The sequence below is a fragment of the Sarcophilus harrisii genome, chromosome 3 (assembly GCF_902635505.1).
Source record: "Sarcophilus harrisii chromosome 3, mSarHar1.11, whole genome shotgun sequence".
Classification (NCBI taxonomy): Eukaryota; Metazoa; Chordata; class Mammalia; order Dasyuromorphia; family Dasyuridae; genus Sarcophilus; species Sarcophilus harrisii.
This window is the reverse complement of record NC_045428.1, coordinates 527,423,037-527,567,215: the sequence shown is the minus strand read 5'-3', so window position 1 is coordinate 527,567,215 and position 144,179 is coordinate 527,423,037.

Genomic DNA, 144,179 nt, shown 5'->3' with positions numbered 1-144,179 from the left:
TTGATTGTGGCTCAGTTTTTCTGAGCTATGACATTTCATTCTTCTTAGAATGGAAAAGGAGTTACTCCAAATTGGGGCTTCTGACTATATTTCTCAATCTATTCATGAAACATATAGACTGATGAGGGCTGATTACTAGGTTCATAACAGAAGGATCTGTGACTGCTTCAGGGTTTTCCTCAAATATTTGACATAAGAAGTCACCAAAAGAAGGTCGAGAAGTGCAGCTAATGTTCTAGTGGAGCTGATATCCTGGGAATCTATGAAATGTGGGCTACTTATCCTCCTTTTTTTCCCCCCTGAGGCAATTGGGGTTAAGCGACTTGCCCAGAGTCACACAGCTAGAAAGTATTAAGTGTCTAAGACCAGATTTGAACTCAGGTCCTCCTGACTTCAGGGCCAGCACTCTATGTACTACATCATCTAGCTTCCCCGTTATCTTATTTTTTACCAACCATAATATGATCTGTGATGAGCAGCCACATGACTGGCTTCTAGATCTTAGCCAGTAGTATTTGGGGATCTACATCTCCTAGAATTAACTGGCAGACACACACTATCCATCAATATGGCTTAAACAACAACAACAAAAAATGCTCTTTTAAGAATTAACTTATATTGTCACTGGAAAAAGAGAGAAATAACTTCTGAGGACTGAGGGACCCTTTCCCATGATCTTCCCTCCTGAGGGATGATGATAGTACCTCTAATCTCATCCCTAAGACTTCTGTGGGTCTTAGAAAGAGAGGATTTCATATCAAATATCAAGCATATGGAAAGCCTAAAGCTACCTGTAGAGACCTTCATAAGGGTCACAAGATGCCTGAAATTTTAACTATAGATAGGGGATATTTGGAGAGCTACTATCCAAGGCTAAACAAGAAAAGCCACAGTTGGGATTGTGATTGGAGAAACAGGATAATTCAGATGACTCTGGGTAACAGATGTCCTGTAAAAACAGGTTTAGAGTGGGAAAAAGCTTCGAAGAGATTGCAAAATTCTTGTAATACGTAAAAAGTCGATTCTATTACTCTCCACACATCTTTACCATGAATAATTCATTGCTTACTCTGTAATAAATAAACATGTGTGATACACACATACATAGTGTAATACAATCCTTCTTGAGCCAGGTTCTCTAGAAACCTTCTAAGTCTCCTTTTGGAACTATCCAAAACACCTCTGCCTCCTTGCTTGCTTTAGTTCAAGCAGCTCTTTGACAAGAAACATTAGGAAAGAAATAATCAGTGGGCTCTTTTAACATATATTTCCCCATCCCTTTGAGGTGTTATAAAAAAGCCATTCTTGAGGAGTGGGGTTAGGGGGAGTGGAACTAAGACAGAAGAGTAAAGGCAAGGATTTAGCTATGCTCTTCCTCAAAGCCATCAAATTTCTTTAAATAATAACTTAAACAAGTTTTAGAGTGTCGGAACTCATAAAAAATGGAGTGGAACAATTTCCCAGTCAAAGACAACTTAGAAAGTCAGCAAGAAAGGTCTCTTGCACCAGGATGGGAGTCCAGAGCAGTGCTGGTGCAGGCCATATTAGCATGACCCCATTTCCAGCAAACCAGAAGTGGGCCTTGGACCTCTGAATCAGTGGTAGCACTGATGATTTCTAGATCTCTCAGCCCAGAGACACTAAAGATAGCTTGGAAGGAAGGCAGGAAAGATTTGTCTGTGAGAGAGAAGGCCTTGGGAAAGCAGGAAACCAGAAGTGGGCCTTGGGAGCCAGTGAACTGACAAAGGCAACCAGCAGTGGTGGCAGTAATGGCAGTTTCCAGAGGTCTCAGCCACATATAGTAAGGGAGTAAAATTGGTCAGAAAGAGGTCTCTTTATTTGCACTGAGGAAGGACTCTGTTGCTTTAACACATTAGAACTTTTAGCCATGGTGGAGTGGGGACTTTCCTCATAGTTCCAGGACAGAAAAGAGTGCTTGTGGTCACTCAAATACACTTTTCCTTAGATCATGACACCTTGGAAGAACTGAAAATTTGCAGATCCCTAAAAGATTCTCTGAAAACAGTTGCACAAAACTGCTGAAGTTTGGGACATTACACCCTCCACCTTGGAAACAGAGCCTGTAATGGGCTGAGTCTTGAGTTGATGCACTGAGGTCCCAAGTACGTGAGGCTAACTAGTAATTGGGCTATACTCTATTAATATACATGATTGGATAAAGAATGGTCCCTGCCCACTCTCCGTGCAAGTCCTGATATGTTGTATAGGAAATGACGATTTTGGTGGGTGGAGGCAGAGAGAGAGACAGGAAGAGAAGCTGGGAGAGATTGGGCCTGGGTTTGAGACTCTGAGGTGCTGGTTGTGTGGCTGCTGGTCGAGCTAGCTTCTTGACTCAGCTGCACACATTGCTACTGCCGATTCTCTTCCACCTCCGATCCTTCTTCACTGAGAATAAAGACTGACGATTTTCCCCTAACCTGAATTCCTGTCTCCTGTTGATTTAAAAATACACGATCTTTACAAGAGCCCTACTTTAACAAAGAGTTAAAAGTCAAATAAGAGGCTGGGGAAAAGAGAAAACAATAGAAAAAGATTCTGACCATAGAAAGGTAGTAAGGTGACAAGAAAGATCAAAACACACACTCAGAAGAAGATAACAAAGTCAAAGCTCCTACATCCAAAACCTCACAAGACAAAATAAGAATTGGACCCATATCACGGAAGAACTCAAAAGGGATTTTGAAAATGAAGTGAGAGAGGTAGAGAAAGAAGTGGGACTAAAAATAAGAGTGATGCAAAAGGAAATACAAAGAGCTAATGAGGAGAATACCTTAAAAAGCAAAACTGGGCAAATGGGAAAGGAGTTACAAAGGTTCAGTGAGGAAAATATTCCTTAAAAATTAGAATTGAGCAAACAGATGCTAAGGATTTTATGAGAAATCAAGAAACAATAAAACAAAACTATAAGAATGAAAAAAATAAAAAAACAAAAAAAAACAGATGAAATATCTCATTGGAAAGACAATTAACCTGAAAAATAGATTCAGGAGAGATAATTTTTAAATTATTGGTCTACCTGAAGAGCCGTGATCAAAAAAAAAAAAAAAAAAAAAAAAAAAAAAGACCCTGCACACCATTTTTCAAAAATTATCAAGGAAAACTATTCTGATATTTTAGAACTAAGGGATAAAACAGGACTTGAAAGAATCCACCAAGTGTCTTCTGAAATAGATTCCAAGATGAAAACTCCCAGGAATATTATCGTCAAATTCCAGAACTTCCAGTTCAAAGGGAAAATATTGCAAGTATTCAGAAAGAAACAATTCAAGTATAATGAAACCAGTCAAAGGTAACACAAGATTTGGCAGCTTATACATTAAAGGATCTAAGGGCATAGCATTAAATATTCTGGAGAACAATGGAGCTAGGATTACAACCAAAAATCACCTATCCAGTCAAACTGAATATAATCCTTCAAGGGAAGAGGTGGAATTCAATGAAATAGAGGTCTTTGAAGCATGTATGATGAAAAGACCAGAATTGAGTAGAAAATTTGACTTTCAAATATAAGATTCAGAAGAAGCATAAAGAGGTAATTGGGATAGAGAAAATTTAATATGGTTAATCTATTTACATTCCTAGATGGGAATATGATACATATAACTGATAAGAACTTTCTCATTATGGCAATTAGAAAGAAGCTCTCTCTTTCTCTCTCTCTCTCTCTCTCTCTCTCTCTCTCTCTATATATATATATATATATATATATATATATATATATATAATTAGATGTAATATAAATATAAAATTATAATAAAATAAAATAATAAAAATTGAATTAGTAGGTGAGAGAGGAATGTGCTGTGAGAAAGGCAAAGAGAAGGGTGTAATAGTATAAATTATCTGCCATAAAAGAATGGAAAAAAAGCTTCTATAGTAGAGGGGGAGAGGGGAAGAGAAGGGAGAGTGAGTAAACTTTTTATTAGAACGGATCAGAGGAAATAACATGCACATTCAATATGGGTTTAAAAATCTATCTTACCCGGGAAGAAAGTAGAAGGGGAAGGAGATATGAAAAGGGGAGTAGGAGGAAGAAGAGAAGACATATTAGGAGAAGGCATATTCCAAAGCAAACGACTTTTGAAAAGGGACAAGATGAAAGGAGAAAGTGAATAGAATAAATAACAGGAAATACAGTTAAAATAATGATTATGAAAATAATTTTGAAGCAAGTTTCTCCATGAAGGTTTCATTTCTCAAATATATAGAGAACTAAATCAAATTTATAAAAAAAGAAACATTTCCCAATTTACAAAAGAACAAAAGAACTATGCCAAAGGGGTTATAAAATCATGCATATTCTTTGACCTAAAAATAACACTACTAGACATGAATCCTAAAAGAGATTTTTTTTTAAAAAAGGAAAAGGACTTATACATACATACACACACACACACACACACACACACATATATAAACATATTTGTAGCACCTCTTTTCTAAGGGCAAAGAAATGAAAGTTAAGAGATATCCATCAATTGAGGAATGGTCGAGTAACTTGTAGTATGTGATTGTGATGTTCTATAGGAAATGATGAGTAGGATGCTCTCAGAAAAACCTGTAAAGTCCACCATGAATTCAAGCGAAGTAAAATGTATTGTGCACAAAGTAATAGGAATGTTGTGGGATGATCATCTGTGAATGACTGCTATTCTCAGCAAAACAATGATCCAAAACTGGTCTGAAAGCTTTATGATGAAAAATGCTATCCATACTCAGAGAACGAACTGATTGTGTCTGAATACAGATTGAAGCATTACTTTTCTTAAGGGTTTTTTTTTTTTTTGAGAGGGTAAGGGGTATGTTTTCTTTTTCAACATGACATGTTTTGTATTATTTTACATGTGTCTTCTCAATGGAGGTAGAAGTGAGAAGGAAAGGAGAGAATGTGGAACTCAAAAGTTTTTAAAATAAGTGAAAAAATAATCTATATGTAATTGGAAAAAATAAAAATTTATATAAAACACAAAAAGTCATTCTCATCTATCCATTGATTATTGGATCATTACCATCCCTATCAAGAGGTCAATAGAAGTCGTCTTGTGATAAGGAAGTCACACTGATTGCTTTCATTAGAATGCTGTGCAATATCATCATTAATCAAAGGACAGATCCAAATTTAGATTAGTGGGAAAAGGAGGTTTTAAAAAGGGTGGGGTTCAGTATTTATGGTAGGGATATAATGCAAATTATGTGTTCATGAAGGATGGTCAGAACTGGTTCTGATTTTAACCAGAGCAACTTCCTCTGTTTAATACCACTGTGACTCCAGAAGAGAAATATTTGGTCAATCCAGAGTATACTTTGAAAAGATATCTACCTCAGGGTAGCTAGGTGGCGCAGTGGATAGGGCAACAGCCCTATCTGATCTGATCTGAGATTCAAAAAAAGATCTGAGTTCAAATTTGGTCTCAGACACTTAACACTTCCTAGCTGTGTGTGCCCAGTTTCCCTGGGCAAGTCATTAAACCCCAATTGCCTCAGAGGGAAAAAAAAAAAGAGAGAGAAAAAGAAAAAAGAAAAGATATCTACCTCCAAGATTGTTAACATCACAGCAAAATTTGGTTTCCAAGAGTTCAGTATTGTACACCAGCTCCAAGAAATCTGGATAGTCTATCAGTACCATTCCAGGAATCACTTTTATTTTAATTGTCTTAGGAAGATTCTGACGATCATTTGGTGAGATAAGGTACCAGACACTGAGTTCCTCTCTCTGAGTTCAACTACCAAACATTCAAACTCATTTGTAGAGAACTAAATTCTGCTAGACTGACCAAGTTTTTAGAATGCCAAACATACATTTACCAAAAACACTATTTTACAGAGAATTCACACAAGGCAAATGCTCACACAAAAGTCAGAAGTGGTACAAAAACACTCTCAAAGTTTCTCTGAAGAACTTTGGAATCAATTGGGAAACTGGGGAGACACTGGCATTAGGCTATCCAGCAAATTAGGTTCATACCAAAAAAAGTTCTGCATTCTATCAACAAAACTGAATTGTTATTTAATCATTTTTCAATCATATTTGACTCATCATGACTCAATTTGGAGTTTTCCCAGTAGATACTGGAGTACCATTTTCTTTTTCAGCTCATTTTACAGATGAAGAAATTGAGGCAAACAGAGTTAAGTGACTTGGGGAGACCACAGTCTTACAGCCTCTGCCCAAAGGCCATTCTCCTGCCTCTCATGAGAAATATAAAAACTATTCATGACTTAGGGCCAGGGGAGCTTGACCCTATTCACCTTGTCAAGTTCATAAGAAGTCAAGTTCAATTGATTTGAAATGTCAGGATCACTCACACTCAACCTCATAAGCACTGTAGAAAAAAAATATATCTAACAGTTAAATGATAATATAATATTTGTCCCTATATCATCAGTAATGTCCATATGAAAGCATTCAACAGATAATTGCTATAGCCCTTGTGTTCAGTACACCATACAGAAAATTGATTTTAAATGGTTTCATTATTAGCAGAACATGATCTATTAAATTAAAATATACTTATGAAATTCCAACACTTTTGCTTTACTTTCATTTTCCAACTCACTAAAGTCCTGTGGATTTTCCCACCGTTCCCCAAAAAGCTCTTTATCTTGCAAGATCACTTCAACTCTGTACCTCTGTCTTGTCAGTACCTTCTATTCTTGGGGCACCTCCATCTGTTGATGGGTGGGGAGAGAGTAGAGAATGGAGAGAGTGCATGTCCCAAATTCCATTACAAAAAGCACTTGAGTCAACCATCTCTTCCTTTCTCATCTAGTTGTATTTCTATATTATGCCCTTGCTGGATACCCTTTACCCCCTGCTTATTAGTTTTCTTTTTGTGTTTTCTTCCCCCCCAGAACATTAGATTTTAAGTTCCTTGAGAATAAGAGTCTGAAGAAAATAGCAAGTCACTCCAGTATCTTTGCCAAGAAAACTCCACAGACAGCATTGTGGTGCTGTGATTCACAGGGTCATAAAGAAATGAACACAGCTGAACAACACTGTGTACTAGGCAGAGTGATTAAGGTACATCGTCTGCCAGTAAGAGATTTCTAATCTAACAAAGGAAGCATAATGCTGTACAAGTTGATTATACTTAAACACTTAAGACCACCATTTCATGAGGCATCCAAGGCCATAATCACTTCACTCCCATCTCAAGTCATTTTCCCAACTTCTTTGCCTCTTCACCAGCTGTCTTCTAACTCCAGAGAATGCTCCACTCTTGCATATGATCAGATAATTCCATAGTCCAAACCACCTTTTCATGGTGGGATTTAGCCATGTTCAATTCACTTCCAGCTGAAGTTTTAGTGCTTTTCTAACCCCTCAATGCTTTATCCCAATGTGAGTATTCTCCTCCTATCTTATAGAAGGAATATTCTCCTTCTATGTTGCCTTTCTCCAATAGATTGTAAATTTCTTGAGGACAGAATGTCTTGTTTGCTTGGGTTTATATATCCGGTGCTTAGCAATATGCTTGTCATACAACAAAAACACTCAACAAATGTATTCTTCCCCTTTTCTCTCTCTCTTTCTCTACTCATGTCTCTGTATGTCTGTTTCTTTCTCTTCTTTTCCTGTCTTTCTATCTTCTCTCTCTCTATGTGTCTCGGTCTCTTTTTAATACAGAAGATAAATTGATATTATATTCATCACAATTATGCAGTATATAATATTGAAACTATGTAATAATAAATGTTAGTATTCTTACAAAGTGCTAAGTCAGTGGAATTGATAGAGACAATGGTTGTTTAGCAGAGTGCTTAACAATTCTCTAGATGTACTTAGTACTTAACTACAATTCCACAAGATTCACACCTTTAAGAGATCATATATAAGCTAGGAGCCTCAACCAGGATTGACTCTGGGAGATTCACAAGCCAGAGATGGTAGTCAGGCAGAATGAAGGAAGACAGAGAAGTGGTGGCAGTCTGTCCTGTGGAGAACACTGAAACCAAGATCTGGAAGGCCTCCAGAAAACTAGCTGAGACCCAAGTGAAGGAGATAAAATTTTGGAAGAGACAATAAAGGATTTAGACTTTAACTCCTGGCTGCATTTGAGGTGATTATTGCTTTGAGCTGAAACTAAGCTGCTTCAAGAAACCCCCTAAGAAACCTGCTCCCAGAGAACATTATATTTCAGAGAAGAACATTACAAATAAACAATTTTTATAAGGTAATCAATTCACAGTTAAGCCAACTGCCTAAATTTATTCAAAAACCAAATGTCACTTATTTTAAAAATGTAATTAGAGGAATAATCATTATGAATCAATTCAATTGTTTCCTATTTTCAATAGTTAAAGGTTCTGTCATTTTGAATGCAGACCCCTTGTAATATTCTGAGAGTACTCCCTGAATCCACTTTCTTTTACTCAACAAATAATAAGTCTTGAGGTCTTTGAGAGTTTCTGTGTTCAAAAGATTCATTGCTTTGGGTCTTGCTTAATGAGGAGATTCTCTAAAATTAAGTAACACATGGGACAACAGATATATAGTTTGACACTAGGCACATATTTGAAACCTCTCCATTTTGTTAGAACCTGTCATAATTTGTCCCTCCTGGCAAAGCATTTAAGAATCCAGAGTTACCTCCATTTAGTGATGAGACATCAGAGTAGAACTTTGATGAAACATTTAATAATAAATATATTTTAGTTTGTTCTGTTTTGTTAATATTTTACTTAAAATAATGAGATACAATCAATTTTAACCAAAGCCCTTTTTATCACTAACTCTCCATAGCTAATGCCTTATCCAATCAGCATTCTCTTAAGATTTACTTAAAGTTTGTCATTTATCATTTTATTAAAGTCTTGTAAAAGAATTTACAATCTTCATTTGAACTAATGGTAAAATATCACACGATTATAAGCTGCTGGAACTTTAACAGAGCATAAAAATTATTCAAAAAATTAATACCCTGCTAAATTTATAGATATCATACAATTTAAAATACCTATAAGCAATTTACAATAGGATTAAGAGAGTCCAGCCTTATCTAATATGCCCCTTCCATGGTTCCATAATAAACCAGATTCTCTTCATGTAGTCTAGGTAACTAGATGGCTCACTGGATAGAGTATGACATCTAGAGTTAGGAAGATAGGTATTTATTAACTATGGGATGGTAGAGAAATCAGTTAATCCCTGCCTGCTGCATAAAATGGAGATAATAATAGCATCTCACATTTGAAAAGGCTCAAATGAGCTAATATTTGTAAGGTACTTTGCAAACCTTAATATACTATTTAAATACCAGATATGCTAATAACACAAACCTGTGGAGAAATATACATCTGCTTTAATATATTATTTGTCACCCTTAGGCCAATCTAGAAAAAAATATTAGAGGTAGTGGATGAACAGTTTGCTTCCTATCCCTTAATTCTTAAGTTAGAAGATAACTGGAGCAAAGAAGACTTTTTTATCCTTTTGGGGAACACACAATTTGCAAATGTACAAGAGATAAAAAATAGCAAAGTATATACAGTAAATGCTAATTGAGTAGAATCTAGACCAAGTTACACAATTCCATCCATAAATACCAAAGGAAGACCAGCCGTGTGGTGATATTAGATATGATTCATTTTTCCACTCACTGGACAGTGATTTATATTTTAAATAATTTTATTATATGTAAATTAAAATTCTGGCATCTTAGATATCCTGAAGAAAATTGATAATAAACTGCTGAGCTCTCAAAAGCCCAGAGGGGATGTGGTTTTTTTAATACTATCCTATAAGGACATGATGTTTTAGATTGGGCTGTATGATTGAAAGAAAGTCTATGAAAACAAAAAATTAGAGAAATATAAAAACAAAAAAGTCCTTTATGGTAGAGGGCTTATAACTGGCCACATGCAATTGTAAAGAAATCTTAGCATAGTATTATAATTAAGGTTCTGATCTTTATATCAAATCCAATGCTTTTCTGTGAAAAAAGAAAATTGTATTAGTAGAATTATATGAGAGGGTAGAGCCAAGATGGCGGAGAAGGCATACATGACTTTCTAAGCCCTTCTCATACCCTCACAACCAATTATTAAATTCAGCCTCAAAAATAGTGCTTGACTGGTAAAATTCATGAAGATTAGAAGGACAACAACTTACCAGCCAAAGATAATCTGGAAGTCTGCCAGAAAAGGTTTGTCCTGAGGGGCCAGAGCAGGTCAGCACAAGCAGGGATAGAACTAGAGGCTAGTATATTGTACAGATCGAGTGAGGATGGCCTCTGTGGTTAGAAAATTTACAGAGATCACTCTGGCATAAGCTGATTGCTCTGCCTTGGCTGCAAAGCAGTAGACCAGCAGACAAATTAAAGCCAAAAGTAGAGGGTACTCTAAAAAATGCTACAATCCAACTGGCTATACCCACCCAAAACCAGAAGTGAGTGACTCAGCACAGGCCACAGCACAGCTGTGTATCCACATTCTGCAGTATGGGGCTTGTGCTAGGGGCAGTTATAAATCTGTGCGGCAGGGGGGTACACGTCAGGGCAGCCTCTAATCTGCACAGTGCAGGGGCTCGGCCTGGGGCAATCGAACTTCTGCAGCATGACTGTGTTTCCCTGGGCAGAGACATTTCCAGGCCCTGTGGAACTATTCGCTGGTCAACTGCTGCTAATACCCACACCCTCACGGTGGGCTTTGGCCTGGGGTAGTGACACTTTCGCTGCTCAGCCTCTAGCCCCAGAGCAGTCACTAATCCACACAGTGAGGTTCTTCACTGGGCATTTCCCCAGCTCAGCCCTTGCCACCCATGTCTGAACTACTTCTGATGGGGAACGTTTTCCCAGAGCACTCCCATACCTTACTGCTCTTTCCAGCCCATTTACAAGACAACTACTGTCCATATACCTATCCCTGCTTTGCAGAGGAAGCTGGTAACCTCCTTGCCCTGAAGTCAGACCCTATAGGCTTTAAAAAATGAGTAAAAAAATCAAAAGGACATTGATAACTTCTATACAGAAAGAGAGCAGGTTTTCAAACCCGAGGAGACTAATAGCAAACAACCTCTAGACAATAACTCAAAGGGATACGTTATCTGGCCCCCATCACATAAAGCTTTCCTAGAAGAATATATTAAAAATCTTAAAAGAGAGCTAGAAGAAAAATGGGGAAGGGAAAGAGAAGCTATGCAAGAGAGTAACAACTTCCTGAAATGTGAATTGGAGAAGGAAAGAATTCCCAGGAAGTACAGGGAAACAGAATTGAAAAAGTTAAAGAAATGTCAGGAAAGTAGGATTTGTGAACTGGAAAAGATAAAGAACTCCCAAGAAAATAGGATTTGGGAATTGGAAAAAGAAAATAACTCACTAAAAAAAAAAAAAAAAAATTAGGGAAATGGAAAAAAATTCCATCGAGCAAAACAACTCACTTAAAACCTCAATTGGACATATACAAAAAAAGTAAAAAAGCTAATGAAGAAAATAACTCATTAAAAATCAGAACTGAACAAATAGAAATCAATGATTCATTGAGATATCAAGAATCAGTCAAGCAAAACCAAAAAAATGAAAAATTAGAAAAAAAAACTGTAAATATCTACTTGGAAAAATGACAGACTTGGAAAACAGATCTAGGAGAGATAATCTGAAGATTACTGGACTTCCTGAAAATTATGATGAAAAAAAAAAAAAGCCTAGATAATATTTTATAGGAAATCATCAAAGAGAATTGCCCAGATGTAATAGAATCAGAAGATAAAATAGCCATTGAAAGAATTTATCAAACACCTTCTGAAAAAGACCATAAAATAAAAACTCCAAGGAATATTGTGGCCAAATTTCAGAACTATCAGACTAAGGAAAAAATATTACAAGCAGCCATAAAAAAAAAAAAATTCAAATATTGAGATGCCACAATAAGGATCACTCAAGATCTGGCTGCCTCTTCCTTAAAGGATCGAAGGGCCAGGAATCTGATAATCCGAAAGGCAAAAGAACATGGAATGCAGCCAAGAATAAACTACCCAGCTAAGCTGAGCATTTTCTTCCATGGAAGAAGATGGACATTTAATGAAACAGATGAATTTCATTTGTTTCTAAGGAAAAAAAAAAAAACAGATCTAAACAAAAAATTTGATCTCCAACCATAGGACTCAAGAGAAGCAGAAAAAGGTAAAAGCAACTCTTGAGAACTGTATTTCTGTTGTGGATATACATAAAGGCTATATGTATAATTTGATTTTACGATATAGCATAAAAAAGGGAAGTAGAAATTCAAAGGGGATAGTGTCAGAAAAAGAGGAAAGGGGAGATAAAAAGAGGGAAACTACATCCCACAAAGATGCAAAGGAAACCTATCATATCTGAGGGAATTTAGAGAAGGGGAGAAACATTGTGTGACTCTTACTATCATCAGAGTTGGCTCAAAGAGAAAATAATTGACATATTTGTTTTACATAGAGTCTTTTATCACCTCATTAAAAAGGGGGAAAAGGAAAGGGAAAAGGAAAAAAAAGTAATAAGGGAAGGTACAAGAAAAGGGAAGAGATTCAAAGGGAAAAGGGAGGGATCCTAAAGATGGACAGCTGTCTGATATAAGTGGGGTCCATAGGTTAAATACTGGGAAAGAGGTTAAGGGGGGGGGGCAAGAAAAAGAAAAGCATAATCTGGGAATAATAAGATGGCAGGAAATACAGAATTCGTAGTTTTAACTGTAAATGTGAATGGAATGAATTGTCCCATAAAGCATAGCAGATAGAAGACTGGATCAAAAGTCAAAATCCTAGAATATGTTGTTTGCAGGAAACACATTTGAAGCAAGGAGACACATACAGAGTAAAAGTAAAAGGCTGGAGCAGAATCTATTATGCTTCAAGTGAAATTAAAAAAGCAGGGGTAGATATCCTGATCTCAGATCAAGCAAAAGCAAAAGTTGATCTAATTAAAAGAGATAAGGAAGGAAATTATATCTTGCTAAAGGGTAGCATAGACAATGAAGCAATATCAATACTAAACATATATGCACCAAGTGGTATAGTATCTAACTTCCTAAAGGAGAAGTTAAAAGAGTTGCAAGAAGAAATAGACAGCAAAACTATAATAGTGGTAAATCTCAATCTTACACTCTCAGTATTAGATAAATCAAACCACAAAACAAATAAGAAAGAAATTAAAGATGTAAATAGAATATTAGAAAAATTAGGTATGATAGATCTTTGGAGAAAACAATGGTAACAGAAAGGAATATACTTTCCTCTCAGTAGTCCATGGAACCTGCACAAAAATTGACCATAAATTAGGACATAAAGATCTCAAAATTTAATGCAGGAAGACAGAAATAGTAAATGCTTTCTTTTCAGATCACAATGCAATAAAAACTACACTCAACAAAAAGTTAGGGGTAAATAGACCAAAAAGTAATTGGAAACTAAATAATCTCATCTTAAAGAATGATGGAGTGAAACAGCAAATCATAGACAAATTAATAATTGCACTCAAGATAATGACAACAATGAGACATCATATCAAAATTTGTGGGATGCTGCCAAAGCAGTAATAAGGGGAAATTTTATATCGTTAGAGGCTTACTTGAATAAAATAGAGAAAGAGAAGATCAATGAATTTGGCTTGTGTGGTGTTCTCTTTTATATAATATGTGATGGTTCTCTGTGAGAAGGTTTCTTGGGTAGGTTTTTTGGAGGCAGCCTTAGTTTCAATTCAGAATAATAATCACTTCAAATGCAGCCAGCTGATAAAATCCAAACATTTATTTTCTCCTTCCAAGTCTTGTCTCTTTCCTTAGGCATAGGTAACTTTCTTAGAGGACTATCTTTCAGTGGAGAAGCAAAGGAAGAAAGACTGCCACCAGAGGTGTGAGATAGGATGAATGAATCTGGCTCCGCCTCAGAGAATTTGATTCACTTCACTAACTCAACTCCTTTTTATGCTCTTTTAGAGGTGTGAGCTCAAAGGTTGACTACTTCTCTAAGGGAGTGGGATTGTGGGTTTTTGACTTGTGAATCTCATACTGAATACTGACTTGTGAATCTCCCAAAAGTGTGAACTCCAATGAGTACTTAAATACATTAGTGAGCTAGAGAATTTGCTAAGTACCATGCTAAATTAGGCAACTGACATCACATTGTAAGAATTCTAACAGGTTTGCAACTTAAAAAGCTAGAAAAAGACCAAATAAAACCTCCCAATCAAATACTAAACTTGAAATTCTAAAATTAAAAGAATAAATTAATAATATTAAAAGTAAAAAAAAAAACTATTGAACTAATAAATAAAACTAAGAGTTGGTTTTATGAAAAAACCAATAAAATAGATAAACATTTGGTAAATCTGATTAGAAAAAGGAGAGGAAAATCAAATTATTAGTCTTAAAAATGAAAAGGGAGAACTTCCCACCAATGAAGAGAAAATTAGAGAAATAATAAGGAGTTACTTTGACCAACTTTATTGCAATAAATCTGATAACCTAAGTGAAATGGATGACTACCTCCAAAAATGTAGGCTTCCCAGATTAACAGAGGAGGAAGTAATTGGCTTAAATAGTCCCATTTCAGAAAAAGAAATAGAACAAGCTATTAACAAACCCCCTAAGAAAAAATCCCCAGAACCAGATGGATTCACATGTGAATTCTACCAAACATTTATAGAACAATTAGACCCAATGCTTTACAAACTATTTGAAAAAAAATAAGAAATGAAGGAGTCCTACTAAATTCCTTTTATAACACAGACATGGTACTGATACCTAAACCAGGTAGGTTGAAAACAGAGAAAGAAAATTATAGACCTATCTCCCTAATGAATAATTATGCTAAAATCTTAAATAAGATATTAGCAAAAAGACTACAGAAAATCATCCCCAGGATAATACACCATGATCAAGTAGGATTTATATTAGGAATGCAGGGCTGTTCAATATTTAAAAAACTATCAGTATAATTGGTCATATTAATAACCAAATTAAAAAAAAACCATATGATCATCTCAATAGATGCAGAAAAAACATTTGATAAAATCCAACATCCATTCCTATTAAAAATACTTAAGAGTATAAGAATAAATGAGCCTTTCCTTAAAATAATCAGCAGCATCTATTTAAAACCATCAGTAAGCATCATATGTAATGGGGATAAACTGCAACCATTCCCATTAAGATCATGAGTGAAACAAGGTTGCCCACTATCACCATTACTATTCAATATTGTATTAGAAATGCTAACTTTGGAAGTAAAAGTTGACAAAGAGATTAAAGGAATAGGAGGTAATGAGGAAACCAAATTATCACTCTTTGCTGATGATATAATGGTATACTTAGAGAACCTTAGAGATTCTACTAAAAAGTTATTAAAAATAATCCACACCTTTAGCAAAGTGTCAGGATACAAAATAAACCCACATAAGTCATCAGCTTTCTTATATAGCACTTACAAAAGCCAACAGTTAGAGTTACAAAGAGAAATTTCATTTAAAGTAACTACCGATAGTATAAAATATTTAGGAATCTATCTGCCAAGGGAGAATTAGAAACTGTATAAGCAAAACTACAAAACACTTTCCACACATATTAAGTCTGATCTAACCAATTGGAAAAAAAATATTAAATGCTCTTGGATAGGGTGAGCAAATATAATAAAGATGACAATACTACCTAAATTAATCTATTTATTTAGCGCTATACCAATCAGACTCCCAAAAAACTATTTTAATGACATAGAAAAAATAACAACAAAGTTCATATGGAAAAACAAAAGTTCAAGTATTTCAAGGGAATTAATGAAAAAAAAAATCAAATGAAGGTGGCTTAGCTGTACCAGATCTAAAATTATATTATAAAGCAACAGTTACCAAAACTATTTGGTATTGACTAAGAAATAGACTAGTTGATCAGTGGAATAGGTTAGGCTCAAAGGACAAAACAGTCAATAACTTTAATAATCTAGTGTTTGACAAACCCAAAGAACCCATCTTTTGGGATAAGAACTCATTGTTTGACAAAAATTGCTGGAAAATTGGAAATTAGTATGGCAGAAACTAGGCATGGACCACACTTAACACCATACACCAAGATAAGGTCAAAATGGGTTCATGACCTAGGCATAAAGAATGAGATTATAAATAAACTGGAAGAGCATGGGATAGTTTACCTCTCAGACCTGTGGAAGAGGAAGGAATTTATGACCAAAGAAGATCTAGAGATCATTATTGATCACAAAATAGAAAATTTTGATTATATCAAATTGAAAAGTTTTTGTGCAAACAAAACTAATACAGACAAGATTAGAAGGGAGGCAATAAACTGGGAAGACATTTTGACAGTCAAAGGTTCTGATGAAGATCTCATTTCCAAAATATATAGAGAAATAACTCTAATTTATAAGAAACCAAGCCATTCTCCAGTTGATAAAAGGTCAAAGGATAAGAACAGACAATTCTCAGATGAAGAAATTGAAACTATTTCTAGGCATATGAAAAGATGCTCCAAATCATTATTAATCAGAGAAATGCAAATTAAGACAACTCTGAGATACCACTACATACTTGTCAGATTGGTTAGAGTGACAGGGAAAGATAATGCACAATGTTGGAGGGGATGTGGGAAAACAGGGACACTGATACATTGTTGGTGGAACTGGGAATACATCCAGCCATTCTGGAGAGCATTTTGGAACTATGCTCAAAAGTTATCAAACTGTGCATAGCCTTTGATCCAGCAGTGTTTCTACTGGGCTTATACCCCAAAGAGATTTTAAAGAAGGGAAAGAGACCTGTCTGTGGAAGAATGTTTGTGGCAGGTCTCTTTGTAGTGGCCAGAAACTGGAAACTGAGTGGATACCCATCAACTGGAGAATGGCTGAATAAATTGTGGTATATGAATATTATGGAATATTATCATTCTGTAAGAAATGACCGGCAGGATGATTTCAGAAAGGCCTGGAGAGACTACATGAACTGATGCTGAGTGAAATGAGCAGGACCAGGAGATCATTATATACTTTGACAACAATATTATATATTGATGAATTCTGATGGCTGTGGCCCTCTTCAGTAATGAGATGAACCAAATCAGTTCCAATAGAGCAATAATGAATTGAACCAGCTACACCCAACGAAAGAGCTCTGAGAGATGACTATATACCACTACATAGAATTCCCAATCCCTCTATTTTTGTTTGCCTGCATTTTTGATTTCCTTCACAGGCTAATTGTACACTATTTCAAAGTCCAATTTTTTTTGTACAGCAAAATAACTGTTTGGACATGTATACATATATTGTATTTAATTTATACTTTAATATATTTAACATGTATTGGTCAACCTGCCATCTGGAGGAGGGGGTCAGGGGGAAGGTGGGGAAAAGTTGGAACAAAAGATCTTGCAATTGTCAGTGCTGAAAAATTACCCATGCACATATCTTATAAATAAAAAAGCTATAACAAAAAAAGTAGAACTATATGAATGTTTTTTTTTATGCACAAGGCAATCTGTAAAAAAAAAAAAAAAAAAAAAAAGAGACTGGCATCTTTAAGTAGTTCTAGTCTTGTATTTTGAGGAATTTTAGATCTGAAAGGAAAGATAAGGAATAATTTAGAGTCCACAAGAAGCAGAAATAATTACTTTGCACATTGTATATGAAGAACCAAAGCCAGAAATATTCACACCCATTGAAACCTGATCAAATTGCCTGTCTTTAAATATGATTTTTTAGTGAAATCTGAAATCCATTTCAACTCCTTTGGGAAAATTTATCTGAGAAAGGATTGGTCCTAGAGAGCATGGTGATACAGTAGGCATATATATATGCCAGGGTGAAAGCAAGTAACCACAAGAAGCTTCCACCTTTTTTTTTTCTTTTCTAACAAGACCAATTGGGAACTTGAATGACAGGGACATAATTCAACAACTCAAGCCTTGGGTAGGGGTGAAATGACAAATGTCCATTGCAGTGAAGTAAACAGCAGAGGGCAGTGTCATGCTGGAATTGAAATATTGCAGTCATTTATTGACTTCAACTCTCTTAGCCTTTGAAAGTAAATTCTAAGCAATTATTCTTTGGAAATATGGCTTGGAAGTGCATATATAAGGTATATATGTATTTCACTCATAATATACCCATAAGTCTTTTAATTTATATTCATCCCTGTTCTTTAGAACAATGTATTGGGGGTTTTGTAGGTCAGTCAATAATGTGCCCTTTTAACTTCACTTCATTCAAGTCTCCCAAGTGTTCTTCAGAGATGTTTTCAAATTACTGCTTAAACAAATATACTTCTCCCTTTGACTTAGTTTATAAATTACTCTATCACATCTAATGTGGTAGAGAGAACTGCTTTTTATATTATAGTAACAGCTTAGAATTGTTCTGTCTTCATGAAGAATCCATTTTTTTTTTAGAGATGTGCAGCTTTTAGAAACAGAATTCTTCTCTTTAGAAACAGAAATAATTTCTGTTATTTAGAAACAGAAATAAACTAGATCTAAACTAAATGATAGTTTAGAAACACTATCATTTGTCCTGAATGTCAATATACAGACCAGGAGTTTTTAATTTTTGTGACGATACTTTGGGAAATTAATAAAGCCTATACTTATCTTCGTAGAATAATGTTTTTAAATGCATAAAACAAGATAAATAGAAATTACACAGACTTTCCAAATATTTATCTTTTTTTTTTTCAGATAACCAAATTGTTGATCCAGATTAAGAACTCCTGACATAAAGAGATCTATATCTAGAGTTAAAAGATTAGCTGTAGAATGGAAGTGTTGCCATTAGGAGACTTTGGGAAATCATTTCAGCCCTCTTAAATTGATAATTTGGAAAATAAAGGGCTTGTTATTTAGAGGAGAATTTATGGCCCTATTATTCTGTCTTTCCAACTGTGCAGCAGTAAATTGTTAATTTTAGGATGGCTATGGCTTTTGGTGTCCAAACAAAGGAAGAGATAGTGCCACCTGGTGGAAGAAGGGAACTATGTGTATAAAATAGAGTACCACTGACTGATGAAAAAAGAATAGGAGACTAAGTAATATAAAATAAAATAAAATAAAAGTAACAATTATTCAGTGTCTTACAGTTAAATTTCCCCCTTTTTCTTTGTCCTGCACAAAATTCCAAACAGCTTCCATTCCAATGAAGAAAATTTAAATGATAGTTATATAGAATAGGAGACAAACTGAGTTAGTGACCTATATAATATATTAGAAGTAAGAAGACCTAGGTTCCAACCCTGAGTCTACCATATATTAGTTGTGGGAATTTGAACTGTCACTCCAACTTTGTTAACTTCAATTTCTTTTGTAAAAGAAATAAGTTGAACTAGATGGTTTCTTAGGTTCCTTTTTGCTACTTGGTATTTATGGGTTATAGTTATATGAAAAAAGCTCAATCATGTAGATGGAGCTTTTTAGCCCTTTCAATTCCCCTTAACTCATTTTTATAGCCTTGTGGTTTGTATGTTTTTTACTAAATATGTCATTAATTATTGCGTCAGGTGGACGGAATTTCCCTAAGTCTTCCAGCTGGCTGTCCTAGGTCATATCAGTACAAGCGTATGTAAAGATTTAAACATAATCAAGGGAATGATTTTATTCAAACTAATTTTATGTTCTGAAATAAATTGAATGAGGTAGAAGGCAAATAGGAAAGTTGTGTCAGCTCTTCATTTTTCAGGCACTGATAGGCTTCCAAGAGGTACTTAGATCTTCCAGCTATAACTTGCTAAGATTCTATATCTGACTTCTGGAAGTCTCTTTCAAAATTTCCCTTCTGGAATGGCACAGTAAAAACTGTTGGTGATGGAGAATATTCCACTTAAATCAAATTCTACAGCCTTATTAGAAACTTCTAATTTATAGTCTTGTTAAATTCCTATTTATGTGTCTTGGGGATTCTTATCTTTCTCCATATTTGTCATTGTTAGTACAATCTATTTTATTGCCCCGACATTTACAATTGCCTTAGTAAAAAATCGGTCTAATGAGCAAGATAAATTTAATATTATAATGAATAATTTTAATTAAAGTAAGATAAATGTTGTCAGAATAGTTCACACAAGCATTGGGTGAGGAAGAGATCACTTAGGATTTATTTTCATGAAGTAAAAATGAGTATCTTAAAAGTTCTAATACCCAGGGTTAAGTTAGCAAGTTCATGCTTCCTCTATCCATGACCCTTTCTTTCTTATTCAGTCTTCAATCATATAATAGAATTTAATTCTCCAAGGTTCCTTAGAGGTAATTTTGCATAATTTTTTTGTTTTACACCCAGAGTGGTAAAGCAACTTGCCTATGTTTTACAGGTAGAGAGTATCACAACCAAAACTTGAACTTCCATCCCCCAAATCATAATTCATTGTTATTTCCATTATACCTCTCTCCCTTTGTGCTGGCAACACGGCCATATTTTCTGGCTACAAAGTTTAAATACATCTAGGATATGTCACAGTCTAAAGAAATTGATTTGTGCTCCCACAGTTCTTACAATAAAACTTCTTTCACTTACATCAAAGTGTGACCTATTCAGTGACTGATTTCAGTGAGAGGATGTCACCCTCAGGATGTTATTGGTCTTCTTTAAGAACAAAGGACAAACAACAACTATTTAGATATCTAATTGCAAATCCCTCCATGACAGGATTATTGATCAGGGTATCAAGTTTTAGTCTAAAAGTATTTTCATTATTGTGAAGTTAGGTTGTGCCAGAATCTCAGGTAATAAGAGTTAGATACACATAAGTTTGGAGTAAAGAAAAACAGAGCTTCAGATCTGACATTTGAGCCAGCTATGGGAACTTTTACAAGTCACTTGCTCTTTTCAATCCTCTACTTTTTCATTTGTGAAATTCATTAAAGTACCTATTATTCAATTTAAAATCTCTTTAGCCAAAAGGCCTTTCTAAGTCTTTCTTAATCTTAGCAACTTCCCTCTCATCATTGCCAATTTATTTGGCTTATATCTAACGTAGTTATTTTCATGTTGCCTCCATTATTCATTCCTTGAGAATTCCTTTGGAGCATGGGCCATTTTTTTAAACTTTGTTTTGGTCCCTTTGTTGTTTCATCAGCATTTTGCAAAACCAACTAAATATTAGTTAGTTGATTATGAGTGCTAAATAAAATAATGTATCAGTTAACATTGTCAGGAGACTTTTTCATAAACACTAACATGTACATGAATAGAGGATCATCTAGCTGGTCATTTCCCATAGCTAAAGAATAATTTAATTCAATAGCATTTATGAAGCACTGCTTTGTACTAGTCACTGTACTAGGGTCTGGTTGTCACAAATAAGAAAAATACAGTCTTTGTCCTCAAGGAGTTTACAATCTAATAGGAGAAGACAAAACATACCCATGCACATGCAGACACACACACACACACACACACACACACACACATATACACACACACAGAGCTAAAGTTGGGGAGACACCAAGAGGTATCCATGGGTAGAGTTGAAACTAGGCAAATGCAAAATGCAGTGAGCTCAAAGTTTAATTTCTGTCCTTTATTTTTAAAAAAGGCTTTGGAAAGCATAGAGTACTCGACCCTCCACTCCTCTAATAAAAGGGGAGAGAAGGCTGAGGGAAGTGGTATCAAGGCTTGAGAGAAGTGATGAGTTTGCCCTGAGAAGGGCATCTTGTCCACTAAAGTTGAAACCAGGAAGAGATGCAGATGCAAAGTGGAGAATAAAGCAGAATTGTTCTCTTTTCTACCATATAAACCTAAATGAAAGGAGAATTAGGACATGGACTAAGAAGGATTTTCTGTTTTTGTCCTAGAAGTACTCCATGATACTGAAAAGGAAATGTATACATAATTTACAAATTATTAAATATATATTTGTTAGTAAATTGTTCACTTCATTAGACAGTATGCTCCTTGATATTCCCTTTGCTTAGCAAAGTGCCTGCCACACAGTAGGTATTTGAATGCTAATATAAAAATTTGCTCCCTAATTCCACAAGGCACATTTTTTTTAAATTTAAAAAGTCCTAAAAACGCATCTGGAAAATTACAAATTGACATCTAGTAGTAGTTAAACTCCCACATTTAAAATATATAACTACTAATTATTTTTTTTTTCTAAAAGGCAATAAAGAAATCCAAAATTTCCTAAATGGGGTTATAAGAAATGACATTAAAAGCAGTGAGATTTTTATTTGTATAGGACTGTTATCAGTAAGTGATACTTATCACCAGCATCAAAGCATATTCTCTTCTTGATTTGGGAGAGCAATAACAGAGAAAAGACTTTTATTTTTCTGAAGAGTTCATTCAGAACCTTCACAAATGGTCATAACATCTCTGCACCCTGCCTATATGGAGTCCAGGTTCTTCAAATGGGAAGCAGTAGCAAAGCAAAATTTAAAATGTCACTCATCGGCAAGATAATGATGCTTTGGTGAGCCCATGTCATTTGATCAGTTGTTCTTTCATATGTGCCATTAAGTACTTCTTTGGCCAAGTGTCAGATTTAGCAAACAATGTGTAATTTAAATCTCTGACTAGATTGGGCAGGAATGTGCATGAACTAATCAGAGCAAGAGCAGAATAAGAAAGGAAATCACCTTAGTTGGGCATTACATTTCATATGCTTATTATCAACTCATTTCTGCACTATATATTGTATCCTCAGATTGTAAGTGACAGGTTCTTAGGTTGCTAGACTTAACAGGGATTACTATTAATTTACTTTCTGAACTAAAACAGATCTGGGTATAAAATAAAAAGAACTGGTAAATTAAAGGAGGAGAAAATTTTATCAATTATCAGTCATTATATTACTCTCAATCATTCTATCAAAATATTATTTAGACTTGATAAATGTATGATTCTTAAAGTATACTACAGGAAAACTAGATAGACTTCAAATTCGAATCCAGAAGTCAAATTGAACAAATCAACAAAGGCAATATTTAAAAAACAAAAACAAAACAAAACAAAAAAAAAAAAAAAAAACTTTGTCTCCTCTAGGCAAAACATTGAATCTAGAGCTATGAAGGAGAATGTTATGGTTGAATATATTAAGAGACCTATTGGCATCCTGAGATAAAAAATTCATGGGAAAAATAAGTTTAAAAAACTAGAACCCATCATACAGCATACTTTTGAATCTTTAAAATGGATTATAAAAGATTTGGAAAGCATCCTAATAAAACTCTAATGTTATATTCATGAAATATAACTCCATCTTAAAAATATTACTTCCTAACCAAAATGGAAGTAAGAGAGATGATAGATATTCTCAAAGTAAATGATAATCAAGTTAGAAATAATTTGGCAACAAATTTAAAACAATTTCAACAGACATTTGTAAAGGCTAATAATTCCCATGAACCATTGGATTTAGCAAATGTAGTAGAAAACAATTTACCTGCTCAAAGAGGTTAGGAAATAAAAAAGAGCCAAAATCATAAACAAAAGGATTTCCATGAGCAGCGTATTCATGAATTCAATCATCAATAGCTTAGTAAAGAAGTGTCTTGTGACTTAATGTTGCAGAATTGTTCATGGAAATGGAGAAGTTTATGATGATAATTTAGTATCAGTGCTGCTGGAATTAAGGTAATTTAGAACAAATGCCATCAAAAATCACAGAATACTTATCCTTAAGGATTCCAGATAAATGTAGATTATTCAAGGAAATGTTTGAAATTCTAGAATTCTATACTACAGGTCCCCAAAAATGACATTTACAGAATGCCTGTGAAAATGTAAACTGGCACCCAAAATTATACATCAGAAACTATCTTTGATGAATTGACTGGCTAATATATTCATATTATAAATATAGGTCTCAAAATAGCTAATATATAAAGAATATTCAGTCAAATGGGATGTGAAGCCTGCATTAGGACCCTGGATACTTTAAAATCAGCCTGAGTCAGGATAAGTGAAAGTCCTTGATTTTTATTCTTTATAAAAAGGAGAGGAGAGCTCATAGACACAGGAATCTCCTCTTTCTTCTCCCACTCCGAGCCACCTCACTTGTCCTATTCCACCCCCTAAATCCTGCCTCAATCTCTCTATATGCTAACAGATCAAACCTGCACAGAGTAGTGGGCAGGACCATTCTTTCTCCAAGTATATGCTACTAGAGTATTGTTCAATTGCTAATTAGCCTTAAGTGCTCGGATCTCAGTGCATCAACTCAGCATCAGCCCATTACATCTCCCACTTTCTTTTGTTTTAGAACACAGGTGGTCATGCTATCCCTGATCTCTCAGGGACTTGAGACCCTCAAAGGGAGGTGATCACACCCTCCCTGACTTCTCAGGAAGGGAGATGAAAAGCACCAAAGGGAAGTGGGGATTGCTAGCGAGTTTCTGGGCTGAAGGGTCCTATTAGAAACATATATGCACAAATTCATCAGCATGGGAGGTATTACACAAGCACATAGCAATAATGCACAGACTATAGATATAATGGGCTGAAACTGAGTTGATACACTGAGGTCCGAGCACTTAAGGCTAATTATCAATTGGACAATACTCTATTAGCATATGCTTGGAGAAAGAATGGCCCTGCCCACTACTCTGTGCTGATTTGATCTGTTGGCCTATAGAGAGATTGAGGCAAGATTTAGAGGATGAAGTAGGACAAGTGAGGCGGCTCGGAGTGGGAGAAGAAAGAAGATATTCTTGTGTCCATGAGCTCTCCTCTCCCTTCAATATAGAATAAAAATCAAGAACTTTTGCTTATCCTGACTCTGGCTGATTTTAAAGTATCCAAGGGTACTAACGCAGTCTTCACATTTGGTGCCCAATGTGGGATAATCAATCAAATATGCTAGACACAGAGAATTTTCACAGAACAAACTGTTGGTCGCAATCACATAGATATAATACTGATTTATTTTTTAAAATATGAAATTTTTAAAAAATTTCTGTCATATTCTTGGTTTCTAAACTATAGAACAAAAATTTCAAACTATAGAGAGCTAGAAGAACAAATCAAAACCATGAGGGAACAGATATATCTTTCCCATTATCCCCTCTGTAACTATTCCTGGGTAGTTTTCAGTAAATTTATAGTAGATGACCTTATAATTTAATACTTTTGTTCAAATACAAAAAAGCAATTATTTTATCCATCAGCACAATGGTCTAAGGAGCAAAAAATAAATGAATAGTGATACAGCAACTTTTCCAAGTTTGCAAGGTAACAATTTTTTTAACCTAAACTTCGTAGAAAGAAATAAAAATCTTTCTATTACAAAAACAATAAACATATTGATTTACAATGCTGGGGAAGTCATTTAAATTCAATTTTCCAGGCAATTGTTTGACAATCTATAAGCTACAGGATAGTTGCCCATATGCATTGACAGAGCACTTGCTTTTGTTTTGTTTTGTTTTCTGACAAAAGGAATTCACTACAGCAGGTATCAAATTTGAAATAACTATTATGGTTGAACCAAATTAAAACATAATTGGGAAATATTTAACAAAATAATTAATATATAGTTATACATAGATAATACTAGATAATACACCATAGATCATATGTATTTATTGTTTTCTAAATCAATATTGCCCATAAGATCAGTTTCTATTTGATTTTAAAACCATTATTTTACAACAGTGAAATCACAGGTCTATACTAACAAGAATAAGAATAAGAATATATGACATTATGAAATCTTTTATATTTATAAAGTATTTTACATAGATTGCCTCATCTATGTAACTAAATAGCATTTAGGATGCTATCCTCATGTCAGTCATGGAGATCAATACTACAGGCATTATCAGAAAGATTAAGTGACATGATGATGATTACTCACTTATTAATAGTAAGAGGTGGGACTTAAATGTTTGTCCTCCTGACTTCAAATGAAGGTGAAGGTAAAGGCTTAGAAAAGTTGCGATAGGACTATCATGCTCATCTCTCTGGGTCTAAGCACATTATTTATCTGTCCATTCATGTGCTCCACCTGATTTGTCATCCATCCAGCAAGCTATCCAATTTACCAGACGCTTAGTTACCAAAGGCAAAAGTTATTAGGTACTAAATTTATTTTAAAGCTTCTTTAGAGTTTTCATCAGAACTACTAAGTCCCCAACTCACCTCTACATAAAAGTACCACAAATCATGTGTTGTTAAGCTTTTTTGTGGAACTCTATGAAATCTAGTCTATGAAATCCTTCTCACAGTAAAGTTTTTAAATATCAAAATAAAATTTACTTAGGATTGCAGAGGAAACAAATTACACTGAAATAAAGTATAATTTTTTCCCCCCTGACCAAATAGCATATATCACTGGAATCTGTTGATGAAATCTATGAACCACAGTGCAATGGATAGAGCACAGAGTCTGGAGGAAGGAAGATCATAGTTCAAATCTAGCCTCAGACATTTATTAGCTGTGTCTGGGGAAGTCATTTATCCCGTTTGTCTCAGTTTCCTCATCTATAAAATGAGTTGGAGAAAGAAATGGCAAATCACAACAGGAAAACCTCCAAATGGGGTCATGAGCAATTGGATATTATTGAAATGAGTGAAGAACAACAACATAGACTTCAGATTAAAAATCCCTTAGTAATTAATAAGCATTTATTAAGCATCTACTATGTACCAAGCACAATGGTACAAATATGACAAACAGGACAATCTCTGCCTCAAGGGAGCTTAAAATCTAATGGGGGAAGACAACACACTAAAGAAAGCTGAAAAGGCCAGAGATGTACCCGACACAAAGGTATGATGGAGAAATAAGTCAGAGAAGTATAAAGTAATATAGTGGTAGGATAACAAAACAAAGCAGTGATCCTGGACTCAGGAAGCCTCCTTTTCTTGTGTTCAAATCTGAGCTCAAGCATTAGCTATGTTTAGTGATGTGATTCTGTTTGCCTCAGTTTCCTCACTTGTAAAATTATCTGAAGAAGGAAATGGAAACCACAATAGTATCTTTTCCATAGGAAGCTCAAATTGGGCAATGATGAGTATGACTGAAATCACTCAACAAGTGTGGCCAAGTAAGAAATGAAATGTTTGCGTTAAGCTACCTCCTTAAATGAAGGTTTAGAGTTCTTGGCCCCATCCTCCAATTAAAGAGACAGAAGATAGTGATGAGGTGGAGTAAAAAAGATTAATGAGCTTTTATAGGATGAGGAGATTATCACAATAGCAAGCTTCCTGGGCAATGGTGGAGAAAATAGAGAAGTCCCAAAGTGGTGCAGTCAGGTGAGAAATTAATTCCTTTATATTTAAATCACTCATATACCTCAGCTTTTACTATTCTTCATTGATCTGGTAACAAAACTAAACCAGTTTCTTACTTGCTATCTGTCTCTCTGGCTTTCTCTGTATCTCTGACTGTCTCTCTCTCTCTTTCTCTATCTGTCTTTTTCTCTCTATAAATATATATGTACAAACATGACTGATCCCATTTCACCAAAAGAGTTAATCCAAACACAGTCAGGAATTCTAGATTTCTATACCTGAATTGCTACATTCCAGTGCTTTCTTGGATTGGAAACAAGGGATAATAAAATCTGAAATGCTCCATTTCTGAAAATATGGAGTAGTACTCAGAACAGATGTCAAAAATGCCCAAGGGAAATAATTTGGAATAAAGCTCAAAAAGACTGAGACTTTGTCAAAGACTTCAGTATAACAGGTAGGGATGTTGACAAAAGGAGACAAAACTGAGTACAGACCTGGGTCAGCTGCCAAAAAAGGGTTCATGTACACATTAAATGAGTATTGAGAGAGACAGATGGAGGACTGGAACTTCACTTTGCTTCTCTGGACTTCTTTTTAACATGCAGTGGCATCTATTCTCTATTCTCCCTGTGCTTTTCAAAGGGACCATCTTGTCACAAAATAAGAATTGCACATGAATGATTTGGTTAAAATTCCTTGATCAAGAACTCAGCTTTTGAGGGACTGGAAAGTCAATAATGTTTCTGTGTGAGTTAGGTCCATTTCCTCATGGAGCCAGGGTCAGGAAGCTGATAGGACTGTACAGCTGAACAAATAAATCATGGAACAATGTATACATTGCCCCATGTCCTTGTCACTAGAAAAGGCAAGAAAGGAGAGCCCTTACTATAACCAAGTAGGTGGATTTCTTTTAGGTTTTGTTTGGAACTTCTGTAAAATTCTTGGGTTCCCATGTGACTAAGGCAAAGCTTTGTTAATAGAAAGCAAAACTTCAATATGTTTCTGATGTTTCGATTGCACAAAGGCAATTTGCATTATTTGCTTTCAGATTTGGGCCCAATTTAGTGTTTTCAGATTTTCAGATGGGGGTAAAGAATAGACTACTAGTAGTAATAAATTTGACCAAAGATTATTTGAACATATCTTGGACATATACCATCTTTCCCATTTCTTTCTAAAACTAAAGGCAATAGGTCAGTTTGAAAATGGTAAATTTCAGGTTGGTATCAGGAAAATTCCTAACAATTGGAATTATCTGGAAGTTGAATGGAGGGTCTTTTTAAGGAATAGCAAGTTCCCTCCTTACAATCTTCAGGTTGAGGTTGAGAGTATTTAGGTAGATGATTCTTTATTCAGATATGGGTTGAACTAGATCAACTGACTTTCTTGCTAATTCTGAGAATCTAGGATTATAGGATTCTCTTATGTCACTTAGTTCTAGATTGGAAAAACTTCCAATTTTTCTAGAACTTATCTACTTTTTTCTCCAAAAGTCTATATCTTATTCATATGCTTTCCTTCTGACTAGCACCCCCTCTTTCCTTCACCTATTCTTCTCCCTTTTCTGGAACCCTTCTCATCTGAAAACGTCTACTTTTAGAGTGTAGAAATTCTTACTTTCTACTAACAGGTTGATGTCTTACTACTTGTGATCACAGGGGTAGGAATCTAATCAGATTCTTTACGATGAAACCAAATTAAATTAGACTGTAGACTTCAGTTAAAAATAAAACAAAACAAAATCTAAGTATGTTATTGTTGAGTCATGTCTGACTCTATATAAAACGTCATGGATATTGTTCATGGGGTTTTCTTAGCAAAGATATTTGAGTGCTTTGCCATTTCTTTATCAATAGGTGCCCACTTTACAGATAAGGAACTGAAGAACTTAACTAAGGTTAAGTGACTCACCCAGGTTCACAAAGTGAGTACACAAGGCTGAATTTGAATTGAGATCTTGACTCCACCTCCAGTGCTCAGTTTGACTGATCTCTATGGTATCAAGACCTTTGAGATGACATGATCTTTATGTTAAGTCATGGTGATGCTCCAGTTGATCTGTGAGCTACCCTGAAAGGAAATGCCTGAATTTCACTGTAGCATGGACCCAGGAGTCCTAACACATGGGGGATTTTTCCTGCTAAGTGCCTGGCACATAATAAATGTTTGTTTATTGAGAGAATGACTGACTTTGGAGGTCCTTTCTTAAATAACTCTAACAAAAGAACATATTGCTTTCATTTTTGATTAGCTCATACAATTAGTCTAGGAAACAAACCCTTTTAGTTTCAGCAAGACTACTATATCTAGTGTGTTCTGTCTAACTCTATTCTAGAACCCCTAGGGACCTAGGGATACATGTGAAGGTTTAGGGTCCCTTTTCTTTAATACTCTTTGCTTGAACCTTCACCATTTGTGCTCTTCTTCACTATTACCCAATGGTGATTAGTATCTCAATTTCATTTAAATAATTAAAATTCAATTAGCTTTCACTAAGGCATGTTGACTTTGAAGAAATAGAGTTTCACTTTCCACTTTATATGGAGGAGTGAACCCAGAGTTACATTTTTAATTAGCTTGGTCCCATTAGGTTCACTGAGGAATGCTGCAGAAATACTAAATGAGTTCTTGTCTCCGCTACTGCTAGGTTGGGTACAAATGGTCACTCCTTACTTCTCAGGGCACTAATACTAGGATAGATGAAAAACCTGTCTGTATAATTCTCAGATTCCTAGAACTTACATAGGTCTCTCACATGAGCTTTTGAAACTCCCCAATTGGAACATCCATCTTCACCTAAAGTGAAAGGACAAAAAGCAAGACAAATGACCTGGACCCATTTTCTCAGTTTGTCAGCCTTGGAGGAAAAGAGTTCAAAGCTTTTCCTTTTACGGTACTATCTCTCATTGAATATTTTTATCTAAGCAATTGAAATCAAGAGGAAGAAATTCATCAAGAGAAATTCATCTAAGAAGAAAGGTTATTTTTAACATTTATTTAGAACATTTTTTCACTTCCAAATTTTCTCTCCTTTTCACCCCTCCCTCCCCCATTGAGAAGGTAAGCCAAATGATATTATGTGGTTCACATATCTTTTGAAGATGTCCTCAGCATTAGATAGTAAGCCAAAGAGGTACCCTGTGCTTAAGGATTTCTCTTCTTATAAAACTTCAACATATCTCCTCTTATAGAGCCTAGACCTTCATCTTTTCCTAAGATTTTGGCATAAGATATTCTGCTCAGATATTGACTAAAAGTGACATGTCTTTGGGAAAAAAATAAATCATGCCAAAAAGTAATGTAATAAATAATCAACAGAAGAAAAAAAAAGTGGATCCATTCAGGAAGCATTCACTCTAGGGAATTCAGATGAATAATAAACTCATTTGGCTAAATTCTCCGCTTGCTAAAAATATCTTAGATAAAAAGAACCAAAGTACTTTTCCTTTTGATTATGCCATTAAAGAAAAAGGAAAACAAGAGAGATGAACTATCTCTTTTTGAGTCAAAAAACATGGGAAAAACTTCCCCACAGAACACATCATTTTTCTAATTTTCTAAACAGTCTGGGTTTGAGATTTTCATTTATGTTTTTTATTTTTGTTTTCTGAGAAGGAGTGTGAAAAATACATTTTTAAAAATTGCCCAGTTTTATTCATTTAAAGTTTCTATAGTTATGTATATGCCATACCATACTCTGCTCCAGAAAATGATTTATAAAATCAAAAGTAGTAGTAAATTTTAACCATGTAGGGGAAAATAAAATGAGTGTGACATTTGGGTTAAAATGGAAAAGAACCAAGTTCTATTATAAAATATAATTTTAGGCATTAATAAATATTTTATTAGGAACCTGGCATCAATTTTTGAATAGCAGCTTTTTAGGAACAATTTTGCATTCAAATTAATTAATTCCAATGCATTATGCAGAACACATTTTAGGTCCCATTTTGTAATTTTCATCACATTGTCTATTTGTTGTCTTTGTTTTCATCACATTAATGTAATTAGAGGCCAACCCATGTTCTTCAGGTGCTGCTTTTGTGTACTAGGCAAAATTTCTTTAAGTTCTTTCAATATTTCTTTATGTTCCCCACACATATCAATCATTAAAGACTATATTATAAAAGTCATTAAAGATTGTGTTATAATATTCTGCTATATTGGCATACTACATGTTACTGACCCATTTCTCAATTATTGGCACTTTATGATTATAGGATTACAGATGTTGAGCAGGAAGGAAGCTTAGAAGACATTGATTCTGACTTCTTCACTTTAACAGATGGAGAAACTTAAGGTTAGGGAGGCAAAGTTGTTTCTAGGTTAGTTTTTTATTTTTTTGCAATTATAATTAATACTGCCATTGAAATCTGCTATAATGATATTCTTTTTGAAAAGAATTTTATTAATCACTTTTAAAATATTACCTAAATTGATTGCTATGTTCAGGATTCCTATGAGGCTCAAATGAGGCAATGGATGGAGAACATTTTGAAAACCTTAAAATGCTATATAAATGGTAGTTATTATTTTTTATTATTCATAGTAGGCCACTAAGCTGGTGATGAATTCATTTTTAAAGCCTCTGCTAATTCCTGCTGAGTTCAAGAAATATTTATAGAGCAATAAAGAGGTGTATTTAACAATATGCACACACTTTAAAGTTTAATCTACATTATTAATATAATTTCATATTTCTAGACAACCAAGTCCTAATTTCTCAGGTATAAGTGCTTACACTGAAATTCAACAATTGGCTCTTAGAAAGTGGTGATATCAGTGACACCTAGCATAGTTCTACTTGTATCTCTTTCACTCCCTCATAAAGGTCCATCCTATAAAATAAAAATTAACAAAACTGATTAATATTTTTTTTAAATCAGATACCATATCAATGTTTCATTTTCTGGGAACCCCTTACCTCGGCTAAGAAATTCAGGAACATATTTTCTAGTATTTTTTCCTTTGGGACTAAGGTTGTTCTCTCAAATTTTTAACATTCTTTTTCATTATATTGTTCTTTTCATTTACATTATTGTGGTCATTGCCTATTGATTTCTTGGTTTTATTTCCTTCATTCTTCACCAGATCATAGGAATCTTTTCATGCTTCTCAGAATTCATCACAGTCAACCTTATAATAGAATAATATTATATTTAGCATGAACCATTTGGAATGGACTAATGTATCATACAATCATATACTACAATTTGTCTTCTAATTGATGATCATCTATTATGTTTCAAATTTTTATACCATAAAATACTACTAAATGTGTGTGGATATGTGTGTGGATGTGTTTGTACATGCATACACACACACAAATTACTTCCTTGGAATATATGCCATTTTAGCTATTTTATCTGCATAATTTCAAATGCTTGTCCAGAAAGGTTGTATTAATTCACAATTCCACTAACAATGTATTAACATAGCTATCTATCTACAAAGTCTCCAACACTGACTTTTCCCATCTTTTATCAGGTTTGCCAATGTGCGGACTATGAGGTGAAATTTCCAAGTATTTTGATTTGCATTTCCCTTATTATTAATGTTCTGTAGCATTGTTTGATGTAATTGTTAATTATTTCCAATATTTTTTGAGGGAAGGGAGAGAATTGTTTGTTAATATCATTTGATCACTTATTTATTAATAGCTTTTAATTTTACATCTTTGTTACTTGTCCTCTTTTTTAATACATCATCATTATCTGATAAAAATGAAACAAAGATTTTTTTTTTCCTGTTTGATTGATTTTCTACTTATGTTGGAAAAACTAGTTTTGTTTAGGCAATGGTTTTTCAGTTACATAAAGCTAAAATCATTCATTTTATTTTTTGCAATTGCTTTTATTCTTTATTTACTTAGGGATAAATTTGCTACCTATACCTGTGAAATGCATATGATCTAGTCCTCTTTTAATTTTTTTCAGAATCCACAATAAAGGATCGAAGGGCCTGGAATCTGATATTCCGAAAGGCAAAAGAACTTAGGATGTAGCCAAGAATAAACTACCCAGCTAAGCTGAGCATTTTCTTCCAGGGAAGAAGATGGACATTTAATGAAACAAATGAATTCCATTTGTTTCTAAGGAAAAAACCAGAACTAAACAAAAAATTTGATCTCCAACCATAGAACTCAAGAGATGCAGAAAAGATAAAAATAACTCTTGAGAATTGTATTTCTGTTGTGGATATACAAAAAAAATACATGTATAATTTGATTTTACTGATATAACATAAAAAAGGGAAGTAGATATGGAAAAGGGATGATGGCAGAATAAGGTGGGAAGGAGGGATAAAAAGAGGGAAACCACATTCCACAAAGAGGCAAAGGAAACTTAATCATATCTGAGGGAATTTAGAGAGGGGGAGGAACATTGTGTGAATCTTACTCTCATCAGAGTTGGCTCAAAGAAAAAATAATTGACATTTGTTTTAGAGAAAATTCTCTCTCGCCTCATTAAAAACGGGGGAGAGGAAAAGGGAAAAGAAAAAGAGTAATAAGGGAAGGAAGGGGGAAAGACTCAAAGGGGGGGAGGGAGGGATTATAAAGAGGATAAGTATCGTGATACAAGAGGGGTACATAAGTTTAAAAGGGGGAAAGAGGGTTGGGGGAGGCAAGAATAAGTAAAGCACAATCTGGGGTTATTAGGATGGCAGGAAATACAGATTTAGTAATTCTAACCGTAAATGTGAATGGGATGAACTCCCCCATAAAGAGGAGGCAGATAGCAGACTGGATCAAAAGTCAGAACCCTACAATATGTTGTTTACAAGAAACACATTTAAAGCAGGGGGATACATATAGAGTAAAGGTAAAAGGCTGGAGCAAAATCTATTATGCTTCAGGTGAAGTCAAAAAAGCAGGGGTAGCCATCCTTATCTCAGATCAAGCAAAAGTAAAAATTGATCTAATTAAAAGAGATAAGGAAGGAAACTACATCCTGCTAAAGGGTAGCATAAACAACGAAGCAATATCAATATTAAACATATATGCACCAAGTGGTATGGCACTCAACTTCCTAAAGGAGAAGTTAAGAGAGTTGCAAGAAGAAATAGACAACAAAACTGTAATAGTAGGAGATCTCAACCTTGCACTCTCAGAATTAGACAAATCAAACCACAAAACAAATAAGAAAGAAATTAAAGAAGTAAATAGAATATTAGAAAAATTAGGTATGTTGGATCTTTGGAGAAAATTGAATGGAGATAGAAGGGAATATACTTTCTTCTCAGCAGTTCATGGAACCTATTCAAAAATTGACCATATATTAGGACATAAAGACCTCAAAATTAAATGCAAGAAAGCAGAAATAGTAAATGCTTTCTTTTCAGATCATGATGCAATAAAAACTACATTCAACAAAAAGTTAGGGGGAAATAGACCAAAAAGTAATTGGAAACTAAACAATCTCATCTTAAAGAATGATTGGGTGAAGCAGCAAATTATAGATACAATTAATAATTTCACTCAAGATAATGACAATGATGAGACATCATACCAAAATTTGTGGGATGCAGCCAAAGCGGTAATAAGAGGGAATTTTATATCCTTAGAGGCTTACTTGAATAAAACAGAGAAAGAAAAGATTAATGAATTGGGCTTGCAACTAAAAAAACTAAAAAAAGACCAAATTAAAAACCCCCAATCAAATACTAAATTGGAAATTCTAAAATTAAAAGGAGAAATTAAAAATATTGAAAGTAAAAAAACTATTGAACTAATTAATAAAACTAAGAGTTGGTTCTATGAAAAAGCCAATAAAATAGATAAGCCTTTGGTAAATCTGATTAGAAAAAGGAGGGAGGAAAATGAAATTAGTAGTCTTAAAAATGAAAAGGGAGAACTTTCCACCAATGAAGAGGAAATTAGAGAAATAATAAGGAGTTATTTTGCTCAACTTTATGCCAATAAATTTGATAACCTAAGTGAAATGGATGACTACCTCCAAAAATATAGACTTCCCAGACTAACAGAGGAGGAAGTAAATTGCTTGAATAGTCCCATTTCAGAAAAAGAAATGGAACAGGCAATTAAACAACTCCCTAAGAAAAAATCCCCAGAACCAGATGGATTTACATGTGAATTTTACCAAACATTTAAAGAACAATTGGCCCCAATGCTATATAAATTATTTGATAAAATAGGGAATGAAGGAGTCCTACCAAATTCCTTCTATGACACAGACATGGTACTGATACCTAAACCAGGTAGGCTGAAAACAGAGAAAGAAAATTATAGACCAATCTCCCTAATGAATATTGATGCTAAAATCTTAAATAAGATATTAGCAAAAAGACTACAGAAAATCATCTCCAAGATAATACACTATGATCAAGTAGGATTTATACCAGGAATGCAGGGCTGGTTCAATATTAGGAAAACTATCAATATAATTGGCCATGTTAATAACCAAATTAACAAAAACCATATGATCATCTCAATAGATGCAGAAACAGCATTTGACAAAATCCAACATCCATTCCTATTAAAAACACTTGAGCGTATAGGAATAAATGGATTTTTCCTTAAAATAATCAGCAGGATCTATTTAAAACCATCAGTAAGCATCATATGTAATGGAGACAAACTGCAACTATTCCCAATAAGATCTGGAGTGAAACAAGGTTGCCCACTATCACCGTTACTATTTAATATTGTATTAGAAACGCTAGCTTTGGCAATAAGAGCTGAGAAAGAGATTAAAGGAATAAGAATAGGCAATGAGGAAACCAATCTATCACTCTTTGCTGACAACATGATGGTATACTTAGAGAATCCCAGAGATTCTAATAAAAGTTATTAGAAATAATCCACAACTTTAGCAAAGTTGCTGGTTATAAAATAAACCCACATAAGTCATCAGCATTCTTATATATCACTAAGCAAATCCAACAGTCAGAGTTACAAAGAGAAATTCCATTTAAAGTAACTACTGATAATATAAAATATTTAGGAATCTATCTGCCAAGGGAAAATCAGAAACTTTATGAGCAAAATTACAGACCACTTTTCACACAAATTAAGTCTGATCTAACCAATTGGAAAAATGTTAAATGCTCTTGGATAGGGCGAGCAAATATAATAAAGATGACAATATTACCTAAACTAATCTATTTATTTAGCGCTATACCAATCAGACTCCCAAAAAACTATTTTAATGACCTAGAAAAAATAACAACAAAGTTCATATGGAAAAACAAAAGGTCAAGAATTTCAAGGGAATTAATGAAAAAAAAATCAAATGATGGTGGCTTAGCTGTACCAGATCTAAAATTATATTATAGAGCAGCAGTTACCAAAACTATTTGGTATTGGCTAAGGAATAGATTAGTTGATCAGTGGAATAGATTAGGTTCAAGGGATAAAACAGTCAACAAATATAGCAACCTAGTCTTTGACAAACCCAAAGATCCCAGCTTTTGGGATAAGAACTTACTGTTTGATAAAAATTGCTGGGAAAATTGGAAACTAATATGGCAGAAACTAGGCATTGATCCATACTTAACGCCGTACACCAAGATAAGGTCAAAATGGGTTCATGACCTAGGCATAAAGAATGAAATTATTAATAAATTAGAGGAACATAGGATAGTTTACCTCTCAGACCTGTGGAAGGGGAAGGTCTTTATGACCAAAGCAGAACTAGAGATCATTACTGATCACAAAATAGAAAATTTCGATTATACCAAACTGAAAAGTTTTTGTACAAACAAAACTAATGCAGACAAGATTAGAAGGGAAGCAATAAACTGGGAAAATATTTTTACAGTCAAAGGTTCTGATAAAGGCCTCATTTCCAAAATATATAGAGAATTAACTCTAATTTATAAAAAATCAAGCCATTCTCCAATTGAAAAATGGTCAAAGGATATGAACAGACAATTCTCAGATGAAGAAATTGAAACTATTTCTAGTCATATGAAAAGATGCTCCAAGTCATTATTAATCAGAGAAATGCAAATTAAGACAACTCTAAGATACCACTACACACCTGTCAGATTGGCTAAGATGACAGGAAAAAATAATGATGATTGTTGGAGGGGATGTGGGAAAACTGGGACATTGATTCATTGTTGGTGGAGTTGTGAACGAATCCAACCATTTTGGAGAGTAGTTTGGAACTATGCTCAAAAAGTTATCAAACTGTGCATACCCTTTGATCCAGCAGTGTTACTACTGGGATTATATCCCAAAGAGATTATAAAGAAGGGAAAGGGACCTGTATGTGCACGAATGTTTGTGGCAGCCCTTTTTGTAGTGGCTAGAAACTGGAAACTGAATGGATGTCCATCAGTTGGAGAATGGCTGAATAAATTGTGGTATATGAATATTATGGAATATTACTGTTCTGTAAGAAATGACCAACAGGATGATTTCAGAAAGGCCTGGAGAGACTTACACGAACTGATGCTGAGTGAAATGAGCAGGACCAGGAGATCATTATATACTTCAACAACAATACTATATGATGACCAGTTCTGATGGACCAGGCCATCCTCAGCAACGAGATCAACCAAATCATTTCTAATGGAGCAGTAATGAACTGAACTAGCTATGCCCAGAAAAAGAACTCTGGGAGATGACTAAAAACCATTACATTGAATTCCCAATCCCTATATTTATGCACACCTGCATTTTTGATTTCCTTCACAAGCTAATTGTACAATATTTCAGAGTCTGATTCTTTTTGTACAGCAAAATAACGGTTTGGTCATGTATACTTATTGTGTATCTAATTTATATTTTAATATATTTAACATCTACTGGTCATCCTGCCATCTAGGGGAGGGGGTCGGGGGTAAGAGGTGAAAAATTGGAACAAGAGGTTTGGCAATTGTTAATGCTATAAAGTTACCCATGCATATAACCTGTAAATAAAAGGCTATTAAATTTAAAAAAAAAAAAGAAAAAGAAAAAAATTAATACATGAAAAAAAAATAATTGGAACAAGAGGTTTGGCAATTGTTAATGCTATAAAGTTACCCATGCATATAACCTGTAAATAAAAGGCTATTAAATTAAAAAAAAAAGAAAAAGAAAAAAAATTAATACATGAAAAAAAAATAAAATAAAAAAATTTTTTCAGAAGATGAATTTTAATATTCAAATCAGATATCCATTTAGAATATATTGGAGAACATGATATAAAGTTTTGATTTGGACCTACTTTTTATGAGTGCTTTACAGTTTTTCTCAATAGTGATTTCTTTCCTAAGTAATTTATGTTTTCATTTTTATGGAACTTTAAGTTATTGAATACTATTTCTTCTGAGTCTCCCTTACTTTTGTCTATTCCATTGATTTTCTTTTTTTAACTACTAGCAAATAGTGGTGGTGATTGTATCTTTGCAATATAATTTAAAGTCTGGAAGTATGATTTCCTCTTCATTTCTAACTTTTAGATTGAAACAGATCTTTTCTGGTCTGTTCCCTCCTAAGAATTCTCTGCCCCAGGACTCTGAGCTGTCTGTACTGACATTTGTACTGTTTGCCCTGGGTGCCTCCCTCTCTCATTTCCAATTGAAACAGACCTTTTTTTGATGATCTTTGAAATTGTCTTCTGCTGATAATTTATTGCACTCCCAATATTTATGAGTCTGCCCATTGAGAGATAATTCAGAGGCTGGATTTCATAATTATTGTGAGGGTTGTAAAGAAGGTCAGAGAGAAATGTGTGTCATCTCAACTATCTTGGCTTTGCTCCCTGAAGTTGATATTTTTGTTCTTAATAGGATTAATTATATTTACTATTTTCTTAATATTGAGTTATTCTAACATCTATGATAAAATAACCAATTTGATCATAATGAATCGTTTTAAAATTAATTTCTATACTCTTGTGACAGAATTTATTATAAAATTTTGGAGCAATATTCATTAATTACATTCTTCCATGCTTTATCCTTCCCTGTTTTAAGTATTAGTACTATATATGTCATATGAAAGTATTTGAGAAGAGTGCTTTCTTTTTTGATTTTAGGGAATGATGTTATTAATTGTTCTTTAAAAGTTTGATAATATTCCCCTGTAAATCCAACAGAAAATTCTTCCCCACCCATTTTGATAGTTCCATGACTATTTTTTGAAAGGTCTTTGGGGTAAAGTGACTTGTCCAGAGTCACACAGCTAGTAAATGTTAAATGTCTGTGGCTGGATTTGAACTCAAGTCCTCCTAACTCTAGGGCCAATGTTCTATGCATTGTGTCATCTAGCTGACCCCATTATATTTTCTGAAATTGAATTAAGATCATTATTTGGTCTTCTATCAACTTTGGCATTTTATATTTTAAGGTATCCCTATATTTCTTTTATATTATCAGTATAATGATTACTTCAACCTGTTAGATAATAAATATTTGGTAAGTGCCTAGTTTATGTAAAACAAAGACATTCCCTGACCTCAAGAATCTTACAGTCTAATGAAGGAAGACAATATACAAAAGGAAGCTGGGAAAAAAGGGATGAAGAGAGAAGGTGTCCAGCATTAATGCAAGATGGAGAGGTCCATAGAATGCCAAAGGAATGTAGTTGAGGGAAAATGGGGAGAAAAATTGAGTTGAGCATCATCTTTGTAAGTACTAGGAAGAATCAATCTTGTTGGACAAAAATATATGTCAATGATAATTTTCCTGGGAAAGGGTGGTATGATGGCAAATTCCAGAGAAATTCAAAACCAGTATAGTTGGTGGGAAATGAGGTGGTTTTAAAGTATCAAATTCATGGATTCAGACTTGATTTGAATTAAGAATTTATGTTTGTAATCTTCAGTACTACCACTATTTCTTTATTTGTATTTAAGCAATCACATAACCTCTATAGCTCAGATTCTTTGAAAATAAAATCAACATAAAGTTTTGTGTTATAAGATTCTTATGAAGTTTATCTTAAAATAGTAACTTAGGCTATCATAAAATACTTACATTAGTGGTATTTGTCAAATGGCAACACACTGAGAAAATCTGATGTGAAACTTTTCTACTTGAAAATTATTTTTAAGTTAAATTTTGAGTTTGCATATTTTAAGTTTGACTCCAGGTGGTCAGCTTCCCTATTTGTATACTTTTAAAATGCTCCTGTTTCGTTTTATGGAAAGTAAGATAAATTTGCTAATGATTAAGTCATTAAATATCAAGTTCACAAGTGATTTTTACTTGGGAATTTGATAACGAGTCCTGATATTGACATTGTGCTAGAATGAAATTAGGAGTTATTTCTGAATTTATGGCCTGAACCATTTATATTTCTAAAAGATTCCTGACTCTACTGCATATATTTTTTTAGGAATTGAAAGAAAGTATGGCTTTCTCATAGTGGCCTTCTTTAACAGAATCTGACAATACCAGCTTCTCTGAAGTTTTCAAGATAAGGTCAACACCAAACCAATGAAATATAAACATGTATGTCTGTAATATTTGAATGAGGGAAACATGATAACTTAAAATAGTATTCAAATAAAGTTTCTTTTCTATTGTGAATACATATTTTTTTCCTGAAATCTCTGATGCAAAGAAATAAAAACTAAAGGCCATGTGGTTTTAAAAACTGAATTTCCCCTTCTGGTGCTATGAACAGATATGTAGAGTATTTACCCAGCATCATAACAATGAATAGAAATGTCTCTTATTATTGGTGTTCAGTCATGTCTGACTGTCAGTCCATGCCCCATAGCATGCAAATCCTGTCTGTGGAGTTTTCTTGGCAAAGATACCGGAGTGGTTTGCCATTTATTTATCCAGTGATTAAGACGAACAGCTATTGTGATTTTCCCAGGGTTCCACAGCTAATAAATGTCTGAGATCAGATTTGAACTCAAGTTTTCCTGACTCCAGACCCAGCACTCTATCCAGTAAGCATCTAGCTACTTCTGAATTCTAGGTGAGGTAGAAATGTCTCTGTTGGTGGTATTCAATTATTTTCAGTAATGTCAAACTCTTTGTGCTTCCATTTGGGGTTTTCTTGAGCAAAGACATTAGAGTGTTTTGACATTTCTTTCTCCAACTCATTTTACAAATGCAGAAACTGAGGCAAACATGGTTAAGTGACTTGTTCAAGGTCACACAGCTACTAAGCATCCAAGGCTAAATTTGAATTCAGGAGGATGTCTTCCTAATTCCAGGCTCAACACTTATCCATTGTGTCACCTGGTTGCTAGAAATGACTCTACCACAATTTATTCCAGATAATTATAATGATAATTCAGTTCAGTGAACATTTATTAAGCACATTTTGTGGGAAGGGTATAATGGTACTGGTAATTGATAATAATGATGATGACATTTTATGGTAACAATTATTAAATGCTATTTTTAGAATAAAAAGGGACCTTCAAGAGATTCATGGAAAAAGTAATACAAAGCTGAGAACCTTGGAAAATGAGTATGAATGTGAATAGGCAGAATAAGGGGGAAGACATAGCCAGTGGTTGGTATCATCATGGTCAAAAGACACAGGATAGGAAAAAATAAATGATAATTAATTGAAGAGACATACCATCTTGATCTGAGCAGAAGGCTCATGTCAAAGGGGCGTGGCTTACACTACTTAGTACTTTGAATGTTAGATTAAAGATTTGGATTTTATACAATAGGCCACCGGTATTTAATGTGAGAACAGTGGGCCCTGTGGTATTTCATGGACTAATCCAAGGATATGTAATCCACCAATCAAAGGATAGCAGAATTTAGCACAGTACTTAGCACATAAAAGGAACTTACTAGATTTTAGTGATTGATTTATAAGGTGTTATCCTCATCTGCTTTCACTAGGCATTTTCAAAATGTTGTTTCACTTACTCTTATTCTCCAATACTACTCTTTTACAATCCTCTCTGTAGTTCAATTTCTATTTTTCTCTGCAGCAATTACTTGGGGGCCAATGGGAAAATTGATTGTTTCCCAGATCCCCTTGTAATTGTTGTAGTCTCTCGAAGGAGGAATGAGGGCATGATCAGTAAGTACAAGTCTCTAGGCCCAGTACTCTATCTATAAGATTACTTAGCTGCCTTGGGTTCTTTTCCTCATTTTAATGGAGTGCCATACAATTTATCCATACACATGTATGGATAACCCAAGATCTTTCTGCAGTGTGCCAATATACTCCTATCCTTTCTCCAAAAAGTTTGTGCATTTGGTTTTCTCTGGGGACAAATATACTTTGGAGATATTGTGGGATCAGGTCCAAACCACTGCAATAAAATGAATATCACAATAAAGTGAGTCACAATTTTTTTTTAGTGTTCCAGTGCATCTGTATTAAGTGTGCAAGAAATACTATGTTTAAAAATGGATATAGTTTAATTAAATAATAATTTATTATTAAAAATGCTAACCACCATCTGAGTCTTTAGTGCATTGTAACTTTTTTGCTAAGGTTTTGCCTTGATGATGATGACTGCTGACTTATCAAGGGGGTAGTTGCTGAAGGTTAGGGCTGCTGTGGAAATTACTTTTTTTTCTTTTTTTCTTTCTTTTAATTAAAGCTTTTTATTTACAAAACATATGCTTGGATAATTTTCCACCATTGATCCTTGCAAAATCTTGTGTTTCAAATTTTCCCCTCATTCCCCTCACCCCAACCATTACCTCAGGTAATCAAATACATGTTAAATATGTTAAAATACATGTTAAATCCAACACATGTATATATATTTATACAATTATCTGGCTGCACAAGAAAAATCAAATCAAAAAGGAATAAAAAACTGAGAAAGAAAATAAAATATAAGCAAACAACAACAGAAAGAGTGAGAATGCTAAGTTGTGGTCCAGATTCAGTTGCCACAGTCCTCTTTCTGGGTGTATCTACATCTCTTCATCACAAGATTATTTGAAATGATTTGACTTAACTCATTGTTGGAAAGAGCTACATCCATCAGAACTGATCATCATGTAATCTTGCTGTGGTATATAGTAATCTCCTGGTTCTGCTCATTTCACTTAGGTCAGTTCATTTAAGTCTCTCCAGGCCTGTCTAAAATCATTCTGCTGATTGTTTCTTGTAGAACAATAATATTCTATAACATTCATGCACCATAATGTATTCAGCCATTCTCCAGCTGATGGGCATCCATTCAATTTCCAGTTTCTTGTCACTACAAAAAGGGCTGCCACAAACATTTTTACACATGTGGGTCCCTTTCCCTCCTTTAAGATCTTTTTGCAATATAAACCCAGTAGAAACATTGCTGGATCAGAGGGTATGTACAGTTTGATAGCTCTTTGGGCATAGTTTGATTGGTATAGCACTAAATAAGTAGATTAATTTAGTTAGTATTGTCACTTTTATTATATTTGCTTGACCTATTTGAGCACTTGATATTTTTGCAGCTGATTAGTTAGATCTAACTTTACTTGTAGTAATTGTGTTTAAATAGTTCCTGACTTTCCCTTGGCAGATAGATTCCCAAATATTTTATACTATTGTTATTTTGAATAGAATTTCCCATGTACCTCTTGTTGATGGACTTTGTTGGCAATATGTAAAAATGCTGAATTGTTTCCAGTAGTTTTTTAGTTGATTTTTAGGGTTCTCTAAGAATACAATCATATCATCTGCAAAGAGTGATAATTTGATTTCCTCATTACTTATCTAATTTCTTTAATCATTTTTTCTTCTCTTATGGCCAAAGCTAACATTTCTAATACAATACTGAATAATAATGGTGATAGTGGGCAATTTTGTTTCACTCCTAATTTTATTGGCAATGGTTCTAATTTATCCTCATTATATATGATGCTTGCTGATGGTTTTAAATAGATGCCACTGATCATTTTAAGGAAAAGTCCATTTATTCTTATGCTTTCCAGTGTTTTAATAGGAATTGGTACTGGGTTTTATGAAATACTTTTTCTGCATCCATTGAGGTGATCATAAGGTTTTTGTTCATTTGGTTATTGGCATAGTCAATTATGTTAATAGTTTTCCTAATATTGAATCAGCCCTACATTCTTGATATAAATCCTACTTTGTCATGGTGCATTATCCTGGGAATGACTTTCTATAATCCCTTTGCTTATATTTTATTTAAGATTTTTGCATCAATATTCATTAGGGAAATTGGTGTATAATTTTCTTTCTCTGTTTTCACCCTACCTGGTTTAGATATCAGCACCATTTCTGTGTCATAAGATGAATTGGGTAGGACTCCTTTCCCTTTTTTTTTTTCAAATCGTTTATATAGTATTGGAATTAATTGCTCTTTCAATGTTTGATAGAAGTCACATGTAAATCCATCTGGCCCTGGAGATTTTTTCTTATGGAGTTGATTAATGGCATGCTCATTTTTTTCTAAAATGGGACTATTTAAGTAATTTATTTCTGCTTCTGTTAACTTGGGCAGTCTATATTTTTGTAGATATTTCTCTATTTCACTTAAATTATCAAATTTATTGACATACAGATGAGCAAAATAACTCCTAATTATTGTTCTAATTTTCTCTTCATTGCTGAAAGTTCTCCCTTTTCATTTTTGAAACTAATAATTTGATTTTCTTCTTTCCTTTTTCTAATCAAAATAACTAAAGATTTATCTATTTTGTTGGTTTTTTCATACAACCAACTCAGTTCTATTTATTAATTCAATAGTTTTGTTATTTTCAATTTTATTATTCTCTTATTTTCAGAATTTCAAATTTGGTGTTTATATGAGAGTTTTTTATTTGTTCTTTCTCCAGTTTTTTTAGTTGTAACCCCAATTAATTAACCTTCTCTTTCTCTATATTATGCAAGTAATCATCTAATGATATAAAATTTCCCTTAATGATGCTTTGACTGTATCCCACAAATTTTGCTATGTTGTTTTATTATTGTCATTCTCTTGGAGTTATTGAATGTGTCTATCATTTGCTGTTTTTCATTCAATGAATTTATTCCATTCGAATTCCTCCCTCCTTCTTCCAGTGCAATTTTCTTTCTTACCTGTAAAGGACTGAAAACTCTTAAGTTCATGCACTGAGGTCTGACAACCGAGCACTTAAGGCTAACTAACGATTGGACAATACTCTATTAGCATATGCTTGGAAAATGGCCTGCCCCACTATTCTGTGCTGGCTTGATCTGTTGGTGATTAGAGAGATTTGGAAGAGGGATTAGAGGGTGGAGTAAGACAAGCCAGAGTGACTCCTGGCCTGGAGAGGAAGAAGAGAGGTGTGGAGATTTCTGTGTCCATTCCTCTCATTTCAACCAAGAATAAAGACTAAAGATTTTTGCTTGTCCTGACTCCAGCTAATTCTAAAATATCCAGGGTGTTAACTCAGTCCTCACACTTACCCCTTTACTTTGTTGTTGTTTGGGGAATGGGTGGGCATCATCTCATCAAAATCACCTTAAATCCATAACCTCTGTCTATATTCTTTCTAATTGCTCTTACAGTAATGAAGTTCTTAAGAGTTACAAATATTATCATTCAATATAGAAATACAAATAGTTTAACTTTATTGAATTTCTGCTGTTTTCTCTCTTTTCCTTTTGGCTTTCCTCCTTCCCTCCTACCTTCCCTCTCTCCTTCTCTTTTTCTTTTCCTTTTCTTTCTTTCTTTCTTTCTTTCTTTCTTCCTTTTGCCTTCCTTCTTTTCTTTCTTTCTCCCTTCCTTTCTTTTTTCTCTTCCTTTTTTTATCTCTTCCTTCCTCCTCCCTCTCTTCTTCTTCTTATTCCTCTTATTATTGTTTTGATTTCATTTCATCAAATCTTGATTTTTTATAGAGTCTTTAACTTTTAATTACTCAATTCTAATTTTTTAAAGAATTTTTTAGTGTGTTTTTATACTCCCTGTTCCACTTAGCCAAGTCTATTTTTAAAGTAATTATTTTCCTCAGAAAATTTTAGTCTATCCTTTCCCATCCTATAGCCTCTCTGTTTTATGATTCTTTTGCATTACTTTCATTTCTTTTTCTATTTTTTTTCTTTTACTACCCTAATTTGCTTTTTAAAAATCCTTTTTTTTAAAGTTATTCCATGATTTTGGGGGGGATATTGAAACCAAATTGCATTTTTATTGAGGCTTCACACACAGCTATTTTGACACTATTCTTCTCTTCTAAATTTGTGCCTCAATCCTTCCTGTCTCCAGAGCAACTTTCTATAATCAATTTCTTTTGATTGTGGTTGGGTTTTTTCTGTTCTTTTTTTTTTTTTTTTTTTTTTTTGCTTTTTGTGTGTGTGTGTGTGTGTGTGACAATGTTTTAATGTGAGAGTTGGCTTCTGATCCTGTACAGTCCCAAGTTTTTTTGTGCTGAGGCTTAGGATCTTTTTGCTAGATTTCACTGGGCTTCAGGGGCTTAGCTGTTAGCTTTCACTGGAACACGGGCCACTCATTTGGCAAATACTTGGGGGTGGGGCTTCTTCTGGATGTGGGATTTAGCTGCTATCTGCCCCAATAGTGAGTTTCTTTATTAAATTGTTATTATAGCAGAGTCCATTGGCCCTAGAAAATGGATCTTATTCTTGGTCTGCCCCAGTATCATACTGTGCTTCTGACTTAAAATGGAACCTGAGTCTTCCTATTGCCAGGCCCCAAAGGCAGTGTCTTGATGTTAGCCAGACCTGGGCTAAAGTTTCATTACTTAGAATCAATGAGATCAAAGATTCACTAGTGGCTTGGGCTAGGAGTGGGGTCATAGATTGGAGCCTTTCTGTGCTTCACAGACTACTTACTTGCCCAGGCGGATGATGGTTTGCAGGAGGGTAGGCCTCACCTGTGGATCAATAAAATCTCATAACCTTATTGCAGACCCCCTGTTGCTGCAGCTCTTTATCCCCTTTTATCCCAGTGAGACAGATTTTTCCTACTGAGCTGGTAAGCTGTTTTCCTGTCTCTAGATCAATTCTGAAGTGGTTTTCTAGTTATTTGGAGGGGAATTTGGCAGAGCTTGAGAAGATTCCTTCCTCAGTCCACCATATTGGTACTGGAAGTCCCAGTGGAGAGTTTTCACAAAAGGCTATCCACCAAAGAAGAAAATGGTAAACCACTTCAACATTTTTGCCAAGAAAATCCCATTGACAATATTAAAATGATAAAAGAGATGACATCAGAAATAAGCCTCTCAGATTAAAGGGTATCCATATGCTAGTGCAGAGGAGTGAAGGACAACTACAAATAGCTACAATACTATTGAAGAGGGTGGGCCAAAACCTAAAGGAAACTCAGCAATAAATGATGAAAAGAAAGTCTGATACTATAAAAATAAATATGGCATAAGGATCTGAAATGTAAAATCAATGAACCATGGTAAATTGGATGTGGCCAAACAGGAGATAGAAAGATTAAAATCAATATCTTGGGTTTCAGTGAGCTTTGAATGGATGGGGATGAGTGAATTTAAATCTGGTGATCATTACTTATACTATTGTAGGTAAGAATTACTTCAAATTAAAGGAAGATAGCTTAAATGCCAAGAATTGATGTAAGGAACATGTGATGAAGGATTCAAAATAAAATCACCTGCTATGTCACATTACCTCCATCTTTAAAAACCCATCTGATTTAAACCATGAAAGAATTTAAATGCCTCGCATTAATTAATTTTGAAACCACTATCCCTGAATACTCTCAATAAATTACTGAGAAACAAAAGTAAAGGGGAAAAAAACCAAATTTATTTGGACATTAATGAGCATAGACTTCTGAATTTGTCATTAAAATAGATTTTAGTCATAGTTATTTGGTTTCTCTATTTCCTAATGCTTATTGCCTATTTATTACAATTGTTATTTCACTGCCTCCACATTAAAAGAGGAGTAACATTTCAAGATTCACTCAAATTATCAGAGACTAGGCAAGTTCTCTGCTGGGGGCTGCTATAAAGCCAGATTAGCCTGGGTGATCCATTAGGACTCCCACACTCCATTCATCAAAAGAAAAAGAATTACAAATAAGTCGTCAAGCTGTTTGGCAATTTAGTATCTGTTCCTTTTTTATCTCTGAAACTCCTTTGATCTTATCCTACCAAAGCAGGTGTTCCAGTGTTATGAAGCAAGATTCAAAGTTACATATTTCTGATTTTGCTACAGGATTTTTGCTTTTTTTTGGAATTTCAGTTCTTCTTGGCTAAAGATATCTGGTTAAAGAAAAACTGTTTCTACTGTTATTTTTAAAAAGTGGACCCTTCCCTTCACTGGGAAGAGCAGGACTAGTTTTCTTTTGGATTTTGTAGGTTTAAATCCTCTAAACTTTTAGATTAATGTAGATCTGATTTCTACTATCTGATCACTGTAGAAATGAATAAGGAGTTTATTTCATATTAAAAATGCATGTATCTAATGATTTTGAATGCAGAATGTGGCTATAGTTATGCTGCAAATAGTTTTTCTATCTTTGGATATTCCATTCAAATTAATTCAGTACTTTGAATTGAGGGTTTACTATGAACAAGGCTCTATGTTAAGTGCTGAAGACATAGAGAAAACAATCCCAATTCTATTCTGCTAGTAGGCTGCAACATTTACAAACAAAAGCAAATATAATGTAATTTCAAGAGGGGAATTTTTTTTTTCCCATAGGAGGTAGCATTTCCTTTGCCCTAAAAGGAATTTTAAGATTTTTTTTGGAAGCAATTTGACTTGCACAGGATCACACAACTAGTATGTGTTTAGTATCTGAGACCAGATTTGAACTCAGGTTCTCCTGACTTCAGGGCTATATCTATTATGCCATCTAGCTGTCCCCAATCTGAATATTCTTAAGGCAAATCAGTTACAGGCATTGAACTTGTTTCCTTACATAAATGAGAGTTGGGCTACATGATCTGAGTTCTCCTTTAGCTCAAAGACCCTTTTCTTATTTGTGATAAATCATTTAGATCATCCTAGAAATATATTTTTAAAAAATTCAATTCAACAAATTTTTATTAAGTACCATCTGTATACCAGTTTCTGTGCTAAATTCTGAGGATAAAAAGAAGTGAAAAGAAAGACAATCTAGTGGAGAAAGTTTTTCAGTTGTGTCTGACTCTTCATTATCCCATTTGAAGTTTCCTTTTTAGAGATACTGGAATGGTTTGCCATTTCCTTCTCCATTTTATTTTACAGACAGGATTACTGGTAAGTTTTTGAGGCCAGATTTGAACTCACGATGAGTGTTCCTCAATCTAAGTCCCACATTTTATCTAGGAGGTACTGGGTGGGATCATCTAGATCTGTGAACATGAAACCAGGCAGACCAACAGATACAAGGTAGAGAGACCTGAAAGTCCAGTGGAAAGAAAGGATTTGTGAGGAGTTTGGTATTTCAGTTTGATAATGAAATTAGAACTGACAAGTTATCTTGGTCTCTGGGCCTGAAACTAGGCAGAGCAGCACACTCAAAGTTGTTAGAGGTGGAATAGAGAAGTGGACTCCAAAGTAGAGGCTATAGAGTCTCTAGTAAAGAGCCTTTGAATGATCCTAAGTGATCAATCCATTGCAAGGTGGGAAAATAGATTGTATTTCCCATCTCATATTCTTCAGCCAATCCTTGTGCCTGTCCCTAATACAACCATACTGACCCTTCACCCAACCCAACGTTCTCCAACTCTAACCTGTCCCGATATTGTACAAACTCCCAATCTCTCCACTTTGGAGTCTTGAGCATAGGTGCCTTGGGGCACTCATAATCATATAATAAATTCAACAACAACCTAGGCACCCTTAACCAAGTATGTATTTGAGCCAGCTAATACTTGATCTCAAGAATTATTGTTACCTTTCAGTGTGAACATTTACACATATGAAATAGACAAATACTATAAATTAGGATTTGATTTCTTGTTTTCTTGATTTTTTAGATTTAGGAAGTATAGCTGCATAGTGCAGTGGAAAAATCTTTTAGTCTTGAGTGGGAAAGACCTGAGATCAAATTCAGTCTCAGATACTTACTAGCTGTGTGACTCTGGGCAAGTCACTAAACCCTTTTTCTCATAAGTAGTTTGAGCTGGAGAAGGAAATGGCGAACTACTCTAGTATCTCTGCTAAGAAAATTCCAAATGGAGTCACAAAGAATTGGATATTACTTAATAACAATTACAACAAAGTGATGAGAAAATGTTAATAATAGATTTAACCTAAAAGTCTGTTGGGCATATTTGCTTTTTGAGAGTTGTTTATTAAATATTTACTCACAAATTTTTGCTCACAACTCCAAATAAACAAGTGTCATTAAGAGAATTTTCTCCCTATCTCCCCAAATATCCCCCTTCTATCTTCCAAGTCACTTCTTGGTTGCTCTATGTATTTCTCTGCAATAGGGGCAGAGGGTGACAGATAAATAAAATTTTGCCCTTTTTTGTGTGTGTGTGTGTGTGTGTATGTGTGTGTGTTAGATGAAACAGTATGAATTGCACAGAATGAACAGATAGGGATGGGGTGGGTTCTGCACAACAGACATATTATCTGTCCTCTAAAACCCACCCATCTTTCAAATCTCTCCATTTCTGTTGGGAAAATATCACTTAGGTTCACAACTTCTGTATCATCATTATCTGCTCACTTTTATTCATCCTAAACAAATGTCAAGTATTTTAGTTCCTATTTTTATATCCTCCCTCAGATCCATCCCCTTCTCTCCACACCCATAGCCACCATCTTGATGTGGGTTTTTATCATCTCTTTCATCACCTATTCCTACAATTTTTCAATTGGTCTTCCTACCTCAAGTCACTGTTTTCTGTATTAGCTTCTCCACATGACTCTCACCTTAAAATCCCTAAAACACAGGTTTTACTGTATGTCTACCTGTCTAAAGGACAAAATATAAACTTCTATGGCCTTTAAAACCCTTCTTAATTTGGTCCCAATCTACTTTTCTAATCTTATTGTACATTTTCCTCTCCTCCGTCTGCACTTTACATATTAGTCATATTCACTTTGATTGAGATGTTCCTCACATTCACAGAAAAACACATTTGAAATATGCAAAAGAAAACAAGTAATTAAGTTTTAATATCTTCATTAAGCAGAACCATGTAAAGAAAGATTTATTCTGAAAACATCCTGCTGAGTTGTAATGTATGTAATGGATAGCTACCTACAGAAAAACATACTTTTTTGTAAAAACAAATATGATCACTGAATGTTATGATCTCCTATTTGTTTTATCTATGTTATATGTATCTTATCATAAAATAATCATATAAAACAAAGAAATTCTGCTGTTTTTCTTGTCACTTGGATTAAGTTAGATGAATCATTCATTACTTCCCCCTTCCCAATTACACGTAGATAGTTTTCAATATTCAGCTTTTGTAAGATTTTGAGCTTAAAATTTTTTCTCTCCTCCCCTCTCCTGAAATTATAAGTGATCTGATATAAGTTGTACATATATAATAATGTTAAATGTATTTCCACATTAGTTATGTTATGAAAGAAGAATCTGAAGAAAAGGAAAAACCATAAAAAGAACAAACAAAAGAACACACAAAACATTACAATAGTATGCTTTGATATTCAGTCAGATTCCATAGTTCTTTCTCTGGGTATAGCTAGCATTTTCTGTAAATTATTCATTACTAACAAATCATTATTACTTACAAGTATGCTCTAATGCTGAGAGAGAGAGAGAGAGAGAGCAACTTTTGTTTTACTCCAAATGATCCATTTCCTTATATGAATGGTTATACTAAAATAATGAACATTTTCTCCTGAATATATTCTGAGCCTTTGCTAATCTTTTATCAAATTTGGATTCTGAAGTCCCTTAGAGGAAGAAATCATATCTGATTCTGCCTAGTATGTCCATAATTTTCAGTAAATATTTATAACAGTGATCACATATCATTAAAGACATTATTTGCTACATATCCTCATCCCCTTGGCCAGAATGGAGGTTTCCAGATATTTGGGTTTTCTTTCCCTATGACTAATTCCGATTTGAGGAACATACAATTCTTGGGGATAAAAAGAAATTTAAAACAGTTCTTGCCCTTAAGAAATTTATGCACAGAAAAGATACATGTGAAATGTATTAATAACAGTAATAACAGGTAACGTGTATATTACTTTCAGGTTAGCATAGTGTTTTATAACTATCATATTCACAATAGTCCTGTGATATAGGTGCTATTTTTAGCCTAATTGAAGGACATGTTTATCAAACAACATCCCCATATCTGTAATTTAATCAAACTCAGGAAATAGAAATAATAATTCCTAGCATTTATTTAGCACTTTAAGATTTGCAAAACACTTTAAAATATTCTCTTATCCTCACAATTACCTTATTATCTCCATTTTTACAAATGAATAAGCTAAAATTAGTGACTTGTTCAGAGTCACACAGCTAAATATCTGAGCTAAGATTGGAACTCAGATCTTCCTGACTCCATGTCTAGCATTATATCTACTGGACTATACCTTAAGACTACAAAGGACAATACGCAAAGTTAGGTAGGGTTAATCAGGGAGATATTTGGAAGTGAGATTAAAGGCAAGTTCTGAAGGACATGAAAGATGTACATGGGAATGGAGATCACAGAGACAAACTGTTTATGGACACTGGGGCTTCACCCCTGCTCTTTCCCTCAAAAGATCATTCCAGTGTCTTTGCCAAGAAAACTCCAAATGAAGTCACGAGTCATATAGGACTGAAAACAATTGAATAACAATAATTACATACCAGACACTATGCTAAATACTAGGGAAACAGAAAGGTCATGCCTTCAAAGAGCTTTCACATGCAGTAGAGTGAAGTAGTGGCCAGCAAAGGATGTTTTTGTCTAACCCCAAGGGTCAGTAAAAATTGAATCTAAAATTTGGTAAACTGATGCCGTTTCTGTGAAGTTGACTATTTCATATCATATATGTACATGAATTGAGTTAACCAGTCATATTTTCCACATATATATTACTGATATTCTCAAGTGGATCCATGACCTTATCTACTGGAATATTCCCCCTAGTGAAGGACATGTTAACCCATCCATATAACTATCTTTTGAGGCTCTTGTCCCCATTTTCTAGTTTGTTCATTTTGTTATAGGGGCTCATTGTTCCTACCAACAAACCTGTGAGGTAATTGTTATTATTATTCCCATTTTACATATGAGGAAACCGAGCCAGAGAAGATAAGTTTTTGTTGCTGGAAATAAAATGAGATCGTTCATCAGGGTGATTTTAGAGAGGCCTGGAGAGAGTTACATGAATTGATGCTAAGTGAAATGATCAGAATCAGATCATTGAACACATTACAGGAAGATTATACAATGATCAGTTCTGATGGATGTGGCTCTTCTGAATGATGAGACGATTCAGGCCAGTTCCAATGATCTTGGGATGATGAAAGCCATCTATATCCAAAGAGAGGACTGTGGAAACTAGGTGTGGATCACAAGATGGAATTTTTACTTCTTTTGTTGTTGTTTGCTTGAATTTTATTTTCTTTTTAATTTTTTCCCTTTTTATCTGATTTTTCTTGTGCAGCAAGATAATTGTATAAATACATATGCCTATATTAGATTTGCAAATGTTTTTACTGCATTTCACATATATTGGATTACTTGCCATCTAGGGGAGGGGGTGGGGGAAAAGGGGAAGGGAAATTGGAACACACAGTTTTGCAAAGGTCAATGGTGAAAAATTATCCTTGCATATGTTTTGAAAATAAAAAGCTTCAATTAAAAAAAAAAAGAAAATGGGATCATTAAAGGAGCTTTGAAATATCCCTAAGGCATCTATCCTATTCTTTTTCTCTTATCCAGCATGATATAATGTTATTATAATTACTATTATTGATATATTTTTATATTACTATAATGCATTATAATTTAAATTAAGACCATGTTTGTAATTGTATTTTATAATGTTCAATTCAAGTTTTTAAACATTTTAAAGTATCTGCTAGGTTCAAGGCTCTTTGCTGGGTGTTAGGGATACAAAGACAATGAACTATTCCTGTCCTCAAAAAAAACATATTCTTTTGGGGGAGAAGAGAAAAACACCCCCATACTCATTATCTCATCTTGTATTCCCAACAACCCAATGAGAGAAGCAGTAATGTATCCATTTTACAGATAGAGATAATTTTCCATGGCTAAAATGGTTTCAGTTTATTCAGTTAGTAAATAGTAAGATTGGGACTATAACATAGATGGTCTGAATTCTACTGCCTCAAAATCATATATATTGTAGATTTGCATGTTAGGCTTGTTAATTATGACTCATTTTCAAAATAGCTGACAGCACAGTGAGTAGTAGAACATTGGTCCTGGAAGTGGGAAGTCTTACTTACTAGTTACAGTTTGCCAGTTATATGGGGAAATCATTTAACTTCTGTCTACTGTCATTAAATGGAAATGATAATAATAGTACCTAACGACACAATTTCCTCATCTTTAAAACTAATATAATAATCTTGAAAGATTGTTGTGAGGATCATTGAGATAATACTTGTCAAAAGAGCTTAGCATGGTGCCTGGTACATGGTAGGCACTATGTAAATGTTTATTTCTCTTCCCCTTCCCTTTGAAGAAGCCTTTTGCACCATCTACATCATCTCTTGTCAAATGCAGAAATTGCATGTGCTTTTGTGTTTCAATTTAACATAATCTAATATAAAGAACACAGTTTGGGCCAGTTATCTTTACAGATTGCTCTCACCCTATTCTAACATCTTATCACATTAGGTGATTGGATTCTTTATATAAAACAGAGTTTTCTCAAGCACTAAGTAAAGGAGGAAAAAATGCAAACCTGTCAGAAGGCTGGGAGTGGAGGGTGGTTCTAAGTGACTAAAGAAACCTCCATGATATTTTTAGATAACCTCTGAAATAAATATCGTATAATAAAAAGAGATACCTCCAAATCTCAGACTATCAAAATGAGAAGCTCTGGAATTAGACAAAAATCAAAGACTAAATATGTTCCTAACACTTGGGTCAGCATGAGCATTTCTGATATGAGTCTAGATAAAAATTTAAAAAAAAAAAGATCCCTGTGGGTTAACAAGGGAGACTTGATTATATGTATTTCCCGCATTATAATGAGCATGTAGCTCATTATAGCTGTAGCTGTATCAGTAAAGGCTTAATTAGATTAAAATAATTGTCTAGACCACTTCTAAGGACCTACCTCTACTTTCTTCACATGAAAGCATAAATACCCATTGGTATAAATAATGTATAACTCTCCATTTTGTATGGGAAATAGCATGATGGACAGAAAACCAGTTGCACATTGACACTTAAAGCAGTTACTGGCTTTCTTTATTGAGAAGCAAGGCCTCGAATTAAAAAAAATGAAATAATGTAAACTGTTTCTTCAAGCATTGGATCATGGGTTGAAAGCAGGAAATAACCTTAGGAATCATTTAGTCTAACTCTTTTTGTTGTTGTTGTTATTGTTGTTGTTTGGTTTGATTGTTTTTGTTTTTATTTTTGTTTTTGCTGAGGCAATTGGGGTTGCAAAAAGTGACTTGCCCAGGGTCATACAACTAGGAAGTGTTAAGTGTCTGAGATCTGATTTGAAGTCAGGTCCTCCTGACTTCAGGGCTGGTACTCTAGCCACTGCTCTATCTAGCTGTGGATAGCTATTTTGTTTTACAAATGAGAAAACTTGGACCCCAAAAGATTCAATGTTTTCTAAGGTCATCTGCTTAGGGTGACAGTCCTTGGACTCCAATCTGACTCTCATTCCATAACACCAAGTTATCTGTACATTTCAAAATATTCAGGTTATTGATATGACATAGACCAGAGCTGTCAAACACAGGGTCCGTGGGCTGCATGAGGCTCACAATGTTCTTGAGTGTAACCAGACTAAAATGTAATTAGAATATATTTAGTAAAATAGGTAAAAATGCACTAAAACAAAGACAACACTACATTTGAAAACTAATTCATATGTAGCCTACAGGAATCCTTATGTATGGTTTAGTATCCCCTGTTTCTTTTTGAGTTTGATATAACTGATATAAACAGAAAATGAACCAGATGGTTCTGGTTCCATTCACTTCAAGGAACTGGGTGACAAACATAATATGAAATATCATCTTATCACAATTCATAATTCCATTGATAACAAGGAAGAGACTTATAGAGGTTAAGTGGCTTGCCTGAGATAATCAGTCACCAAAATTTTAGTTAGTGCTCAGGCTTTGTGCTAAGCATGAGGGATACAAAAAAAGAGCAAAAAAACAGATTCTTCCCTTGAAGATTTCAGTCTAAAGTTGAAGATAACATGCAAAAAAGTATATATAAATAGACTATGAAAAGGATAAATTGAAAATAATTAACAAAAAGATGGATTAGGAAAGATTTCCTATAGAAGGTGAGATTTTAACTGGGACCAAGTCAGAAGTGAACTTAGCACAGAGTTTCTTATTATTACATCATAGGTTTTTAGAGGGTCTATAATTTCAGTTAGAAAAAATCTATACATAATTCAATAAAACTGACTTTTTAAAATAATTCTATGTACTTTATTTTATGCTCTTAAAAGTAATATTCTGAGAAAGGGTCTATACTCTATAGGCTTCCTTAGACTACCAAAGGAGTTTATACCATAAAAAAACAGGTATTTAGCCTCATGCCTTATATGGTGCCTATCCATGATTTCATGTCTAAACGTGGCTAAATATCAGCAATTTGCTGTTCTGTTTTTGTTAGTAACAGGTTCCACAACCAGAATTTTATGTAAAAAATCTATCTGAAAAAACTTAAGCTATTTAAACTTTAAAGTAAGAAACTATCCTCTTACTAAATGAAGCTAACTTCCTGAATTAATCAATTGGATTTGTACATATACACATGCATTTATGTATTTATGTGTGTAGGTATGATATGTATACATATGTATTTACATATATACATGCACATATTTATATGTATATGTAGTTGAGGGAGAGGTAGTCTTGGAAATATACTATCACAGCTGGCTGTTTCTATTTTGTCTTATTGTAGATATACCTCTTCCACTTAAAAACACAGTTCAGAATGAAAATAAAGGTTGATTGTTTTGAATTTGCAGCTGCCTTACGCAGACTTCCTTTTAGAGGTGAATTTAATTTTAATGATATAAATAAATGCATAATTTCTGTGGAAAGGCATCTATTTCTAGTACCATAAGTTAATCAGAGTCTCCACCAAATCTTCCCTTAATCACCTCTTGTTGGCCTCCAATAAAAACAAGTCTGTTGCTTCTCCCAGTACCAAATCCTGAATAAGAGCATGTACAAGATAGTGAGGCCCACAGAGAATTCTTTTGATAAATGAAATAAAAGTCATCATCTAATATCTGGTGCCTATAAGTTCTAGACACTTTATTAGGCACCAGGTATGATTAATTATATTGGAACAGTTCTGACTGTGTAGCTGTGTATGGTTTTTTGTTGTTGTTGTTGTTGTTGTTGTTGTTTTGTTTTTTTGTTTGTTTTCATCCAAAGTGGATTCAGGTTATTAAATTCCATAAGCTTAAATTGCACTGAGAGACAAAAATATATGATCAGAATTCCTATGCTTAAGGATCTTACAGATTAGTGGAAGAAATAAATTGACAGTGATCATATTAATTAATTATGTTTCTTAACCTGGGATCTGTAAACTTTAAAAAATATATTTCCATACTTATATGTCAATATAGTTGATTTCCTTTATAATTCTATGATTTTTTGCATATAAATACATTATTCTAAGAATGGATGTATAGGCTTCATCTGATTGTTAAAAGGATTGATGACACAACAAAATGGCAAAAAAAATTTGATACAGAGTATTTGTATTCCAATTTGAAAAAAAAAGAGTTCTGGAGATAAAAAATTGGTAGTAAGAAATTTATATTCCAGTAATAATAAATAGTGTCAGACAAGAAAGAAATTCCTACTTCTATATTTTTTTTCTGTCTAATTTCTAGTATTTTTTTTTCAGATTTAAATTTTTCTGGAGATGGGATTTCTAGGTTGCATTGACCATTGATTACCAAAGTGACAGCTGAGAAAATAATTCTCATTCTACATCAATAGAATTATTTCCTATCAAATTTTGACCTTATTTCTTACCCATTTCAACAATTTGATTGACTTCAGTCAATTGGCTAGTATAGTCCTGATTTGACAATAGAGGTACTAAAAGACAAAAGGTATTATGGAATCAGTTTTATATAAATACCAAGGGTGTATAGATACTAACCTAAACTCTCCCATATTCTTCTCCAAGTGACTTTAAATACCACCTCAAAATGAATTCTGAGTAGTATAATCTACAAAAGGATAAAATGAAACAATTTTCTAGCCCAATAACTTAGAAATCTGGTAGAAAAGGTCTATTGCATCAGGGCAAAAGGGGAGAGCAGTCTGGTGCAGACCAACAAACCAGGAGCAGACTTTGGAAGTGAATAATTCATCAGCAACTTGTAGTTTTCAGCCCACAGAAGTAAGGGGATCAGACAAATGCTAACTACCTATTTTTCTCCACCATTTTCAAGCATGCCATAATCTTGTGTTAATTTTGACCTGACAATTAACATCAAGAAAAGAGAGGTTTTTCACCAGGCAGCACCACACTATTTGTGGAATCATTGATTATAGCAAATGGAGAAATTCTAAATATCAGGAATGAATTCATTTGCTTTGGCAGTATATTTTTCCAGGGATATGTACATAGATAAGGAGGAGGTTGACATACACATTGGTGGAAGTAGTTCACTGTTTGGGAACAAGAAAAGAAGGGAAATGTGAGAGAGAAGTATTAGGCTGCCTACCAAACAGAAGATTTACAGAATCATTGTGCTAACTTCATTGTTGTAGTTCTGTGAAACCTGGACAGTCTACTAGTACCACGCTAGGAAATTGAGTCACTTCCATTTGAATTTTCTTAGGAAGACTTTGAAGATCACCTGGAAAGATAAGGTGCTGGACATAGAGATCCTTTCTCAAGCCAAACTGTTAGAGAATTCAAACTGAATTGCAGAAAGCTCAATTTTAATGAGCCGACCACATTCTTTAAATTCCAAACATATGTTTGCCTAAAAGACTATTTTATGGAGAATTCATACAAGGCAGGCACTCACATGGAAGTAAGAAGTAATACAATGACACTTTAAGGTCTCTCTAAAGAATTTTGAAATCAACTATGAAGCATGGGAGACATGGGTACAGGATTGTCCAGCATGGGATGCCTACATCAAAGAAGGCACATCAAAGGGCATGAGAAAGAAACTCAAAAGAAACATGAGATAAATACTTTTACCCAAATTTCTATTCCAAATTACATGCTGACTACTTGTGCCTGACCTGTGGAAGAACCTTCTTAGTTTAAATTAGTCTGATCACTCACAGAGGACATTTTGATGTAATAATATCATTTTGGTACTCTTCAAGTAGGAAGGATAGCAATCAATATTCTTCTATTAATCACATTAATTATGGTAAAATTCTTATAGTGAATTGTTCAAAGTAAATAGAATGTTTTTGGGTTTTTTTGTTTGTTTGTTTTGGGTTTTTTTGTGCTGAGGCAATTGAAGTTAAGTGACTAGCCCAGGATCACACAGCTAGGAAGTGGTAAGTGTCTGAAACCAGATCTAAATTCAGATCCTCATGACTTTAGGGCTGGTGCTCTATCCACTATGCCACCTAGCTGCCCCAAATGTTTCCTCTTTTACAAGAAAATAAAGGAACAAAAATAGTGCTTTTAGGGTTCTATGGAATAATTTCTTAGTAGAAGAAATAAAAGAAGTTGTTCTAACATTTTCTACAAATCAATAATTAGTACAAGAAAAACCTTCAATCATAAATCTACAAAACTGCTCCAGGCCTGTTTTAAATATTTCTCTTTTTATATCACCACTTAGCTTTATTTCTTTGCATGGGTGTATGATTGTATTTGATATATGATATTTATTAACTAGAAACTGCAAAAAACACAAATATATTATGAATATGTACCAGAATGGAATTTTACTGAGTATATGGAATTGAAAAAAAAAAGTTTAAGGAAGTCAAATGAAATCTAGAATGAAATGCAACCTTAAACAGGAATGTTATCAGCCACTATGTAGCACAGTGTCTTAGGAGACAACTAATACCTTTCAGGAACTTTGTATTTTTTATGAGCTAAGCTGATATAACAGGCAGACTTTTCCCACAGAAGAAATAATATATTTAGAGATGTGAAGGAGTCTTAATTTCTACTAAGGAAATGGAAATATATTAAATGTAGAATAGGAACAGATAAGCTAAAAACTTCTTTCTTGTTGTTTAGTCATTTCACTTTTGATTTATTCTTCATGACCACATTTGAGGTTTTCTTGACAAAGATATTAGAGTGGTTTTCCATTTCCTACTCCAGCTCATTTTACAGATGAAGAACTGAGGCAAGCAGGGTTAAGTGATTTGCTCAGTAATTATTGGATATTTTCCTCAGAAAATGAATCTTTGTGATCCTAAGCAGTGTTCTAACCATATTGCATCACCTACCTGCCCAACTTCTTCCTAATCCTTTGTTAAAGCATTTCATTTAAAAACTAATCCTTTGATTGGAGATGATCAGCATTATTTTTATATTCTTTGAATCTTTAAATTGTTTTATCTGGTGGAAAAAACCATATTGATGTCAACTTGAGTAAGAGCATAGCTATCTTAAAATGTCATACTAGGAACAAGAATGACAATAGTTAACATCATTTATTAAGCACCCATTGTATGCTGTGACCATGGTGCCAAAATGATGGTACTATCATTCTAATAACATTAATGACCTTCTGAACCAATAATTTCATTGGTAGAAGAATGGGATCTCTATCTGACTCAAATACTTCAATGGATCTTTGTTCTCAGTTTTCTGGGTACTCCTTCCAGTGGTACAAATTGAAATCTATCTAAACTCTTTTGTCCAAATTACATTTTTTCACATATTTCAATTACACCAGAGGCATTGCATCATCTCCAGAGGCAATTACACCAGTTCCAGAACCATTCCCTTACATCTTTTCGGCATTATAAGGGTATCACTGCAGCCTTCTGGCCATCCATCTGGTCTCCCTTACTCTTTCCAGATGCCTTCTCCTCTTATTTTTGTAATTAGACATGAAACTGATGATATGTCTTACGTCATTTCTGGCATACAAATAATTATAATTAATGTAGTGACACCACCTTAGGCCCATAATATATATCTCTATAAAATGTGTTATTTCCTTAGAGAATTATTGCTTTTCTTATTCAGTTGTTTCAGTTGTCTCCCACCCTTTATGATCCCATTTGGGATTTTCTTGGCAAAGAAATCTGTATTTTTTTAAATTTCCTTCTCCAATTCATTTTGTAGATAAGGAAACTGAGGTATACAGCATTAAGTGACTTGTCCAGGATCACTCAGCTAGTAATTGTCTGAGACTAGATTTGAACTCCAGAAGATGAGACTTCCTAATTATAGATTCAACATTCCATCCACTGTACCATCTAGTTGCCCAGTTGTCACTACATAATTCATTAATGATTTAATGAATACAGTAAAATTCTGCTAGAACCTTGGTGATAGAGAACAAGAATAATTATCACATTAAGATAACATTTATTTTAACAAGAGTGATGCTTTATAGATCATCCTGTACCAAAGAAACCTAATTTAGCCTGTAATATGAATATGAAGTTGCAGGACATTTTGTAGGCAGATCCTAATGTGACATTTTAATTGTAAAATTAATGTTATAACCAGAAGAAATGTAAACATTGGAATAGATTGACTCAATGTGAATTTAAATCAAGTCAAGTTAGTAAACATATACTGAGTTCCTAAAATGTACACAGCATTTTAGTTAAATGTGGAACAAGAGATAAAGAAGATGCAATTCTTCCCTCAAGGAACTTAAAATGTAGCAGTTATTTGTTCATGTGCACAAATAGCCATACCAATTATTGAATATAATGATTATTTGAGAAGTACAAGCAAAATTGTTTATGAGATTACAAAAGAAAGAATATTTCTGACAGAGGAATCAAAATGGGCTACAGGAATTGGCACTTGAGTTGGTCCTTGAAGTATCTACCAGTGGAATTTTAACATGCAGAGATAAAGATAAGGGATGGTGAGGAACACCATTCCAGATGTATGAAATATCATAAACAAAGATAAATAATGGGAGAGTTCAGGATGCATTTGGGAAATGGTAAATTAAACAGTTTAATTGGAACATAATTTATGTGAGGAAAAGTCTAACAAGGTAGGCTAAAGTTAGATTGTAGAGATTTTTGAATGCCAGCTAGAGGAAGATGAAATTTATGTGATAGGCAGTGGGAAGCTAATTGACATGTACAGACATATGCATTGGGAACTTTCATCTGTCACTATTGTGTAAGGAATGATCAAGAAAGGGACTGATTGAAGACAAAGAAATCAAATAGAAGGCTATTATAGTATTTTGATGTTTATAGATAGCACCTTTGAGAAACTATTTTTTTTATTTTGACATATATTACTTGAACACATTTATTATATTAGCATATATTACTACCTATATTATTTATAGCAGAGTCAGCCACTAGTCTGAATGGCTTAGTACTTAATTTTTCCCAGGAAGCATCTAACACCTCTCACTAATAGTAATACCTTTGGATCAATTCCATATGCCTAATTCATTGCTTTTACTTTTTCATGTGTGTCTCACCCAGGTGAATTGAGAGTAATGCCAGCACCTAGGTGGTCTAAAAATCTTCCATCACTGTTGAATTGTGGTTGACCTGACTGGGTGGGGGAGGAATATGATCGTTACAGATAGCAACCTTTTGCTTTCAAGAAATCACACAGACCACACAATCCTACCAATAATTACCTAGCCTAATGGGATACAAACATGATGCTGGTTTCTTCAAAGAAAGTGATGCTTATTAACACAAACACAAGCTGTTAGGCCTCAAGGAAAACAGGTATTTCCAAAACATTGGCTGAGGTTTTTACTTCAAGCTATAGACAACCTTAAGAAAGTCATGTTGGTCAAATAAATGGATTTATCTTTTCATTCAAGGGAGCTTCATTTCCTCTTCTGCAGGTATTTTGATCTCCATTTGACTGAATCCCACAAGTAAGCTTGTGTGTTTGCTTCATACTTGTGGTCACCTAAGTTTCATTCATGAATAAAGACCTCAAAAGTGATATGAATTTAGGCCATCAGTATGACTTTACTACCATTCAAACTGGGGTTTTTCAAAGAATTACAAGCAAGTTAATGAATGTCAAATGGAAAATACTCCACTGACTATGGGCATTCAATATTGCACATGCTGTCAGATGCAACTGATATATCAGTTAGTTGTCCTGAAATTCTTCCCTTTTTTAACCCTTTGGTGGGGTGGTTTACTGTGAAGAAGAGTGGGAGTGATAATATAACTGGAGATGAAAGTGACATAGAAGCAAAAGATTTCATAACATAAAAAAGAAGCCCTATGGTATAAACATAAAATTGCAGGATATTTGCAAGCAAATACTCCTTGTCTTTTGCTCCCACTACTAAGACAACCACAGAGATTCTAGTCTAGACTTCACTTGAAAGGAATTCATCTGTTATGCCCCATTACACAGAGTTATAATGTAAAGAGGGATATAAAAAGACTTAACTAATATTTATTCAGAGATAATCATAGCATTTTTTTCAATGGAAATTTTAGGGGGCATTAATTTTAACCCTGTCTTTTGAAAAATGAGGTCACAGATCCAGGGGTTAGGTGGATGGATACATAACTGATTAAAGGTAATATCCATATTAATACCCAATATTTTTAACTTCTAATCTGGTTCTCCTTAAAAACAGACAGCATTACAAATACAGTTTATGGCATTAGTAGCATGTGGTTCTTTCTTAAATTCCAAAACATTTCCAGTAGATTGAATAACAACTAACCAAAATCCAATATATCATTGGTAGAAACCAAAGGCATTATAGCCAAGATTTTAGGGCTCTCAAAGGTTGAATCTGTTGCATTTCCAGTAGATTGAATAACAACTAACCAAAATCCAATATATCATTGGTAGAAACCAAAGGCATTATAGCCAAGATTTTAGGGCTCTCAAAGGTTGAATCTGTTTCTCTAATTTCTCCATGTCCCACTATAGTACCCAGGACTGTACTCACTGTGTCTGGAACAAGCTTGCTATCTTTTCCCTTAAAACTCTGCTTTTCTGATTTAACTTCTTTGAGTTTGGGGACAATCAGTGACACAGTTACCTTGGAAAACCTTTAAGGTCATCTTTGAATTTACCCTATAACATTCAAAAAGTTGGCAAAATTGCTATGATACTTTCTTATTATCTCCACTAAATTACTAGTATCATCATCATAGTGCTGAACATCATTCGCTCTCCCTTCTCTTCACTATACATAACTTCCTAATAGTCTTCCTGCCATCTTTCTCCTTTAATCTATTCTTAATATCACTAGAAATAATGAATTAATTAAAGAACATTTAAGAGCTTAATATATGTCAAACACTAGGCTAAGCATTAGGGAAACAACAACAAAGAATCCCTTCTTTCAAACAACTTACATTCTAATAGGGGGAAGCAGCAAAATAGAGGAGTAGCACAGAGAAGTATATTTTAGTTTGGAAAGTTACCAGCAAAGTACCTTGCAACCAAAGTGGAATAGACTAGAGGACAGGGAAAGGGAATATGCATTTATGTGCAATCTGTTATGTGCAAAATACCTTATTAAACTTTAAAAAACAACCCAAATATCTCATTAAATCATCACAACTGTGCAAGGTAGATTTTATTATTACTCCATTATACATAGAGTAAATTGAGACAAATAGTAGCTAAATGATTTGCCAAGTGGATATACAGACAGTAAGTCTCTGAGGATAGATATGAAATCAGGTCTGTTGATGGCACATGCTTTATAATAAAAATAACAATATAGATTTGATTGTGGCTCCAGAACTGGAATGACGCGTGGTAGATTTGGTAAGAGTTCATATGCTGAAAGAAAGGTGACTTAGGAGAAAATTCCTGAGAAATAAAGTGAAGGACCATAGTTATAGAAATGGCCTGAGATTTCATTTGGTTTAAACATCCCATTTTATGGAAGAGAAAATGAGACCTAGAGAAATTAAATAACTTACCCAAGCCCATACAACTGACAAAAGGTAGAGCCTGGTTTTGATCCCACCTTCTGTGACTCCAAATTCCATGGATTTTTTTTATTTGATCCTCAGTTTTCTCACTCATAAAATGGGGATAATAATATTATCTAAGTTATAATGACAAGTTTTTATGAGGAAAAGTAGTTTAGAGATTTTGAAGTGCCAACATCTTGGCACATGTTTTCTGCACAGTACTCCGGTGGTACTTGTACTCCCACGCTAGTAGCATACTGTGTAGAATGGTATTCTTTCCATCCAGCTCAAGATTCCTAGCCAGTCACCTTCCTTTCATGCAGCCATATGGGTATTATTCTCCACTCCACTTTTCTTACTTTTTTCTCCGACAATAGTATTAAAATCAATAGTACAATTGTTTCTGGAAAAAGACATGTCATGCATTATGGTTATACTTACTTTCTCTGTGAATTCTGAGATTCTTCTATGTCTATACTTACTATCTATGGCATCTGAGTATCTTTTTTCTGCTTACACTATATGTGCCCTTTCTATATTAATTGTCTCCCCTGAAACATAAATGCCAAAGGACCATCGAAGATGGTGGTGTTGAAAGAAGTAGGACCATTTCTCCAAGGGAAGGGGATAAGCATATATATTGTATCCATTATGTGTATTATGCTGAGCACTTTAGTTTAACTTAACTAATTTCTTTAACAAAAATGTAACAAAGTGACCAGACCATACAGTGGTTGGAAACTCTGAACAGAAATAACAGTATGTCATTTTTTCCATCCCAGGATCAAAAATTTGTCCACAAGCAAGTGAGCAGGGCAGCAGCTATGAAAAAGAGGGTGCCTAAAGCTCTATTGTTCTAATTCATGAACAAGATGGACTCAATCTCCTGGCTCAGACCAGAAATAAACTGACATGATATAGTTCTGATTCCAAAATGAGGATCTTAAATTAAACTTCTGAATTTAGACCAATGGTAGGTTTCATGTTCTATCGTTCTGACCCATGTTGGGATCTCTGACTCAAACCCTTGATCAGGGACAGAATGATTATGCTTTCATAAATGTGAAAAGTTTTATAACTAATTGATAGCCCTAATTTATAGGGCTTCTTTTTTATGTTATTGGATGAGACCAGCCAATATTTACTGGAGCTCCAGAGAAAGACAAGCCTATAATTGTATTGTCAAAAGATAAACTAATTTCTAAAATCTGGAATTTCCCAGAGGTCAATAATCAAACTAGACTCTATATCATACAGATTAAGGTCTACTGTGAATTTTCAGATCCTGGCCTATGTTACCTTTATAATCCTTGAAGAATATAGGCCTCAGTATTTGGAAAGGGCAATCACAGGATACCATTAAATATAAATCAATACCAAACAGGATCATGATATTCTTTCTAGGAGTTTTCTCAAAATAAACATATCAAAATATAATCATCCTACTCATCTTTTTTAATTACTCTATTTTAGCCATAACTTCATCTGAGATCATGAATGCTACCTCTGCCTTTTTATATCAACTAAAGCATAATAAATTCTACTCCACTTTAACTCAGGATATGTCTGTCACTCTTAAATGTGATTCTTAAAAACAACACATTGTTGGATTCTGATTTTTAATCCATTTTGCTATCCATGAGTTCATTCCATTTACATTTAAAATTATAATCTTTCAAACTGATATTCTTTGCATCCTTACACTGGAGATGTATTTGGTCAAAATATTCACATGATCTTGGGCTCAGATGAGGTATGGATCAATGAATTGAGATCTCAATTAAGGATTTCTGCCTTAGAGATGGGTATGCACTATAACACTGGCAGTTACATGGTTATAAGTAAGTGGATAGTATCAACCAGGAATACCTAGGTTTGCTAATAAATATTAGGTGGACATTACTACTGGCTCCACATTGAAGGGAAGAGGTAGAACCTGAGGTAATACTATTTCTATCATCCTCTTCTCAGAACTAGATAAATCTAATAAAAAATAAGTAAGAAAAAGGTCAAAAAGTGAATAGATTTTTAGATAAGGTAAATATGATAGATATCTGAAGATAATTAAATGTAAAGAAAATGAAAAACAGCTGAGAAATGGTTTATGGTATCTTTACAAAGACTAACCATATATTAGGGCATAAAATAGTTTATACTTAAAAGGAGAAATGTTAAAAGTATCTTTTTCAGATCACAATGCAACAAAATAATATTTAATAAAGGACTACAGAAATACATTAAAAACTAATTGGAAATTAAACAACTTAATCTTAAAGAATGAGTGGGTAAAAAAATCATAGAAATAATAATTTCATTAAAGAGAATGACAATGAGACAGCATACCAAAATCTATGGCATTCAACAACAGCTATGTTAAGAGGAAAATTTATGTCTCTAAATGCCAAAATCAATAAAATACAGAAAAAAAACTGACTAATGAATTGGGTATGCAGTTAAAAAAATTTTTAAAAACAAACTAAATATCCCAAAATAAATATTTAATTGGGAATCCCCAAAATTAAAAGTGAGGTCAATAAAACTTAATTTAAAAAACCCATTGAATTAATAAATGGATTGGCTTCAGTGAAAAAAATAAACCATTGGTTAATTTGATTTGATTTTAAAAAGAGAGAAAACCAAATCACTAGTATCAAAAATGAAAAGTAAATTAAATTAAAATGACATCAAAGCAATTATAAAGCGGTGTTTTGCCCATTTGAGGAACAATAAATTTAGTAATTTAAGTGAAATGGAAGAATATTTACCAAAAAAAATGAATTGCCTAGTTTAGTAGAAAATGAAGTAGACATATTTTAGAAAAAAAATCAAATGTACCATAAATGAGCTTCCTTTAAAAAAAAAAAAAGCAATAGGACTAGACAGATTTATAAGTGAATTCTATCAAACATCTATAATCAACCAAATCCAATATTAAATAACTTGAAATAATAGACAAAGAATGGTTTCTACTCAACTCCTTTTAAGAAAATATATATATATATATATATATATATATATATATTTCTACTTCAATCAAGAAGAGTAAAAACAAAGAAAGAAAATTAGAACAATTTAATGAATACATATGGATGCAAAACATAAAAATGATAGAAAATTTTATGATTTCATATTACAAAGATTATACGTTATGAGCAAATGAAATGTATACCAAGAATGCAAGAATGGTACAACATAAGAAAACTATTAGCACAATTGATTATAACAATAAAAAGTTTTTTTTAAGTACTATGATTATATCAATAGATGAAAAAATCTTTTGATGAAGTACAATACTAATTTCTATTAAAAAAAAATTCAAAGTATAGCTATAAATCTATTCTCTCCTAAATCGAGGGAAAGCATTTATTTAAAATCATCAGCAAGCATTATTATTGATGGAAATAAGTAGAACTCTTTGCAATCACATCAGGTATTAAAAAAAAAAAGGATTCCCAACGTCACCTTTATTACTCAATATTGTACTGGGAATTTTAACAATAACAGTACAAGAAAAACAAAGAAATAGAAGCAATCACAACATTGAATGAAGTAATAAACCTATTGCTTTTTGCAAATGATACAATGATATAATTGGAACATTTTAAGCTCAATTAATAAGTTAGTTGAAACAGTAATTTTAGCAAAGTAGCAGGATATAAAGTGAATCCACAAAAATCATCAGCATTTTTCTCTATCACAAACAAAATGCTATAAGAACAGACATAGGAGATGCATAATTTAAAATAATCTTTACAGTATAATATACATGAAAATAAACCTGCCAAAACAAACACAGGGATAAAATTATTTAAAAGCAATTTTTCGTGCAATAAAATCAGATTCAAATAATTGGAGAAATGTTCATTGTTCATGACTAGGCAGTGTCAATATAATAAAAATGAAAATTTTACTAAAACTAACTCATACATTCAATGCCCCAAAATTGTTTCAGTAAATTAGGGAAAATAATAGCAAAAAATTTTTGGTAGAAAAAAAGTCAACAATATCAAAGTAACTAATAAAAAATATAAATGAATGAGGTTTGGCAGAATCAGTTCTTTAACTTTTTATGGACAGCTTCTCAGATAAAAGTCTCATATCTCAAATATATAAAGAACTTTGTCAGATCTAAAAGAATATTGACAAATGGTCAAAGGATATGAATATACAGTTTCCCAATGAAGAAATTAAAACAATTTATAGTCACATGAAAAAATTTTTAAATCATTTTTGATTGGAGAAATTCAAATTAAAACAACTTTGAGCAATCATTTTATACTTATCAGACTGGCTAAAATGTTTGAAAGGAAAAGTGTTAGATATTGGAGGAGATATGAAAAAAATGATACATGAATTCATTGTTAGTGGAATTGTGAACTGATCCAACTATTTTGGAAAGCAATCTGGAATTATACTCAAAGAGTTATCAAACTGTCTACACTTAAAGAATATATCACCGCTAAGTCTGTTTCCAAAGGGGAAAAATCAAATAATCTATATTTTCTAAAATGTTTATAGCCATTTTCTTTGTGGTGGTGAAAAACTGAAAATTTCCAGGGTACCCATCAACTAGGAGAGGGTTAAACAAGTTGTGGTATATAATTATGGTAGAACATTACTTTGTTGTAAGAAATGATGAGTTCACATTTCTAAAATATATGGAGAACTGAGTCAATTTTATAAGAATATACATCATCCCACATTCAATAAGTGGTCAAAGAATTTACAAGCAGTTTTCATGTGAAGAAATTAGAGCTATCTATAGCTATATGAAAAAATGCTCTAAATAACTATTACTTAGAAAAATGCAAATTAAAACAACTCTGAGGTACTACTTTACACCTATCAGATTGATTAATATGACCAAAACAAAAAGGGAAATGGTACATGTTGGAGAGGATGTGGGAAAATGGAATACTAATGCATTGTTGATTAATGCAGTTGCTCAGAAGAGAAATTTTGAAGTGTTCCCAAAGGATAATCAACCTGTGCATAATCTTTGATCCAGCAATACCACTACTAGCTTTATATCCCAAAGATATCACAAAACGGGGAAAATGACCTACATGTACAAAAAAAATTATAGCATCTTTTTTTGTGGTGGCAAAGAATTAAAAAAATAACTGAAGATATTCCTATTAATTGGGAATGACTAAACAAATTGTTGTATATGAATGGAATAGAACATTATTGTTCTATAAGAAATGATGAGCAGATGGATTTTAGAAAAACCTGGAAAGACTTCCAAGAACTGATGCTGAGTGAAACAAGAAGAATCTGGAGAACATTATACACAGTAGCAGCAACATTTTGCGGATGATCAGTTTTGATAGATTTAGCTCTTCTCAGCAAAACAATGATCTAAGACAATTCCAAGAGACTCATGATGTAATATAACATCCATACCCAGAGAAAGAATTACAGAGTCTGGATGCAGATAGAAGCATACTATTTTTACTTTTTTTTTTCTTTCTCATAGTTTTTTCCTTTACTTTGATTCTTTGTTTACCATTTGGTGAATATGTAAATATGTTTACTATGATTATATATATATATATATATATATATATATATATAACCTATATCAGATTGTTTGCTATTTTGGGGAGGGGGTGGAGAAGAGGGAGGGAAAAATTGGAAATCAAAATCTTATAAAAGTAAATGTTGAGGAGCAGCTAGATGGCACAGTGGATAGAGCACCAGCCCTAAAGTCAGGAAGACCTGAGTTCAAATTTGACCTTAGACATTTACCACTTCCTACCTGTGTGACCCTGGGCAAGTCACTTAACCCCAATTTCCTCAGCAAAAAAAAAAAAAAAAAAAGTAAATGTTGAAAAATATCTTTACATATAATAAGAAAAAAATAAAATACTATTAAGTAGAGAAAAAAGAAATGATGAGCTCATCTATTAGAAAAATATGAATAGACTTGCACAAAATAATAAAAAAGAAAAATTCATAGGACCAAATGAATATTGTATAGAGCAAGAGCAATATTCTTTTAAGAATAACTTTGAGCAAGTAAGACATTTTGACTATTATAAATACTCAAACTAACTACAAAGGACATAGGAAGGACAATATCTGCATCCAAATAGAGATGACTGTGAAGACCGTGTATTTTTAAAATCAGCAGGAGTCAGGGATTCAGGTTAGGGAAAATCATCAGTCATTATTCTCAGTGAAGAAGGATTGGAGGTGGAAGAGAATTGGTGATAGCAATGTGTGCAGCTGAGTCAAGAAGCTAGCTAGACCAGCACCCACACGACCAGCAGCTAGGAATATGGAACCCAGGCCCAATCTTTCCCAGCTTTTCTTCCTGTCTCTCTCTGCCTCCACCCACCAAAATCGTCATTTCCTATACAACACATCAGGACTTGCAAGGAGAGTGGGCAGGGACCATTCTTTATCCAATCATGTATATAATAGAGTATAGCCCAATTACTATTTAAACCCATTACTTGGGACCTGTCTAATCAAACTTGATTCATTTGTTTCTTTTTTTTAGAAAAGGTGGGTTGATCCTGACTTAGGAGGTCCCAGACCCCCAGGGAGGTGACCAGCCTCCTACTTTCCGGGGGTGAAACACCAAAAAAGGATATACAACCTCGACTTTGAAGGGGGGGGCACTAAAAAGGAGATGATCATCCTCCTACTTTCCAGGAAACACCAAAGGGATGGTTTGCTATTTTGGGCAAGGTTTTTCCAAACCCGACAGGGAGGTTTCAAAGCCAAGAAAAACAAAGCTTCTGACTTCCCCAAGAGTGAGGCCGAGGGTGAACAAACCCCTGAATTTCCTCAAGAGCAGAAAGCAAAAAAAAATCAACTGGTGTTGGAAAAGCACCAGAAGTTGAAGGGGGTAGTAAACAACCCATACATTTTCAGCACAAGAATACCAAAACCAACCTAGTCATTGCTTCCAATGTGGAAAAACCGTCCCCAAGGGTTTGAACCTCAAAATCATGTGTTAAAAATCCAAATTCCAGAAAGGTTTAACGCGCATATCTCAGAAGCCAAGATTCCCAATTTCCAAGTCCATGTCCAGAAATCCAAGTTCCCTGAGGTTTTCAAATCCTAGTCTAGAGAATCCAATGATTCCGAGGGTTTTGGAAATAACAATCTTTTTCCAGGTCCAAACTCTGGTTTTAAGGTGAGCCCTCAGAAAACCAAATATTTCTTGGGTTTTTTTATTTCAAAGAATCCTTTGTTCCTGGAGGAAAGGGCAAAATTGGTCATTGGCACCCATCCAAATTCCTTCTCCATTGAGAACAAGCAAACCCCCCCCAAAAATTCCTTCTTCCTTTATTCACCCTTTCTGGGTCTCCCTCTGGATTACAAGAAATTATGCTATTTGGACACTGACCTTCCATGGTTAAAAAAACCTTCGCAGGATGCATCTTTGTCCCAAAAATCAAGAATTAAAGATAAAGAGCTGATTTAAGTTCCTGGGTTATCTTGGTCCCCCTTTCTTTTTTTTGGAAGGTTTAATATTCTGTTTTCCCACATTGCCTGTCCTTGAGGATTAAAAGGATCCCAGGTGTAAAATCTTTACGTCCAAAAAGTGTCAAAATGTTTTAATATAAGCAGGACCATTGTCTGTTTTTTACTTTGGCACACCATAAAACAAATGCGTTTAAAGGAATTGTGACCACTGGCTTTCTCTTTTCTGTGTATTGCAAAAGTGAATCCTGAAAATTTACCACAACTTGGATGAAAGACAAACGACCAAAAGATTTATAATTGGTCACATCCATTTGCCCAGATTTCATTGGGTCTCAAACCATGAGGGCCCCTGGAGGAGGAGGAGCGTGGAAAAGGGAAGGCAAGCCGTACAGGCTTTTCTATGCTCCCTACTTCCTCTTTTATTCAAATTTAAAGTAAAGCTCAAGCAGCCGATGATATTTAGAATGGATCCCTCTTTGGAAAAATTATTGACCAACAACTTAGAAGGCTTCTTCCTTTTTAATTGCCATCAAATATGGGACCTGGAAGTCCACTAGAATGGACATGTAATATAAGATCTTACCTGGATGTTTCTCACTTGCTCTTGAAGTTTCTTAAAAACGATATATATTAGAGGCTCAAATTTTATTTGGGTGTGGCAACTTTTACCCCCTACTGAATAGGCCGAATCAGATATTATATTTATGTCTCTGGAAATAATAAAGCTAGAATGATCGTACAATTCATTCTGCTGAGTGGATAAAAGGGGTTCTGACTATCTCTTTATAGTTAGATCATGGAGTACACAGCAAAATATTATGTTTGATCATCCGAAGAAAGTTGGTCCTTTAAGAGGAACTTTAAAACTTTTCTTAAAATCCCATCACCAATTAGAATAGTTATTATCTTTAATGGAGACCCATGTATAAAATTTGGAATGCTAATAAAATTTCCCTCTGGGATGTCTCCAACAACTTAATTTGTGTATTGGATAAAATTATATCTTTCAGGTCTTTCCCAGATAATTGTACTGCTCGCTTAGTGGCCTTTAATAAAATTCTAGCCCAAGCACTGGTAGAAAGGCTTTGTTCTGGTTGTGCCGGAGGTTCACCCACTCTATCACACTGTGTCCTTGATGAAGGACCGGGTGCCTCTTGTGTGGCAAAAACGATATCCCCAAGGGTTTTAGTGACTCTTTCAACCATTGGAAAAGTCAGTTCAACTTCTCTCAAAATCTTGAGCTTCTTTTTGTAGCTAATGGTAATTTAAAGCACTGTCTCCCTTAAAATGTCATATAATGGTTGTAACTGAAAGGTAGTCAAACCTAACACTGGTCCTCCATTGGATATCTCCTATCAATTTCGAATATCATTCAATGTTTTAGCTTTTCTGTTCTTAAGGAGAGTTTTGAACTGTAACCCTTAGGGTATATTATATCCTAAATATTAAAAGGGCATGTCTTTAATTTTTCTGGTGCTATTATAATTTTAATTCTTTAGTGTTTCTATGGTCTTTTTGCATCTTCTAACATTTGTTCCTCAGGTACACATCCCAAGATATCATCCATGTAATGTAATAATAACTTTTTGGGAATGCTTTTTCTTATGGAGAAAAAACATACATTTGAACATAGTAGGGCTGTTTTTCATTCCCTTTGAAACTGTCCATTCTATCTTTTAAAGGCTCAGCTAATTAACGCGGGCACTGAAAAGGCAAAATCTTTCATATCCTCCTTATCCAGAGGGATAGAATAAAACAATCCAATTCATGACCCAAAGAGGCCATTCTCAGGAACGAGTAGGAGATGAAGTCAGGCTGAAAGTTCCATAATTTCCATCTGTTCATTCCTTTTCTTAAATCCAAATCCTCCATTTTCCAGATTTCTTTTCCCCAACAAACACGGGGAATTCAAGGACTTAAGAAGGTTTAAGTTCCTTTAACTCTCCTTACTATACTAATAAGGCCTGAATTTTATCGTTCTTAAACCATTTCTATCCACACTGGTGTATCAGTTTTCCATTGGATAGGAACAAGTGAAAGTGTTGCAGGCCTTTAAAACGGCCCCTGCTTAAAAACCAAAGTACTCATTTTTAACCCTAATTCAAAACGTCTCTTCCCCAAGATTGATGGGGATTTTTTCAACATAAAAGGAAAAACCCTGTTTTGCCTTCAAAAGTCCATCTCATAGGGGCCTTCTTCAGCTACTATTGATCCCCCTATGCCAGACATGTAGGGTTTTGCTTTAATCTTTTGAGATGGGCCAATTGGATCTCTTGATTCCGATCTGCACCTGTGTCCAATCCTTCCAATGGAAGGCCATTTATATAGATCATGAGCATAAGGTCAGTCCAGTTGTTCAGCTGCTGTCAATATATTGCTGGATTTTGTGATCTGAAATCAGAATCTGGGTGACTATCCATAAGCTGCTTATTAGGATTCTGTGTGAAGTAAACCTGATGCTACTATTTCTCCTGGGTGATAAGTCACAATTCTCTGCCTGTATTGGTGACTGGGACATTATCTACAATTCCATTTCCCACATCCAGTGTGTGGATGGACACTGTTTTGTACATACTCTCAGGAGGTAAAATGGTCAAACCTACTGTGCCTGGAGGCAAAGGGATCTATAGGCTGGAAGGAACAGATTTCATCTCTCAGGAGTATCTCAGTTGTCTCCAGCTGCATAAAACTCTATTCTCTAATTATAATCCCTTTCTCCCATCAGGTTGCTTCCTGACTGATTGATTGTGTAATCCTTTTCTCCCATCATATGGCTTCCTGGCTGATTGGTCATATTGGGGTATTGGCCGTCTAGGCACTCTCTGGGTGCACCATTGGCTGCCATCATGCCCCAAGTGATTTTTGCCTGGGGCCCTGGGGCTGGGCCCCTCATCCTGTTGCCTTGAACCTGTCTACATTCTGAGGCACAATGGAAGCCTCTGTTGCATTTTGGACATGGGGTGCTGGGTCTTCTTCTCCCACCCTGTTTTCTCACTCTGCCTCTATACCAACATTGAGCTTTCAGATGCCCTACTTTACCACACTGAAAGCATTGACGTGTCTCTCTAGAAGTCTCTTGCTGGAAGGGACCCTGTCTACCCATGTTGGGATCTTGGGAAGTCTGCATCATTGTCTGGCTATAAAAGGCATTTGTGTCCACTGTGGCACAGTGTCTTATGAACTCCTCTAAAGGAGCATCCTTGTGCAGTCCTAGTATAATCCTTCTGCACACCTCATTAGCATTTTCCTTAGCAAGTTGCCTTATTAAAACATCTGTTGATAAATTTTCCCCATTAGTTCTTGTGATAGCAGTCTGCAAACGTCCCACAAGATCAGCAAAGGGTTCATCTGGCCCTTGTGTTATTTTTGTGAAGGCCTCAGCTTTGTCATTTTTATTGTGAATCGAAGTCCATGCTTTGATAGCATTAGCAGCAATTTGCTCATATGCTGCTACTGAATAATTTATCTGTGCTGTGACGTCTGCATAGGGACCTATACCTGTTAGTAGGTCATAGGTGATCGCAGCATGAACAGCATTTTGACTATTTTGTTGGGCTTGTATCCTACAGAGCTCACTATATTCAGAAAGCCACATGTAATTTTGTCCAGGTTCTAGGCATACTCTTGCTATAGATTTCCAGTCATTAGGAGTCAAGATTTCAAAAGCCAAATTCTGTAATAGCATCTTAACATAAGCTGATGTAGCCCCATAAAGAGTGCAAGCCTTTTTCAGGTCTTTGATGATTTCTATGTTAAAAGGGGCATATCTTCGACTTTCTTGACCGGAGGCATTAAACTGGGAAATTACAGGAAAGATATGTGGCTGGAGCTCCCTGACGTCCACGCCCTTTTCTTTGGCCTTCATTAAGCCCTCTTGTAATCTACTCATAATTGGATACTGGGGGGGAGGTGCTGGTGCTGTCACTGCCCCCCCCCCACTGCCCCTCCTCCCTCCATCCTGGAGGGTGGAGTTGATGGAGGAGAGTCAATCACTTGCTCCTGAGGTGGGGCTGAAGCTGCCTCCTGAGGTGGAAAGTCACCACACCCTTGCTCACTTAAGTCTCCATGCCCTGTGGGGATATGGTCATTAATCTCTTCATTGCCTTCCTCCTTAATATCAGGCCTCCCTCTTTGGCTACTCCGAGTGGGAGCAATGGGTTTTTTCTTTCTTCTAGGGATAGGGTTTCTTAGTGCTAACTGAATTATATTGTATAAATAAAATGCCTCGATGGAAATTGAATGAGGACCGTTTTCATTGTAATATACAGATAACTGTTGTCCAACCAGGGACCAGTTATCTCGAGAGATCTGCTCCTGCTCTATGAACCAATGGGAGATGGGGTTTAATGTACCCAGAAGTCTAGCTACCTGTTCCCAAGTTATAAGTAGCTCTTGTCCTTCTATCAGCTTAAGCATGCTTTCTATAGCACCACTAGTGGGTGGGGTTGAAGGGGTTGAAGGGGTTGGGGGCAGGGATGGAGAGTCTTTAGCTAGCATTTGTCCCATTTTAGCCAAAAAAAGATTACTGTTTTAGTTTTTAAGAAAATAAGTTCCCTGTTTGTCTATTAACAATACTCACCCATGTTCCTGGTCACCAGAGACTTCTTCAGTCCTTGGTTCCCACCGTTGGGCGCCAGATGTGAAGACCGTGTATTTTTAAAATCAGCAGGAGTCAGGAATTCAGGTTAGGGGAAAATCGTCAGTCTTTATTCTCAGTGAAGAAGAATCAGAGGTGGAAGAGAATCGGCGATAGCAATGTGTGCAGCTGAGTCAAGAAGCTAGCTAGACCAGCAGCCACACAACCAGCAGCTAGGAGTCTCAAACCCAGGCCCAATCTCTCCCAGCTTCTCTTCCTGTCTCTCTCTCTGCCTCCACCCACTAAAATGGTCATTTCCTATACAACCCATCAGGACTTGCATGAAGAGTGGGCAGGGACCATTCTTTATCCAATCATGTATATTAATAGAGTATAGCCCAATTACTATTTAGCCTCCCGTACTTGGGACCTCAGTGCATCAACTCAAACCTCAGCCTATTACAGGTGACAAATAGAAATATTTATAAAATGATTTTATACACATTTATCTACACATATCTATACATCTATATACATAGATCTTTATATATAATGGTAATCATCTCTAGTGCATGGGTGGGAAAGGAAGAAAAGAAAGGGGGAATATTTAAATAATAATTTTATAACATATTTTAGAGGATTAGCAAATTAGACATAATAGATTTGCAGTTGCATGTACGTTCATCTTTTTATTATATGCTATAGAACTGCTTGTTTTTATCCCATGAATTAAAAATAAAATAAAAATTTAAAAAAAAATAAGTGCCTCTCTATGGAACAGGTTTTGTGTACATGAATAAGATTCCACTCTCTCCCCTCAAACCTTTGGAATTCCTCAACAAAACAATGGAGACTGAATGTGGAACAAAGCATGTTTTCATCTTTTGTTGTTGCTTTTATTGTAAGTTTTTTTTTTTCTTTTGTTCTGATTTCTCTTGCACAGCATAACAAATATGTAAATAAGTTTAAGATGATTGCACATATTTAATCTATATCAGATTGCTTGCTGTGGGAGGGGAAGAGGAAGGGAAAAATTTGGAACAAAGGTTTTACAAAAATGAATGTTGAGGGCTATCTTTACATCTATTTGGAGAAAATAAAATATCATTGAAAAAAATAGTATTCCACAGCAAGAGATAAAAGAAAATAGTCTGAGATAAGTTTCTTATTTCTTTGATATATCATGCTCTGTGCAAATATTAGATTCATAACATCTTGAATAATGTAGTGCTAGAAGCAGGTATGTTTGGCTAGATTGGGAAAAGCAGAGAAATATAGCAACTGCATTCCATTCTTGTAGAAGAAACATTGAAAAGACCTGTTACAACATGTATGATTCATGTTTATAATACATCTCATTACTGAGTTAGAATGTTAGCAATACTGAAGAATACAGTATATGTCATAGGATAATAATATACATTATTCTTCCTTTGTAACTATTTCAGAATAACAGGGAAGTTGCATTCTTGTAAAGAAATGCTAAGAAAAACATGTTTTTATTCCATTTCATTTCATCAGGAAATATGAAGGTTCCAGATATTCAGACTCTGGTGCCTATGTTGACACCTGAGAACATCAGAAAGTTTAATAATAGGAATGTTACCATCATTCTAGATTCAGTTCTCATGAGGATAAGTCACTTTGACTTTGAATACCATGTAATATTCTAAAACACATCAATGTTTCTCAAAATTAGTTAATATCTAGAGAAGGAAGCAGGGACCACATAAAGGCAGCATTATAATCTTTAATTAAGTCATAAGAAACCAACTTATTTTCTTCAGATTTGGGTTCCCAGAGCCAAGTTCAGAAACTTATATAAAGGTCTTTTTAAATATTTGTGCATTTAAATCAATTGCTTGCCTCTAAAAACACAATTTTGGCCTTTAAAGTCCCTAAAGCAGAGGGGAAAAATCCTTACATCCCTGGATTGTTATTCAGGAATGGTTTGCCCTAGAGGATCTCTTTTTAACTCTAATACTATATAGCTCTGAGATTTTAAAAAGCATTTAAAATAACTGTCTTTTTTTTATATCTAATGTCTAAAAAGTTCCTGAGCTGTGTTTTTTGGAAACCTCATCAACAATGAGAATTCATAGAATACTAGTAATATTTGTAGCATTGTAAAGGAATAGAATCTCTTTGACTTGTACTCTTTTGTATAAACACTTCTCTAGGCTTTTCAAATGTAGCTCTGTCACATAGGCTTCATATGGAAGGCAGTAACACATGTCTGGGCAGTCAGAAATTATGTTGATTAAATTACTATTTATCTATACATTCAGTCAAACACAATCAAAGTAATAATTCCAAGAGTTTTTGGTTTGATGATGTTCCTTCTGCCTGGAATGCCTTTCTTCCCAACTTTCAAACTGGTTATCTTTTATTTCACCCCTAAATGCATCTTGTGCTGCACTTGTTCAATTATTTCCTATTGTTCTATACCCAGCTCAAGTGGCATGTCTACCAAGAAGGTCTCTGTGCCTTTTGATCATAATTTCACCTTCAATTTTGCAATTCATTTATAAAAATATTTTGTCTACCACCTTCCTCACAAGGCCATGACCTCCATAAGTGCAAGGACTATGTTTTATTCATCTTTATCCATCTTGCTCATCACATCATTCAACAAATATTTGTTCAATGGCTAGATGAATTGTGCCTTAAAATTTCAATCACAAATATGGAAAATTGAATGTCCAGTGAATTTCTGAGGAATATATTTAACATTATAATATTATACATAATAATGTAATATATGTCAACAAACACTTATTAAAATTATTTTATATTTTATATTAAATTTTACATCAAATATATTTTGTTTATTAAATATATTTATAATTACTATATGTCAGGTAGCTGACACATAAATGGCAGTTATATAAAGACAAAAATGAAAGAGTCTACTCTCAGAGAGCTTAGTCTTTTTTATTAGTTACTTTAAAAGAAAAATGAGAGGATAAAAAAGTATTTAAAAATGTGACTGCCAAAGAACCATAGGTAGAACTTTTGCCTCAGAAGTCAAGCTAGCAAAAACTGGAGAGTACTCTTCTGGTATAAGCAGACCTGAGTTCAAATCTTATCTCCAACTTTTCTACCTTTGTAATGTTTGGTAAGTCTTTTATAATTTTTTTAAAAGTCATTTTATAATAATGAGAAAGTTCTACTAGATGGCCTCTGTTGATATTCCAGTTCTAGAATTTTGATGGGATGATTTAATATTTTACAAGGTAATTCATCTATTCCTCCTTCCCTTAAATGTTTAGAAATAGAAGTTTAGGTGTTTTCTGACCTAGAAGTCAAAAGATGGTTTTGACCTTCAAATGCTCCCTAACAGATAGCCCTGAGATTCCATGTTCTTTTTTTAAATCTATTTGCTTCAACTAGCTCTCTCGCAAGAAAGATTCCTTCTCAAAGGAAGTCTAATCTTATTTCATTTTATGGGAGCAAGTGTAGGGGACATAATATAAATTGGACAGTGATTGTATCAAAAAGAATAACTTAAAATTTGGTTAAAATTTTGCACTCAGTTGGTAGGGATAAGAAAAATTCCTAAATGCTTCCAACTTAGAGTTTCAGAAAGGCTCCAGGGATACAAAGTTCTCACACTGACCAATGAGATAGGGCTAGATGTACTATATAATAAAACAAACTAAGACAAGAGTATGAAATTGCGGCTTATTACTTAAAAAGAAGGCTTTTTCTAATCTCTCTAGATTCCCTGGATGCTTCTTTAAATACATTTTTATTTACCCAATATTTTATATTTATGTGTATTCTGTACATGTTATTTCCTCCCAAAGAAGGTAAACGTCTTGTGAGCAAGGAACTGCCTCATTTTTTTTATCTATATGTTCATCACCTAGCAAGATGGCTGACATGTGATAGGTGCTTAAAAGATGTTTGGTTAGTTGCTGAGTTTCTTTCTCATTGAATAAATGGATGGATGGATGAATATAGAGAGAGGGAATAACTGTCATCTCAAAACCAATTTTTATTGTTTTGTGTCAACTCTTTTATTAAAAAAAATATTTATTAATGAACTAGGCTGTACACATCACTGTTAGCTAATAAGGAAGGTACAAAGAATTCATAATTCTATGACCCATAAAAGGTGAATTGGTTGAAGGATAATTTATAGCTGAAAGGGATCTTGGTAGCCACCTAGTCCAACTCTATAATTTTACATATAAGAAAAGTAAGATTCAGGATGATTAAATAACTTCGTTTTTCTAAAGTCAGACAGATACTAAGTGGCAAAGCTATCTTTTCCACTCCCTTTTCTGTAATGGGCTGAAGTTTGAGTTGATGCACTGAGGTCCCAAGTACATGAGGCTAAATAGTAATTGGACTATACTCTATTAATATACATGATTGGATAAAGAATGGTCCCTGCCCACTCTCTGTGCAAGTCCTGATGTGTTGTACAGGAAATGACGATTTTGGTGGGTGGAGGCAGAGAGAGGAACAGGAGGAGAAGCTGGGAGAGATTGGGCCTGGATTCCTGTTTCCTAGCTGCTGGTCATGTGGCTGCTGATACAGCTAGCTTCTTGACTCACCTGCACACATTGCTATCGCCCATTCTCTTCCACCTCCGATCCTTCTTCACTGAGAATAAAGACTGACGATTTTTCCCTAACCTGAATTCCTGACTCCTGCTGATTTAAAAATACACAGTCTTCACACTTTTCTAAAGTCTCTTTTACTGGAAGATTTCCTTAATCTCTCTTAATTCCATTGTCTTCCCTTTTTATATTATTTCCTCTCTATATTGCTTGTTTTGTATATAATTATTTGCATTTTGTCTCTCTCATTATATTGCAAGCTCCTTGAGGGCAGAAACTGTCTGTTACCTCTTTGTTTATTCTCAGAGCTTAGTATAATACCTGGCACATAGTAGGGACTTAATAAATGTTTTATATTGTTTGATTTTTAGCTTCAAGGAACATTCCCCTTCCTCTAAAGTATGGGGTAAGGATAGGGAATCAGCCTGAAACTTCATAGGTATTGTGAGATTTCAATTTACAATATTGAGTGGTTAATTTGCTAATAGTAATCCACTTCTAGAATAATGATTAATATAAAAAGGGCATTTCCTTTACTCCCAAGATGGCAGATATACTAACTGAGCAAGAAATCACTCCTTTGGCATACAATGCCAATTAAAACCAGGAATCTTCCTCCTAGATTTACTTTAAACCTCTGGATCATAAGCTTTAGCCCTCTATGTATCCTTGGAGATCCAGTATCAATTTAAGATTTTCATCTCTACATAGATATTCCCTGAATCATGTCTATTTATGATCATTCTATTTGTTACCAAGTATATTCTTAATCCTTATGTCTCAGGATATTAATTGTTAATGACTAGAAGAGCCTTGCCCTATATACTCTTGGACCAGCTGTCATTTCCCTCCAAGTCGTTTATGGAGAAGAATTCATTTTCATCTATTTCCTTTTTGTTCTGTGGCCAATGGCTTCATTCCTGAGAGTCCTAAAGAATGCCTCAATGTGGTATGCATTCTATGTCTCTTCAGAGCTACAAGTCCCTAGTGCCTAGGAAGATGTACATGCCAGTAAGCTAATAATCCTTGATATGCTTCCTCTGAATTTCCTTTCTCTTTTGCCTGACATGAGTCTGCCAGTGTATAAATATGTCTAAAACTGGAGTGGGTCTGTCATTCTTTGATTCCTTAATCTCAGATGAACTCTGTACATTTTTTTCCCCTTAACAAAAAGTTCGGGACATTTGTCAGGAATAAATTTCATATTGTTTCCAGCCAATCTAGGATCAGCATTCTCTATCCTTGTACTTGTGTTACATTGGGTCAATAAATCAAATCAAAGAAATACTCAGTGTAACCTGCTAATGATGAGGTTTAAATTTAGGGAACCAAAATGAAATTAGGGTTTCTGGTGGTAAGGGAGTTAAATGATAAGGTCTAGTGGCAGGTTCGGGGTTCAGGGAACCAAATGGAAAGATTTGGCTCCCCTGCAACCTCTTGGGATTCGACACAAGGGTAGGGAGTTTTGGGGATTACCTTCTAGTGGCACAGAGGTTCTCTGTAAAAGAATTTACAGACCCAAAAACATAGATTGTTAAAAGGGTGTATTATGGGGATTAGAAGTAACGTTAGAAATCCTGATAGAAAGGTATAAAGTCTGGTTAGGAAAAAAGGTGAGAGTAAAGAGAGGATGGCACTGGAAAGAGTATTCCAATAGACAGAGGTCCTTAACATGCCAAGCATGGATCTGGCATGTTTGGAACCTCTGCAAAGAGAGGGTTTTAGTCTGGCTCTTTTTATAATGAGAGCTTTGGCTGAAGGGGGCCCCTGGGTGGAGTCCCAAGTTGGCTCCTTGCTTGGTTTCAGCTTAAACTAGAATTTGAATTGAATTCAATGAGTTTCAGGACTGAGCAGACTCCACCCAGATAACAAGGATGAAATTGTTTGTCCCTTGGGGTAACGTCCCTTAATGAGGCAGAGTTGAAGGGGATTTTTTCCTTCAAGGACTTTCAGAGTTTTGGGGTCCCCTCTTCACTAGAATTACATAATACTTCCTGTTGTGTGTAACTAAACTTACTTTCATTTTGTTTCAAGTTGTTTCTTTTTCTGACCAGGACAGGCAGAAATATGTTATCTTAATTCCCAATGAATCATCTTTCTAATCCACCACAAATCACACATTACATATATTGAATTTAGATGTGGCAGTCCATTTAGAAATGTGCTGAAATATCTGATTCTTATATGTGTATTTGGTTTTGCCACGTATTTCACCAGCTGCAGGTAGCAAATCTTTGTAAAAATGTCCCACTAAGAAAGAAAAAGTGGGTTGTGAATTAACACTTTCTTTTGAGAAAATTCTTTTTGATCAAACTTTGTTTAATCTTGTATTTTAAACATGTAGCATTGATTAACTTCAGTTTATTTAGCAAACATTTTAAAGTGCTTTCTATTTGCATATTGCTATCCTAGACACTGTAAGGATCATATATTTTTCTTTATTCTTTTTTATCTTTTGTGAGAAAATGTGAGGCAAATGACTAGCCCAGGATTGCACAGTTATGGCTCTATCCATGCACTATCTAGCTGTCCCAGGATCACAGATTTTTAAAGAGACCTAAGGCAGTGTGTTTGCTACAGCTATAGGTGCTACCTACCTGCTAGAGTAATTTGTTAGATTTTATTTTTTTATTTGTTGGTTTTTGTTTGTTTACTTTTTGCTGAGGCAATTGGGGTTGAGTAACTTGCCCAGGGTGACATGATCAGGAAGTGTTAAGTGTCTGAGTCCAGATTTGAACTCAAGTCCTCTTGACTTCAGGGCCGGTGCTTTATGCACCTAGCTCCACCCCCCACCCCCCTTTTTTTTAACTTTGTTAGATCTTCAATGTGAGAATTTATACCTCAGAAATCTACGAACCTACACACCAGGATTGTTTGATTTATTGTTTTGTTGATTTTCTAGACCTAAAAAAATGATGGAGAAAATGTTAATAAGGCAGTTTAGAGTTAAAAATGATTATCCAACTTCAGATTTTGCATTCTTTTCACTGTATCATTAGATAACAGATGTAGGCCACAGATTGAGCATAATATTTTAAACTAAAAGAGACCTTGGATATTATACACTCCAATTTAAATATTCTAGTCCTTGTTTTTCCTCCATCCTGTCTTTGGAGTAGCAAAATAAATACTTTATAATTGTCAAAATCTTCCAAGATTATGTTGCTCCATTCAAAGTAAATCATGAAAGTTAATGATAGTATTGAAAGATACTCTGTAACTTCATAAGAATAGGGTCTAACATTACAAACATCACTCCACAAAAGGATTTGGGGAACACTTCCAAAATAATAAAGTCAATTCTCGTAAGTTAAAACAAAATAGGACATTACAATGCTCTGTCATGAAATAAAGAGAAGAAACTCAATTAATAATAGCAATAATAGCAGTGGCAGTAGCAGCAATAGTTGTTATTGTAGTAATAGCTGGCATTTACATAGTGCCTACTATGGGGCAGACACTGTGTTAACTACTTTCGAATAATAGCTGCCTCTAATAAAATCTAATTGCTAACATTTATATAGCACTTTAAGGTTTGCAAAATGCTTTACAAATATTACCTAATTTGATCCTCTAAATAACTTTGAGAGGTAAGCCCCATTATTATCTTCATTCTATAGATGAGAGAATTCAGACAGAAAGTCTAGTGCATTGCCCAAGTCACAAATTTAGGGAGCTCTAAGTGTTCCAGAGAGCCTGTTTCAGCTGCCTTCATGGCCTTTTGAACAAATTGTTCATCATTACCCATTCAATCATGTGAAGTACTCATATGCTTGGGGTAGACATTTCCCTAACTCACAAGTAGATTTGAGGCCTGTGAATTACCTGCTACTTATTTTAGGCTTAAGTTGTCTACCAAGACAGTTTTACTGGAGGATGGGTGCTGTGTATTTTATAGTTTCTTGGAGCTACAGGTAAAAATCGAATGAAAGTAGGCACCAAAGGTAGATTAGCAGTCCTGAAAAAAGTTTGGTAAGCCCACACACTGGAGATGCTAATGCGCTCTGAACATCTCATACACATTTTACAACAGCATAAGAGAGTAAGGCTCCTATTGAATTTATGGGAAAATATGTACAACTCTTGTCCAAGAGCATCAGTTATGGACAGAAGTGATCTTTTTGGAAAAAAAAAAACACTCAAATCAGTGAAATTACAGATACATTTAGTACTATTTCTTTTTTTTTTTTAATTTAATAGTTTTTTATTTACAGGATATATACATGGGTAACTTTACAGCATTAACAATTGCCAAACCTCTTGTTCCAATTTTTCACCTCTTACCCCCCCACCCCCTCCCCTGGATGGCAGGATGACCAGTATATGTTAAATATATTAAAATATAAATTATATACACAATAAGTATACATGACCAAAACGTTATTTTGCTGTACAAAAAGAATCAGACTCTGAAATATTGTACAATTAGCTTGTGAAGGAAATCAAAAATGCAGGTGTGCATAAATATAGGGATTGGGAATTCAATGTAATGGTTTTTAGTCATCTCCCAGAGTTCTTTTTCTGGGCATATCTAGTTCAGTTCATTACTGCTCCATTAGAAATGATTTGTTTGATCTCGTTGCTGAGGATGGCCTGGTCCATCAGAACTGGTCATCATATAGTATTGTTGTTGAAGTATATAATGATCTCCTGGTCCTGCTCATTTCACTCAGCATCAGTTCATGTAAGTCTCTCCAGCCCTTTCTGAAATTATCCTGTTGGTCATTTCTTACAGAACAGTAATATTCCATAATATTCATATACCACAATTTATTCAGCCATTCTCATTTAGTACTATTTCAATAACATTATTTGCATTTTAAGTTTATTATAGTTAATAATTTAATCAACTAATTAATAAGCATTTTTCAATGCTAACTATGTTTTAGGCACTGTGTTAACCCCTAAAGATACAAATGCAACGAATGGAACAATCTCTATTCACAGAAAGCTCATATTTTAATGGAAGACTCTAAGTGCATATATAAGTATATGTAGAATAAACATAAAAAATACAAGAGGATGTATGTAGAAAGTCAGCTTTTGTATAAGCAATGGATCCTTTACCTTGTAAATCTCAGCTGGAACAGAATCAACACCCAGTGCTTTACCATTTGAAAGTAACTTCTTCTTCAGTTGAAACTTGTGTTCTATATTGAAGTAAAGATAGAAATAAGTAAGAAGTACACTCTAGGTATGGGGGATGGCTAGTGCAAAGTTACAAAGAAGAGAAAATTCAACTTAGCAACATTTATTGAGTGCCTCCTATGTTAAAGGCACTGGAGATATAAAGGAAAAAAATTTGAAAAATCTCTCCCTCTATGAAGTTTCCATTTTTACCAGAACTCAAGTAACTGATACTTGAGTTAAATTATTTCTGAATATTGATTGAAATTCATGTGCTTTAATACATAAAAACCAGAAGCAGAGAACCAATTGAGAGGGATCAAATAAGACTTCATAAAGGAGGTATTCTCTGAACTTACTGAAGGATAAGAATTCTGAAAGGAATGATTAACTACAAGCTACACTCCAGAGATTGAGGAAAATTTGTTTAATTATCCAGAAATTATGTCTCTCAAACTTCATTCTAGATGAGTAAGTGTTATCACTGACTCTTCAGCACAGAGTTGTCTGGGAAAGTTCAGAAGAAAAAACAACAACCCAGTACCTAATAATTGGATATCAAATTAGGATCAGAATTTGATTCTTGGTCTTCGCTGAAATACACAAAATCTAAGTATCTCAAATATATATTTGATGGTATAGTGAAAGGTATTGGCTTTAGAGTCTGAAAACTTGGATTTGAATATTACCTTGTAGTTTTCTAGTTGTGTGATAATGGGAAAGTCATTTAAGTTATTAGAAACTCAACTTCCTTATCTGTAAAATGGGGATAAGTTATACTAGCTTTGTAGGATTCCTATTAAGAAAATATTTTGTAAATTGTGAATTATTTGGTAAATATGAGTTGTTATTATCTGATTCAGACCTCAGTTCATTGTTTAGAATGCATCTTTAGCCATTAGTATCCCTCTTCAAAATTCTTTTTACCCTTATCTTCAAGCTCACCAAAATTGTCACTCTTGGTTCTATAATCTCTGGACATGGCATTGTTCTTAGTTATAGTCATTAGTTCTCAGTTAATGAGTGCTTTCATTTTCTTACACCCACATGAGCAACATTTGTTCATACTTGTTTTAAATATGTTGGTTGATTAGTCACTGAAATTCAGAAAGCATATAAATGTGGGTGTGTTGTAAGGTGTATATATATATATATATATATATATATATATATATATATATATATGAGAGAAAGAGAGCAAAAATAAGAAGGAAGAAAGGAAAGAAGAATACATTAAGAATTTATAAACTGAGCACTGTCTTTAACCATCACTCCAGATCGAGTCTTTTCTCTATGTTCCATAGAACATCTTCATGTCTTTGGATGGCAAATAATTACCCTGAAAGTTCCAAGGAAGTTATAAATAGAAAGATAGATAACCAAGTAATATTTATACCAGGAATGAGGGTCTGGTTCAATATTATAAAAACTATAGCACAACTGACTATATCAATAACAAAACTAACAAAAATCATATGATTATTTTAATAGATGCAGAAAAAGTATTTGATAAAACCCAACACCCATTCCTATTAAAAACACTAGAGAGTATAGGAATAAATAGCATTTTTTGTTACAATGATCAGTAGCATCTATTTAAAATCATCAGCAAGCATCATCTGTAATGGGGAAAAACTAGAACCATTCTCAGTAAACCAGGAATAAAACATGGTTGCCCACTATCACCATTACGATTCAATATTGTATTAGAAGTGCTAGCTTTGGCAATAACAGAAGAAAAAGAGATTAAAAGAATCAGAATAAATAATGAGGAAACTAAACAATTTCTCTTTGCAGATGATATGATGGTATACTTAGAGAACCCCAGAGAATCTACTAAAAAAGCTATTAGAAATAATCCACAACTTTAACAAAGATGCAGGATACAAAATAAATCCATGTAAATCATCAGCAAGAGATACAAAGATAAATTACATTTAAAATAACTGTTGATAATATAAAATATTTAGGAGTCTACCTGCCAAGGCAAAGTCTATATGAACATAACTACAAAACACTTTCTACACAAATAAAGTCAGATCTAAACAAATGGAGAAATATCAAGTGCTCTTCAGTAGGTTGAGTGAACATAATAAAAATGACAATACTACCTAAATTAATCTACTTATTTAGTGCCATACCAATCAAACTCCTAAGAAATTATTTTACATATCTAGAAAAAATAATAACAATGTTCATCTGGAAGAATAAAACATTAAGAATTTCAAGGGAATTAATGAAAAAATGCAAATAAAGGTGGCCTAGTTATACCAGATTTAAAACTATATTATAAAGCAGCAGTCATCAAAACCACTTGGTACTGGCTAAGAAATAAAGTAGTCAATCAGTGAAATAGGTTAGGTTTACAGGACAAAATAATCAATGACTATAGTAATATAGGGTTTGACAAACCCAAAGACTCTAGCTTTTCGAATAAGGACTCACTATTTGACAAAAACTGTGGGGAAAATTGAAAAGCAGTGTGGAAGAAACTAAGCATTGACCCACTTCTAATATCATATACCAAGATAGTTTACCTCTCGGATCTGTGGAGGAGGAAGGAATTTGTGAACAAAGAACTGGAGTTCATTATCGAACACAAAAATAGATAATTTTGATTACATTAAGTTAAAAGGTTTTTGTACAAACAAAATTAATGCCAACAAGATTAGAAGGGAAGCAATAAATTGGGAAAATATTATTACATTCAAAGGTTCTGATAAAGGCCTCATTTCTAAAATATATAGAGAATTGACTATAAAAATTCAGGCCATTCTTCATTGATAAATATTCAAAGTATATGAACAGATAATTTTCAGATGAAGAAATTGAAGCCATTTCTAGTCATATGAAAAGGTGCTCCAAATCATTATTGATCAGAGAAATACAAATTAGGACAACTCTGAGATACCACTACACACCTCTCATATTGGCCAAGATGACAGGAAAAGATAATTGTAAATGTTGGAGGAGATGTAGGAAAACTGGAACTATTACATCATTTGTAGAATTGTAAATGCATTCAACTATTCTGGAGAGCAACTTGGAACTATGCCCAAAGAGTTATCAAACTGTGCATCCCCTTTGATCCAGTCGTGTCTATTAAGCTTATATCCCAAAGAGATCTTAAAGGAGGGAAAGGGACCCACATGTGGAAAAATGTTTGTGGCAGTTCTTTTTGTAGTGACAAGAAACTGAAAACTGAGTGGATACCCATCAGGTGGAAAATGGCTGAATAAGTTAAAGATAAATGAATGTTCTGGAATATTATTGTTCTGTAAGAAATGATCAGTAGGATGATTTCACTGAGGCCTGAGAGACTTACATGAACTGATGTTAAGTGAAATGACCAGAATCAGGAGATCATTGTACACAGCAATATCAAGATTATCCAATGGTCAATTCTGAAGGTCATGGCTTTCTTCAACAATGAGATGATTCAGACCAGTTTCAATGATCTTGTGATGAAGAGAGACATCTACACCCAGAGAGAGAACTGTGGAAACTGATTGTGGTGCACAACACAGCATTTTCACCCTTTTTGTTGTTGTTTGCTTGCATTTTATATTCTTTCTCATTTTTTCCAGTTTGATTTAATTTTTCTTGTGCAGCATGATAATTGTATAAATATGTATGCATATATTGCATTTAACATATATTTCTGCCATGTTTAATATACATTAGATTACTTGCCATCTAGGGGAGGGATTGGGGAAAGAGGGGGAAATTGGGACACAAGGTTTTACAAGGATTGATGCTGAAGAATTATTCATGCATAATGTTTTGAAAAATAAAAAGATTTAGTTTAAAAAAAAATATATATATATATATATAAAGGTGGGATAAACCCCAGAAAATCTATGTTTCTCTTTCTCACCAAAAAAAAAAAAAAAAAAAAGCCAATTCTCAGTAGAAACTATAGTGACAGATCTGTTTTGACTCTAAATGTTAATTAGGTGATTTTTTTTTTCCCAATGCATTGAGTGCATTCCAAAAATCAATCAATATTTAATTTTATTTAATTTCATTAGTTAACTATTTTGGTTCCAATTTAGTTTAAATGGCAGTTTGACTTCTCATTTAGCTGAACCTAACATAAAGTATAAAGTGATATATGCTGATAGAAAAATAAATCTAATTTATATTTGTAAATTAGTGAGATCTAAATTTTCAAAGTACATCCAGCAAAGTAGCATAGGATGACATGGAGATTATTGCTAGAAGACAATGAGCTTCTATGACCATAAGCATCACAAAATATACCAGCAATTATACTGGAAACAAAGCATAGTAGGTAGTTGATTGATGGAATGAAAGAAAAAACGAATATAGCATAGGTTTATATAAACATCTTTATATATAGTTACATCTGTATTGTATTTGTATCTTTCATGTATTCATTTCACTTATTGAGAACATATCATGGTTTTGTCAGTGAGCCACTCTTATTTGGTAGAATTATAAAAATTCAGCTAGGTAGAATGGTGAAGTCAGGAAGACTTGAGCTCAAATTGAGTCTCAGACGTTTACTAGCTGTGTGACTCTGGACAAGTCATTTGACCCTGTTGACCTCATTTTCCTCATCTGTAAGATAATCCGAAGAAAAAAATGGGAAACCACTCCAGTATTTCTGCTAAGAAAATCCCAAATAGAGTCATGAAAAGTTAGAAACAACTGAACAAATGAACAACAATATAAAATGGGGGTGGGGAACCTTTTTCTGCTAAAGTCATTTGGATATTTTGTAATATCATTTGCAGGCCATACAAAATTATCAGTTTCTAGAAATTAAGCAGTGGGAGATTGCCACACTTAGCTTATAGCTCATCATCACTTGCAAGTGTCCTTAGGAAATGATTTTGCTGGCCTTTTAAACAAAATACACATATTTTCTGCTCCTGACATAAAAAGAGAATCCCTTGCAGAATTCAAACTAGTAAAGTTGATTTTTTTTTTATGTCAAGCATAAGATTTTATACACATGTTTATTCTTAGCATATTTTACTATTCTGGTTTGTTGCATTCTTAGGAATATAGATTTTTTTTAACTAGAAAGTATATTAAATACAATCTAATCCAACAACCCTTGTTTTGAAGATGAGAAATTCACTTGTTAAAATAAACTAGAAATGAAGCCACTAATCTTTACATAAGAATTCCTGTGGTACCATGTCAATTTAGAAAATCACATGTACGCATTGTCTAAGTCCTATTGTATTTTGTTTATTTTATTAAATAATTTAATTACATTTTAATATTATTTGGCCACTTATGAGTTGTGGGTCTTATGGTCAGTATTTGACCCTCCTGTAGTAAAATGATATGACTTTTCCAATCTATGACACTACCTTCCAATCTTGGTACTGATTCTATCAATCAGTATGCTAGCTCCCTATATCTCCAATCCTTTCAGGCAAGAGGAGTTTCCTAAAAAATGGAAAGGAGTTTTTCTAAGAGGGACAGTGATAGTGATCTAAATCTAGCTCTTCAGAGGATCTGTCATTAGTGACAAGTTTGGTTTTTGATGACTATGGTAATAACAGAACTGGGAGTTCAAAGGAGAAGAGCTAGCAATTTTAAGTAGTAACTGGCTACAAAGGTACTTCCTTGGAGGCAGGAAAGAGACAGAGAGAGAAACAGACAGAGACAGAAAGACAGAGAGACAGAGACATGGGCTTTATTGCCCATGAAAGCCATCAGTTATAAATAGAGGACATTAATATATTAGAAACTCAGTATTCTTGCCAGAGAAAACAATACTTTAACTTTTCAGATATCCTTTGATGAAAAAAGTTTCATAAAGTTCTTATTTCAGTTGGTTAAGAAAAAAAGAAACAAGTAAATTGTTGTTGTGTCCATTTCTTTGTGACTCCATTTGTTATTTTCTCAGTAGAATTTGTTATTTTCTTGAACAACTAGAGTTGTTTGTCATTTCCTTCTTCAGTTCATTTTACAGATGAGAAAACTGAGGTAAGCAGGGTTAAGTGATTTGTCCAGGATCACATAGCTAATAAGACTCAGACCAGATTTGAATTAAGGAAGATGAGTCTACCTGACTCTAGGCGGAGTACTCTATTACTCAGACCAGATTTGAATTAAGGAAGATGAGTCTACCCACAATGCCATTTAGCTGCTCTCAAATATGTACATATCAAATGTCAATTTATCGAGCTGATAAATAGATACCTTTGATTCAGATAATACTTAATCAATTTGTACATTATTAGAAAAAGGTAAACAAATGCACTTTCAAAACATTTTCTTTTCATATCCCTTTTTCATATCATTTCTTTGTGAGGGATGGGAGCTGGAGTAAGGAGGGAAATACATTTCCCTCTTTAATTCGTTGGCACTGTGATTGAGGACTAATGGGGTAATGCTTCACTATTTTCAGGTAATGGTTTTAGGAAACAGATGTCAAAAACTAATTCCTGTTGGCAATTAAGTAATGAGTAGCAAAGAAAAACTACATTTGAAACAACTGTGGAATATCATGAAAATCATGAAATTAGAACATTCATTCCCCAGGTGGGAAATCACAAATAAGGCATATCCATGCTTTGAATCTTGAACCAAGACAATTTTTTTAAAAGCCCACAAGCCATGCTAAAATTAATTAGATTTAATTACTTTATGGGGTTTCATGGGATTTCATCTTAATCTTTAGTGTTCATGAAACTGGTATCTCATTAGGCAGCACTATTTCTTTGGAGCCAGTGATTTAATCTAATAAAGGAAAATGTCCCCTATATATCATACTGCAAATGAGAAGACTATCAAATGTACAAAATCTCTAAAACACCAATATTGCTTTCAATTTCCTGCCTTCAAGTACAGCAAAAACTATTAGCTTAAAATGTTGGGAAATGGGAGGCAATAAAACATGTATGGTAGAGACATGAATAGGATCTAAATTCCAACTATGAAAAGGAATCAGTAGATACTAGAGATGTAATAGACAAAAGGTTAAGTTTTTGATAGGTGGGCAAGGATAGAAAGTCTAAAAACACCGTAGATTGTATGGTAAGCAATTCAACTAAGACAGGAAAGTTCAAGTAGATCCTCTAAGACTAAGAAGTTTCTCAGATAAAGGTCACATATCTAAAATATATTTAAAACTTTGTCAAATCTCAAGAATATCATTTTCTAATTGATACATTGGTTAAAGGATATGTGTGGGGATTAAAATTGTCTAACCACAATAAAAGAGACTGAGACAGAGGTCTGAGCCAATGGCATTTTATTAAAGGGTTTATGATTTCCTATAATGAAGTAAACCTCAGATCTAACAATCTAAGATGCCTAATTCTTCCAGGACCCCCAAATAGTCAAGAGGCATGGTGAAATTCAGAGTCTCATTGGCTCATAGACCTTCCTCTTGAGGGTCAAAAATGACTTCATGAGGGTGGGTTACTAATTGGGTGAAGCATGAGGTATTTTCACTGAATAAGTAGTTGTAAGATGGTTACTTGTTCATGTTGGAAGGGAGAATGTAATGGGCTGAGGCTTGAGTTGATGCATTGAGGTCCCAAGTACATGAGGCTAACTAGTAATTGGGCTATACTCTATTAATATACATGATTGGATAAAGAATGGTCCTTGCCCACTCTCCTTGCAAGTCCTGATGTGTTGTATAGGAAATGACGATTTTGGTGGGTGGAGGCAGGGGAAGGAAGGAAGCTGGGAGTTGGGCTGGTTTGAGACTCCTAGTGCTGGTTTTGGCTGCTGGTCTAGCCACTTTTGATCATGCACATTTTATCGCCGATTTCTTCACCTCCGTCTTTCTTCACTGAGAATAAAGACTGACGATTTTCCCTAACCTGAATTCCTGTCTCGTGCTGATTTAAAAACACATCTTCACATTTGGCCCCAACGGGTGGGAACCAAGGACTGAAGAAGTCTCGGACAGGAACTTGGGTAGTATTGTTAATAGACAAAAAAGACTTTTTTCTTAAAAACTAAACCAGTAATCTTTTTTTGGCTAAAATGGGACAAAATGTGCAAGACTCTCCATCCCCCCCCCAACCCCACCCAAAGTGGTACTATAGAAAGCATGATTGCTAAGAAATACATGGGTTACTTTCTTGGGAACAGATGGAGATTTGTGGGTATATTAAACTCACTTTTGGATCGTAGAGGAGGACAGATTCTGGAGATAACTGGTCCTGGTTGGACAAAAGAGATGTCCCAAATTTCAGAGAATATGGTCCTCATTCAATTTCCATTGAGGCATTTTTATTTATAAATGTATTTCAGTTAGCACTAAGTCCCTAGAAGAAAAAAACCCATGGTCCTTCCCTCCTCCTCAAAGCCATGATATTAAGGAGGAAACAATGAAAGATTAATGACCATATCCCCCGGGCATGGAGATTGGACAAAGGGTGTGGTGACCTTTCCCCTCGGGAAAGGGTCTTCAGCCCCACCCCAAGGGCGGGGCCTTTAAACCCACCCTCCGGGATGGAGGAGGAGGGCAGGGGGGAGGGTGAAAAGGACCAATCTTGAGTAGGCTGCAAGAGGGTTAAGGCCAAGAAAAGGGCAAAGACATCCGGGCTTCAGCCCTTATCTGTCCTTTTTCCCAGTCTAATGCCTCAGGTCAACAAAGTCGAAGATACGCCCCTTTTAACATAAGAAATCATTAAAGATCAAAAAACCACTAATTATGGGCTACATCAGCTTATGTTGAGATTTTTTTCAAATTTGGCTTTGGTCTTGACTCCTGATGACTGGAAATCTATAGCAAGGGTTGCCTAGAAGCTAACAAAATTACGTGGCTTTCTGAATATAGTGAGTTCTTAGGATACAACCCCAACAAAATATCAAAATGTGTTCATGCCGATCACCATGACCTACAAGGATGGTCCTATCAACTCACAGCACAGGTTTTTTATAGCACATATGAGCAAAGTTGCTAAGCATCAAGCTGGGCTTCGATTCACTAAATGACAAAGGTGACCTTAAAAAATAATCAAGGGCCAGATGGCCCTTTCTGACTTTTGAGACGTTTGCAGACCTATCCACAAGACCAATGGGGAAAATCAACAACAAATCTTTTAAAAGGCAACTTTTAAGGAAAATCTAATGAGGTGTCAGAAGGATTATACTAGGACACAAGGATTCCTTTAGAGGGTTCATAAGACGTTCCAATGGGCCAAAAATGCCCATAGCCAGACATGATGCGTTTCCCAAGATCCCAACATGGTAGACAGGGTCCCTTCCGGCGGGGACCTAGAGGCCGTCAATCTTTGTGTGGTAAAGTAGGGAACGAAATAATGTTGGTATAGAGGCAGAATGAGAAAACAGGGTGGGAAACAAGAATTCCCATGTCCAAATTCAAAAGAGGCTTCCTGGGCCTCAGAATGAGCAGGTTCAGGGGAACCGGATGAGGGGCCCACCCCAGGGCCCCGGAAAAAACCTTGGGGCATGATGGCGAATGGTGCCCAGAGGCCTAGACGAATCCCCAATAAGAAATCAAGGAAGCCATAGATGGCAGAAAGGATTAAAATCAATAGCCAGGAAGGGCCTGATGGAAGAAAAGGGTTACAATTAGGGAGAATGAGTTGTTGCAGTGAGACAACGAGAACCCCTGAAGGGTGAAATTGTTCCTCTCCAGCCTATGGATCCCTTGCCTCCAGGCACATAAAGGGTCATTTTACCTCCTGAGAGTACTCAAAACAGTGTCCATCCACATACTGATGTGGGAAAACTGGGGAATGTTAATAATATCCCATCCCAATAAGGCAGCAATGTGACTTATCCCCAAGGAGAAATAGTAGCATCAGGTTTCTTACAGAATCCTAATAAGCAGCCTGGTGATACCCAGATTCTGATTCAGATCAAAAATCCAGCAATTTACTGGACAGCAGCAACAATGACGGCTTGCTCACAATCTATATAAATGGCCTTCCATTGGAAGGATTGGTGAACGGTGCAGATCGGACGGTCATTAATTACCAGCTGGCCCAGTCACTAAAAATTAAAGCAGACACCACATGTCTGGTGTAGGAGGATCAATAGCAGCTGAAGTTAGTCTGCCCCTATGAATGGACTTTTGAAGGCAAAACAGGGTTTTTACTGTTTTATAGTTGAAAAAATCCCATCAATCTGTGGGGGAAGAGACGTTTACAGCAATTAGGATTAAAATATACTTCGGTTTTTTAAGCGGGTGCTGTTGAAAGGCCTTCCAACACTTTCACCTTTCCTATCAATGGAAAACTGATACCCCCAGTGTGGATGAGCAGTGGCCCTTAAAAGAAAGATAAAATTCAGGCCTTATTAGATATAGTACAGGAAAGCTTGACCAAGGCACTTAAAAACCTTTCTAAGTCCTTGAATTCCCCATGTTTTTGTGAAAAAGAAATCTGGAAAATGAGGATGTGGATTTAAGAAAAGGAATAACAGATGGAAACTATGGGAACTCTTCAGCCTGGACTTCCTCTCTACCAGTTGCCTGAGAATGGCCTCTTTGGGTCATAGATATTAAGGATTGTTTCTATTCTATCCCTTGGAAAGGAGGAATGAAAAGATTTGCCTTTTCAGGCGGTTTTATGAGCCTTAAAAGAAAGGAATACAGTTTTGCCAAGGAATGAAAAACAGCCCCTATGTGTCAAATGTATTTGTGCTGTCCTCCAGTAAAAAAGCATTCCCAAAGAAGTATTAATTACATGGATGACATTTTTGGGATGTCCCTAGGAACAAATGTTGAACATTTACAAAAGACCATAAGAAACACTAAGGAATTACAAATTATACATAGCACCAGAAAAAAATTCAAAGACATGCTCCTTTTCAATATTTAGGATATAAGTATACCCTAAGGTGCTTACAGTTCAAAAACTCTCCTTAAGAACAGAAAAGCTAAACACATTGAATGATTTTCGAAATTGATAGGAGATATCCAATGGATTGACCAGTGTTAGGTTTAACCACAGTTACAACCATTATATAATTTGGGAGACAGTGCTTTAAATTCCCCATGCCAGCTTAAAAAAGTAAGAGGTTTGAGGAATTGAACTGACATCCAATGTGGTTGAAAGAGCCTCAAAACCCTTGGAGATATCAGTTTTTCCACAAAGGCACCCCACAGTCCTTCATCAAAGGGACCAGTGTGATAAGTGGGTGAACCTCCCGGCACAACCAGAACAAACCTTACACCCTACCCAGTGTTGTGGTAGAATTTTTTAAAAAGGCCACTAAGGGAAAGACAATTATTGGGACAAGACCTGACAAGATAACACCTTTTATACCAATACACAAATTAATTGTGTGTTGTGAGACCATCCAGAGTGGCAAATTTTTATTAATGGCTCCCAAATTTTATACATGGTCTCCATTAAAGATAACTAGACTATTACATAATTGGTGATGGACTCTTGAAGAAAAGTTTTAAAGTTCCTCTTCAAAGGACCAACTATCTTCACGGATGCATCCAAACATAATATTTGTGCTGTTTTCTCATATCTAACTATAAAAGAGTAGTCAGAACTCCTTTTCAGTCCACTCGAGAATGGTATGCGTCATTCTAGTTTACTTTAAATCCAGGAGAATAAAATAATATCTGATTCGGCCTATTCAGTAGGGGTGGTAAAAAATTGCCACAGCCCAAATAAATTTCGCCTCTAATATATATCAGTCTTTAAAAACTTCAAACAAGTGAGAAACATCCATAAGATCTATATAATTTATGTCCATTCTCATAGTGGACTTTCAGGTCCCATATTTGATACAATTAAAGGCAGATAGCCTTCTAACATGTTGGTCAATACCCTTTGTTCCAAAGCTCGGCATCTATTTTAAAATTGGCTGCTTGGCTTTTTTTTTACAATTTGGAATAACAAAGAGGAAGTAACATAGTAAAAGCCTGTAGGTTGCCCCCTTTCCACCTCCCACATGCCTCAGGGAAGAACACTTGGGTTTGAGAACCCAATGAAATCTGGCAAATGGATGTGACCCATTATAAATCTTTTGGTTCTGTCTTTCATCCATTTGTGGTAGAAATTTTTCAGGATTCCTTTTTTAATCCAGCAGCAAAAGACAGCCCAGTGGTCACTGAATTCCTCAACAAGCATTTGCCATTATGGGTGTCACAACTAAAACAGACAATGGTCCTGCTTATACTTCAAAACATTTTACACTTTTTTTTGCACAGTATAAGATTTTTAACACCACGGGCATACCTTTTAATCCTCAAGGACGGCAATAGTGGGGGAGAAACAAGATATTAGACTACTCAAAAAAAAGAAAAGGGGGCCACAGGTAACCCTAGAACCAAATCTAGCCCCTTTATACTATTAACTTCTTGTTTTTGGACAAAGATGTGGTCCGGCAGACGGAAACCCCGGAATAGTGTCAGTCGGGCAGCTATTATCTTTGATAATCGCCGGTGATTGGAAGACCCAGAAAGTGGGAATGGAAAGGCCGATAGGCTAACTGCTTTGGGGAAGGGTTTGCTTTGTCTCTACAGGTGGAGAAAAGGAATCAGATGGGTGCCAAAAGCCATATTCGCCTTGTCCATTGCAAGAGACGGACAGACCTTTGAAACAAAGGAGGGAAGCCCGAAATATCGGTGGTGTGTTGCTGATTGTGCTCACCATTGAAAGAGCATGGCAGTTATGGCTTTGACTCATGGACATCAAAAGATTGTTGGACTTCAAACCTTCAGGAATATTGGATTCTCTGAGACATGGACGAAAACTCTCAGGAATCATTGGATTCTCTGAGAAATGATAAAACTTTAAACCAAAATCGTGGAATCATTGGATTCCCTAACATAAAAAAGATTTTGGGACTTTAAAAACTCAGGGGATCATTGGATTCCCCACATGTGAAACAATGGACAATAGATTGGTTTTTGGACTATCTCTTGGCTGCTGAAGAAGGTGTAGTGTATTTGTTTACATACCACCTTCTAGGACTTTGGGTGATCTTTTCAACACCATGTTGATTTATATTGTTTGCTATTCCGCTATTTGCATGTACAATTATGTTTGTTAAACCACACAGCCTGACTGATGGGGGAGGGTCTTAAACCTCGGTTTGCTATTGATTTGTAATCCTCCCAGCTGATGGGTTTCCATAATAAGACCCTTCAGCCCAGAAAATAGCAACCCCCATTTCCCTTTGGTGTTTTCATCTCCCCCTGAGATGCCAGGTAGGGCGTGATCATCTCCTTTGTGCTTTCACCGCCTTTTCTGAGAGTCAGGGGGATCACCTCCTTTCGGTGTTTATTTCTCTGAGAAGTTAGGGAAGGCTTGATCACCTCCCCTTGGGGCTCCCTGCCTCCCTGAGGGGTCAGGGATGGCATGACCATCTGTGTTCTAAAAAAAAGAAAGCGGAGTGTAATGGGCTGAGGCTTGAGTTGATGCACTGAGGTCCCAAGTACGTGAGGCTAACTAGTAATTGGGCTATACTCTATTAATATACATGATTGGATAAAAAATGGTCCCTGCCCACTCTCCTTAAAAGTCCTGATGTGTTGTATAGGAAATGATGATTTTGGTGGGTGGAGGCAGAGAGAGAGAGGAAGAGAAGCTGGGAGAGATTGGGCCTAGGTTTGAGATTCCGAGCTGCTGGTTGTGTGGCTGCTGGTCGAGCTAGCTTCTTGACTCAGCTGCACACATTGCTATCGCCGATTCTCTTCCACCTCCGATCTTTCTTCACTGAGAATAAAGACTGACGATTTCCCCCTAACCTGAATTCCTGTCTCGTCCTGATTTAAAAATACACAATCTTCACAGGAGAAAGGTCCAGAGGCACAAAAATAAATTGGGAAAATTTCCAACGCATCAAGGCATCTCATCCATGGTGGGTTTGGACATGGCATTTGAGCAAAATAGAAGGGAGTTATCTTTGTCAGCATTCTTGAGGTTGTACAAGTGTACTTCATAACTTGGGAAACAAATATTGAACATTACATTAAGTTTGAGGTACACTATGATGACCTATATATCCCTATGTTATTTATGTAATATATCAAACTTATTGAAATAGAGTAGGGGTCCAAATTAATTATTTATCACAAAAGAACAGGTAGTTGTCCAATACAGAAATCAGAACAATTTATCATTATATAAAAATGCTCTAAATCAGTATTGATTAGAGAAATGCAAATTAAAATAATCTTGTGATATCATTTTACACCTATCAGATTGGCTAAAATAATTGAAGGTGTCAAGATTCAAGACCACTTTTCCCTTTTTACTCCTTCCTTTTTTATTTTTAGGAGACATCCTGTTTTCCTGAGCTAAGGCCCAGCAACAAAGCTGTGCTCTAAGCTCAGCATAATAATCCTTTGGACTTATTCACTGGATGAACTCTGCTGCAAATAAATCACAGAACTGCTGGTTCCAAAGCTTGAGCAAAAACCAACAGGCCCAGACAAGAAGCCCTGTTATGAATGGACTTTTTGTCACTAGATAATTTGTCTCACAATTCTGTTATATCTCATTAATATTGCTATATTACATTGTTTGATATTTTGTCTAGCCATAAATATATGAATCAAGGTTTAGCCTTGCTTTTTTGGATCTCCTTCTAGAGAAGGCCCTGACATGTCTAATTTCTTTCCCCCAGTGGAATAAAGAAAACTTTCTGCTTTTAACCTATGTAGGTTGGTTTGGTACTTTGGGAGTTAACAGTGGTTGCAAAATCTCTGTGACACTCTAGTCATTTGTTATCAAAGTTGACGAAGAAAGAAAAAAAAATATTGGAGAGGAAGTAGAAAAATTGGGTCACTAATTTATTGTTGATGGAATTGTGTATTGATCCAGCCATTCTGGAGAGCAATCTGAAATTATGCCTAAAAAGATATTCAACTAATTATGCCCTTTTATCCAACAATACCTCTACTAGGTCTATTTCAAAGATGATTAGGTAAAAAAAGAAAAGAACTTATATATGTTCTAAAATATTTACAATAATTTTCTTTATGGTAGCAAAAACATGGACATTACAGGGATGCCTATCAATTAGAAAATGACTGATACAGTCATGGTATTTGATTGTGGCGTAATACTATCATGCTATAAGAAATGATTAGCTCAATGACCTTAGAAAAACATGGAAAATTTTCATAAAATAATGAAGAATGAAATGAGCAGAATCAAAAGAACACTGTATGTAGTAATGGCAACATTGTTTTAAGAATGATTTTGAGAGAGTAATTTTGACTATAATAAATACATAAATTAACTATAAAAGACACATGAAATAAGATACCATTTTCAACCATCATGTGACATACATACATACACACACACTTATCCGTGTCTAATGGTGACCATCTCTACCATGGGAGTGAAGAAAAAAAGGGGAAAATGAAATTTGCTCAATAACTTTGTTGTGTATTTAAAAGAAACAGCAAGTTGTAGATAGTAGATTTGCAGTTTCATATGCACTCATCTTTTTATAGTATAGTGTTATGGACATGTTTGTTTTATTTCATAAATTAAAAATAACCTTAATGTAAAAAAGTATATGGAGATCAAATCTACAACTAGGAGGTCAGAGTGTTAGTTAAATTTGTTCTTGTCCTCTTTTCTCTTAAATTTTAATGGCCAATAGATGTGTGCTTTTATACAGGGTCCTCCAAAATGATATTTGTTTCTGCTAGATAGGAGAGACAAACAAACGGACACAGATAGACAGACAGAGACAGACACACAAAGACAGAGACACAGAGAAAGACAGAGACACACACAGAGATACAGAGAGAGAGACACAGAGAGAGAGAGACAGACAGAGAGAAACATGAGTGTGAAAGAAAGGATAGAGATAGACAGACATGTAAATTGAGAAGGTTGAACCAGATGGTTTTTAAGGTCCATTTCAGCTCTTTATTAATAATTTTATAATTTATAATGCTATGGACAACTGAATCTTCTCCTCTGTTACCTTTTCATTCCCTTTAGGTGAACTTACCTGCATCTCTAGTTCCATATATACCCATCTAGCAATGTGATAAACCCATAGATCTTCCATTTGGACAATTCTTCCTTAAGTCTTGGTGATTAGGCAGCAGAAGTCTTGAAATCCTTAACCTCAAACTCTTCTTCATCAAATAGGATCTATTTAACACATCTTTTGGTTATTAATCCTCAATCACTTAGCCAGTGACAGAACTGGAACTTTCCTTCTTCTTCAACAACTTCTTGTGTTCCCATTACTAGACTTCCACAAATTAAAAGAGGTTTTATTAGACTTAAAAGAGGTTTTGTTAGGCTTTTGCTTATTAAATAGGACTGACTTTATCATAATAAAAGAACTTAATTCCCATAGTATTATTTAAGTAAGTGGTCACTGTGACTTTCAGCTTATTCATATTCATTATTTTATTATTCCCCCTTTTTACATCCAATGAATTAGTGAGGTTGAATGAATGAATTAAAACTTATTCATTAAATTCTACTTATATGCCAAGTTGAGGCAGCTGAGTGCTATAGTAGATAGTGCAGGCCTTGAAATCAGGATCCCCAGGGCTGAACTTTTAAGCTTCCTTTGGCATGTTGTCTTCACACGTGCAACCCTTTGAGGTTAAGGGTTGTCTTTTTTTTTTCTTATTTATTATCCTAGCGCTAAGTACAATGTCTGGCACACAGTAGGTATTTAATAAATATTTATATAATATTAGGGCAGATAGATGATTCAATTCACTGAGATCTAGGCATGGAGTGAGAGTAGACTTAGTTTCCTAAACTGAAATCTGACTTCAGAAATTTACTAGCTGTGTGACCCTGAGTTGGTCACTTAATCCTTTTTGCCTTAGTTTCTTCATCTGTAAAATGAGCTGGAGAAGTAAATGGCTAATCATTCCAGTATCTTTGCCCAAAAAACTCCAAGTGGGATCATAAAAAGTTATACACAACTGAACAATAACAACACATAAATATTTATTGGATTGGATTGAGCAATGAATATGAGGTATCACAAGTCATAATTCATTTTCAAGTTTTAATTATTCTAGAAGTATAAGTACTATAAATTTACAAAAATTATTTGAAAATTTAACCATTTAAGTTACTTTAAACATATTTTAGTTTTATAAATTATAAATTTTAACTAACTTGAGTAGCCTATCAATATGTTTTAAATAAACTATAATTTCTGCATGACACTTTATCATATCATAGATCAATAGAGGATGTCTTCTTGTTTTGCCATATCTGTCTCCACATAATTCCATTAGACTTTTTCTTGTGAGATTATGTCAAAACTGGCATGTATGTATCAAAGACTCATCCTCTGGATGATCTTACAGCTAGGATTACACATGTTATCATTTTAGTCAATGAGTAGCAGGTGATGAAAGTTTTTACAATGTTTAAAAAGTTACCAAAATGGGGGGCAGAGCCAAGATAGGGGAGAGGACACACACTTCATTCTGAGCTCTCTTCTACTCTCATTGCTGATTATCAAATTCAGCCTCTGAAATAGTGCTTGACTGGTAGAATCCATGAATATTTGGAGTACAACAAATTACCAGTAAAAGATAATCTGAAAGATAACCAGAAAAGGTCTATCTTGATCGGGTGGGAGAAGGCCAGAGCAGGCATGGAGGCAGAACACTGAGGCTAGCACTGAGGAGAATAGGGGCAGGGTACAGTCTTGGCAGGTGGAGAATTTGGAGGGAGGACTCTACCACAGGTTAGCTGCTCTCCTTTGGTCGCAAAACAGCAGATCAGCATACAAGTTATACAAACACCAAAGGTAGCATGTACCCCAAAATGCCAGAGTTTCACAGGACCTGAACATACCCACTCAACACCTAGAGTGACTCAGGGCAGTTGTATAACCACATTCCACAGTGTGGGGCTCTGCCCAGGGCAGTGGCACTTTGGCAGCTCAGCCACTCTTTGCAGCCTGTTTGCAGAAGAACTTCTGTCCATCTGTCCCTGTTCTATAAAGGAAGCTGGGAACTTCTTTCCCTAAAGGCAGGCACCAATGGCTTTAAAAAAAAATTAGTAAAAAAGCAAAGTGAGCTCTAACTATAGATAGCTTCTATACAGAAAGAGAGAAGATTTCCAACCTTGAGGAGACTAATAGCAAACAGTCTCCAGACAAAACCCCAAAGGGGGATATAATCTGGTCCCCATCACACAAGGCTCTCCTAGGAGAAATTATAAAAAGATCTTAAAAAAGAGCTAAAAGAAAAATGGAGAAAGGAAAGAGAAGCTCTGCAAGAGACTATGGAAAAGGCATATAACTCATTAAAAGAAAGATTTGATAAAATGGAAAAAGAAAACAACTTCCTGAAATGTGAATTGGAAAATGTAAAGAATTCCCAGAAAAGTCGGATTTGTGTATTGGAAAAAGAAAATAACTCATTAAAAAAAAGTAGTGAAATAGAAAAAAATTTCCATAAAGCAAAAAAATAAAATAAAATAAAATAAACTCATTTAAAAACTCAATTGGACATATGCAAAAAGAAGTTTAAAAAAGTTAATGAAGAAAATAACTCATTAAAAATCAGAACTGAACAAACGGAAATGAATGATTTGTTGAGACATCAAGAATTAGTCAAGCAACTGATAAATAAATAATAATAAATAAATAAAATGAAAAAAATAAAAAACCCACCCATGAAATAAATCAAGGAGAGATAACCTAAGGATTATTGGGCTCCCTGAAAACCATGATGAAAAAAAGAGACTAAACAATATTTTTCAGGAAATCATCAAAGAGAACTGCCCAGATGTAACAGAATCAGCAGGTAAAAATATGCATTGAAAGAATTCACCTAAGACCATCTAAAAGAGACCCCAAAATAAAAATTCCAAGGAATATTGTGGCTAAATATTAGAACAATCAGACCAAGGAAAAAATATCACAAGCAGCCAGGAAAAAAATTCAAATACCGAGGAGCCACAATAAGTATCACTCAGCATCTAGCAGCTTCCACATTAAAGGATTGAATGGCCTGGAATCTGATATTGTGACAGGCAAAAGAACTTGTAATAAAGTCAAGAAAAAACTACCCAGCTAATCTGAGCATTTTCTTCCAGGGAAGAAAATGGACATTCAATGAAACAGGTGAATTCCATTTATTCCTAATGAAAAACCCAGAGCTAAAAAAAAAAAAAAAAAAAAAAAAAAAAAAAAAAAAAATGACCTCCAAATATAGGACTCAAGAGAAGCATAAAAATATAAAAAGAACTCTTGAAAACTGTATTTTGCTTATTGGCATACATAAAGAGCACTGTATAATTTGATTTTACTGTTATAAAAGAGGGGAAATAGAAGTGAAAGGAGGATTGTATCAGAAAAAGGGAAAAGTAGAGGTAAAAAGAGGGAAATTACATCTGACAAAAAAGCAAAGGAAACCTATCATATATGAAGGAATTAAAAGAGAGGGAGGAACATTGCATGAATCTTATTCCCATCAGATTTGGCTGAAAGAGAAAATAATAGACACATTTTGTTTACAAAGAAACTTCTCTCACCTCATTAAAAAGTAGGAGAGGAAAAGGGAAAAGGAAACAAGTAGGCTAAATGGAAAGGAATACAGAAAAAGTAAGAGAAAGGTATAAAAAAGGGGGAGGGACTCAAAGGGGGTGGGAGGGATTCTAAAGAGGGAAAACTGTGTGATGCAAGTGGGGCCCATAAGTTTAATACTAGAGGGGGAGGTAAGGGGGAAAAGAAAAAGAAAAGTATAATTTGGGGATAATAAGATGGCAGGAAATACAGAATTAGCAGTTCTAAACATAAATGTGAATGGGATGAACTCTCCCATAAAGGAGAGGCAGATAGCAGACTGGATCAAAAGCCAGAATCCTACAATATATTGTTTACAGAACACACATTTAAAGTAGGTTGATATATATGAAGTAAAGGTAAGGGCTGGAGCAGGATCTATTATGTTTCAGGTAAAATCAAAAAAGCAGGGGTAGCCATTCTTCCAAAAATTGATCTAATTAAAAGAGATAAGGAAGGAAACTATATCTTACTAAAGGGTACTATAGACAATGAAGTAATATCAATACTAAACATACATGCACTTCCTAAAAGAGAAGTTAAAAGACTTGCAAGAAGAAATAGATAGCAAAACTATAATAGTAGGAGATCTCAATTTTGCACTCTTAGAATTAGATAAATCAAACCACAAAACAAATAAGAAAGAAATTAAAGAGGTAAATAGAATATTAGAGAAATTAGGTATGATAGATCTTTGGAGAAAATTTAATGGAGACAAAGGAATACACTTTCTTCTCAGCAGTTCATGGAACCTATACAAAAATTGACCATATATTAGGACATAAAGACCTCAAAATTAAACACAGGAAGGCAGAAATAGTAAAAGCATTCTTTTTAGATCATGATGCAATAAAAACTACATTCAACAAAAACTGGGGATAAACAGACCAATCTCATCCTAAAGAATTAATGGGTGAAATGGCAAATCATATACACAATTAATAATTTCACTCAAGAGAATGACAACAATGAAACAACATACCAAAATTTGTGGGATGCAGCTAAAGTGGTAATCAGGGGAAATTTTATATATCTTCAGGATTATTTGAATAAATTAGGAAAAAGAGAAGATATATGAATTGGGCTTGCAACTTAAAAGAGCTAGAAAAAGAGTTAATTAAACCCCCTCCCAATCAAATACTAAATTTGAAATTCTAAAATTAAAAGGAGAAATTGATAAAATTTAAAGTAAAAAAAAACTATTGAATTGGTAAATAAAACTAAGAGTTAGTTTTATGAAAAAAAAAAACAAAATACATAAACTTTTTGTGTTTGATTAGAAAAAGGAAAGAGGAAAATCAAATTGTTAGTCTTAAAAAGGGAAAGGGAGAAGTTTCCACATTCCACTTGAATGAAGAGGAAATTAGAGAAATAATAAGGAATTACTTTGACCAACTTTATGCCAATAAATTTGATAACATAAGTGAAATGGATGACTACCTTCAAAAATATAGGCTGCCCAGATTAGCAGAGGAAGAAATAAATTGCTTAAACAGTCTCATTTTAGAAAAAGAAATAGAACAAGCTATTAATCAACTCCCTAAGAAAAAATCCCCAGGACCAGATGGATTTATATATGAATTCTAATAAACATTTAAAGAACAATTGACTCCAATGTTATATAAACTATTTGAAAAAAGAGGGAATGAAGGACTCCTACCAAATTCCTTTTATGACACAGGTATGGTACTGATACCTAAATCATGTAGGTTGAAAACAGAGAAAGAAAATTATAAACCAATCTCCCTAATGAATACTGATGCAAAGAGACAGCCCCCCTCCCCAAACTCCAAGGAATATTGTGGCTAAATTTTAGAAGTATCAGACTAAGGGGAAAAAACTATTCAAATACTAAGGAGTCGCAATAATGATCATTCAGCATCTAGCAGCTTCCACATTAAAGGATTGAAGAGCCTGGAATCTGATATTCCAAAAGGCAAAAGAACTTGTAATACAGCCAAGAAAAACTACCCCACTAAACTGAGCATTTTCTTTCAGGAAAGAAGATAGACATTCAATGAAACAGTTGAATTTCATTTATTCCTAAAGAAAAAAACTAGAGCTAAACAAAAAAAAAATTGACCTTTAAACATAGTAGTCAAGAAAAGCATAAAAAAATAAAAAGAACTCTTAAAAACTCTATTTCTGTTATGGGTGTACATAAAGAATGCTTATTATACTGGGAATGGTTAAATAAAATATTACCAAAAAGATTACAGATAAGCATCCCCAGGAAATTACACCATGACCAAATAGGATTTATACCAGGAATGCAGGGCTAGTTCAAAATTAGGAAAACTATCAGTATAATTGGCCATATTAAAAACCAAATTAACAAAAACCATATGATCATCTCAATAGATGTAGAAAAAGTATTTGATAAAATCCAACATCCATTCCTATTAAAAACACTCAAGAATATAGAAATAAGTGGACTTTTCCTTAAAATAACCAGTAGCATCTATTTAAAACCATCAGTAAGCATCATATGTAATGGGGACAAACTGCAACCATTCCCAATAAGATCAGGAGTGAAACAAGGTTGCCCACTCTCACCATTACTATTCAGTATTGTATTAGAAATGATAACTTTGGCAATAAGAGTTTAGAAAGAGATTAAAGTAATTTGAGTAGGTAATGAGGAAACCAAATTATCACTCTTTGTAGATAATATGATAGTATATTTAGAGAACCCCAAAGATTCTACTAAAAAGCTATTAGAAATAATCCACAACTTTAGCAAAGTTGTAGGATACAAAATAAATCCACATAAATCATCAGCATTCTTATATATCACTAACAGAATCCAATAGCTAGAGATATAAAGAGAAATTCCATTTAACGTAACTGCCGATAGTATAAAATATTTAGAAATCTATCTGCCAAGGGAAAGTCAAGAACTTTTTGAGCAAAACTACAAAACACTTTCCACACAAATAAAGTCAGATCTAACCATTTGGAAAAATATTAAGTGCTCTTGGATAGGTTGAACAAATATAATAAAAATGACAATACTATCTAAACTAATCTGTTTATTTAGTGCTATACCAATATGACTCCCAAAAAACCTATTTTAATGATCTGGAAAAAAAATAAGAAAATTCATCTGGAAAAACAAAAGGTCAAGACTTTCAAGGGAACTAATTAAAAAAAAATCAAATGAAGGTAGCCTAGCTGTACCAGATCTAAAACTATATTATAAAGTAGTGGTAACCAAAACCATTTGGTATTGGCTAAGAAATAAAGTAGTTGATCAATAGAATAGATTAGGTTCACAGGACAAAATAGTCAAAAACTATAATAATCTACTATCTTACAAACCCAAAGACAACAGCTTTTGGGATAAGAATTCACTGCTTGACAAAAACTGCTGGGAAAATTGGAAATAAGTATGGCAGAAACTAGGCATTGACCCACACTTAATACCATACACCAAGATAAGGTCATATTGGGTTCATGATCTAGGCATAAAGAATGAGATTATAAATACATTAGAAGAACACAGGATAATTTATCTCTCAGATCTGTGGAGGAGGGAGGAATTTGTGACCAAAGAAGAACTAGAGTTCATTATTGATCAAAAATAGAAAATTGATTGTATCAAATTTAAAAGATTTTATACAAACAAAACTATACAGAAAAGATTAGAAGGGAAGCAATAAACTAGGAAAGCATTTTTAATCAAAAGTTCTGATAAAGGCCTCATTTCCAAAATATATAGAAAATTGACTCTAATTTATAAGAAATCAAGCCATTCTCCAACTGATAAATGGTCAAAGGATATGAGCAGACAATTTGAAGAAATGGAAAGTATTTCTAGGCATATGAAAAGGTGTTCCAAATCATTATTAATCAGAGAAATGCAAATTAAGACAACTCTGAGATAATACTACACACCTCTCAGATTGGCTAGGATAACAGGAAAAGATAATGCTGAATGTTGGAGGGGATGTGGGAAAACTGGGAGACTGATACATTGTTGGTGGAATTGTGAATTCATCCAGCCATTCTGGAGAGCTATTTGGAACTATGCTCAAAAAGTCATCAAACTGTACATACCCTTTGATCCAGCAGTATTACTAGTGGGCTTATATCCCCAAGAGATCTTAAAGAAAGGAAAGGGACCTGAATATGCAAAAATGTTTGTGACAGCCCTTTTTGTAGTGGCTAGAAACAGGAAATTGAATGGATGCCCATCAACTGGAGAATGGCTGTATAAGTTGTGCTATATGAATGTTATGGAATATTATTGTTCTGTAAGAAATGACCACCAGAATGATTTCAGAAAAGCCAGAAGAGATTTCCATGAACTGATGTTATGTGAGATGAGCAGAACCAGGAAATCATTATCCACTTCAACAATACTATATGATAATCAATTCTGATGGACATGGCTCTCTTCAACAATGAGATGAACCAAATCAGTTCCATTTGTTCAATAATGAAGAAAAACAGCTACACCCAGCAAAAGAACTATGAGAAATGAGTGTGAACCACAACATAGCATTTCCACTCCTTTGTTTTTGGCCTTTTTAAATTTCCTTTTCAGATTACTTTTATCTTATTTCTAAGTCTGATTTTTCTTCTGCAGCAAAATAAATGTATGTATATAAATACATACATTATCTTTAACATGTTTTAAAGTTTTAATAATAAGTATATCAAATGTTGTTTGCTGTAGACTTTCAGTATTTATAGTTCTAACATTAATTAACCTTAAAACTGTACTAAGACTCTTGGGATATACCGTCTTTAAATGATAGAACCTAGGTTAACAATATGTTGTATTCTTTAGTTTTAAAATTCCTTTTTTTTTTGAAAGAACTAAAAGATTAAAAACTATTAACAGATTGCATATATCTTCAAGACTTGGCTAAAATTTTTTAAAGAAAAGATTTTTTTAATGAAATTTAGCTCTTGGAAATGTTAATGCTAACTTAAAAAACAAAGAAGTGTGTGTGTGTGTGTGTGTGTGTGTGTGTGTGTGTGTGTGTGTGTGAAATTTGCAAGAAGACTTTGTGTGTTTAGGGATGTTCCTTAAAAGATTTTTACAACAATGTCAAATGAGTCAAGATGGCAGGATGCTCACTGTTGACAAAGAAAGTTAATTATAGTATCTAAATGTCAAAGCCCTAATTCTTTCCTTAGACATTTGGGAGAATGAATGAATGTTAGTTGAATGTTAGTTGTAGAAATCCCATAAAGGAAAATTGGCTTTGGAATCACATATTGATGTATGTAAGCGGAGTATAATAGAGGGGGTCCTCGATCCAAAATTTATTTCTTATTTTTCTCCAAGACACTACCTGCTTGAAAGCTTTCAGGGAGCTGTACAAAATTAAATTTTTGTATTTTAAAGATTTGAGGATGGGAGGAAAAAAAGGAACATTCAGAGAAAGGCGGGAGATTTACTCAACTTTCATGCAATTGTCAAATGCCACAGGTAAAAAAATGTTATTTCTGTTTTATAGAAATTGGCATGTAGAAATCTTGTAAAGAAACCTTGAATCACAGATTTAGTGCACTTTGTACAATGAAAGCACTAATATATAGGTAAAAGTTATGATGTCTTTAAGTTTATATCTACATCACCAAGAAAAAGGTATTTGATTATTTTGTAATCAGTTTAGATTGACTTCAAACTAAACATAAATGTACTTCTTGTGTGAAGGACTACTGTCTTTTCAGAGTTGCTCATCCATCTTTTATGTCCACCTTTCACCCAATTCTTACCTGAAGCTCCAAGAAATTGAAACATGCATGATGAGCACACCATGATAAAACCATCTTGACAGTTGGCTTAAATCAGGTTGAGATTGTGAGATGTCTACACCAAACATGTGATAATTTCCAGTGGAATGGGCAGATGAAAACAATTTGTTCAAATGGCCACGAAGGTGCCTGTAGCAGCCACTGTGAAGCACTGAGAGCTTGGTCAAATATCAAAGAGCTCAAGGTCATTCACTGCATCTAGGGTCAGCACCAGTGGTACAGACTTTTATTTTTCTTTTTTTTTTTATTACAGCTTTTTTATTTACAAGATATGTGCATGGGTAATTTTTCACCATTGACAATTGCCAGACCTTTAGTTCCAACTTTTCCCCTCCTTCCCCCCACCTCTTCCCCCAGAAGGCAGGTTGACCAATACATATTAAATATATTGAAGTATAAGTTAAATACAATATACATATACATATCCAAATAGTTATTTTGCTGTACAAAAAGAATCGGACTTTGAAATAGTGTACAATTAGCCTGTGAAGGAAATCAAAAGTGCAGGCTGACAAAAATAGAGGGATTGGGCATTCTATGTATTCTATGTTCTTAGTCATCTCCCAGAGTTCTCACCCTGGGTGTAGTTGGTTCAGTTCATTACTGCTCTGTTGGAACTGATTTGGTTCATCTCATAGTTGAAGAGGGCCACGTCCATTGGAATTGATCATCATATAGCATTGTTGTTGAAGTATATAATGATCTCCTGGTCCTGCTCATTTCACTCAGCATCAGTTCATGTAAGTCTCTCCAGGCCTTTCTGAAATCATCCTGCAGGTAATTTCTTACAGAACAATAATATTCCATAATATTTATATACCACAATTTGTTCAGCCATTCTCCAATTGATGGGAATCCACTCAGTTTCCAATTTCTAGCCACTACAAAGAGGACTGCCATAAAGATTTTGGCACATACAGGTCCCTTTCCCTTTTTTAAAATCTCTTTGGGATAAAAGCCTAGTAGTAAAACTGCTGGATCAAAGGTTATGCACAGTTTGATAACTTTTTGAGCATAGTTCTAAATTGCTCTCCAGAATGGCTGGATGTTTTCACAATTCCAGCAACAATGTATCAGTCTCCCAGTTTTCCCACATCCCCAACATTCCACATTATCTTTCTCTCTCATTCTAGCCAATCTGCCAGGTGTGTAGTGGTATCTCAGAGTTGTCTTAATTTGCATTTCTCTAATTAATAATGAATTGGAGCATCTTTTCATATGGCTAGAAAATTTCAATTTCTTTGTCTGAGAATTGTCTGTTCATATCCTTAGTGAATTTATTAAGTCAATTCTCTATATATTTTGGAAATGAGGCCTTTATCAGAACCTTTTACTGAAAAAATGTTTTCCCAACTTAGTGCTTCCCTTCTAATCTTGTCTGCATTAGTTTTGTTTGTGCAAAAACTTTTTAATTTGATATAATTAATTTTTTCTATTTTGTGATCAATAATGAACTCTAGTTCTTCTTTGGTCATAAATTCCTTCCTCTTCCACAGGTCTGAGAGGTAAAGTATCCTATGTTCAACTAATTCATTTATAATCTCATTCTTTATGCCTAGGTCATGAAACCATTTTGACCTTATCTTGGTGTATGGTATTAAGTGTGGGTCAATGCATAGTTTCTGCTATACTAATTTCCAATTTTCCCAGCAATTTTTGTCAAACAGTGAGTTCTTATCCCAAAAGTTGGTGTCTTTGGGTTTGTCAAACACTAGATTAGTAAGATTATTGACTGTTCTGTCCTTTGAACCTAACCTATTCCACTGATCAACTAGTCTATTTCTTAGCCAATACCAAATGGTTTTAGTAACCACTGCTTTATAATATAATTTTAGATCTGGTACAGCTAGGCTACCTTCATTTGATTTTTTTTCATTAATTCCTTTGAAATTCTTGACCTTTTGTTTTTCCATATGAATTTTGTTGTTATTTTTTTCTAGGTCATTAAAATAGTTTTTGAGGAATCTGACTGATATAGTGCTAAATAAATAGATTAGTTTAGATAGTATTGTCATCTTTATTATATTTGTTAGACCTATCCAAGAGCAGTTAATATTTTTCCAATTGGTTAGAATAGACTTAATTTGTGTGGAAAGTGATTTGTAGTTTTGCTCATAAAGTTTCTGATTCTCCCTTGGCAGATAGATTCCTAAATATTTTTAACTATCAGTAGTTACTTTAAATGGAATTTCTCTTTTTACCTCTAGCTGTTGGATTTTCTTAGTGATATATAAGAATGCTGATGACTTATGTGGGTTTATTTTGTATCCTGCAACTTTGCTAAAGGTGTGGATTATTTCTAATAACTTTTTAGTAGAATCTCTGGGATTCTCTAAGTATACCATCATATCATCAGCAAAGAGTGATAATTTGGTTTCCTCATTGCCTACTCTGATTCCTTTAATCTCTTTCTAAACTCTTATTGCCAAAGCTAGCATTTCTAATAAATATTGAATAATAATGGTGCTAATGGGCAACCTTGTTTCACTCCTGATCTTATTAGGAATAGTTGCAGTTTGTCCCCATTACATATGATGCTTACTGGTAGTTTTAAATTGATGCTACTAATTATTTTAAGGAAAAGTCCACTTATTCCTATACTCTTGAATGTTTTTAATAGGAATGGATGGTGGATTTTATCAAATGCCTTTTCTGCATCTATTGAGATAATCATATGGTTTTTGTTAATTTGGTTATTAATATGGCCAATTATACTGATAGTTTTCTTAATATTGAACCAGCCCTGCATTCCTGGTATAAATCCAACTTGATCATGGTGTATTATCCTGGGAATGATTTTCTGTAGTCTTTTTGCTAATATCTTATTTAAGATTGATGCTAACATCAATATTCATTAGGAAGATAGGTCTATAATTTTCTTTCTCTGTTTTCAACCTACCTGGTTTAGGTATCAGTACCATGTCTGTGTCATAAAAGGAGTTTGGTAGGGCTCGTTCATTCACTATTTTTTCAAAAAGTTTATATAGCATTGGGTAAAATTGTTCTTTGAATGTTTGGTAGAATTTACATGTAAATCCATCTGGTCCTGGGGATTTTTTTTAGGGAGTTGATTAATAGCTTGTTCTATGTCTTTTTCTGAAATGGAATTATTTAAGCAATTTACTTCCTCCTCTGTTAATCTAGGAAGCCTATATTTTTGGAGGTAGTCATCCATTTCACTTAGGTTCTCAAATTCATTGGCATAAAGTTGGGCAAAGTAACCTCTTATCATTTCTTTAATTTCTTCTTCATTAGTGGAAAGTTCTCCATTTTCATTTTTAATATTATTAATTTGATTTTCCCCTCTCCTATTTCTAATCAGATTTAACAAAGGTTTATTAATTTTATTGTTTTTTTCATAAAACCAACTCTTAGTTTTATTTATTAGTTCAATAATTATTTTACTTTCAATATTATTAATTTCTTTTAATTTTAGAATTTCAAGTTTAGTAATTGATTGGGGGTATTTAATTTGGTCTTTTTCTAGCTTTTTAAGTTGCAAGCCCAATTCATTGATCTTCTCTTTCTCTATTTTATTCAAGTAAGCCTCTAAGGATATAAAATTTCCCCTTATTACTGCTTTTGGGTGCATCCCATAAATTTTGGTATGATGTCTCATCGTTGTCATTATTTTGAGTGAAATTATTAATTGTGCCTATAATTTGCTGTTTCACCCAATCATTCTTTAAGATGAGATTGTTTGGTTTCCAATTACTTTTTGGTGTATTTACCCCTAACTTTTTGTTGAATATAGTTTTTATTGCATCATGATCTGAAAAGAAAGCATTTACTATTTCAGCCTTTCTGCCTTTAATTTTTAAGTCTTTATGTCCTAATATATGGTCAATTTTTGTGTAAGTTCCATGAACTGCTGAGAAGAAAGTATACTCCTTTCTGTCACCATTCAGTTTTCCCCAAAGATCTATCATACCTAATTTTTCTAATATTCTTTTTACCTCTTTAATTTCTTTCTTATTTGTTTTGTGGTTTGATTTATCTAACTCTAAGAGTGCAAAATTGAGATCTCCCGCTATTATTGTTTTGCTGTCTATTTCTTTTTGCAACTCTCTTAACTTCTCTTTTAGGAAGTTAGATGGAAGTAAGTGCTATACCACTTGGTGCATATATGTTTAATATTGATATTGCTTCATTGTCTATGCTACTTTTTAGCAAGATGTAGTTTCCTTCCTTATCTCTTTTAATTAAATCAATTTTTGCTTTTGCTTGATCTGAGATAAGGATGAATACCCCTGCTTTTTTTACTTTGCCTGAAGCATAATAGATTCTGTTCCAGCCTTTTATCTTTACTCTGCATGTATCTCCCTGTTTTAAATGTGTTTCCTGTAAACAACGTATTGTAGGGTTCTGACTTTTGATCCAGTGTGTTATCCACCTCTGCTTTATGGGAGAGTTCATCCCATTCACATTTACAGTTAAAATTACTAATTCTGTATTTCCTGCCATCCTAATATCCCCAGATTATGCTTTTTTTGCCCCCCTTACCCCATTCCCAAGTATTGAACTTATGGGTCCCACTTGTGTTGCGCAGCTCTCTCTCTTTGGGATTTCTCCCTCTTCCCTTTGAATCCCTTCCCCTTTCTTGTACCCTTCCCTTATCACTCTTTTTCCTTTTCCCTTTTTCCTCTCCCACTTTTTAATGAGTTGAGAAAAGATTCTCTGTAAAACAAATATGTCAATTATTTTCCTCTTTGAGCCAACTCTGATGAGAGTAAGATTCACACAATGTTCCTCCCCTCTCTAAGTTCCCTCAGACATGATAGGTTTCCTTTGCCTCATTGTGGGATGTAGTTTCCCTCTTTTTATCTCTCCTTTCCCCTTTTTCTGCCACTATCCCCTTTCCATTTCTACTTCCCTTTTTTATGCTATATTAGTAAAATCAAATTATACATGTGGTTTTCATGTATATCCACAACAGAAATACAATTCTCAAGAGTTCCTTTTACCTTTTTCTACTTCTCTTGAGTCCTATGGTTGGAGATTATATTTTTTTTTTGTGTAAATCTATTTTTTTTTTCCTTAGAAACAAATGGAATTCCTCTGTTTCATTAAATGTCCATCTTCTTCCATGGAAAAAAATGCTCAGCTTAGCTGGGTAGTTTATTCTTGGCTGCATCCCAAGTTCTTTTGCCTTTCGGAATATCAGATTCCAGGCCCTTCAATCCTTTAATGTAGAGGCAGCCAGATATTGAGTGACCCTTATTGTGGCACCATGGTATTTGAATTGTTTTTTCCTGGCTGCTTGTAATATTTTTATTTAGTCTGAAAATTCTGAAATTTGGCCACAATATTCCTTGGAGTTTTTATTTTAGGGTCTTTTTCAGAAGGTGTTCAATGAATTCTTTCAATGCCTATTTTACCTTCCGGTTCTATTACTTCTGGGCAGTTCTCTGATGATTTCCTGTAAAATAGTAACCAGGTTCTTTTTTTCATCGGAATTTTTGGGCAGTCCAATGATCTTCAGGCTATCTCTCCTAGATCTATTTTCCAGGTCTATTGTTTTTCCAAGTAAATATTTGACATTTTTTTCCAATCTTTCATTTTTTTGGTTTTGTTTGACTGATTCTTGATGTCTCAGTGAATCAGTCATTTCTGTTTGTTCAGTTCTGATTTTTAGTGAGTTATTTTCTTCATTAGCTTTTTAAATTTCTTTTTGTATATGTCCAATTGAGTTTTTAAATGAGTTGTTTTGCTCTATGGAATTTTTTCCCTATCACTAATTTTTTTTGTGTGTGAGTTATTTTCTTTTTCCAGTTCACAAATTCTGTTTCCCTGCACTTCTTGGGAGTTTTTTACCTTTTCCAATTCACATTTCAGGAAGGTGTTGCTCTCTTGCATAGCTTCTCTTCCTTTCCCCATTTTTCTTCTAGTTCTCGTTTAAGGTTTTTAATAGTCTTTTCTAGAAGAGCCTTTTGTATTGGGGACCAACAATTGTCTGGAGACTGTCTGCTATTAGTCTCCTTGGGATTGAAAAGCTGTTCTCTTTCTCTATAGAAGCTATCGATTGTCCTTTTGATTTTTTTACTCATTTTTTAAAGCCTGTAGGGTCTGCCTTCAGGGCCAGGTGGTTACCAGCATCCTCTGCAGAGCAGTGATAGGTGCATGGACGGGTAGCTGGCCTGCTAACTGGCTACAAAGAGCAGAGAGGTACTGGAGTGCTACGGGAAAGAGTTCCCCACCCAGAATTAATTCAGGTCTGCAGGACTGAGCTGGGAAAGTGCCCTGCAAAGAACTCTGCTGTGCAGGTTAATGACTGCCCTGGGGCTAGAAGCTAAGCAGTGAAAGTTGCACTAACCAAGCCAATTCTGGTCCTGGGGCTGTGGGTATTAGCGGCTGAGCAGTGAATAGCCCTGCAGGAACCAGAAATGTCTCTGCCCCAGGAAGCACTATCTGCTGGGGAATTTCTATTGCCCCAGGCTGAACCCCCCACCATGCAGACTACAGGCTGCCCCAGACTGTGCCCCAATGCAGTGCAGATTTATATCTGCTTCCTCCCTCCCCCCTTTTTCCCCCTGCAAAAGTCTGGTACTGCAGGATGTAGCTGCAGGGTTGTGTTACAGGTCTGCCTGAGTCACTTCCGGGTTTGGGTGCTTACATCCGGATCTTGTTAGGTTCTGGTGTTTTTTAGTGTACCCTCTGTTTTAGGCTTTAATTTCTCTGCTAGTTTATTGCTTTGTAATCAAGGTAGAGAAGTTATCCTATAGCAGAATCATCCTTATAACTTCTCTAGCCACAGAGATCACCCCTGCCTTTGGTCTGCTCAGGATGCTAGTCTCTCCCTGCCTGTACTGGTCTGTTCCTGGCCCTCAGGACAAACCTTTCCTAGAGATCTTCCAGATTATCTTTGGCTGGTAAATTGTGTGCTTCTAATCTTCATGAATTTTAGCAGTCAAGTGCTCTTTTTGAGGCTGAATTTAATAGTTGGTTGTAAGGGGATGAGAGGAGCTTAGAAAGTCCCATGTGCCTTCTCTGCCATCTTAGCTCCGCCCAAGATCTACAATTTTTTAATTGTAGCTTCTGAGGCTGATTGTTGTCTATGTAGTCAAAGCATTCTTAGGGAAAGTGTTTTCCTGTGTATCAGTATCTCTTAGATTAAATCCATTGTGTAGCCCCCATCTCTCAATATAGATATGAACTTTTTGCAACTATGAGGGTTCTTCAGTGGAATTCCCTTTCTCCATTAGGTATAAACCTCTCCCTTTCATTGCTGCTGTATCAATTCCTCTTTTTTGTTTTATTTCCCATTCTTCTAATAACTTCCTTTCTGAAGAACTAAGAAGTTATTTTTTTCCTTTGTTGCTCACCCAGGGATTCAATTAGGGTGCATGACAAATTCCCCTCTGTTCTCTTTTTCCCCTCTCCTTTTTCTGTAATTTTAGTATCTTTGCCATTGAATCCACTCCTCATGATGTGTTTTTATTGCATTTTATCTCCCTTTAAATCTTTGGAAAAGACTTTTTTTCTTTATATATATATATTGCAGATCACTTTTTGACTTCTCTCACTTTGATAGAGGGTATTCCCCTCAGTCTCAACTATAATAGTACCTCAGCTTCCAACTACATTGTGGTGTGTGTGTGTGTGTGTGTGTGTGTGTATTAGCTTTCCAAGTAAGAGCAGAGGTGAGAGAAGCCCCAAATGAATGCCTGTACCTTTTTGCAGGTCTAGCACAGTTACACATACTGATATCATCCCCATTTTCCTCTATTCTTCATTTTCTGGTTGAAATGAATTAGTATCTGTAGCTTCTTATAGTATTGGGAGATGTGTTGTGTATTCTGGGTTTCTACCATCTTGGAATTCCTTAATCTAAGAATTACTCCAGATAAAAGAAAGAATGTTCTCTACTTTTAACAACTCCAGTCACATCATCTTTTTCACAAGGTTAAACAGAGTTGAAGTTCATTGCTTGTTGCAACAAGACAATGGAAAGAGCAAAGGTACAGCACACCATCAGAATTTTTGCAGCAACAGGCAAATGCCTAGAGGGGTTTCAGTATGTTGCCCTGATGGCACATGGACCTAATGGAGGAGGGGTATTGAATGAGCCTCTTAGGGATTGGTAGTCTCAACAGTAAATTCATAAAACTGTATTTAGTTAAGTTCTTGCTTTCTTGTCCTAGACCTTCAGATGTAATTTTACTAGTTTGTTGTATAATTTCATATTCTCTCTCTTGTTCTCATTCTTGCCCCCTCCCCTTTTGATATAATAGGATTTTTTTTGGTATTTTCATATATTTTCTGTTCTGCATTTTAAAATATTATTCTGAGAAGGCATCTCTAGATTTCAAAATACTCCTTAAGGGTTCTATGACACAGGGGAAAAAAAGGTACAAATCCTTAGCCAAAAACTTGACTCTACAACTACTACTCTAGGCAGATGTTTCCTGATCATCTGAATTGCTATTACCCTTCTCCAAAATTAGTTTGTAGATAACTACTTTATTTATTCTCATATATTCTACATATGCTTGCACATATCCTTGCCTTCTCTATTATTAGAATATAGGTTCCTTATCAATATTGACTCTATCATACATTGTATTTGTATCCCCACTACATAGCATAGATGGTATAGTGGAGAGAACACTGGTTCTGGAGTCAAAAAAAAATGTGAATTCAAATCTGGCTTTAGACTCTTACTAGCTGTGTGACCATGGACAAGTCATTTAACCCTATTTGCCACAGTTCCTCATGGGTAAAATGAGCTTGGAGAAGGAAATGACAAACTGTGGTAACCACATATTTTAAAATCAGCCAGAGTCAGGAATTCAGGTTAAGGGAAAATCTTCGATCTTTATTCTTTGTGGAGGTGAAGTGGGATGGTGATCTCAACGCTACACGAACTCAGCCAGATGTCCCTCTCTGCCTCTCTTCCTGCCCTCTGCCTCCACGCACGAAAATCGTCCCTATGTCATTTCCTATACAAGACATCAAGACTTGAACAAAGAGTGGGAGGTGGGCCATTCTTTCTCCAAGCATATATATTAATAGAGTATGGTTCAATTACTATTTATCCTCATGTGCTTGAGACCTCAGTGCTTCAACTCGAGCTTCAGCCCATTACAACAAATCACTTTAATACTTTTGCTAACAAATGCTTAATAAATGCCTATTGTTTGACTTATAGATTAATGTAGGCTTCATTTTTTTCTTCCTTTTCTCTAGTGTATCACTGGATTCAAAGCTGGGTTAGTTGTATAACATACTTTTCATCGTGGAGAGGTAAATTAGGTAAGGGGAAAAATAATAGTGAGAGCCTGAGAGAAGAGAAATCTTCTTCATTCTTAATTCAAGAGAGAACATATGTGATTCCAAACACATTAGGGAATGCCAGTGCTTTAATGTCTTCCAGTTTGCCTCCATTGAGACTTCAGAGAATTTCACATTGGGTAAAATTGTGAGTTCTCTTTTGATTGGAATAAAATATCTCACTCCCAGTAGGAGATTTCATCATTCTGTTTACAATCTATTTTAATCTGTAGAATTTCTCTGATTTCTGAGATTTTCTTTGAAAATTTCTTTTGATATATTTCTTTGATAAATGTATTTATTCATTATTTACCATTTGTTTTGACTTTTTATATAAATAGCATTTGATGTGAAAAAAATCAAGATTTTAGATATAATCTCAGAATATTCCTTATCATTTAAGAACAATATATCAGGGAAACAATTTGAATCTAAAAAAACATTCATCTAGATTTATAATACCTAAAGGGGTAGAGCAGAGGTTTATAGACAATTCTAGTATGAAAATCTCTGAGAGAAAAATATTTAGTCTAAAGGTCCTTTCTACTATTCCCTTGAAACAGGAAACAAAGTAGAAGCTATGGCTGAGATTCTCAAGATGTCTATCAAGGTCTTACATCATCATTATTATCATAATCATCATCATCTTCTTCATCATTATCACTGACATTTACATGGCACTTACTCTATGCCAGGTATTGTAATAAGTATTTTACAATTATTATCTCATTTGATCACAACAATCCAATGAGATAAATGCTATTATTATCCCCATTTTACAGAGGAGGAAATTGAAGCACAATATTAATTAAATGACTAACTCAGGGTTACATATTAAGTAAGTGTCTATTAAGGTCATATTTAAATTCAGTTTTTCCTGATTCTTGACTTTGTGGTCTATCCATTCTACCATCTACTGTCCCTTGCATTTTTATACAAACTTATGTGTACATAGAAATAATCTAAAAGAACAACATATGCACATGCACATGTACACAAAAACACAGCCTACAAATACTAGCAACTCATTAAAATTAAGGGTCTAATATAGATATTCCTTGACATACACAATGCCTTTTTATCCTGAGAATGCTGTTAAACTAAGGATTCTGACAAGCTTTCTTAGTGAGGAAATAAGGCACAATGGACTGGATGCTAATGGCCGTTGAACTCAAGAACCCGGATTCTAAACCTTGTTACAAACTGTGTGATTGGTAAAGTCATTCAATGTCTTTTATTCTCTCTTCTATAAAATGTTAATATGAGCACATCTACATCACATATTCTCCTGGGGAATGAAATATATTCTGGTATTATAAGATTGTCATTTGATGAAAATTTCTTATTTGAAATTCTAAAGAAAGGCAGTGAAATTGTTACAATCAACAAAGTGGAAATCTTTCTCATAGTTAATATACTGCCTATAGCATTGGGAATTTGTTTCACTTGGCTATTTATAAAGACCTGAAAGAAGACTGCATTACGTAAAAATGCTCACTGATCAGATATATCACACTGTTTTCTCAAAGGAATACATACTTTTCTTTTTTGAATGAAAAAGTTGTTCTAGTCAAGTTATGTAGATTCCCACCTCCCCCCACATATCTTGTATCTCTTAAAGTATCCGTATCTTTTAATGTAATATGTGCTTCCAAAAGACAGAATATGCATGGCACTGTGAATTATGGAAAAGAATTGATACCAGCCCTGTCAACAAACATTAAGTGGCAAATAAAGCTAATATCTGGGAAATTCAAGCAATATAAATATTTTTTATTAAAATATTCAAGGTATTGTATAAAAGGTAATACTGAATTTGAACTTATTTGTCTTCATTCTCCTTTGCACTGTGGAAGACTAGACATTTGTTTAGGGATGATATAGAGGCAGAAAATTATACAGGAATTTACAAGTTTGTGGGCATTTTACTATTAAAACCTTTCAGGAAATTTTCTCTAAAACTTGCAAAATCCCACTGTTCTCTTTCTTGCCTGGTTAAAAACTTGTTTCTACATGTATGAACAATTCTCAGACTGAATAATAAAGAAAATTTAACACAGTACCACAAGTCACATAGAGCAATATAGTCAGCTACATCTTTTGAGCAAAGAATGACATTAAAATGTCTTTTTTTCCATGCATGTGATATTTTCCTTCATCTATGTGATTAATGATTTTCATTATTCCAGTATTCTTTCCTTTAAAAAGAAATTCATGCTCCATGTACTGATTATTTGAAGGAATTATATATACTTCTCCTGAAGAAAAGACTCAGGGGGGAATTGTAGATATCTTTAAATATCTGAAGGACTGTTATATCTAAGAGGAAATAGAATTTCTTCTGTAATAATTATGACCAGTGAGTTAAATATTATGGGAAAGCAAATTGTGGCTACATATAAGAAAGAATTTCCTAAAAATTAAAAATAGAATGTTCCCATGAGTGAATTGCCCATCATGGAAAATATTCAAGCTGAAGGTAGATAACAATTTATCAGGTATATTCTTGAGACAATTTATATTTCAGGAAGAGATTGTAATAGATAATCTTCAAAATCCCTTCCAAGTCAAAGGTGTAATAATAATAGCTTGAATTTTTCTAGTGCTTTAAGTTTTATGGAGTACTTTCCCAATACTTTAATAATGATAACATCTCGAAAGGATGTAGGGCTTTGTGATTTACAAAATGTTTTATAAATATTATCACATTCAATCCTCATAACAACCTTAGGAGTCAGGGGCTATGTTAATTTTAGAGATGGGGAAACCATATTTGAATTAAGGTCTTCCTAATTCCAAGGAAAGTGTTCTCTCTACTATGTCACCTAAACAAGCAAAATGGCATAAAATGACAAAATTCAATGGAATATAATATCATATCCCATCACATCATATAAATTAATATAAGATAAACTATGTATCTCATCACATCATATAAATTAATATAATATAAACTATGTAAGCATAATAGGATTTGGTGATATCTTTTATGTGTATCTGGTGCTATATCAAAAAATTCAGCACTAAATTGTCTAAAAATTTTAAAAGAAATATGATATAATACAGAAAACTTACCTTGAGTCTCAGCTATGATATATGAGCTTGTACAAGTTACTTCTCAATATCAGTTTCTGTACCTGAAAAGTGGGAATGATTTCAAAGATAGACAATTAAATCCTTTAGGTGCTGATAATACCATTGAAAAAAAATTGAAGATCATTCTAGAAGTTTGTCAACTTTCTCTGGATGCCAGTACAGTAATAGCTGACCTATCTATGCAAAGGATAATAGCTACTCTTCTATACAACACTGAGATACTTGGAAACTAAGCTTGACTTGTTTAGCTCAAGGAATACTAGTTTGTATTTTAAGCTGAAGAGGGAGGAGAAATGAAAAGAAACAACAACAACAAAAAATAAACAAAAAAAAAAAAACCCACATAAACTCACATACAATAACCCATAAAAGGATTTGCAAATTAGCTAATGATTTTGCTTAAGTAGGAAAATGAATTTTAGAAATCCTTTTTGAAGCTAACTTTAAATATATTACATAAGCCTGGACTGTGGATCTGTATTTCCCCACATGAAGAAACAGAAGCATTTTATTTCCAAGCATTGTGATAACTGAGAAGGAAAGTGCCTTGTAGAAATTGTGGGATGTGTGTGGCCATTCTATGGATGATTTAGGCTACTTATCACATGGTTGGTATTACCTAGTTGGACTGGCTACAGTTAGCTATATCTGAAGGAAAACAGTTATTTAACACAGGATTAGATGTTTTTGGCTGAGTCTTTAAGAAACCAGGAAAATTAATAGGTGGAGGAGAAGAGGGAAGAATATTAACATTTAGTTTACAGAATTGTTTGGATGACCAAATGAAATGATGCATATAAAAGTTCTATGTCAATGTTGGTTATTTTTATTAATATTTATGATGCTGTATTCTGTTTAGGAGTTCAGGCAATGTATGATTCATTCTTTCTTTGGTTGAATTATAGTGTTTGGGTAACTACACATTTATTGTAGTTATTTACTAAAGTTATTTTATAAATTACCACAAAGGGGGTTTTTATAAATGTGTATTGACTTAGTCAAAATTTCACCTTCTGTAGGAATCCTTTCTTGATATATCCAATGTTTAATATGATCCCTTCTGTAGTCCCTTCCACTTATCTCTTTATATATGTGTATCTTTCTCTCTATTCATATATAAATCTATAATTTATGTACATATGAATATCTGTGTGAGTGTGTCTATATTATAAATGTACAGATTTATATTAGAATGTGACATTTTTGAATACAGGGACTATTTCTGCTTTACATAAAATCAGAATCTGCTTCATTGCTACTTTCCACCATTGCTCCTAGTGAAAAAAATCTAATTCTGTGTCAGATAGTTTTGTGACCCTAAGAAAATTACTTAACCTCTCTCAGTCTCAGTTTCCCTTCCTAAAAATCAGAATACTATACAAGCAATTCCCAGGGTTGTATGTGTATGTGCATATCAAAAGAGATGATTTATGTCAAATGCTTTTAAAACTTTAAAGCATTGTACAAATGCTAGCTATTATTATTCTTTAGTTTCTTAAGATTTTCAAAAAGTGGGGAGAATGTTTAAGACTCTTAAAGAATAAATAGCATGATAACTAATAATGTTACACTGACACTAGAGAACATGCAGTAATAAATGCTTGTATTCAATTCCTTATTCTGATACTTATCCCCAGTTTCCACTTCCTTATCTATAGAAATTGGGATAAAGATAGCACCTACCTCAAATGTTAAGAGGATCCAATGATAATGCATGCAAAACATTTGGCAAATCTTAAAACACTCTGTACATGCTGGGGGGAGAGGGGGAGAGAGGGTTAAGTCCCAGCCTTAAAGTCATATAAGTGTTGTAATATCAAAGCCACAAAAAAAAAAAAAAGAGTTTTGCTATAGGGGTAATCTAACCAATAAGGATCCAAGAGGGAAACTAAATATTGGAAATGTGTTATGAAGAAGTAAAAATCCTTTTTGAATTAACAGGAACAAAGAACAAGAAAGGAATTGATATTTGAGTGCAAAATTCTCTCATTTCAGTGGAAAATGATTGATCCATTATCCACATTAAATCAGATTAATTGTGACTTTATATGTTTATGCAAACCCTCAACTATCTGTCCTAATAGTTTATTGTGAGGTGAAAAATATAAGGTGAATGTAAGAACAGGCAATGATGATTAATCTGTACTTTCCCTTGTAAATTGAATAGGTTTTGAGTCAAGTTAACAAATATTTACTTAGTACCTACTATGTGCCAGGAACTGTGCTAAGTACTATGGGCATGAAGGAAATGAAAAGGCAGTCTTTGTCTTACAGAAAGCAATACAGGGTTATTTTGGGAAGAGAGGACAAAAGAATATCCTGTTCCAAAGCCATAAGCACCATAAATTATCCCTGATTTTAACTCAGACTTCATCAGCAAGCAATGCAGTCAGACTGTTCTTTTTTTTTCTCTGCATCTTTATAGTTAGTGTTAGCATTTGAGGCATTGTTAGTGATAGCTACAGATGGCAATTAGTTATTCTAAGAATAAAACTGAAGTGATTACTAATGTCCCTTAGATTACTGGTTTGAGGTTGTTTTTAATTAGAATCCCTACTTTGAACTACTCTAAAAATTTGCTATATTTTGCATTTTTGTCAAAATCATAACTCAGAAGTAAAATTGTCTGCTTTGGTCTTACTGGAGAGGTAACACATTTCACAGACTCCAATAATTAAAATATAAAGGTCACACAAAAGCGAACTTGCGACAACAAAACCTTGCAAAGGGTAGAAAGGAACATCAGGGAAAAAAGATCTTGGCAAAATTTTAGTGCTCACTTATGAACTTTTTTGTATTCTCTGTGTTTAGCATTTATAAATATCTATTAGTCATTCATCATTTATATTAGAAAGACCCAAGACTTTCTTGGTATTCACAGAATATTAAGAAATTGATAAAAAAAAAACTTTCCAGTCTTTAATATATCTTTTATGTGGGATTTAAGGGAGAATATGAACAAAAGTAACAGAAAAGAAATCATAGGTCAAGAATTATAAAGAAGCTCAGAAGTCATCTAGTAGTACCTTTTGCTTTAAATATAGTTATGATATTATTTAAAAATGAAAATTTTCAATATTTTTAATCTAACCATAAATACTGGAAAATGAGACATGGAGTATGGAAAAGAGTTGGTATAGACTCTGACCAGCATAAATTTAGCTTGTAAAAACAAAATCACTACAAGGAGGAAGTCCAAAGAGCTCAGAAATTGAATCAATCAAGAATTATTTGATCTCCTTGTACATTTATGATCTATATTGGATTGCTTGAGGAGGGGAAGGTGGGAGAAGGAGGGAGAGATTTGGAACTCAGGATCTTGCAGGAATTAATGTTGGAAACTGTCTTTTCATGTAGCTGGAAAAATAAAATATTATTGAAATTAAAAAAAAAAACACAAGGTCAATAGAAAACAAAAGAAAGAAATATCTGATGTTCTTTATATTAACCAAGAAGATCTAAATGGCACAGTGGATAGAACTTTAGGTCTGATATCAGGAAGACCTAAATTCAAAACCAGATTCAGAAACACTTATAAGCTGAATGATCACTGTCATCATCTATACTCTTTTTGCTTCAGTTTCCTAACTATAAAATGGAGATAATAATATTTAAAATCTTAGTGCCTATGATGCTAATTATTTATCATGATGATGAAGGGTAATGCTGGCTACAAATATAAAATTGCAAAATTTATAGAGGAAGATGATGAATAATTAGTAGGCTCAGAATAGTGAGAAATATTAGAGGGAAAATGAGTTTGCAACAAGCTTGATTTGAATCTTAACTAAGTCAGATAATACCCAAGAATGTTTAAAAATGAAAATAGGACAACAAATAGTTGGAAAATAGAACAAATTTGCTCACATTTGGATAATTGTCTTCATCAGTGAAAGCAGAGCTTCCACATTTGCTCTTTAATATTCCATACTCTAAGTAGAAATGGCATCACAGAAAAAAGAAAAGAAAGAATATTTTAATCAAACCAAATGTACATAGAAGATATCTATGTTTGAGATGACACAATTTGAGTATACTGGAGGATTAATTTTTAAGACAATTGAAAGAAGAAAATGCCAAATGATTAGGAGGGAAAGCTACATATATTAGTAATATCTCAAAAACATTTGAGAGGAATATTGATTAATAAAACTCTAAATTACTATGAAATATTTCTGTGAATTACCTATGCACAAATTAAAGATAGTTTTAATGAAAAATTTAAAGTCAAATTTTCCACAATTTATTATCAAAGAACATCTGTCCACAGTAATATAATTGATAAAACAGTATGAAGATGTATAAATACACATATACCTGCTAATTAAGCATGTGACTTGATAAAAACAAAATATTGCCCTATGGTCTTTTTTTAAAAATCCCAGCATTTCCCATATATATGCATAAAAATCTTTGATAGATGCTTCATCAAAGATAGCTTTGTTTGATATTCTTCTAATTATTAACTCAAATAAGGAATAAAATAGAGATATGGATAGTCACTAAAAATGTTACCACTATCATGGGAGAAATCTAAAGAAGACTTCCAATGGAAAATGAATTCAAAATAAAAGGTGAGGCCTTCTAAAGGATCTTGTTTCCATACAATTTTATACAAGTTAAATGAAACTCTGGAATACAAAGAAATCACAATACTGTAAGATTCTCTTTAATGAAATTCATGTCCAAAAAAAGATCAGCATAAGAAACTATATTGGGGGGAAAAAAACAATCTAATAAAAAAAATGCCAAAGTCTAGACAATGACATGCTATTACACCAACAACCCACTGAGCTGATCAATCAGTTCTTCTGTCTTGGTCAGTTACTACAGATGGATAAGAAACTGGCTCTAGAGTTGAATAGAAAGTACACAGTAGGTGTTTCCATCATTCTCTGCTATTTTTCTCAAAATGGGAACCTACATTTTCTAAATCTCTTAGCACTTTAACTGACTGGGAGGATGTCATCTTCTATAGAAGAACATTTATGAAATTTTTTCACATTTTTCATCAACTAACATTTCAAAGTTCAATAGGTTTGTAGTAACCACACACAAAGGCTTTATACAGATAAGAAAGTAAGCATATGTTTCAATAGTTATTAATAGTCACAACTATTTTTATGATAACAACAGTATTTATGATTTTTACCATCAATTAGCACAATATCATCTTCAAACAGAAGCACCTGGAAGACTTTACAATCTTCACAAAATGGACTTAGGTTTATGTTCAATATATATTCCACATTTGAAAAATGAGGCCTTTTCTAAAAATTTGCCATATTTTTGTTAAATTACTTCATTGCACCTTTCACATAAGGTAGTTTCCTTGATTTTTTTTTTTTAAATTGGATCTAGTTTCTGCTTTTGCTTTATCTGAGATTTATGTTTCTCTTGAGATTTGGGTTTGAATGTCAAATTTTCTATTTAGCTTTGGTCTTTTTTTTAAAATCAGTAATGCATGAGTCCTTTATTTCAATAAATGTCAAATTTGTCAATATATGTCAATATATTAGCTTTTTGTAATTCTAGTTTCTTTGTCTTCTGGCATATTGAACTACAAATCCTCATCCTCTTTAATAGAAGCTACTATATGTTAGGTAATCTTGACTATGATTCTAAAATATTTAATTGTTTCTTTTTGTCTACTTAAACTATTTTTTCTTTGACCACAGAAGTCTAGAATTTGACTATAATATTCCTGTGGATTTACATTTAGGTATCTCAGGAAGTAATCAGTGGATTCTTTCAATTTCTCTTTTATCCTATGGATTTCAGATATCAAAGAAGTTGATAATTTCTTGAAATATGAACATCATGTCTACACAGTAGACTCTTTTCTATCCTGGTTTTTAGACAATTCAATTATTGTTACAACTCTCCTCAATTCTATTTCCCAAGTCAGTTGTTTTTCCAGTGAGATATTTCACATTTTCTTCTATTTCTGTTATTCTTTTAATTTTGTTTTATTGTTTCTTCATGATTCAGGGAGTTTTTAGCTTTCAATTGCTTAATTCTATGTTTTGGGCAATTATTTTGTTCAGAAACTTTTTTTTTTTAATTTGGCCAATTCTGTCTTTTAAGGAGTTCTCTTCAGGGAATTTTTGTGACTTTTTAGCTATTAAGTTTATTCTATTTTTTAAGTTTTATTCTATTCATGTACCTCTTTAACTAAGCTACTAATTATTTTGTTATATTTTCCTTGCATCAATTTAATTTCTTTACCCACTTTTCTCTACTTCTCTAAACTCTTTTTTAAAAACTGTCCCCACATTGATGCATTGTTGGTGGAGTTGTGAACGAATCCAACCATTCTGGAGAGTAGTTTAGAACTATGCTCAAAAAGTTATCAAACTGTGCATACCCTTTGATCCAGCAGTGTTACTACTGGGCTTATTTCCAAAGAGATACTAAAGAAGGGAAAGGGACCTGTATGTGCATGAATGTTTGTGGCAGCCCTTTTTGTAGTGGCTAGAAACTGGAAACTGAAGGGATGCCCATGAGTTGGAGAATGGCTGAATAAATTGTGGTATATGAATATTATGGAATATTACTGTTCTGTAAGAAATGACCAACAGGATGATTTCAGAAAGGCCTGGAGAGACTTACACGAACTGATGCTGAGTGAAATGAGCAGGACCAGGAGATCATTATATACTTCAACAACAATACTATATGATGACCAGTTCTGATGGACCAGGCCATCCTCAGCAACGAGATCAACCAAATCATTTCTAATGGAGCAGTAATGAACTGAACTAGCTATGCCCAGAAAAAGAACTCTGGGAGATGACTAAAAACCATTACATTGAATTCCCAATCCCTATATTTATGCACACCTGCATTTTTGATTTCCTTCACAAGCTAATTGTACAATATTTCACAGTTTGATTCTTTTTGTACAGCAAAATAATGGTTTGGTCATGTATACTTATTGTGTATCTAATTTATATTTTCATATATTTAACATCTACCTGTCATCCTGCCATCTGGGGGAGGGGGTGGAGGGTAAGAGGTGAAAAATTGGAACAAGAGGTTTGGCAATTGCTAATGCTGTAAAGTTACCCATGCATATAACCTGTAAATAAAAGGCTATTAAATTAAAAAAAAAAAAAAGAACCAAAAAAAAATCACATTATAAACTCTAAAAAAAAAACTGTCCCCAGAATTAGTAATTTTAACAGTAAATGTGAATGTGATGAACTCCCCCATAAAGAGAGGCAGAGAGCAGACTGGATCAAAATTCAGAACCCTACAATATGTTGTTCACAAGAAACACATTTAAAGCAGGGAGATACATACAGAGTAAAGGTAAAAGGCTGGAGCAAAATCTATTATGCTTCAGGTAAAGTCAAAAAAGCAGGGGTAGCCATTCTTATCTCAGATCAAGCAAAAGCAAAAATTGATCTAATTAAAAGAGATAAGGAAGGAAACTACATCTTGCTAAAAAGTAGCATACACAATGAAGCAATATCAATATTAAACATATATGCACCAAGTGGTATAGGATCCAACTTCCTAAAGGAGAAGTTAAGAGAGTTGCAAGAAGAAATAGACAACAAAACTGTAATAGTGGGTGATCTCAACCTTGCATTCTCAGAATTAGACAAATCAAACCACAAAACAAATAAAAAAGAAATTAAAGATGTAAATAGAATATTAGAAAAATTACGTATGTTAGATCTTTGGAGAAAATTGAATGGAGACAGAAAGGAATATACTTTCTTCTCAGCAGTTCATGGAACCTATACAAAAATTCACCATGTGTTAGGGCATAAAGACCTCAAAATTAAATGCAAGAAGGCAGAAATAGTAAATGCTTTCTTTTCAGATCATGATGCAATAAAAACTACATTCAACAAAAATCTAGGGGTAAATAGACCAAAAAGTAATTGGAAACTAAGCAATCTCATCTTAAAGAATGATTGGGTGAAACAGAAAATTATAGATACAATTAATAATTTCACTCAAGATAATGACAATGATGAGACATCATACCAAAATTTGTGGGATTCAGCCAAAGTGGTAATAAGAAGAAATTTTATATCCTTAGAGGCTTATTTGAATAAAACAGAGAAAGAGAAGATCAATGAATTGGGCTTGCAACTAAAAAAACTAAAAAAAGACCAAATTTAAAACCCCCAATCAAATACTAAATTTGAATCTAAAATTAAAAGGAGAAATTAATAACCTTGAAAGTAAAAAAAAAAAAAACTATTGAACTAATTAATAAAACTAAGAGTTGGCTTTATGAAAAAGCCAATAAAATAGATAAGCCTTTGGTAAATCTGATTAGAAAGAGGAGGGAGGAAAATGAAATTAGTAGTCTTAAAAATGAAAAGGGAGAACTTTCCACCAATGAAGAGGAAATTAGAGAAATAATGAGTTATTTTGCCCAACTTTATGCCAATAAATTTGATAACCTAAGTGAAATGGATGACTACCTCCAAAAATATAGACATCCCAGATTAACAGAGGAAGAAGTAAATTGCTTGAATAATCCCATTTCAGAAAAAGAAATAGAACAAGCGATTAACCAACTCCCTAAAAAAAAAAATCCCCAGAACCAGATGGATTTGCATATGAATTCTACCAAACATTTAAAGAACAATTGGCCCCAATGCTATATAAATTATTTGATAAAATAGGGAATGAAGAAGTCCTACCAAATTCCTTTTATGGCACAGACATAATACTGATACCTAAATCAGGTAAGGTTGAAAAGAGAGAAAGAAAATTATACGCCAATCTCCCTAATGAATATTGATACTAAAATCTTAAATAAGATATTAGCAAAAAGACTACAGAAAATCGTCCCCAGGATAATACACTGTGATCAAGTAGGATTTATACCAAGAATGCAGGGCTGGTTCAATATTAGGAAAACTATCAATATAATTGGCCATATTAATAACCAAATTTACAAAAAACATATGATCCTCTCAATAGATGCAGAAAAAGCATTTGATAAAATCCACCATCCATTCCTATTAAAAGCACTTGAGAGTATAGGAATATATGGACTTTTCCTTAAAATAATCAGCAGCATCTATTTAAAACCATCAGTAAGCATCATATGTAATGGGGAAAAACTGCAACCATTCCCAATAAGATCATGAGTGAAACAAGGCTGCCCACTATCACCGTTACTATTCAATATTGTATTAGAAATGCTAGCTTTGGCAATAAGAGTTGAGAAAGAGATTAAAGGAATCAGAGTAGGCAATGAGGAAACCAAATTATCACTCTTTGCTGATGATATGATGGTATACTTAGAGAACCCCAGAGATTCTACCAAAAAGTTATTAGAAATAATCCACAACTTTAGCAAAGTTGCAGGATACAAAATAAACCCACATAAATCATCAGCATTCTTATATATCACTAAGAAAATCCAACAGCTAGAATTACAAAGAGAAATTCCATTTAAAGTAACTACTGATATTTAAAAAATAGTGAGGAATCTAAATGCCAAGGGAAAATCAGAAACTTTATGAGCAAAATTACAAAGCACTTTTCACACAAATTAAGTCTGATCTAACAATTGGAAAAATATTAAATGCTCTTGGATAGGATGAGTAAATATAATAAAAATGACAATACTACCTAAACTAATCTATTTGTTTAGTGCTATACCAATCAGACTCCCAAAAAATCTGTTTTAATGACCTAGAAAAAATAACAACAAAATTCATACGAAAAAACAAAAGGTCAAGAATTTCAAGGGAATTAATGAAAAAAAAAAATGAAATGAAGGTGGCTTAGCTGTACCAGATCTAAAATTATATTATAGAGCAGAAGTTACCAAAAGCATTTGGTATTGGTTAAGGAATAGATTAGTTGATCAGTGGAATAGGTTAGGTTCAAAGGACAAAACAGTAAACAACTCTAGCAACCTAGTGTTTGACATTCCTAAAGACCCCAGCTTTTGGGATAAGAATTTACTGTGACAAAAATTGCTGGGAAAATTGGAAACTAATAATGCAGAAACTAGGCATTGATCCACACTTAACACCGTACACCAAGATAAGGTCAAAATGGGTTCATGACCTAGGCATAAAAAATGAGATTATAAATAAATTAGAAGAACACAGGATAGTTTACCTTTCAGACCTGTGGAAGAGGAAGGAATTTATGATCAAAGAACTAGAGATCATTAACAATCACAAAATAGAAAATTTCGACTATACTAAACTGAAAAGTTTTTGTACAAACAAAACTAATGCAGACAAGATTAGAAGGGAAACAATAAACTGGGAAAACATTTTTACAGTCAAAGGTTCTGATAAAGGCCTCATTTCCAAAATATATAGAGAATTGACTCTAATTTATAAGAAATCAAGCCATTCTCCAATTGACAAATGGTCAAAGGATATGAACAGACAATTCTCAGATGAAGAAACTGAAACTATTTCTAGCCATATGAAAAGATGCTCCAAGTCATTATTACTCAGAGAAATGCAAATTAAGACAACTCTAAAATACCACTACACACCTGTCAGACTGGCTAGAATGATAGGGAAAGATAATGCGGAATGTTGGAAGGGATGTGGGAAAACAGGGACACTAATACATTGTTGGTGTGACTGTGATGTGAATACATCCAACCATTCTGGAGAGCAATTTGGAACTATGTTAAAAAAAAGTTATCAAACTGTGCTTACCCTTTGATCCAGCAGTGTTACTACTGGGCTTATATGCCAAAGAGATACTAAAGAAGGGAAAGGGACCTGTATGTGCATGAATGTTTGTGGCAGCCCTCTTTGTAGTGGCCAGAAACTGGAAACTGAGTGAATGCCCATCAGTTGGAGAATGGCTGAATAAATTGTGGTATATGAATATTATGGAATATTATTGTTCTGTAAGAAATGACCAGCAGGAGGATTTCAGAAAGGCCTGGGGAGACTTACACAAACTGATGCTGAGTGAAATGAGCAGTGCCAAGAGATCATTATACACTTCAACAACAGTACTATATGATGACCAATTCTGATGGACCTGGCCATCCTCAGCAATGAGATCAACCAAATCAGTTCCAGTGGAGCAGTAATGAACTGAACCAGCTATGCCCAGCAAAAGAATTCTGGGAGATGACTAAAAGCCATTACATTGAATTCCTAATCCCTATATTTTTGTCCATATGCATTTTTGATTTCCTTCACAGGCTAATTGTTCAATATTTCAGAGTCTGATCTGTTTTGTACAGCAAAATAACGGTTTGGTCATGTATACTTATTATGTATCTAATTTATATTTTAATATATTTAACATCTATGTCAAAAAAAATAAAAAATAAAAAAACCATCCCAGGAATTTTTATTGGGGTTGGATCCAATAAGCATTTTTGAGGATTTTTTGATAACTGTTTTCACATTATTTTATATTTCTAAGCTTATGTCTTGTTCTTCCCTGTCACCATAGTAGCCTTTTACTGTCAAATTCTTTTTTGTTGTTTGTACATTTTCACAGCCTGTTTCTTGATATTTAACTTTATATAGTTAAGCTATGCTCACTTACGATGGAAATGCACTGCTCCTCTTCAGAGTTTTTTTTATACTGCTGTTTTCAGTTAGTTCTGATGTTCTGAAAATATTTGGTGTTTTCAAGGTGGTATGATCCTGTGAAAGGTATAACCACTGCTTTCTTGGTGTGTATTCTGGTCTTTACACAGGAATAACTTTTAGTCCTTTGTAGCCATAAGTACTAAGTGCTCCTTTTTCCTTTAAAACTGTGATTAGGGCCTCTAACTTGTAACTGATCACTTGAATTGCTATGTAGAACTGCTTATGGGCAATAAAATTACCAATTAATGCCAGTTGTATCCAGTGCCAGTAAAAGGTTCCCTGTAACCTCTTACTATCCAGTTGTCTGCCCATTATCTTATCTGAGATAAGAGCTCCTGAAGCTGCTGCTGCAGTCACTGTAACCATGTAGCTGGTCTTTATGTAGGCTTCTTCCCCATGTTACAAACTTCTGCTGACCCCTTAAATTTTTTTAGGCCAAAAAATTTCTACCATGACTTTTTATTGGCTCTTCTCTAAAATTTGATTTGAGGAATTATTTTTAAATTTATTTTAAATTATTTTATTTGTTTGCAGGGGAATGTTTAACTTCGTTTTGCATGGTAGCTACTCCCAATATGCCACATTGGTTCTGCTTCCTGGCAGTGTTATAAACAATGGCTTAGAGATAGGAGATGTCAGAAATTAAAAGACCAGTTAAAAGGACCTTCTAACACTCAGTGGAGAGGGGAGGGGAATTATAGGAGTTAAAAGGGAGTAGCAGTGGTTCAGGAAATGGAGGGTTTGATTTTGGGGAGGTAAACCTGAGAAGATCTAATTGATTGAGACTATAAGGAGAGAGTATAGGAAAAAAAAATAAAAGACAATGTCTTGGGAAATAGCAATATTAAAATATAATTTAGCTTTACAAAATCCTTATCTCTCAAATGAAGGGGTTCAGGTTAAAGAGGCTCCAAAATTCACCCCAGCCTTAATATTCTATTTTTCAACTCTAAAAGTTGAACTCTAAAAGACCATAAAATATTGATTCTATCTCATATAACAGTAAAATTAAGAATACTTTCAGAATTGGTTTCTATGTGTAAATTGCATAGTAAATAGAGTACTGGACTTTTAGTCAAGAAATATTCTGCCTTAGATATCTGCCACAGATGCCAACTGTGTGACCCTGAGCAAGTCACTTAATATTTCTCATATTCTCTTCCTCAAATGCAAAATTAAGATGCATTAATTATGCCTCACAGGATGGTTATGAGGACCAAATGCAAAAATAAGATAATATACCAAATGAAATAATATATTATTAGATACTTTACAGGTCTTAAAGTATAAATATTAATTATTGTTATTATTTTAATTAATAAACACAGCCCTAATATATTTGGATATTTTTCTTAACATAAAAATATTTTGAGGCCTTCCTTCAAAAAGTGAACTTAATAGCAATTATAATGGTTCTATATACATATAAAGGAATATATGTATGTCTTGTATTTATTTGTAGACAATATAATAAAGACGAATATTGCTTTGAGGAAATATTTTCCAAATTAACTGAATTGAATTCATTTATTATTTCAGATAATTAAGCTTTTCTGGATATTTTCCTTTGAAACATCAATATTTGTAACACTTTAAATGTGTCTTGATAGAACAAAGAATATGAAAATGTCTCTGGTTGGGTCAATAACTTAAAAATCATTGTTCTTTGATATGAATTATTTTATCTTTTATTATAGCTTTTTATTTAGAAGATGTATGCATGGGTAATTTCAGCACTGACAATTGCAAAATCTTTTGTTCCAATTTTTCCCCTCCTTCCCCCACTCCTCCCCCAGATGACAGGTAGATCAATACATGTTAAATATATTAAAGTATATGTTAAATACAGTATATGTATACATATCTATACAGTTATTTTACTGCACAAGAAGAATCGGACTTTGAACCTGTGAAGGGAATCAAAAATGCAGCAGACAAAATTAGAGGGATTAGCAATGTTATATAGTGGTTCACACTCATTCCCCAGAGTTCTTTAGCTGGGTGTAGCTGGTTCTATTCATTATTGAACAAATGGAGCTGATTTGGTTCATCTCATTGTTGAAGAGAGCCATATCCATCAGAATTGATCTATATGAATTATTTTAGAAATAATGTTACTGTCCTTTATGTAGAGAAATCATACAAGTGATTCTAGTATATTCTTTATAATGTTCCCTCTCCACCTCTTTCCCTAGGTTGTTATGAATTTGTATTATTGTAAGCACATTGTCCTTAGATATGAATCAATTGGTATCTAAAATGATTCATTAGTCTTCAAATTTTAATCTCTGGCTTAGAATAGAGTACTTTTCCTTGGTTAGTTAGCTGGTTTAGGCAAGAATCAAACTCATGGCCTTAATTTCATTATAATTGGGAATCTAATAGCTATAGAAGGAATCTAATTTTTTATAAAGTGTGTGAGAAGCAGTCATTTATGAAGCATCCTACTCCATTGTCAATTAGTCAGAAATGTCCTAAAAGAGAAAATCTCCAAAGGCAGGATATGGGGAAGAAAAAAAAACTATCTCAATGGTATCTCATTCACTTTTACTGGTCCTATTTCAATAATGCTTCATTTGATTCACAGATGATAAACCAACTGATAGAATAGCCATATTAAATTCTATGTGAGCCAAAAGTTGACTCTTGCTGCAGGATGCATAGAAATTTAACTAGCTCATTGCAGTTCCCACAGATGATAAACAATAATCTCTTGTTCACAAGTTTGTCAGAAAGAGGATAAAACATTCCATCAGATTCACTTTTAAGGAGATAATTAAAGTTTCCCCTTGCTGAGTTCTTTGATCCATTGTCTTGTTAAGTGCTAACAGGCTCAATGTTCTTCTGTTCTTGGATATTTCCCACTTTTTATATATCTCTGGTTAGTAGAGTGAGAAGGCAAAGGTTGGCCTTGAGTTCAACACCTGTTTTGGCTTCTGTATATATTTATATCTGGATTCTTCAGCTCTCTGCTGGATAGACAGATTAGTTCCAGTCAAGCAAAGCAATAGTCATTTTCTCTAATAACTTTCAAAATAGAAAACCATATTTGCACAGAAGCATATTCAGGATTCTTGACTAAGATAGAAAATTACTTGTTTTAATGCAAATATGTCCATGTTTCTGGATAAAGTTTTTTTATTCTCTCTGAATATTTCTGGGTAGAGTTTATATTAGATATAAAATTATTACACAAAACATTATTATTATTCTAGATACTGTGCAAAGCTCTGGGAGTACAAATATAAGCAAATAAAAACTACTTGGAGCTTATATTCTATTGGAGAAAGAAAACATAAAGAAAGCTAGAAAGGAGAAAGTAAAGTCATCCATATGGTGGTAAAGTAGAATACTAATCTGAAAAGTCAGAAGCTGAGCAGGGCTGGTATGGGTACTTTCTCAAGTAGAAATTTCTGGAAGGAACTTACCTATGGGGCAGAGACCACTGTAGCAGAAGCATTGCCAGAATAAGAGGACCACTAAAGCATAGGTAGAAAAGTCATAGACCCGAGATCAATAGACTGTTACTGAGTTCTTTCCTACCTCATTTCACCCCTCCCCCACAAAGTGTCCATTTACATTAAACAAAACTAATTTTTTAAAGTCAACACATATATGTAGCTAGTTGGCATGGTAGGTAGAGCACCAGACCCAGAGCCTGGAAGACTTCAGTCTCTTATCAACCTCAGCCATTTATTACTTATGTGACCCAAAACAAGTCATTTATCTACTATATGCCTTGTTTTTCTCATTTGTAAAATGGGGGCAATAATGGCATCTACCTCTTACTATTGTTGTAAGAATATGGGATAGTATTTGTAAAGCGCTTTGATAACCTTGAAGAACTATATAAATTCAAGGCATTGTTATTAAAACTAAACTCATTATAATTTTCCCTAGATACAATCCTCTTCCAAACTTCCCTTTGTTCTGTTGAGAATAACATTTCACTCTTCTAGATATATAATCTAATATATAGATTATATACTCTTTTCATTTGTTTGTTTTTTTCCAAGGCAATTGGAGTTAAGTGATTTGCCTAAGGTCACGTAGTGGCCAGAAACTGGAAACTAAGTAGATGCCCATCAATTGGAGAATTGCTGGATAAATTTTGGTATATGAACATTATGGAATATTATTGTTCTGTAAGAAATGACCAGCAGGAGGATATCAGAAAGGCCTGGAGAGACTTACATGAAGTGATGCTTAGTGAAATGAGCAGGACCAGAAGATCATTATATACTTCAACAACAATACTATATGATGATCAATTCTCATGGACGTGGTCCTATTCAACAATGAGATGAACCTAATCAGTCCCAATAGTGCAGTAATGAACTGAACCAGCTACACTCAACAAAAGAACTCTGGGAGATGACTATAAACCATTATATAGAATTCCCAATCCCTCTATTTATGTCCATCTGCATTTTTGATTTCCTTCACAGGCAAATTGTACACTATTTCAAAGTCCGATTCTTCTTATACAGCAAAATAACTGTTTGGATATGTATACATATCTTGAATTTAACTGATACTTTAACATATTTAACATGTATTGGTCAATCTGCCATCTGGGGGAAGGAGTAGGGAAAGGAGGGAAAAAGTTGGGAACAAAAGGATTTGCAACTGTCAATGCTGAAAAATTACCCATGCATATATCTTGTAAATAAAAAGTATAATAAAAAAAAGGAAAAAACCACTTCCCTTATGTTGTCAACAGATCATCATAAATGTTGACATCCCTGACCATTTACTTTAGACTGAAGTTAATGCCTCCCTAGCTGAACTTCCAGCTGAAAAAGAGATTTTGAATGCCCTTATGTTCTTTCATGTGTCAAAGCACCTGGTGTTGATTCTATTTTAGCTGAGATTTTCAAGGCAAAGGATTCACTGCTTATACAAAACCTGAGTGAAATTTTCTTGGTTGTATCATAAAAGGAGTTATGTTAGGAGTTCAAGGATGCCCCAATTGTTTATCTCTACAAAAGTAAAGGAAATAGATTGTCCTATGACAATTATAGGGGAGTCTTTCTCTTGGTCAAAGCTGGCAAGATTCTGATTTATTTATAATAGATTAATCCTTCACCTGGAATATGGTCATTTACAATGAGCCAAAATGGATTCAGAAAGGGCTGACAAAGTCAATATGATATTTCTGCCTGACAACTTTCAGGAGAAATGAGAGGAGCTGAATACAATGCTGTGTTCTATAAACAATGCTAATTGATCTCATCAAGGCCTTTTATACTGTCAGGCAAGAGGTCTTATAGAAAATTATGTAAAACATTTGGTTGCCCAAAGATCACCAGTAGTGTATGGTAATTTCTTTTTCCTCTTTCACTTATTTGTTTGTTTATTTTTGAGGCACATTGTTTTATGAATCATGTTGGGAGAGAAAAATCAGAATAAAAGGGAAAAATCATGGGAGAGAAAACAACAAACAAACAAAAAGATGTGAATATAGCATGTATTGATTTACATTCAATCCCCATAGTTCTTTTTCTGAATGTAGACGGCATTTTCTATCCAAAATCCATTGGGAGTGCCTTGGATTACTTAACTACTGAGAAGAACCAAGTCTTTCATAGTTTATTGTTGCACATTTTTGCTGTTATCATGTATAATTTATTCCTGATTCTACTTCTTTCGCTCAGCATCAGTTCATGCAAATTTTTCCAGACCTTTCTAAAATCATCTTGTTCATCATTTTTTATAGAACAATAATATTCCATTACCTTCATGTACCACAATTTATTCAGCCATTCCCCAGTTGATGGGCATCTATTCATTTTCCAACTCTTTGCTATCACAAAAAGAGCTGCTACAAACATTTTTGCACATGTGGGTTCTTTCCCCTTCTTTATGATTTCCTTGGGATACAGATTCAGTAGTGGCACTGCTGGGTCAAAGGGTATGCATAGTTTTATAGCCTTTTGGGCATAATTCCAAATTTCTCTTTAGAATGTTGTATCATTTCACAACTCCATCTATGTCAATGTATTAGTGTCCCAGTTTTTACACATCACCTCTAACATTTATCATTATCTTTTCCTCTCATCTTAGCCAATCTGAGAGGTGTGAGGTAGTGACTCAGAATTGTTTTGATTTGCATTTCTCCAATCAATAATTATTTAGAGCATGTTTTTATATGACTATACATGATTTTAATTTTGTTATCTGAAAATTAACAATTCATATCCTTTGACCATTTATTAATTGGAGAGTGACATATTCTTATAAATTTGACAGAGTTCTTTATATATTTTATTTTTATTAGAAATTTTCCTCAGCTTTGTACTTCCCTTTTAATCTTGTTTCCATTGGTGGTGTTTGTGCAAAAAGTTTTTAATTTAATGTAATCAAAGCTGTCCATTTCATCTTTTATAATGTCCTCTAGTTCTTCTTTGGTCATAAATTCCTCCCTTCTCCAAAGATCCAAAGGTAAATTAAATTATCCCTTGCTCTTCTAATGGGCTTATGCTATCATCTTTTATGCCCAAATCATGTATCCATTTTGGCCTTATTTTGTTATGGGTTGTAAAATGTAGATATATGCTGAGGTTCTGATACATTATTTTACAAGTTTCCTAGCAATTTTTGTCAAATAATGAGTTCTTATCTAGAAGCTTGAGTTTGGAGGTTTATCAAATATTAGATTACTATAGACATTGATTATTGCGTCCACTGATGCATGACTCTATTTCTTAGCCAGTACCAAAAGGTTTTGATGACTGCTGCTTTATAAAATAGTTTTAGGTGTGGTACTGCTAAGTCACAATCTATTGTATTATTTTCATTCATTCCTTTGATATTCTTGATATTCTTTTGTTCTTCCAGATGAATTTTGTTATTATTTTTTCTAGTTTTACAAAATAATTTTTGGCACTTTGATTGTTATGGCATTGACCAAGGAGATATATTTAGGCAGAATTATCATTTTTATTATATTAGCTCAGCCTACCCATGAGCAATCGATATTTTTCCATTTGTTTAGATCTGACTTTATTTGTTTTTTTATTATTATAGCTTTTTATTTACAAGATATATACATGGGTAATTTTTCAGCATTGAAATATGACTTTATTTGTAAAAGAATTATTTTAAAATTGTTTTCATACAGTTCCTGGGTCTGTCTTAGCAGGGAGATACCCAAATATTTTATTTTGTCTAAAGCTATTTTAAATGGAATTTCTTTTTCCATCTCTTGCTGCTGAGCTTTGTCAGTAATATATAGGAATGTTGATTATTTGTATGGGTATTTGGATGGTAATTTCCATGACAGCATGCTTGACTGATTCTGAAGAAGAGACAATACTCTCTTATTTTTCTAGTCCCCAATAGAATAAAGGAAGATTGTGTGCTTGCTGCTAACGCTCTTTAGCATGATGTTTTCAGCAATATTGTCATATACCTTCAATGAGGATAAATAATGGAATCAAGATATGCTATTGAACTGATGGTAAATTATTGCAATTTTGTCACAGATGACTGCACTCACCACAATCTCTGAAACTGAGATGCAACAAAGTATAGATTGATTCTCTGATGTTTGTCCTAATTTTGGTCTGATAAGTAACACAAAGAAAACAGAGGTCCTCTATCAGACAGCATCACACCACCCCTTTGTGGAATCATTTGTTACAGCAAATAGATAATGTCATGTTGGTCATCTTTGAGAATGTAGAACACCAACCAACCAACCAACCAATCATACCTCAACCATCCTTCATACCCTTTGTAATCCACTTACTCTGACCTCTTGATGATTCATCATCACACTATAGTCCATTTTCCAACTTAGAGAATTTTCAATGATTGTCTCTTATGCTTGTAACACTCCATCTCCTTATTCTACCTCTTGACTTTTCCTGATTTTCTTAAAATCTCAACTAAAGTCCCATCTTCTGAAATAAGTATTTTCAAGTCCTCTTTAATGCTAGAGACTTTTTCTGTTATTAACTCCAGTTTATACTACATATAACTTTCTGTACCAAGTTGTTTGCATATTATTTTTTCCTATTAACTGTAAGCTTCTTAAGAGCAAAATTTGTTTTTTTGCCATTATTTATATTCCCAGTGCTTAGTACAGTGTCAGGCACATATTAGGTACCTAAAAAATGCTAG